Source organism: Oenanthe melanoleuca, chromosome 1A, assembly GCF_029582105.1.
Source record: "Oenanthe melanoleuca isolate GR-GAL-2019-014 chromosome 1A, OMel1.0, whole genome shotgun sequence".
In the NCBI taxonomy this organism is placed as follows: Eukaryota; Metazoa; Chordata; class Aves; order Passeriformes; family Muscicapidae; genus Oenanthe; species Oenanthe melanoleuca.
This window is the reverse complement of record NC_079334.1, coordinates 8,329,830-8,474,008: the sequence shown is the minus strand read 5'-3', so window position 1 is coordinate 8,474,008 and position 144,179 is coordinate 8,329,830. Positions and strand designations below refer to the sequence as shown.

The following is a 144,179-nucleotide window of genomic DNA, read 5'->3' as shown; positions in this document are numbered from 1 at the left end:
GTGAGGCATCTCATCTCTCTCCTCCATTTTCTAATTCCAGGGAGGTGCTGGTGGAGACACTGCTCAGCACACCTGACCCTGCAACGTCTCCCCCCAGATTTTGGGGTCTCTAACCCCCAAAATCTGGTTAAAATACACTGCTGGACCTTGGCTGGGAAAAGCTGGGACTGGCTGGTCTTCACAGCTTCAGACACTTTTTATAGCTCCTATAGACGGACATCTGCAAGTCTCCTAGGCCTGAAACACCCTGAAATTGTTGCTCTCATCTTTTTATTGGCTGTCCCTGAGAGAAGAGCGAGCATTTCAGCACTTTGTACACCTTGTGCACGACACATATCACATCCTCTAATATCCAGGTTCACGAACCTCATCCATCTTGGGAGGGCTGAGTTAGCTGTGCTAGCAGAGTTTGTGCTGCAGGACCAGCTGCAAGCTCCTCCTGTTGTCACCTCATTTATGCCCCTCAGAAGGCACAGTTGCTGCCCCAGCAGGTGCTCTGCCATTCTGGTTTCACATTCTGAGCTTCTTCCCCCCACTGTTTGTGCTTGGCGGGGGATGGACGAAAGCACAACAAAAACTGTTTGGGCACTCGGTGATTTCAGAGCCTGCTGGCTTGAAGCTCACACTGTGAAAATGTCACACTTTAATCCTTCCATCTCCAGCATCCACAGTGCCACAGCACAGGAAAGGGAGCACCACTGTGGTCTCACTGCCTCCCTGTCCTTCCCTCACCCAGCCCAACATGTCCCTCCTTCTTGATGTCACTGCTCAGGACCAGCTGCCTTTTATTTCATTGTCTAAGCAATTCACATATCCAGCACACAGAAGCCTGTTCACTCACATTTGTGCTCAGCTTTAAAGCCTGTGTTTCCACCTCTGAATTTTGTGCCCAAAAACTTGTCTAGTTTTTGCACCCCTTGTTGACACTGCCATTTCCATAGGGTGGAATCCATTTAATATTGCCTGAAAACAAAATTCTCACAGAATCCAAGAAATTGGAAAAGACCTCTCAGGTCATCAAGTCCAACCTGTGACTGATCCCCACCTTTTCACCCAGCCCAGGGAACTGAGTGCCACATCCAGTTGTTCCTTGGACACCTCCAGGGATGGACACTCCAAACCTCCCTGGGCAGCCCCTTCCAGTGCCTGAGCACCCTTTCCATGAGGAAATTCTTCCCAATGTCCAACCTGAGCCTCCCCTGCCACAGCTTGAGGTCCTGTCCTTTCATCCTGTCACTGATTTCCTGGCAGGAATTCTCAGGTACAATTCCTGATCTCAGCTTTGTTGCTTCCCATCAAGCCCCTGTCCCACTTAGTCAGGTATCTCCTCTCTGGCACTGCTGCTGCCTGATGCTTCCAGGGAAGACCAAGACACTCCCTGAAGGACATTCCCTTCCTCCCTGTCCTGGCAGCAATCATGTCTGTGCCCTGAGACAGAAGGCCCTCACCCCCTGATGAAAAACCTAAATTACTCTGAAAGTAGTTCTAGAGCTATTTATATATTACCAAAAGTATATAAAAAATATAAGAATATACCAAAAATATATTTTAAAAATCTGCTGTCACTCAACTAAAACAACTGTTCTGCCTTTCCTGAGAAGGGCTAGTGGAAACCAAAGAACCCTGTTTCCATTTTCAGTGTGGCATTGCTGGGTTGTGCTTTCACCTCCCCAGAGAGGGTGAAGGTCAGCACAGACTCACAAGAAATCTACCTGGCAGCAGGGGCATGTGCAGCTTTCACAAACTCTGACTGTAAACCTGAGCTTGTTCTCACACCAGGACTCAAGGTTTTCTCTTTGGAACATTGAAGAGCAAGTGTGAGAGATGTAACAACAGAATTGTGGGGTGTGGTCACAAGCCTCTGATTGTCAGCATGTTCCCATATTTGCACACAGTTTTAATGCCCTTCAGAAGCTGGAGATAAGCCTAGAACTTGTGTGAAAATAGTAATTTTTCTTTATGAATCTGTGGTTGTCAGTAAAACACGCTGAATTTCTCAGGATTTAGCTCCCACAAAGGTGTACATCTTCTTGCTGAAGGGTGCCTGGACCCCAGGAGAAGGGAGGAGAGCTGGGGTTGAGTGACATCTCTGTAGAAACTTTTGGATCAGCTGCCTTTAAAAATCTTGATGTGATAATAACCCTGATAGTCAGAATGCTTATCCAACTACATAAATATGAATGCAAGCCCTACATTCAGGCATAAATAACTCTCTATTCCTGGAGTTTTCTTCTGCATGTTGTCAGCCAGGAAATCAAATTATCCATTTATTTGTTTTGTGCTACTGGAGCAAGGCAAGACACGGGATGGTGAAGATGAGAATACAGACATTAATTTTCAAAATTCACTCTTCCTGAAGAATAATTGACTTCATCTGAAAACTCCCCAAGAATTGAATTATTCCAACAGAACACAGGAATTTTTCCATATTTGTGGCGACCAAATACTCGCTGTGCTTCACAGGTGTTGGCTGTGAAGTTGTTATCTCCCAGAAAGTACCACAGGGTAAGACTTCTGGCAATTAAAGCCCAATTCCCTGTCTCACCATGTTTGTGCTGGCAAGGCAGGGAGTGTTGTGTGTGAGTGGGTGGCAGGAAATGTGAAGGATGAGCTGTCAAGGGGTTCGGTGGGAGGAGGCTGCCTTCGTGTCCCTGCATTTTGTCTGTCCACACAGCAGCTTTATTTGATGCTGCAGCATTATGCCAGCCTGTGGCAGCTGGCAGTGAGCCCTCAAGGGAGCAGGAGCACTGTGGGTACAATCAGAGCAGTTTATATTTCCTATTTCCAGTTTACCCCATGCAGTGGAAGATTGCACTGTGGTGTATATGGCTCTTCTGGGGAATTATTTGCATCTTTTGGGGAATCTGTGTGGGTGCAGCCATTCTCTGCACCTTGTAAGGAATAGAGGAAGAAGACAGTCTGCTTTTAATTGTCCATGTGAAAGCCTGTCCTCCAGAGAGGATGCTAGAACACACCCAGATAATGAGTCCTAACACACAGCAGGCTTTCCAGGTAGCCATCAGCAGCACAACCTCTCTGTGTACATTTCAAATAACAAATGCAAACTAGTAGATTAAACAGTGAGGAAGCAAAGGTGGATCATTTTAAAGTCATATGAATTGCTCTATAAATGTCTGTCATCCTCAGTGAGGCTTGTGTGTCACTGCAAAATGCCACACGGTGTAGCAGTTTGTTTGTTTCCTTCTGCAAAGGCCAATTCTCAAGGCAAGGCAAATGACAGGTGAGTAGATCCTGGTGAACAAATATTTGCCAAAAGTAAAATCAATCTTTTTTTTTTTTTTTTTTTTTTTTCTTCTCACACTTTATTTTTTTTTTTCCTTTTATGCAAGAGTTCACTTCAAAGCTAAGCAGAGACTCCAAGTAATGTCCCTTTATTCCTGTGGCTCTGCTGCAGCAGTTCAGGTCCTCAGCTGTTCTAGGAACCCCTGTTGATTTATGTGGCCAATAACACAGCCCATTACAACTCCCCAGACACTGCTTTTGAGCCATTGTCAAAGGGTGAGTCATGGGAGCCATCCTGTCCCTGATCCCCCTTCTGAGGGTGAGTTTCTTCCTTGGAATAAGCAGTTTTTTATCCCTCCAGCATCTCCATCTGCTCTCCCAGGTCATGCAGGATCCCTCTGCAGATGCCTCCAGGCCAAGCAGAATGCTGGGGACTGCCTTTCACTGTCTCTGTGGCAAAGGGGTAGATGATTCCAGGAGTCTTTTCCCTCCCTCCTTTTAGTGCTGCCAAATTCCCCAGCCACTTTACAGAAAGCAGAACACGAATTTGGTTCAGATGAGCTCTGCTGCACGTGCAGTGGCAGGCTGAGGGATGGGAACACACCCAGAATTGTCACCAGGTCTCAGGGGTCTGAGATGGAGCTGTGGCCACAGCCAACACCTTCACAGAGCAAACCCACTGGGTTTGTTAAGCCCAAAATATGGGAGAATTAAAGCAACTGCTGAAGTTACTGGAAAGTTAGAGAAAAACAAGAAAACCCCTGTAGCTTTGTCCAATTCCTGTGTTTCCTGGAAAGTGTGCTTGGCTTCCCTTCTTATAAAAGGCATCCAGTCCTACCTCACAGGTTTACCTTGAAGACATTTTATTTCACTCATTCTAAATTTCTTTTGAAAAGAAAGGACAAGGGCAGAGATGTGCTTGCCAAATGCAGATTAATTCAAGAGAGTAGCAGAACATCCAACCCCTTTATAGTGAAATGGCTTAATATTAATCCCATCATTAGTAGTGTAATTCACCAAAAATGGATGACAGAGGAGACAGTTAAGTAGAACAAACATCCAGGGTTTAGAAGTGAATCTTGTAAGCATCAGAAGCCTTTCAAAGCTTTTGAAATTCAATTAGAAGGATGCTGAAAATCTCAAATCACCTGTAGAACCTGTATGTGTCTCTCTGTATGAATTGAACATGGGTAGCAAATCCACCTGAGGGGAAATCACCTCTCTTGTCACTTCTCAGATATCAGAAATATCTGATTTACCCAGGTTGGATTATTAATTAACCCTCAGCAAGGTGCCTGTGCTACAAATAGATTAAAAAAAAAAAAAAAAAAAAAAGGGAGCAGAGCATCTTCTCTGGCTCCTGAATTTGGGAAACTGTAAAGACTCACCTAGAATGAATGTTCTATATGCAGGTCTGGATTTTGTCTCATTATCCTACCCAAATATTGCATATTTGGGAAAAAATTCGAAGTTTCACACAATATATGGTGAAAAATGTCAACAAATGTTTTCCATTATGTAGCTCATATGAGAGGATGTGTATCCCACATAGTAAAGGAAATTCAGTTCACTATCAGAAGCTTCTGACCTTAATAAGTGAGTTAAGACCCTGCTAGCACAAAATCAAGGTATATTTTGTTGCTGTGTTGAATTCAGCAATGTATAATGCCTTTTTTTCCAGGATTTTGACACTGGGTGAGTTGGATTCTTGGTCTGCCAGTTTGAAATAATGTTTAACCTTCCCATGTAATGATTTACAGAGAAGCTTCTCTTTCTCCCAAACCTCTGCCCACACTCTTCTATTCTTCTCCATTCCTGCTCCAGAAGAGCCATCTCTGAGCTGGAGCAGAGTTCAGGATGTGCAGGGATTTGTGCCGGGATTTGGGCAGCAGCAATCCAGAATGAACTTTTGCTGTGGCAGGCAGGGCACACACAGCTCTGTGGGGGGAAGGAGTTTTTAGAGACATGGCAGGAAAAGTAGCACTGATAGATTTGCCTACCTGCAGATGCTGAGATCCTGCTGAGTTTTGGGGTCTTTTATAAGCTATTTAATTGCTTTAGCAGTACTCTGTTCCATATTAAAATAATCTTTCTCAAGATGCTGGGTAATTGCTCTTCTCTGTTTTAATTCAGCAGTTGTTTATTACTGCAGTAAAGCAGGAGGCTTGACTTTGTTTGACTTGGTGTACACCTCACTGTCCCTACCCCAGAAAAGCTGCAAAAATCTTCTTTCTTTGGCACCAATGGCACCTCACCCAGCCCTGACAGGATAAGAAGAGTGGGATATTGCTTTAGACTTGCAATTATTCAATTACCACATTTACACACAACCACAGCTTTGCAAACTTCTATTTGCATCTGCTTTCATGAGCTTTTTAATCCATCCAAGAAGGAAAAGCAGCTTAAGGAAATTAGGCTCTCAGCACAGGTAAAAAAGGGCTATGATTTATCATGGTGCCCAGGTGATGTGCAGTAACATAAATTTCTTTGGATTTGTTTTGGATTATGTGACCAGAGGTTTAGAGCTGGTTTAGAAGCTTTGTGCTGGTGGAACTATTACAATGGCTCTAATAGCAAGCTGTGCTTTGTGAGGTTTTAATGAGGTTTAATTGTCTTTACACCAATGAATCCCACAGAACTCTCTTTCACCTAAAGGTTACCAGATAAGCCAGGTCTTTTTCACTCACTGTGACTGGGTGATCATTGACCAGTTCTGAACAGCAAAGCCAGCTTTATCCCCAGTTTTATTCTCTCACCAGCTTTGACAGTTGCCATTCCAGCAGTAAATCCTGAGAGTGCCCAGAAACACTTTTGAAAGGGTCCCAAATATTTTCCTTCTTGTTCAGCATCACCATCTCAACTTCTTCACATCTCCTCTGGAAACTCTGTTCACCTTTCTGGAAGCCTCTCTGCAAGCTACTTTATTAATAATGCATAATTTAATTTTTCTATTACTGACTTAAAGAAATAAAATTTTAAACACTGCATTAATGTGTGATGTATGAGATGAAGGGTGCTTAGTGGAAATTCATTAACACTCGCCATTAATTTTCCACTCTTCCCTGCTGCTTCCATTTTGTGTCTGTGGTCAGAAGTAACCCTGACCAAACTTTCTTTCTTTTACTGGACTTTGTCACCCCTGGCAGTGACAGGTCCCACTGTCAGCAGTGGCAGCAGCTGTGCAAGGTGAGCAGAGGAAACCTTTTCATCCTGAGCTGTGAGACCCAGCCCTGATTCACAGCACACCTTGCTGTTTCCAGGACACCTCTTGCAGCCTCACCCAGCTGCCTGAGCACTTCATGCTTTCCTTTTCTTGCTGTTAAATGAATTGGGGTTCACTTGCAGCTGCCACAGCTGCAGCATCACTGGGGCACACCCCTGGAAGTGGTTTGTGCACCACAGGTTGAGAGCCCCTGACACAGAGCAGGAGGCAGCCAGAGGTGAAAGCTGCTTCAGAGACTCTATTGATTCCTGGGTTTATTTTGGTAGCTATTGAAAGCAATAATAAAGATTCTCTTCTGCAGGCACTAGAGCAGGGTTTTCTGCCAAATTGATGGCTGTGCAAACCAAGCTCTCTCTCATGGAGGAGTGACATTATGCACAAGTAGAGACAGCAGGAGCTCTTCCTTCTGCATTTCACACCCAAGGGGCATCATTTGCTGGGAGAGTAAATATTTTGCACGTATCCTAACTGCAGTTCTGAGTGTTTTTTACTGTTTGAGAAGCTTAGAAAAAGAGTTTGCTCTTTCCCTCAGCGTGATCCTTTGTTGGGTTTCGTGGTGGTGCATCCCCCTCCTGCACTATTGGTCTGCACTATTGGTCTGCACTATGATCTCAAAGTGACTAAAACACTCATTTCACAACAGATTTTAAACACCATGTGCTTGGGTTTCTTTCCTGCAATTCCATGTGGTGTTGTATAATCCCTGAAAAACATCCTTTTTCTCCCTGCCACCAAATACATTTCAAGAAAACAGTTTTTCAGCTCTTATTCCATCAATGCTTGAGAAGAGATCTTCAATCTTCCATCCTAGTAAGAACTCAAACTTAATTACATGCCTCCTACTCTGACCAACAGAGGTGAAGATAACTCTTTAAGATATCTGGAGCATTTTTATTGAAATCAACAGCCTGAGATAAAATCTCAGCTGGATCTTGAGTGTCCATTGAGCTACAAAGGACTGGAGAGAATCTCATGGGTGTGCTGCTCTCCTACCAAATTCAAACAAGTTCCCACCTTATATTTAATGTAGAAGTTGAGGAAATCCAAAAATTCAAAGCAAGACACAGAAGAATGTACAGAATCTCCAGTGAAACTGAACTTGCCCTGATCTCATTCCCAAGCTGTAACATGGCTTCATGCTCATAAAATCCAGCCCAGTTTTGCTGAAAGTTTTATGAACTTCATTCAGCCTGGGAATTAACTCAATTTTCAGCCAGACAACATACCTCAATAGACAGTGAGTGGGAGGATGGATATGTGGCAATGACATAGGTTTTCATATCTGTTTCAAATAATATTTCAGAAAACAAGAACATTAATAACAGCTTGAAAAGCTAACTTCAGAATCAATTTTGTTCCACATAGCTTGGGTCTAATACCTGCAGCCCAAAGCTGGTGGGAGTTTGTGTCTTTGATGCCACAGCCTGGAAACTGAAAGTGAATATTCTGAGTGCATCCACAGAGGGATCTGCTCCTTGGCACTCAGCTCTTCCTCAATAGCTGCAAAATTCCACAAGAGAGATTGCACTTTTTTGGCCAATTTATTTCTGATATAAGAAAAAATCTCACTGTGAAAGATGATGAAGAAAACCCCAATTATGTTTACCAAGGAAATAAAGTAGAGAAGCAAGGAATTGAAGGCAGTGGGAATTCTCTCAGTGCTGGAAGTGGAAAGCTCCAGACAGGCAGGTGCTTCCAGCTTATACCTCACCTCTCATAGCTGCTCTGTCAGGTTGTTCTTTCCTGATACTAATAACCAGATCAGTAGTTTAGGATTGTATATTTTCTCCTCTCCCTCTCTCTCTGCCTATACATGATGATAAAGAGAGCAATAAAAGGATGTCCTGGTGTGTTCCTGGTGAAAAGTGCTGCTTTGTGCTGTTTTCCAGCAGTGTCCATGGATCCCTGGATAGATGGCATGGAAATGGCATGTCAGGAGTGCCATGACAGCTGTGGAACAGGCTGTGCCTGTGCATATTCAGCTCCTGATTCAATGTAAATTCTTTATCTAAATGCACAGGCTTCACAGAGCATTTTCATTTGCTGGGTGTTTTCTTTGGTAGATCATAAATCACTGCCATGTTAAAAATCAGTCAGTGTATAAACTGTGTCAAGCCCTTCATGCAAAGAAATAATTTTCAAAATTATATTCATTGTCATTAGGGCAATTTTTCCACCAAGAAATAATTTTTCTAATGACATGACTCAACAGACAAAAGAAGCAGTGGCAATAATAAGGTGTCATTCCTGTGCAAGAGCTGATTGGAAAGTCAGAAGACAAGAGCTCTGTAAGATTTTAAATTATTGAATTTTGAACTGCAGAAAAGCTATTTCTGACCACTACAAAACAAGCTGGTTGGTTTTTTTCAGGTGTATTATCAAATTCTTTCCACAGTTCATGAGTAAAATGTATTAAAACTGTTGCATCCTGATTAAAAGGGAACTGTAGCTACTTTTAATTATTGCAGGAAGAAAGGTTGTCCTTCAGAGACTTTTTTTCTAAAACTACAAAAATGCAAATTTACCTCCAGGTTTCCCTTCGCCGCAATTTCCAGCACAGGGTTGGCTTTCAGCATCCTTAACAAACCATATTGCAAAACACAGAGGAAATGCTGCTCTTCTTGCTTATAAAAGCTGTGTGGCTGTTTTGGGGTCTTTTTTAACAGGTGGTTTTCTCTGGGAAGTGAGAGGGGGAGCCAGGAAGAGGATTGTGGCTGAGCTCTGGAGCAGCCCTGCACCATCCTGAAGATGAGAACTCATCGTTCTCTTCATTCCTTCTCCTGGCTTGACTCAGACTAAGGCACAGCTTAGTGTGGTTCCAGATGAAGAGCAAAAATAACAGGTGGTGGGCAAAATGAAATGGTTTTGTGGTTGGGCCAATGGCTCAGGTTAAATGAGGGCTTTCCACACTTGGAAGAAATTTCAGGTTCAAGTGTGGATGCAAATGGAAAAGGTAATTTTTTGAAGCAATGCCCATGCAGGTGTTCTTGTTCTGTAACAGGTGTGCCCACTTTGGTGCTGATTAATCCTCTTAGAAATTATGCTGTGTTTTGTGTGGAAAGAATGAGGGCATCCAAAAAAAAAAAAAAAAGCTGCTGCTTAAGAAACAGCCCCAGCACAAAGGTTTCTTTGGCTGGAGTCCTGCTGCAGATGGGCACACACAGCTTTCCTGGGGTCTCTTCTGGAGGGCTGCTTGCTCTGTTTTTCCCTGTTCCCAGCACACACCAGACTCACAGGAGAGTTAATTGTCAGATCCATCCCTGGGAAAGTTGCTAAGCAACATCAGCTCTGCCACCAGGCACTTCTGCTGCCACGGGATGCCTCTGGTCCAGCAGGTGATTCTGCAGTCCAGCAGGGAAATGCTCAGAGAGCTTAGCTCCCCTCCTGAGATCCACAGTCCAGTCGAGCTCACCTAATGAAAATAATGCAGTAATTTAATTTTTGTAATTTAACTCCAGCTCCTTAAAAATTGCCCCCAGTGTGAAATTTGTATAGTGACATTAGTTTGTTCTCTTAACAGCCAATGGTTTCAGATGTTTAAACTGATCACTCCTACTGGAGATGAGCTGATTGCCTCTATGATTTTAAAGTATTATTGTAGGAAGTGAACATATCCCTTGACATGCCAGGAGGCTGAAACAGGGTGAACACTTCCCAGAACTGAGCCTGAGATTTTCCAATGCTCTCACAGATTTTTTTCAGCCTGGCTTCCCAATCAAAGCCAGGGCTACTGGGGAACTTTTAACCTTTGGGTAAATCAACAAGTCCTACAATCATTAAAAACACAGGGCTGTGTACTCTTGTCACCCCAGCCTGACTACAGATCAAGAATTCTGGGCTACATCATCTGCTCTTAATGGAGCTTGTGCCCTGCAGAGTTTGCCCTCTGTGTGGAAGGTTCAAGTCCTGAAAACCCTTGAGACAGCAGCAAAACTCCTAATCAGTAATGCAACCCATTGTTATATCTATTCTCAGAACAAATAATTCTAGGGCTGCCAGAGGTAATAAAAATTACATTTTTATGGGTTAGTGTCCTGCAGTGATTTTGAGGTCTGACTGAAGACAATGGCACTTGGAGGGTTTGATTTCTGTGTCAATTCTCTGTCGTCAAGCCAAGCAAAAGTCACTCTGCAGCTTCTCTCCCTCACCAAGGGCTCCTACTCTCCTGCTCTTTTTGCCTCACTGTGCTTAAAAAACTTGTAGGAACTTAATTATTGGTCAAGTTTGGCTGAGCTTGGAGCCCTCAGAAGCTACTGGTGAAAAGATAAGATGAACAAGCACTCAGAAGTTATGATTAAGGAAGCTCCTTTTCCTTAAGGAACCAGCCTTAGTAGCCCCAAAAATCCATTCTTGTACATGTTTCCAGGATATCAAAGTACATGGATTTCAGCCTGAGGAAGGTTTTCTTCCAAATCTTAGATCCTTTTAAAATGGTTTGTTACTCTTTCTTTGGTTTTGTTATGTATTTTGCATAAATATTGATAATTCTCATTTTCTACATCCACTTATGAAACCTTGTTATCAAGTTTAGCAATATCACTGTTTTAGCACATTTGATTTTTCAATTTCTTTGATTTTTTGGATTCTCAAAAACTCTCATGGTCACTGCAGGCATTGGCAGAGTGAATTTCACTGACTGGCAATATAAAAGCTTTATTTCATTGCCTTTTCTAGGCTTTTAGGAATATTTTATATGCTGTAGCAGTTTGTAGGTCACAGATAGAAATGGCTACTCTAAAGTTATCCTTTTATTTCATTTGCTTTTATTGTGTTTATGGTCAGCCCCATCCTGAAACTATTCCTAGCTAAAGTCTGGACAACCTTCTATTATGTTAAGCCAGAATTTTTTGTGTCTTTTGATTTTTAAGCATATCTGTATTGCCTTAATCTGAAAGAGACAAGATATGTGTGCTGCTTTGGGAAGTGGAACCACACCTCTGGAAATCAGTGAAAGTAAGAAGGGTAATGCCAAAATAATCCCAGGGTCAACCACATGATTACAGCAGAGTATAATAGTGACCAGCACATTGCACAGTGACAAGTCCAGTGTGAGAGAAATTCCAGTTTTGTTTAGTTTATCATCAACTTCAGTGAAATCAGGATTTACATTTCCTTATTTTGGGGTATAATATACTTACATCATTATACTCCATAGCAAATTGACAGAAATCTGACATACTCTGCTCCCTGTTAGTTTTGCTTTCCCTCTCTTTTTTTCTCAGTGTTTTTTAAAATTCACTGTAATCTTCTCAGCTAGCCTTTAGTTTATAATCTGTATTAGGCAGACTCCATGCACCACTTTACTGTTCACAGACCTTTTCTCTGTTGAGCAGACAGTGAATATGTTGTTTTTGTGTTTGGATGTGGAGTCTGAGCACCCCTGAGGTCATCCAAGACCCATGAAGGGGCAGCAGTAGCACTGTGCCAGGGCTGGCAGCTAAAAACTGTTCTGCCTCTTCAGTGCACAAGTGCTTTACCTTGGGGGACTGGTAATGACATGAAGAGCCTCCTCCACAAACCTGCTGGAAGGGGCCTCACAAGAGCATCTTGTTAAAATTTCCTTTTTATAAGTGGAAATTGCTTTGCCTCAAAGGTCATCCCTTTTTTTTATCATTTAATCATGACTATGAAAGATAACTTATCAAAATATTTTACCTCCTGACATACATTACACTATAATGTTTGGGTTTTGTTGTTTTTTTTTTAAACAAGAAAAATAAGATGATATGACACCTTAAAATTACCAGCAGAAGGAATCCAATATTACCTAAGAACATTAAAATTCCCAGATAAAGCTCCCTACCCCTCCTGTCCAAAGCCCCAAATGGAATTGTGAACACCACCATCAAAATGAAGAACATTTTCACCCATAAAATTGGAGATTGGTGGCCTTTTCTTCACTCTTTGTGACAGGGAGGTGACAACAACTTTCTATTATTAAAGGTAATAAACAGGGAAATCATTGTCACCATGGTTCTGCTTTCACCAAACAAATCAAATTTGTCACTGATGGCACACTGAACATTAAACCAAGCAAAGAGAAGGTACAGGGTGAAATCCTGGTCCCTCTGGAACCACTGGACCTTGGAGCACAACTTGAACATCCCCATAAGGGAAGTTATTCAGTATCTTGGCAAAATCTCTTTTTTCCCTCCTTTGTGCACTGTAGGAAAGCATCCTGATGATCAGCACTTGTGGGTTTTAAGTGTCCCTCACAGGCTCAGCTGATCAATACTGCTGGAATACTTAATATATCTTTTCTAAGTATGAGCAAACAGTCATTGTGGCAATGGGAGAATGATGAAAGTACATGTAAATATTAAATCGATAAAGAAAAGAAAAAAAAAGAGGATTCACAGAAGATTAAATTGATCAACTTTAAAAGTAGGATCAGTTTTAAAATACAATCACAAGTCAAAAAATAAAATCCTCAGGTCAGCACCTGAGTGGATCCTTGGTGGGTTTTGTACAAACAGAAAGCCTCATGACTGTTTCTTAAAATTGAACTCAAATTGATTTGAATCTCCTGTTTTCTGAAAAGTGGCTGCCAACTTCCTCAGTGAGTATTTACTTAGTAAAAGCTAACCTGCTATCTAAAGTGGCTTAACTGAAGTTTTATTTTCAGCCTGTTTAAATCAACAATTGCAGCCTTGTGTAGATGCACTTAAATCAATGTATAGCTGCCATATAAAACTCCACCCTTTGTATTATTCTAGACCAACACAAGCCACTAGAAATCAATTTAACTGTGGATTTGCCCAATGTTTAATGCAATTGGTTTAAAGAAAAAATCCAGCTGAAACCACTGCCACTTTCCTTTGCAGGCAAAGCCTATATTATGTTAATTTATTTGGAACTAGAACTCTGGCAAATAGCAGAGCTCTGCAGCTGAAGTGTTGAACATCAACCTGAATTCTTGGTCTTGTTATGGATTTGACTAATAAACTTTTTTCCATTAATCCATGTTTCTCCCCCAGTGAGATTTAACCCCTGCATTTTTCTTCCCAAATGGGTTGGGATTTTTTTGTTATAGAGTAAGCAGATTAACTTAATCCAAACAGGATTTCACCCTATGTTTTTGTGCTGTAAGTAGTTGAATGGACTCCTCACATCAGCTCTTAATGAAATAGCCTGGTCTTTCAGATTGATTTATGAATACAAGCAAGGAAAATTTTAAATTCAGTCAGAAAAATTGTCCATGTATTGTCTAGGCAGGAGGTTCTGTAGGGTTTCCTTTGTATCTAGGAAATTGATAGTTCCATGAGTTTATAGTTTCTAATGACAGAGATCTTCAGGTTGTTCCCCATTTAAACAATTCTAATTAAAGCTCCCACTTCTTGTACTTCTGGAAACTGTGTAAAGAACAATCATCCTTGTAAATGTATCTATCCCTTAGTGAACTGATATCTGTTTTCCTATCCAGAATTCATGGTATTTCTTCTATAAGTGACTCATTTTGGTGAATACCTCCAAAAGGCAGCAGGAAAGAAAAAGTTCAGACTTGCACAGCCCCAATTCCTAATGACTTATCTGAATATATCACAAATCTACAGCCATGAGAAACATATACATAAGAAGCCAAATGGGTCTCTTTGGCTTTGTCTAGATTTTTATTTACCCCAAAATACAGCTTTTATTCTGATAAAAGCTATTGCTGCTTCCTGCAGAGTTTCCCTGGCCAATAGGCAAAGACAATTCCAGCTACAGTCACATTTCTGTTGGTGTTGTGCTCATGCCCATCACATGCCCTGCACAGCACTCAGAAATTCAGTAGGAGCATGAGAAATTAGTAGTGGTGTTGTCTTTCACACCCATATGACCTGGAATAATGTATACATCTAACAGCATTAATTTTGTACATGCTCATTATTTCCTACCTGCACTGCAGGGTAATACCAGATTTCCCAGTGCCAGAGCCTAATCAATATTTTCTGTGGCATGGAAGGAATTATTTGCCTGTAGTGGACCCTTCACTGCTCTGAGTTTTGGTTTTCTGAAGGCAGTCTGAAGGGAATGTCAATAAAAACACAGATATGGAAAGAAAACACACTGAAGATGCACCAAGGGCAAATCTCTCTGCCAGGCAGAACCTCTCAGGGCTTTTATTCCCAGCACAGTGTGAGTACACTGTTCTCAGCATAACACTACTCCAAGCATCCAAATGCTTGGATATTTTTAAGGGGGAAAGGTTAGAAAACCACTTTGGATTTTCTGTGACTGCTTAAACCTGTACTGGTACAGTTAGCTTCAGTAAAATATCCATACACTGAAGGAATGCAACCAGGAGAATAAATAACCAGACTTGACAAGTTTCATTACCAAATGTGGAAGTTCACAATGTCTTGTTTGTTGGCATCAGCATGGAGATTCAGACCACTATAACCTCTGGAGACAGCCCTCCTTTATTTTCATGTTTTTCTGCCTCTTTCTCACCTAGACTCAGCCTTCCCCATCCCTTATTCCTTGTCTTTTGTGCACCTTTTTGTCCTATCAGCTCAGTCTCTCAAATCAAAATGTTGTTCTCTTTCCATCTTCCTTCCCTTTGCTTCTAGTCCCAGATCCTACCTTTCCTCTGACAGTGCTGAACATGTAAAATTTTCTTAAGAAAGGATGTTCTTTGTCATTTGAGTCTTTCAAGCCTAATCAACAAGAGTGGAAATTTAATTGGTGAAACACAGAAAATGCCAGCAAGCTGCGAGTGATGCCCAGGTGTTAAAAAAATAAATTATTTGTGGGTAGAACTGCCTTGTTAAGGTTTAGGGCTGGATATGCTTCAATGATTTCAGCACAGGGGGAGGCTGACAAAGCTTGGGAAGAAGGATAATGGACAGTGATAATGGACACAAAGAAGACAGAATTTACAGACCACAGGCAGAACTCCCAAGACAAGGAAGTTCCTACCCAGCTCCTGCTGTCACCTCTTCCTTCAGTCTTCTGCCCTCTAAAAATGTCTCCAAAAATGGTTTCATTATCAAGCCACTGGTCCATGAGGCAATGGTAAATAGTCTAGGAAATAATCTAATTTTCAGATAAAGTATGTTTTTTATTCAGATGGTGACCCACAAGGAATTCAAATGCTTGAGAGGCTTTACTGAGCAGCAGACTTAGGAACTCCTGCTCCAGAAACTGTTTCCATGGATAATTTGACAATAAACTTTTTCTTGCCACATATGAATTTTTTGAGCATGTAGAAAGACTTTTTTTTCAGCCTTAGATTTACAACCCTTTGGGTTGGCAAAATCTTTTATGAATTCCTTAACTGTGCATTTTGGCCTGACTTCATCTTTCATGCAAAGCATCAATTCTATTTCTGTTCCCCAAGCCCATCTATTTTCACATGGGGGCTTTGTGTGTTACTCTCTGCATGGTCCTGGCTGCCATACTCCCAGCCTTCATTTTCCAGAGCATTGTCTTCCCAAAAACTCCTGTCTCCTGTGACCCTATTTCCAAGCTAGCAGCTTCTCAGCTCCTACCATTGTCTTTAGTCCCTACCTGGCACTTATCCCACTGTTTCCAGGCACATGCATCTTTTCCTTGTCTTTTCCTTTTGCTTTTCAGAGTATTCCTCCTCTTGCTCCTGCAGACCCAGCTCCCCCTGGCACAGGAGCTGAGCTCCCCTCTCTTCCTTTCTTTTTTATCCTGCTCTTCCCCATCACTTTCAGCAGAAGCAAAGAATCCCTGTGTGATGGCAGTGTAAAATCATCCACTGTTTTTTTTTTTTTTTAACTGATAAACCAGATTTATTCCATTCTCTTTGAAGAACTTCTATTCCAGCATATTTGGGGAAGCCTTTTAAATTGTTTCAGAGAGACAAATAAAAAGTGCCTATTTTTCTTCCCCCCCCAACGTTCCCAAATGCATCATGATTCCCAGGAACTCAGCTAGAACTTTGCAATTAGGGAATTTTAAAGCTTGTCAAAGCTGCAGACAATATGAGACCAGACAATGCAGCATAGACATAACACAATTAGAGTGAGTGTTCCAGTTATAAAATAAGTCGAGATGTGCATAATAGGGGAAGGAGTGAAGGAGGGCAGAGGGGGAAGTGAAGGGCTCAAATTCCTTCCTCAACCTCAGGTTCTTAAACTTTTGCATGGAGCTGAATGCTCCAAGTGGGTTTGAATTTGTCTCATTACTCTCTAGGGTGGAAAGCTGCTCCTTCTGTCCTGTTCCTTCCCCAGACAAAAAAAAAAAAACCAACCCTTTTTTCTGTTCTGGGCTCAAGCTTATTTCTCAGTTTTCTGCACAATCATACTCTTCATGCAGCTGTGATCCCTGCAGCTCTTAAACTCCAGAGTCATGGTGACCTGAGGTAATACAGTTCAGCAAATGCACAAAGCAAATGGGATCTGTTCAATAATATTTTTCTCCTGAAGACCATTTTAATTCCTGTGCCTCTCTCTGCTCCTTCAGCTGCCTGACTGCTGGGCAGTCCCAGACAACACTTAACCACTGCCCTATTTCCTTTATTATGGCACTCTCAGGCACTGGAGGGAAAGGACTCTGCCAGCTCAAACTCCACAGTGTGTCTGATAAAACTGGTATTTATATTTTTGTGCAAAGCCATCAGGGAGGCACAAAATTATCTCTTATTACAGATGCTCTGCCACCAGGACCCTTTCATGGGGTGACCTGATTCCACAAAGAGCCTCAGGCTGATGCACTTCTTCATTAGCAAAGGGCCTGTGACAGTCCTGGGGTATCTGATCTAATTTCTTAATTTTAATTATTGCTGCAGGAGTAAAGGCAGCAATTCAGAGCAGTGTTTAGCACTCTACTTTGCCTGTAATAATTTAGATTTCTTTGGATGACAGATAGGGTGCTAAGCAGAACTGCACAGGAGACCTCTAAGAATGTTATTAATTTATTTTTGGGAAGGTAGGATAGCATATATGGAGAGGCAACAGAAAATACAGGGGTATTATACATGCAGGATATTAATTTTTGTACTTAAAATTCCTTCTGCAGCAGCTCAGAGGCAGATGACACTCCCTGTTCACCTCACTGGGAGAACTTAGGGTTTAAATAAGGCTTCTCTAACTAGTTAAAATTTCTTGGCAGTTTATTACCTTGGTCCTTAATTACATTCATTACCCTGAGGAGATTCCTTTGACAGAGATCCTCCATCACATGACTGCTGGAAGATTTCCAGCAATTCACATTTTTCCCCATTAATTTCAGACTCCAATATTGACTCCTTTTGGGACTTTTGGGAAGTGACAATAAGACTGAATTTCTGATTTGTAGAGCTGGGTATACATGTCCTGGGGTATAGTACAAACTATTAATTCATGCCCCATTGGATGACTGAAATGTCTGTGTCTAGGGGAACTCTCCAAGTTTGTGCTTCAGCAGCAAATCAAAAGGAATAATGTGATGATGGCTTAATGCCTCTGAAGGTAATGGAAGTGTCAGAGACTCTTTAGCTCATGATGTGAGAAGAGTACAAGACCTGAGTGCTGGAATTAAGCACAGGCTGAAACACTGAAGTTTGTAGATGGTGGAGGATAAACCTCCTTTCCTCTGTGTGAGCCACATTGACCACTGGATTGCAGGCAGTGCAGTAAGTTTCAGTGGTTGTGGAAGTTTTGAACAAATCCAATTGGACTTGGGGGCCAAATGGAGCTCACAGGCATTTTCAGACTCACTGTGTCTATATCAGTTCCTAAGCAGCTGTCTGCCAGCACTGCTGAGAAGGGATCCCAGTCTGAAGTCACAGCACAGCATCCCTCCTCCACCAGCACTCTCCTCAGCCTCACTCTGCAAAAATAATTCCAAGCACCTCTAAAAAAGAGGAGTTTAAGGAATGCTGTGAGGATTCCTGTGACAGGAAATGTCCTCCAGGCTTCCCCTGCTTTCAAATTCTTAACTGCCTTCTCATCTGATGATGGAAGTGCCTGTGCTGTGCTACCACAGCTCCTGGCAATTTCTGAATAAGTAACCCCTCCATGGCTGTGTGCTCCTCCCAGCAGGTCCTCGTGTTCCAAGAATTGAAAAAAAAATTATTTAATTTCCTCAGAGATCTCTGGATGATGTTAATAATTTACCATGTCTTATTATAGAGGGCTACTGTTCTACCCAAAAGGGCTGTTTAATCAGGCTTTTCAACCATAATCAGATGAGAAATGCCTGCTTTTCCAGCTAATTCCCAGAAATAATGCCTGTCCATAAAGAAGGAATTGAGCCTGACATGAATGTACTTTTTGAAATCATATTGCTATTAGCCAGAGCATGCTACATATCTGGAAACAGAGCCTGCAATGCCAGACAGAACAGAGCAATTTGCTTTTATTTTTGAAGGACTCCTAAAATTTCTTTATGCTCATTTAACTTTTTACTAGGATATATCTGATAGTTTCTGTGTTTGAAGGGGAGGTGGGGGAGATGCTTGCTTAATTTTCACTGGCAAGTCCTTTTTCCTCTGTAAAACTTTTGAAGTAGGTCTCTAGCAGAAATATTAAATCCCCAGTGTCTGTTCCTTGCACGTGCTTCCATTCAGAGGGTTGCAGATGCTCAATCACAGGAAACAGTCGTGGCAACACAAGAAACAGAGAAAATTAACAAGGCACTGCAAAGCAGAAGGAAATCTGCACAAGTACAGAGCCCAGGAAATGGCAAAAGGACAGATATCTATATGGACTGGAAACATGAACTTCCAGGTGTCACTTACCTGTACATCTTGCAACATGATTCCAGCACAGCTGTAGTTTTATCTGGTTTATGACTTTGGGGCCAGATGTACCCAAAAAATTATGAAAATATTAAAGCAGTCACAATAGCCATGTATGTGATTTAAGGTATAGATATTTAAAAAGCCAATTAAAAAAGGAAAAGCCTGGAAAGGCCTGTACATCATAAATGTGTGTATATATATATTTTTTTTTATTAGTTATTTGAGATGAAGGCAGGGTTGGGATATGGTGAGGAGATGTGATGTCCTGGTCAGGAGCTTTTCCAACACTCATTACCTTCCCTGGTCATTTGGTATTTCTCTTAGGACAGCAAGTACTTAGGAGGAACCTGGGAAATGGAAACTTAGAAAGCTAAGTGGAGTTTAGCTGATGTAAGATTATCTAGTATTTATTTAATAATTTGCCAAATGTAGCAATAAGTGCTGTGAACAGAGACAGGCATTTGAAACTCTGGGAGCTCTGTATCCTCACTAAGACACTTTACATGCAGAGATTATTTCCTTTCCCATCAGAAAGGCAGAGAGAAATAATTGAATTTAAACAAGCCTGTTGCCATGAATTGTGAACTTTCATACTTAGATCTCTGTCTTGTGCCATGTTTTTATACTTGAGGTCTGAGTGGTTTTGAGGAACTCTGACTGCAAAATAGGGATAAGGAATCAGATTCTAGTGAGAGGAAGTGAGAAAACAGGGGAAATAACTTAGCCTGTGAAAAGAGGGGCTGGGCAGGAGCAAAATGGGAGCATCTGAGCCTAAAATGAAAGCTACAGGTAGTGAAGTAAAGAAGAGCTGCAGATGGGTAGAAATCACAGTACCCCATAGCTCAGTTACCTTTTTTATCTTTATTTCCCTTCATCCCACCCCATCAGAGCATCACTCAGGCCATTCTTGCATCACCTGGTGCCATTCTGGCTTTGGTGAGTGCAGCAGGTGGATTCAGCAGCCCTGTGGGCTCTGAGAGAGCACAGGGTGGCACAGCAGGGTTTCCTGCAGGCACTCCTCTTCTGAAGCAAAGTGAGAGCTTTCCTGCAGGGAAACCATCTCCTTGGTGCACTTCAGTGTGGAGATAACAGTGCACTACCTGCAAACAAATTCTCTCTATTGATCTGCCCGGTTAGGTGTGCCTGCCAACATGCCATTAACTCCCTGCCACAGCTGGAGGAACCCAAACCTGAGAACACCATTTAAATGCATCCTTCCTGCCACCATTTCACTGCCTCAAGAAGAGCCCTGTGGAATTCACCTTTTCTCTCTTGCTGGACCATTTCACATCCCAACTTGCTGCACCTTTTCCAGAATAAAGTGTGTGCTTGGAGGGGAGAAGGTTTTTAGATGTGTTAGTCAGGGCCACTGGTTAAGATTTGATATACAAATAGAGTAGGCAACTGTAATATCTAAAAGGAGCTTGGTGAGAAACAAACAAACAAAGAAAGAAACCAGTACAAATATTAAAGCTTTTTTCTGGTTTCTGCAAAGGATGCACTTTGTAACCAAGTTGGAATTGAAGCTGGGAAGAAAAGTTAATTGAGAAAGACAGTCTTTCCTGATTAGCATATCTCCTGGAAAATCTGAGCTGTTTTCTTTCTTGTCTTGTGCTTAAATTTTAAAAATAATTGTCTTAATACACTGTGTTCCCTAACATAACTTTTTTTTTAACACAGACTAACTGCATTCTCTTTTTTTTTTTCCTAAGGAGAATTTGAAAAATTTTCCAATCAGTTCTGGAGGTTTACGGTTCGCTGTTGGTTTAGAAGACAGTAACCCATCAAAATTATTTCTATTTTTATCAAACAGGGTAAAAACTTCCTCAGGCAGTGGGAAGAGGCAAGGTTGAGAGGCTGCTCACACCTGCCCTTTCAGGAACTCTGGAAGTTGAGGAATGACCTCTTTTAAAGTTCTCCAGCACGTTGTATTTAACAAATCCATGTTAAATTTTCAGCTGCCTACCAAGATCTTGCCCTTAATCCATCATCAGTGCTCTCCCTTCCATGTCATTTTTCCCTGGTACTGGTGTTTATGAGGATTTTGTGTTGTAGCAGCTTCTTCAAGCCAGGCAATTGTGTCCTCTTGAGCCTGGGAAGAGAGAAAAGGGTGGCACACTCCCAAAGCCTTTCAGTCACTCAGGGCTGCTCCAAGGAGTCACCTCCACACCCTTCAGAGGTTTTGAAGGAGGGCAGCACCATCAGGGCTCCCTGGTGCTGGTTGCAGAAGGATCAGGGACAGAAAAGAGCACAAAACCAGAGGAAGCAAAGGGAAGGCTGAATGTGCAGCTCCTTCACCCAGGAAAGTGTGGGTGGCAAGAGTGGAGAGAGTTTAAAGAGAGAAGATCAGTGTAAGGGAAATACAGCTGCAGGTTGACCACAAAGGATGCTCATGAGCCACACACTGTTAGACACTGGAAGAATCTTGCAGAATTTTCCAAATTTGTGTTCCATCACAGGAAAGTAATTCTGGCTGCTGCTGAAGACCTTTGGTCTGACCCAGGACAGGTGGTTTTACATTCCTGAGCAAGTAACCACCCTAACCAGAGCAGGAGGGTGGGGGGTTTATTTTTTCTGGAATGGAAGGTCAGAGGCCAAAATTGGACACAAAGAATGAAGGACCAAAGCTCTTCTTTGAGGTGTTTGTTTTTAATTCTTATCAGAACTTCAAACACCAAGAGTGCTTGGGTTCTTTAAACACAGAATGACTTCCCATTTCATCTTGCCTTTTTCCCCCTCTCTAATCTAAACTTATCTATCTACCTAGAGAGTGCCTTTAAACCAGCCTCAAGCACCTGGCTGAAGAATCTATATCTGGATGGAGGTCACCTGGAGGGTGCCTCTGCAGTCAGTGAAGCTCCAGTGGGTGATTCATTTCTGAGGTGGCTGCACCTCCCTCAGCAAACAGGAATTAACTATGTGGGAAGCCTAACCTGACCTTGTTTCCAATTTCAGCACATCAGCCAAGTGTCTAACTCATCATGGCCTCAAGTTAGGCAGGAGCAGAATTTACTACCCTCATACCTTCAATCCTTTCAGAGATTTATTATTCTCATTTGTCCTGAGAGTTACCAGCTCTTTCCAATTTTTAATCCATGGAAACCATGGTGCAGCTCTTGTGACATGGGTATAAAATCAAAATCTATGATAAATAAAAATAAAGGATAGATGCTTGGGATCCTCCATTTCCAGATACTTTTCATATACAAAGAACATTATCAGGGTTAAACCAGAACAAGTTTAAAGGGCAGAATGGAGATGTTTAATTTCCCTTAAAATTCACGATTTTTCACTCTACAGCCAATAATGCAGGACCTGCCAAAACATGTGGCCAATCTTCATTTTTTAAGTAGGGGAAGAAGGAGTCATCAGGATTTTATTTGCCAAACTATTGTTATATCTGTTTCTATTGGAATTCTTGTCTGATTTAGTAATCGAGCTAATTTTGCACACAATAAAATGTTGTCACGATGACTTAATTTTGCATTTTCCTAGGGAAAAAAAAAAAAAAAGCAAAGCAGATGCATAAATGAGGTTTTCTGTAAGAAATCTAATGGAATAGGATTCTTAAAAAATGAGCACTTAACAATTCTTATTTGCAATGGAGAGTACCACTATGGTTACCTCAGCTTTCCTCTGGAAGCATGCAAGAACTTAGAAAATGATTCCACCACAGGCAGCATAACTCTACAAAACATTGCTATGATTTTTAGTTTTCTCCTCAAGGATTCCATTAGATGAGCAAGAGCAGTTTTGAGTCTTCAGCATTGGCAGTATCCCCACAAACAGTGTGAGAGTTAAATGCCGTCTCTCAAGATTTTACAGTTCAGCTTTCATTTGATGCAGGGATGATTCATACACACTTCATGTTTTCAGAGGGGGTTTATCCAAAAGGGATTTTTCTGAGTGAGGCTTCCATGCTTCCTTTGTCTGGAAGGTTCAAGTATCAGCATCTCACAGATGAGAAGATTCCTGTCTGAGCATCCTCAAATGTACACTGAGGTCATCCCTGCTCCTTCACTGGTTATTGTCCCTTTCTCTTGAGATGGCCAAAAAGCAAAAACCAGCACAGGTCTTCCCACGAATACAATAAATATTTATGTTCTAGAATGACCAAAATCAGGAGTTTTGCCAGAAGCTGGAAGGATCTTGAAAACTCTTTCAGCCCCTGGCTGCTCTGCAGCTCTTCTCTCACCCAGCTCTGCTCCTTTCTTTAGAAACCTTTGTGCCCTGCTGCAAACACCCAGAGTAAAATTCCATGGTAATAAGACAGGGAAGTGGAAAGGAAAGGAAAGGAAAGGAAAGGAAAGGAAAGGAAAGGAAAGGAAAGGAAAGGAAAGGAAAGGAAAGGAAAGGAAAGGAAAGGAAAGGAAAGGAAAGGAAAGGAAAGGAAAGGAAAGGAAAGGAAAGGAAAGGAAAGGAAAGGAAAGGAAAGGAAAGGAAAGGAAAGGAAAGGAAAGGAAAGGAAAGGAAAGGAAAGGAAAGGAAAGGAAAGGAAAGGAAAGGAAAGGAAAGGAAAGGAAAGAGGAAAGGAAAGGAAAGGAAAGGAAAGGAAAGGAAAGGAAAGGAAAGGAAAGGAAAGGAAAGGAAAGGAAAGGAAAGGAAAGGAAAGGAAAGGAAAGGAAAGGAAAGGAAAGGAAAGGAAAGGAAAGGAAAGGAAAGGAGGTTTTCCTGACCATTTCCCAAGGTTCTACTGCTGTTATCATACTCAATGAGTACAAAACTTTGCACAAAGCACTGAAAATACTTGAAGCAAAATTAATTAGTAGTGTCAAATATTAATTAACCAGACCAGACTCCTGCTTCTTCTTGGGAAAAGGCTCTTGGTGACTGGAATGTGCCTCATACTGCAGGGCTGGTTTTGTTAGTGAGGTGCATGAGTAAGTTGCTGCATGAGGCAGCCCAAAAGATGCTGCCTAAAAGAGCAGTATCTGCCTCCTGGAAACAGCTTTTCACACTCTTTCTCTGTGTCACTGTGTATGTGATATGGCTCAGCTTGTTATCATCAACCAAAGACCATAAATAGAGAGTAAAAGTTAGTATAGAGAGTAAAGGCTTGCTTAAGAAAGAGAGAAACATGTTGTAGTTAAAATTTATTTATACACAAGCTGTGCAGACAGCAGAAATTTCAGATAAATTTTGGAAGGAGGAGGGCAGAGTTCTTGGATCTCAAATCCAAAGACCATTAGCTTACCATTTTCTTGTAATTAAAATGAAAGGTAAGAGTTTAGCTAAATCTCCTACCCTTACTTTTTTCTTCATGATCTCTCACTTTTTCTTTTCTCATAAACAGCTGGATTACTTTTGTCAAATAAATATTCTTTAAAACAATGATATCCATTCTATTTGCATGCCAGCTAGAAGAAAAACAAATTATATTTCTCTCATATTTCCATGTAATTTCTCTTTTTGAAAATAATTTTTTCTCACTTTGTGACTTTCTCCCTGGGAATTTTATTGTACCTCAGTACTTGAAATTTCCATAAGAACGTAACATTCCAAATAGGAAATAATAAAATAAAGGGAACTTATTATGATAAATGCCTTCCAAAGAGATTTCTTTTTTTTTTTAATGAGAATATAAACACAGACCCTTTCATCAGAATATTATAACTCAGATCCTCATATGCCTCTGAGCCTGTCATTATGTATAAAAATAAAGATGTGTCACTGCTATAGACTCCTGATTTCAGCTGCAATTCAAGCAGCAGGGAGGTACCAGCAGTGCCTAAACCATGAACTCTTTCCTGTTTCATTTGGGCTGTTCTGCCCAGTCCTGCAGCAGCCTCCAAAATCAGCACCCATGGGGATGGGGGTGACTCTTGGCTCAGCAGCCTCCCCACCCTGGGAGCTGGGAAAGGATGGAATAACAAGTGTGGTTTGTCTTTCCTGGCCAGGAAGGCACTGCAGAGAGCTTTGGGAGGTGTTGGTTCAGCTTCTGATCTTTACAGATTTTTTGCAAAATGTGAGAAAATCATTCTTTTTCTCTCATCTTTTCAAAGCACCCCTATTATGAGGGATTCTAGACAGGGAGATGAGCTTTGTTTGCCCAAAATTTAATCCAGTGGGAGCCTTGTACCAGTGGGGATGAACTGTAGCAGCAAATATGGAAGTGTTAGTGACTATTCATCAATTGGTTATGTAATTCAAGGTTAGATATGCATTCAGGACTTCACAAACAGATGAAAGTCAGCCAGATTTCTAAACAAAGAATGATTTAGAAAATTGTGACAAATGATATCTAGAGTGGAGTGAATCACACTCATAAATTTTACTAATTACTTATTTACCAAAAATGCATTTGTTGGACAGTCAGAATTCTACCCTGATTTAGCTGATGGTTTAAAAATGGAAATTATGTTATAAATATAAATATGCTGAATTCCAACAAGATTTTTCAACTTTTGCCTTCAAAATCTTTTTGAAGTTGCCAACATTTAAATATAACAAAACAGAGAGGATTAAAGAATTAAAGATAGCATTTCTCTTCTGGTCAGTGAAAACATTCAGTAATTCCAAATTATTACTTTTACAACCTGTGCTACTTAAAAAAGTTGAGTTTAGCCCAGTGAAAATGTGAGGTAGCAGATATTGAGCTCATCTAGCTTAGACCAGGCAATTAACAATAAATTTGGCATTTTTGGACTGTACAGCTGGCTGGATGTCCATGTATTTTTTTTCACAAGCCAAACTACTAAGAAGCTGTCTCTCCAGATTTCCAGAGCTTTACTGCCATGAATATAAGAGCAAATGTCAAGAACAGAGTCAATTTTCTCAAATAAACAACAGTGTCTCAAGATGTATAAGGAGCTGTGTTCCTGTCTACACTTCTAACTCACTGGAGGAATTCAACTTTCTTTTTCTCTTTTGTATCAAAGATGAATTGGAGTATCGTTTATCATTATGTCATGTTCCTTATAAAAGACAATGTGGTAATAACAGGATATTTTCACATTCCCATTTTATTTAGTACTTCTCCTTCTGAGTCATTAACTATTTTTGACAGTGCCTGGTGTTCCAGGTCAGAGAGGCAAAATTAGCAGAGTGGAAAAGTGAACCATGTCTACTGCCAAAGAGATCCCACACATTTCAATGGATCCTACTGATCCTCAGGTAGGAGACAGGGCTGAATGCTGGCCAGCAGAAACTGCAGGAAGGCTGTAGAGAAGAGAGGAAGGCCAGAGGGAAGATTCTCCCAGGGCACCTTTCTGGGATCTTATTTCCCAGGCAAGCACAGGGGCTCATTTTTTGTGCCTTGAGGCAATGTTCCCTCTGTGCTGTGACAATACACACCAAAGATTCTCTCCCAGCATCAACCATCCTGCTGCTGACAGAGTCTGAGCAGCTGTGCACCTGCACCTCACACAAATAAAAGGGAATGAGGGTGCTTTGCCTCTGTAAGGAAGGGAGGTCACTTTATTCACTGAAGCATCACCACCCCACCCTACCATTGTGGTAGGTGGGACAATGAAAAGGGAGTTATTTGAAATTCTGCCTGCCCACCTTGTGGTCTCAAAACCCCCACATCTCTCTGTTCCCTCTCCTTAGACTCCCACTGAGGTTTCTGCTTGCCTGCCAATACTTTTTTCTCCCAGTATGTACTAGGTCTGACATTTTGGCAAAGCAAGTATTTTTTTTTTTCCTGATGAAGGAAGGAATTGGCTAGCTTAGCAGCTTTTTGTCATGGGTAGTCCAAGTGAACTACAAACTTGAATTTAGCACTAACAACATGGACATTCTTCAGGGAATGAAAGGTCCAGCACTAGCCACGGCTTTTTTGTTGAATTCCCATCTCAGTTTTCAGTGTAATGCCAATTTAAGCTACTGGCAAGAGCAAAAGGAATGAGATCAGTAACAAGATTTGCCTCTAGATGAAGCACATGGTGTAAGTCTCTTCTGGAGATAAACACCAGACTTGCTGAACTATGAGGATGACTTATAAAAAATAATGATTTTGTATAGCCTCTAGGTCTTCCTGCTGCTTCTACATTAGTAATTGGATCCTTCCATACTCAAATAGTATTTCAACTGGTGCTGCTTTGAAACAGTTTTGAATGTGTATCTTCTATAAAAAAGAAAGAAATGAACCTTAAAAATACATTCTGTAATAAAGGACAGAAACTTCATTCTTTCTGGTATTATTGAAAATGTAGTTAGGAGAACTTATCATGAAGGGAAAACAGGAACATCATTTAGGGGAGACAAAAACCAGAGCTGATCCTACTAATGACTCAATTAAATACAGAAACCTCAAAATTAAAACAACTATCATAATTTAGTCTGAAATCAAAATACAGATTTCAGTCTATGAATGCAGTGAGGAAGTGGGAGAATGAGGGAATCCCACTGCTAAAATACCACTTGTCAGGAAATTGAGGAACCTGAAATTTGGTTTGGCTTCATGATCCATGCACTGCCATGCCACATCTCCTAAATACAGCAGACAACCAAGAGTGGCAATGTGCCATGTGCTGCATGCATCAACTTTGTGACAGCAGCATAATCTGCTCACTTCAGTCTGCAGCTCTGGTCGTGGTGTATCACTCAGACACACAGATCTCGACACATTAAGACAAAATCTGGATTCTTGATGCCTTCCATATTAAGTTTACAGCTCACCAAGCATAAGGTATCAATATTCTATCAATTAAGGAAAAAAAAAGTAGCTGGAACCTCCTTTTTTGTTGAAGGAGTAGAGGGAAAATACAGAAATGGAAAGCAATTAAAGGAAGTTGTTCCAGTTATTTATGTTGGTATCAGGTTGTTTGGAAATGCTGGTCATAAAGCTGAGCAGAAAGCTAAGAGTGTTAGGTCTTATTTCTGTAAATGAGGTTCCAATATTATCTGGGAGCCTTTTCCATCTTTAGCACCTGTACACCCACCCAGGCTTCTGCAAATTCAGCTCAAGGGACTGAAATCCCAGTGTGGCCTTTGCTCCTTTTCCAGACAGGTTAACAGTGCTTGCACCAATGGGAAAATGCTTCACACTCTCCCTGGAAGAGGCTTGGGAAAGCTGGTTTTCCCATATGGGACTTATCATTTTCCACCTTTATCAGTGGCCTGTGTGAATTTGTTTTCTGAATGTTGGGGAGATTTTTATTGTTGCTTTTTTTGTTGTTGTTGTTGTTTGGTTTTTGTTTGGATTTGGGAGGTTTTTTGTTGCTGTTGTTGTTTTTTGGGGTTTTTTTTTGTTCCTTTTGTACTGCTCCCATGAGCAGCTAGATGCTGGAGAAAGGATATTACATTCTGGGGTTCAGGGACTGGGATGGTGTTTGTGGACTTGTGTTGACACTGTTTATACTTTTTCTTCAGACACTCTTTCTTGTTCTTTTTGGAGTGTAATGGACCATAGCAGGCAATCTCCTCCTTTTGAGCTAGGTACACTGGGAGAAGGGCAGGCAGCTGGAAAAATAGGAGAGGATGCAATTTCATTATAGGATCTTCCTCTTGAATTCCTTTAATAATTTAAATTGCATGGGTGCCAGACAATGTTGCTCTGAGTGCCCAGTCAAGGGAAACTTTCTTTGAGAACACACTGGAGTTCTTGCACAATATTCAGATGTTTCTTTCAAAAATTGTGATTGAACAGTTTTTCAGGGGAGTGTATTAAATGTGCTGCTCCCTCCTTTCTTCCTCACTCACAGACACAGAGCTAAAAGGCACCTGAAAAACAGAATTAGCCCTCACAGCAACTGAAAACATTAGGAAGATATAGACACATATACACATAAAATCCAGAGGAGATGACTATCTTTAATAAATTCTTCCAAGTATTTGCAATTCAAATGTTATATTGGTGTGTGAGTGCCAGAGAGAGACCTAAAATGAAAATGACTGGGAAGTCACTGTTTTTTATTGCAAACAGAAAGAATGGTACAAGGTAATCAAGCAGCATACAAAATGAAAAGCAAATTAGATTTCTGAAACTCTTCCTGCTTCTACTGACTCCCACGTGGCACTTGCAACACGAACAAGCAAACTTGTTTATTTAATGAGTAGCAGGCCAAATCCTTACACCTTTCCTGCTCCCCTCGTGCCAATCTAACATCACAGGTGGTGATAAATTGATTTAAGAGCTGCTTTCATTGAAGAGGGTAAGGTAGAGAAAGGAGTGGTCACAGACAGAATAAAATTCTTTGGTTTGAGCTGGGTAAATTCAGAAAAAGAAATGCTGAAGAATATAACTTTCTGGTTTGAGCTGGGTAAGGGGCAAAATCAGACACAGCCAGCTGCATTTGAAAAGTCTGGGCTGCTCTGAAAAGTGAAGGGTGAGCTGAAATTTGGGTAGTTGAAGAAAACAGAGATGAAGTCCACTGGAGGTATTAAGACATAATGATATTCCTTTACAAGAGGTAAGGTACTCTCACATTTTGACTATAATACCCAATCAAATGGGAGAGAGGTGAGAATTATTGCAGGTTTTATATCTTGGTAGGGATAAATATGTAAATTGATCACCCCAGACAGATTGCCTGGAAGCCACTTCAACTAATGGTTTCTCATTTCTCACTATTCTTCAGCACTTCTGTGTTGTAAGTATTTTTGACTTTTTAACATCAGGGAACCTGGCAGTGACTCATGTAATCTGTGTTCTACCCCTGCCTCTCCCACCATTTCCCTGGGTGATCCTCAAACAAGTTACTTCATTAATTTTAATTGGATGCTGTCATGAGGAAAGACTTGTCGGGCTGGGCTGAGAGCCTGCACTTATTCAATCCTTGTTCACACAAACTCCTGGTAATTCTAGTGGGAATTTTCCTCTTTGTGAAGACTGCAAGGTTTGCCAGAACTGCACGTGCTTAAAAGGTGGCAACAGTGGAGTCTGGCCAGTGCAGGTTTCTTAGAATCTGCTATTAAGACTTTTCTTCTTGTTTGCCACTTGAAGAAACCCAGCCCCTTCCCTGGCTGGTTCCAGGCACAGCAGGCATTGCCAGGTGAGTCTGTATTTCTGTCTGCAGCTCTGCCCACTCCATCCAAACTTTGGGCAAGTCTTGGCCACGAAGGGAAAAGCACAAAATTATGTGTGGTTTTATTTTAACCCACCACTGTGAAGCAAAAAGGAACAGGTAGGTGCAGTTCCCACCTCTAAACAAAGAGAAGAGCCCAAGAGAAGGTGGCCAGGCTGGCTTCCATTGCAGCAGAAATCCAGCCAAATGTGACTCTTCCACAGAGGAGACCAGAGACAGTTTAAACAGCTCTTACAAGATTCTTAAGAATACTGCAAATAAATGGGATGTGGAAGATTTTAGATTAAAATGTGAGTGTGCCTTGTTTACATAGCTTTGTAGAGCAAACATTGCTATTATAATGAAAACAGTGACAGCTTCTGATTAAACAATTTCCTTTTAAATACAGGAGTACTAGAAAAATACAGGAGTCAGAAAAATTATTGGAACAGGGTAAAATAAAGACAAAAATAATAGTAATGATGATGCTAATAATAACAATGAGTAGTAGTAGTAATCAATAATAATATTGTGTTCCAGCTGGACTCTCTGCAATTCCTCCCACTTTAATTTCTGATCCTCAGGAGGCTGGGATAAGGTCCTGACATGTGGGAAAGTGGGAGAGGAGATATTCTTGAGCATTACCTTAAAAACTGAGAAACAGCTGTGAAAATGACTCACAACTTCTTTTTTTTTACTCCTTTTCTTTGCAAATGACTTTTGTCCCAAGAGAATGTCCAGAATTCCTGCAGGAATGACCTGGCAGCATTCCCTGGCTGCCCTGAAAGAGCTTCAGTGTGAGAGTCTGTGCAACAGGGTTTGGAAACCCTGATGTGTAAATGGCACCAAGCTTTTGGGTAAGAGACAGCCACAGTCACTGTCACCACGATTGGCATAAAAGACTTCCAGCCCTCTGATTGTGCACTTATATCACACAGGAGCCCTGAGATCCTTATAACTAGGACAGGACAAGAGGACACAGCCTCAAGATGTGCCAGGGCAGGTTCAGATTGGACATCAGGAGGAATTTCTTCACTGAAATGATTGCCAAGCACTGGCAGGGGCTGCCCTGGGAGGTGTCTGGGTCCCCATCCTCAGAGGAGTTCAAGGACACAGCACTCAGTGCTCTGGGCTGGTTGGTGAGGTGTGAAAAGATGGCAAGAAGTGAAATCAGAGGAAGCTGAGAAACTCTGTTCACCTCCTAACACAGCCTGTAACAGTACAGAAATTACAGGGTAAAATACAGCTGCTGCTTCCTGGTTGGAATATGGTTGGAATGCTCAAAAAGCTGTTCTACAATGATCCCCACAGCCACAAACTGCATCCACAGCACCTGCTGGAAGGGGATGCTGTCAGTGTGTGTCCCTGAATCAGTCCAAGCATCCTCTGATCCAGCAGGACTGTTCAGGAAAAAGGTCCCCAAAATGGGATGGGACTGATCAGGAACAAAGGGTCTCAGCTTTCCTGGGCAGTGACAGACAAATCAAACACCAAGGATCCAGGAAATATTCCCTTTTCACATGACACAAGGGGACATGGCTCAGAGTTGGACCCAATGATCTTAGAGGTCTTTTCCAATTTAAATGATCCTGTGATTACATGAACCACTGGTTTCTGTTTCATCCCTTACAATTCCATGTGTGTTTTTTGTCAAAAAGGGAAAATAAATACTTTATCCAAGAGAAAGTAAAATTTCTCCAAGAAGTACCATGCAGAACAGTCTTCTATTTTTTGAAGATTATGGAATTGCAAGCTTAATGTTATGGCATCAAATGGCTAGTGCCTACTACTTGCAGAAAGTGATATTGTTTAATGTACTTCATCCTGAAAAGGAATTTCACCAGCCATGGCTCACAGAACACCACAGGCTTTCAACCATCCTTTTGCAAGGCACAGCAGAACCACAATACCCTATAAGGTTTCTGTTGAACAGAAAAAAACCTTCATTTTAGAAGTCTCACTTACAATCCCTCCATTTTCTGTCAGTGATTTGTGGTGTCTTAACATAGGTGTGCCACCCCTAAAAAGATATTATTTTCCTCAGGATAAAGACTGGCCCAAAAATTAGTGGTTAAAGGACTGAGATACCATGTAACCTATTTCTGTTTCTTTCACTGACATAAAAGTTTCTGGTATAAATAAGCAGGAAGAGAAGGAGCAGCAGGAAGCAAGCAGATTTGTATTGAAGTTGGACTTCAAAGTGACGATAACATTTTCTAATACATCTCTGACCCAGATCCCCAAGGATATGGAGCACTGTTAGTCTGATGCTTAAATAACCTTATGGGTATGGACAGAGATGGTTCAGCAGGACATGTAAATTTGTCCCCTCCAATCTGCCTGTGGTTGGTGTGACAGTTTTTGTGAAGGATAATTTTCCAGTGGAGTTAAAAATCTCCTTTTCCAGCCCATCAAGAGGATTTTGATTATAAGTCATGTCCATACAACACATTTACTGTCTGCAAATCCCAGCCCAAGGATGGCAATCTAAAGCCTGTCACCACAGAATATTGTGCAAACTTATTTACATTATGGTTTCATGGGTTATTTTCTCTTATGTGCCTGTTCTGCACTGACAGAACCCATGGAGTTGAATATAAAGGAAATCATAAGCAACTCTGTAAACTATGCTTCAGTCTTTGAGTTCCACTGACATTAAAACCCCTTTCACCAAACTTTTGCTGCTCATTCCCACACAGGAGAAAAATCCCTTTGTTGGTATGGCTCAATGTTGCACAGCATGTTTCTCAATTCAAATACTTTCTCTCATTTTTATTCTTTTTTTTTTTTTTTTCTGTGCATACCAACTTCAAGAACTATTTCCAGTGAACTGCTGAGGCATAAATGAAGTAAATCTTTATTATAGTATAAATAGTAGGGAGATCCAACATGTTGGCCTTTTCCATATAGTGGCATGTTTAGAAACTTTCCATGTTTGAGGTTCTCTCTGCAGTAACAGGGATTAATATGATGTGCCCACAGAGAGATTACGCCAATGAATTACACGGAGGATTAGAGAGAAATCTCATTTCGTGCGCCCATCAAAATAAAACCTTTTCCCACTCATTGAAAAGCAGCCTTCCTTTCCTCCCTCACTGCACCAGATCCTTGAATTTCCTGTAAGAGGACTGGAAGGGAGCCCAAAGCTAACCTATATTCCCAGCAAACTTCCACCAATCTGTCCTGAAAAGGTCATTTATGCTGACAAACATGAACATGAGTCAGTCCCATGTGTCTCTCGTGCAGCACCCTGCAAAAACCCCTCAGTGTGAGCCAGTGGTGGCAGAGCTGGCTGTGGAAAAGTTCCTGCTAGTTTCTAGTAAGCAAAACACAACAATACAGATTCCTGCTCATTTGGAGAACCTTAAAATACTCGACAAACAATATGTTCTGCAGTACATCTGGGAGACCAGATATTTTTGTGTTTATCTTGTGGATATCTAAACCCAAACATGTTCCACTTGTCAAAGACCCAGGGGAAAAAAGAAAATATTCCCAAGAACCTTGTGCTGTAAAGCCCACCCTGCTGGCTCTCCTCCCTGCTTTGGTTAATATCTTCCAGTAAAATACAGTCATCAAAAGTCTGCATCGCTTTTTCCACGTCAAGGATCTCAGACTCCTTTAAAAATTGACACAATTCAGCAATAAAAATCCCTCCCTTGAAGTGCAGCCATATTTGGAATGAAATGCAGCCACTGTTCAACAATCCAATCCTGTGTAATAATCTCTGACAGAAAGTGAACAGTGACAAAATTGAACTTGTGGAAAAACTATTAGCTGATATGTATTGTACAATAATTTAAACTGTAAATTGTGAAGAACATAAAACTTGCCCCAGAATTTGCTCTCTTTTCTCTTCACACTTCTCATTTGGTTTGCATAAATCTACTTACACTGCAATTGTTTTTCCACCACTTTTTTCTCTTATTAAGGATTCCACATCCAAATCCAAATACTGCATCAAGCTGCATCTCTTTCTTTCACAACTGGAGGATTGGCTGGACACCACGGCCACAAAGATCCACTTGCATTCTGTAAGGCCAAATCCTTCCTTCCTTCCTTCCTTCCTTCCTTCCTTCCTTCCTTCCTTCCTTCCTTCCTTCCTTCCTTCCTTCCTTCCTTCCTTCCTTCCTTCCTTCCTTCCTTCCTCCCTTCCTCCCTTCCTCCCTTCCTCCCTCTCCCACTTCCTTCCTCCTCTCTTCACCAACACACAGTTATCCAGTCCCCTCCAACTCAGATTCTTTTGGAACTGATAACTCTTCTGCTGTGCACAGAATGACTCAGAAGGATGGTTTGTTGTTTTTTTTTTTTTTACAGAGAACTGTGGAGGCACCTTTGCTTTAATGTCAGACAGGAAGGTTTCTCCAGCTCTCCCCTCTCTGCTTTACAAGTGCACACTAACACGGTCTAACAGCACAGGTCTGTCAACCTTTTGGGAGCAATCACACATTTTCACCCTGGCAATCAGACACAGAGAAAGGGCAAAAAGCATCTAAAGGAGAGTGGGGAGAGGGATGGCCTTGCTGAGCTAGGGAGGGACAATCCACATGCTGTGTAATATTTCTGTGACAAGTGTGAATGTGTTTTAAATGTCACTGCTGTTGCATTTTAGGCTATAGGAGAGTGGTGAATAGGATAATGCAACAGAGTTCTTCATGTAATAGAGAAGCAAAAGAGAGCTTTATTTAAAGAAACACTGCACTTATATTGGGTAGTTCATGCCATTCAGAATAGAAAAGGCTCATTGGTCCAAGAAGGCAACACCTCTTTGAAAACATGCTTTGTGCCAAACATCACATCTCTCACTCACCCTGCAGGTGCATAATCATTGTTATAATTTCTTGTCCTTGAGCAGCCTGAGAAACCCAAGGCTTCAAGGCTGCTTTTCCCTGGTTCCCAGCAGTATCCAACAACAAGCTGCTATAGCAGAACCCACTGTCTACACACAGAAACAGCCAGTATTTTGGATTTGCTGACACAAAAGCAGCTCCCTTCCCCTCTTGCCCTCCTGGAGTGCCTATGAAGAGGAGAGGGGTGCTGCAGTCTGGCTTGCCTAGGAATCAAGGGGAGGAAAGAGCACTGTGAATGCATGGTAGGCTGCTCTGTGGGAGGAGGAATGAATGTCCTTCCCTCTGGGATAACAGGATAATGACAATCCCACATGTCTGTGTGTGTTCTGGGGGGATCTACCAGTACAAGCCCTTACCACCAGCTACCATGGAGTGGCATCTGCACTGTGTAATGTTGTGGCCCACTCTACTTCCCTGGATGTATGTATACATACAGAAAATGTATATTTTTGTATATGTGCCTATATATGTGCACAAATCACACAGATGAATGTCCTTACACTTTCATAACTGACTATTGTTTTGCCTCTGTTATTTTCCTTTATTTTTCTTTTTGGAAACCCCAGCTAATTGAAACAATGCCCAAGTATTTCTGTTACAGGTAGTCCTTTTCTAACTCACAGCTTCAAGAACGCTTATAGAAGTACATGCCAGGGCTCTTGGTTCTGCCCCACTTTTTAAATATTATTTTTTTCCTGAAAATGAAAGATACATACATTTATATACACATAGACAGTCACAACAGCAACAGTAAGGCCTGTCCTTGAGTCATTTCTTTGACATTTAGCTTTGAAAAATCATCTTTGGCAATCTTCAGTGACCACATGGTAGCCAGGGCCATGTCCAAACCACCTGAGTTTGGACTGCCCTTTTTGCAGTCAGCACTTTGATTGCTAATTCACTCCAGATGCCAAAACATCTCATCTGGAAGGATCTAATGCACCTTTTCAGCATGCAAGTCCCTCACAAAAGAAAACCCATGCAGGCTCCCCCCAAGTGATCTTTAAAGATGAATTATGAAAGATGACTGAAGCAATATTTGAAACGCTGTCTTACTCATAGTATTTTCCAAACACTGTGTGGAAACATTTCATGTCATAATAGTCCAGTGAAAACTGTTAAGAACACTAGAAGGAGAATTAGCCTCTTTAAAAAATGAATCTGATACTGACATGTTGTACTTCTGTGCATATAATGCATTATCAAGATTTCCTGATGTTGAACATGAAGTTTTTAATCCTCACACAGAGGATGAAAGTGCATGGAGTTCCCAGGATGAAACAATAAGCCTTTTGGCTTTTCATCTTTAGTGATGAATACCTGAGAAATCTGGGGTCAGACCCACAAAGGCTTAGTGCTTATCTTCATGTATAACTCATGCCTGCAGATCAGGGCAGCATTTGGCCCCTGGCACAGCAGTTTCAGCACAGAATCTGTACTGTGAAGCCTGGGGTGTGAACTGGTCCTTGCTGCAGTCTGTGGGACATTCCCTGGGAGCAGAGTTAGTTTATGTGAGCCAGCAGAGCTGGCCTGCAAGGGCTAAAATAGCAAATTAGCTGCTCAGATGGTGTGAACTTTAAAATAGTGCCTTTCTCTAACTTCAGAAGAGAGAGAAAAAAAGATTCTTTGAATAACAGCTTTATGATATTATTCATTATTTTGCTATTTACTGTGGTATCGTCCCAAGGCCCAAATGAGGTTCCCATTTAAGATTTCTTTATACCACATTAAGCAAATGATCACTTCTTGGATTCTAACCATCTTTTGTATTTTTACATAGAGCTTTAACTTTGAAACCTTGAAGCAGTACAGGCTTGATTGGGAACACTGCCACACTCAGTGGCATTGAATTCCAATTCCAGCATGGGTTTGGGCAAGAATGATAGTTAAATCACTCATCTTTTGTTTGGTGTCACCCTCCACACCAAGACAGGTACCTAAAGTTTTCACCATGGCAGAAGTCATGATTTTAAAGAGCTTTTATTTCATGAGACAGGAGTGCTAGAACAGGAAGACTTGTAGATATTTTTTTAAAAAATATAAAATGTCTACCAACTTGCTAAAATATAAGATTGGTTTTATTATATATTTCCTGCCAAAAGAGCCACACAACATCAAGCAGATGATGATGAGGCTGTTGGGACACAAGCATTTGGTTGCTGCATCTGGCACTAGCATGAGATGACAGAATCATTGATCGGGATTTAATTTTAATTTCTTGTCTTAATTTGCATTTCCCTATTACTGTTTGCTGCATTTCAGCCCTGTGGGTTTGGGATCTGACCAAAAGCCAATTGACAGCTCAAACCATTAAAAGTCCAGTATTTCTCTATTTCATCCAAAACATCCAGCAAAAATCAACACCCTGATCTTTCCCCTCACACATTTATCCATTGGAAAATGTCAGCTCCTCACAAAACAGGCATGAGTACCACAGAACAATTTGTGTCATATTTAGAGGAGACTCTTGCCATGGCATTTCCTTTGGTCACTCACAACAATGAATGGGTGAGGGTGAGAGTGTCACTCTCACAGAAAGAGAAGCACAGAACTAAAGGAGTAGCTGAAGCCTGAGTTCCTCCCAGGAATGGCTTTGAATCTTTGTGTATGTGTGGGAAGAGCTTCCTTGATGCCATCTGCTTGAAAAGAAAAAGAAAAAAACAAATGAAGAACAGGGAACAGAACAGCTTATTGCCCTTGTACTCTCAAGGTTCAGTAAAATGGAGGAATCTGCAATCCTAAGGACTGTAAGAAGGAAACAAACAGATGAACTGGTGGTCTACCATTTCTTTGCTCTGTAATTATTTTATGAAAAATTAAAAGCAGCTTACCTAGCCATAAGGGTTTTTTTTTTTTTTGGTGTCTGGAACAGAATTAGTCCCAATGGGATGGAGAAGCCTAGTTTAACACATGTAATTAGACACCCCAAATGAGAAACTGGCACCAGCTGACAGGGTGTCTTCATTTGTGCTTGAAATCGTAGAACTTACAGTTTTTATCTGCTAACGTGCAGAAAGCCATAGTTTACATTCCTGCCTGATCTGAGAAGTACATCTGTGATCACTCCTTTCCATGTGCAGTGCCTGTGCAGAAAGAGCACTCCACCTGCTAGGAAATTCAAAACCTGTAGATCCATACAAGATTCTGAATTAAAATGTGTCAGGGAATGAGACTAGGGTTAAGAAATGATGCTTTATTTTCTCCAGAACATAATTATAGGGAAGCAGTTCAGAACATCCAGGTTAGGTTATCAAGCAGCCTAATTTAAACACGGTCCCATCCTCAGACAATAAATAATGTACATGTGGTGGCCGTGAGTCATCACTCTTGCAACGTGTCTGGAGCTCCCTACTTTGCATGATTTATGCATTAAAATGTAAATGAAAAATCTTTTTTTTTCTCACAGTGTGAATCCATGAGAGAGGTCATTTACAGACACTGCTTAGATTAGCTTCGAACTTCTCTGAGGTCACAACCACCTGCTGGGCTGCGGCTCTGGAGGATGCAAAAGGAAGGAAGGGGGGGAAAGGGCAGCTTTAGCTTTTTTTTGAGAGCCGAGCCCTCAGATCAGTGCCTATTTTCCTCTCCCCATCCCGGAGTCGCTTCATTCTTTGTCTCGGAGCCGCCGGGTGCGCAGGTGAGCTGGGGAATCGCTCCGGGCAGCCGGGAGCGCTCCCACCGCGCTGCCTGCCCGTGTGCCCGCCGTACAAAATCCACATTCCCACTGCCCTACAGGCGTGCGCTTCCCCAGCATCCCAGCCCTCCGAGCCCGGGTTGGGTTAAATCTCCAGAGAGACGCGGGACAAACTCCGGGGTTCTGCCGGTGCTCCCTCCGCTGGCAGCTGTGTGCGCACCGCCTGCCCGGCCGGGCAGGGCTCTCCCGTACGGAATTACCCTGAGGAACCCGGGACAGGTGGGCGCACAGCCGCGGTCCCCGGGCAAACCCCGCCGGAGGCAGCGGAGGACGCGGCGGCCGCGCTCTGATCCCTCCGATTAAACCGCGCCCGCAGGGGATTGCTTCTTAACAGGCTGCCCGGATGGATGCTCGCAAAGTAATTTAAAAATCGCCGAATCGCTCTTTATTAATATAATGCTCTTAAAATCGAACGCGCACTTAATCCGCGGTGTCCTCGCAGCGACGGGGAGGGGAGGGCGGCGTGCGGGAAGGGGGAAGAAGAAGAGGAGGAGGAGGAGGAGGAGGAAGAGGGGAGCGGGCCCGGGTCGCAGCGGGGAGCCCTGGGTGTCGCCTGCTGGCCCAGCTGGCTGGTGACAGAGCCCAGCCTGCCCGGGGGGAGCCGATCCCTGTGCACCGCCCTGCCAGCGCCCCCTCCCTCCCTCCTCCGTCCTCCCCGGCAGCTCCTCTGCGGGGAGCAGGGCAGGGGCAGCGCCAGGTGGCACCTCCATCGCTGATGCCGCCACCCGCATCCCCGGAGGGCAGCGCCGCGCTTTCCTGAGGTGAGCGGGCACCTGCGGGCGGCTCCGCTGTCCCCGGGCCGAGGCGAGCAGCCCGCTCCGGGCCGGGCAAGTTCCCGTGCGGAGCCAGAGGCGGAGCAGCCGGCCCGCAGCTCCATCTGCGGGAGCGGGGAGGCACCTGGAGAGCCGGCCAGGTGGGGCTGGAGCAGCTGCTCGGAGCGGGGGCGGGCACGGGGAGGGAAGGTGGGGAAGCGGGCGGGGACAGGAGGGGATGGGGGAGCCGGGCGAGGAGGTGGCAGCAGCAGCTCCTGTGCGTCGCTGCCTCGTCCCTCTCCCTCTGGCTGATCCCCGCGCTCCGCTCCGCGGGCTCGGAGCTGCCGGAGCCGCGCTCTGCTTGGCGCAACTCTCGGGAAAAGTGGCGGTGCGCGGGCAGCGACGTGGCGCAAGGTGAGGGCGGCGTGTCCGTGTGTCGGTGTGTCGGAGCGGGGCAGGGCACCGGCCCGGCTCGGCTCGGCTCGGCCGGGCTGCGCTGCTGGCTGCCCGCTGTCGCTCCCCCGCGCAGCGCGGTGGCAGCAGCGCTCGGGAAACTTTGCGCGCACCGTGCGCGCTGCGCTGCCGCTCGTCCCGAGCCGCCCGCGGCCCCCGGGGCTCCTGGGCATCGGTGCTGGCTCGCAGCGCTCGGGGATTAATCACTCGTGCCGTGGAAAGCTCATTAGCGGCCACTCGTTTCCATGACGACGGGACCCCCTCGGAGACTTCGGGGTTTTCTGTCTCCCCGATTTTCTGTCTTTTCGCGTTCGTGTTTTGTCACCGGGGACAAAAACAAGCAAGTAAACCCCGCGTGGTCCTGTGGCCCCTCTTCGCTTTTCCTCCAACGCTCAACGATTTACCCAGGTTTAATTAACGATACGTGGATGTGGTTAAGCAAGTGTGAGAGTTACACAAGGTTTCTGAGTACTTGTTCTTCTGCATTACCTCTTTAGCTATGAAGCTCAAACTAAGATGTGGTCTGACTTGCCTCGTGTTCAAAGTACTCCTGAGACGCGTCAGTGCTAAAAGCTGTGATGTTACTTATCTTTTTGCTTATCATTTGTGTGTCATTTGGCAGCACAGAACCCTTTGAGGAGCTTCGTGTTGCAGTCTCTGCAACAGCTGAGCTGGGAATCAGTGGTGACTTGCTCTGTAACTTTGTCATCCTGCTGTGGTGTGACCTTGACAGGTCTCTTTAACTTCTTCCTACCCCACTTTGCTCAACAAAAGGAAATGTAGCTTGCTTGCACCTGTGCTCTGAGCTAATCAAGCAAAGCACTTTATCTAAGATGGAGTAGTGTAAAGACTGAGAATATGAGTGTGTTGTCCTCTGTTACAAGGAGTGAACATATATTACACAATCCTTGTCTGTAATGGTAGAGGTAAAAATCCTCCTTTTTAACTCCAGTCTTTATTTAACATAGCCCAGTGCTGCTGGTCTTCAAAAGATGTGAACTGTTACCATCCAGATGAAAACAGTGGTTCTAGTGCCATTTTAAATTGTTTTTCTGTGTTAACTTCATCATGATCAGGTAAAAATGAGTCTTTAGCATTCTGAAATTTGCAGGAATATCCACTGTTACAAAGAGTATTCTTCTAGTGAGAAGATTCAAGAATAAGGAAAGAAAATGCTGTGAAACTGAATGACAGTCTTGATCACTTGCCTTAGCATTACAACCTAAGAGGAACTTAAAAGTCTTTTTTTTTTTTTTTGTTTTGTTTTGTTTTGTTTTGTTTTGTTTTTTTTTGAGAGAGAGAATGGGCAAACACACTCTTTTAACTTAACTATATGTTGGGTTAAACATCTGAAACTCTCCTGCAAATTTTCATAGTTTTGCAAGAGTCAGTTTAATGTATAGTGTTATGTTGAGAAGCATTGGGAATGTGTAAGGAATGTTTTAGAATATTCAGTTCTGAAATACTGCCCGAGAGACGTTCAGTTGTGACTGTTTCAGATTACAGGAGTAGGAAGTTATAATAGTAGGGGAACTTCTGTATGAAGCATACATTCTTTCTTCTTTCTTGAAACACTCCTTCCGAGTGAATAAACTGTTATAAAATAACTGTCTCTCTGTTGTGAAAAAGAGTCTATCCCCAGCTCAGTCCAGCAAAGTGCTAAAACATCTCATTCCAAATGCATTAGAGTAGGTAAATCACACTCTAAGTTTTTACTGGAACATCCTAAAGGTATTTTTACTAAAATACCCCTAAGGCCTATGACCTTGACTTTTGCATTCTGTTTTTTAGCAACTCAGTAGTGAGGTACCTGTCTAAAAATATTTCTTGTGAGCTGAGGACCATCACCAGCCCCTAGTTACCAGTGAAGTAACTTTGTGACAATCCCATGAACAGAATGAAAGAACAGAAATCTTAGTTGTCATCTTGTCTCCTTTGGATGTCATTGACTGAAATTTCTATGCTGGATAATTGAATTTTTACTATTTAGTGCTGCACAGTCACTACAAGTAGAGAGAAAGTGATACAGGTTTTACTCTGTGCTTACATCCTCTGTAAAACTCAGCCTTTTATATTTGGTGGTAATAAGAGCAGCAGATATTCCAGTTCATTTTTCAGACCCTACGTGCCATGAGGGGGGAAAAAAGTTCTTAATTTTTTGAGACTGATAAAGGCATCAAGAGAGATAATTTGTAATAAGCCCTTGTTACTTTCACAGATATTTTCAGAACAATAATCACTTAATGTTGTGAGAAGACATCAGAGTATGTAATGCTGTCACTGATAAAGGGGTTTTGTTTGAGGGAGTGGGGAAAAAAGTACATAGGCATGAAGGATAAGTCTATAAATACGGATAATGATATTGGTTTGCGTTGTGTTTTACTCAAAATTATACCAAAGTAACTTGGATATCATGTACACTTTTTTTTACAAACAAAAATGCTTCTAATGGTGTTCATATTCAAGATACCTCAAATTGCCCAGCCAGCCTATTGCTCAAATTTACTGTCCTGTGAAAATAGACTTAATATTCTTTGTTTCTCTGATGTTGCAAGTCCCACACCTGGGATGAATAAGATGCTGGACCAGTATATAGAAAAGGTGGTTGAGCTCCTCTCTGAGTAACTGATCTCTTCTGGACAAGTCACCTTACCCCTCTGTTTTAACTTTTCTCTAACCCCATTAATCATCATCATTCAGTGTTGCTTGTTTGGAGTGCAGAGTTTTGCTCTGTGCATGTATTGTGCCTAGAGAGATCTCTGGGGAAATAGCAAAATATTAGTGCAGCACAATAACAAATGGTAGCCAACACTTCTTCTGTCTCAGTCCTTGGTCACTGGCATCTGTACACCAGTGAGATTGCTGGAGATCAGTGTGAAGATGTTGTGGAGGAATTAATTCCAGTGCTAGTTCCCTGACATTCATTTTGCTGGATATATTTGAAGGAAACAGATTTCAGAGAAAAAGTTCACAGATCTCTACTCCAAGGACTTGAAAATAAAGAAATGCTCATCACTGCTTTCCCTGTTTGCTGTCAGGTTGAATGTACTGGTTTTCTGGATGGAAAAAAAATTATTAATTTAAAATAGGCGTGTTGGCAGCAAAAGGATTGTGAAGGGCAGAGACCAGCACTAAATATCCAAAGTATTTTTTTTTTTTTTTCTGTGGTTCTAGGAGAGGGTTTGGCAGGTGAGTTTCCAGGTACTTTTTGAGCTTATAAAATGCACAACCTCATTCAACAGGAGTGAGTAATGGTGTTAGGAAGGTATGAGAGATGTTTACATTATTCCAGTTGGGAGCTCAATTATGTTCTTCATGAGCTACTGTAAAGTGTTTATCCTTCAAATGGTGGTGTACTTGATTTAGCTATAGGGTTTTTATTTTGGACTTCATTTAAAAATAACCCCAATAATCAATACTTCTGATAAACCAGTCTTTTAGATTGAGGCAGGATTGTTTTGTATGAAAGGTTTGCAGATGAAAAACTTTTAAAATGATATCTAGGATATGGTAGACTTCTGGTTTTTATCAGAATTTAATAGCCAAACTTAAGATAAAACAAAGACTATAATTTTACATACCAGTGGTAATGTAAAACTCTCCTGCTTCTGTCATTTTGCTCTTTTAAAAAATGAACCTTCTTAAACGTGAAGGTGTAGAAAAGCTCCTTTCTGACCTTTCACTTACTCCCTATATTTTAAATGCACCATGTATAACAATTTCAAAACTACTTAGGCTTTTAAGGCCCAGGTTTGAAACAACCCAAAGAAATCTGTGTTTTAAAAGGTACATTCTGGAGGGATGCCTCTGCCCCCTCTCTGATTATTCACATGCTCAAACTCTCAAGTCATTTTGGAAGTTTTGGACTTGGGTGTGTTTTCTACTTGTAAAATGGGGATGTCAGCTCAAATTAGTATGAATTTCAAGTTCCCCCGTGCCTGTATTGCTCAGGGGAGTGATGGGCTCAGCAGCACCTCAGCCATGAGAAGCTGCTGCTGTTCTGCCTTTCCCCTTCTGCTGCCAGGATGGGCTGGCAGGGGGAAGGAGCCAAGGAGTGGATTTGGGATTTTCTCTGGGGATGAGGCAGGGAGAGGCTCTCCCCTGCATGTGCTGCAGCCCTCCTGCTTCTCCTGTGGGAGTCTCTTGGTGTTTGGGCTGACCTTTCCACACCAGTGAAGCTTAGCAGGCCCTCCCAATTTTCTCACTTTATGCCAAGATGTTGCAGACAGGGAGTCTGTTCCTGCTCTATTTGGAGGCAAGGGCAGAATTCTCCCTGATTTCCATAGGAACAAGATGTATTCCTAAACATACTTCAGTGGCTAGAAGGAAACTTCCTAATAAAGAGCCAGACTCACATTAACACAGAACATGAAGCATTGTTCTGAGCTTCACTTCAGAGCTCTCAGCAGTAACAGGTCTGCAGACCAGGCAGCAAATCTCAGGGATTCCTGGCAGCACTGGCAAGGATTATCCACTCTCCTTCTGCCCAGAGAAACAACTGAGGCTTCAGCATGTTACTGATAAAACCTTATTTATTCCAATGGGTGCCATTTGAGCCCCTCAGGTCCTATCAGGAGTGGAGCAGTGAGGTGTGATGTAGTAGCTGTTGCACAAAGGATTTGCTACCTCAAGCAGAAAAGGCAGTGGGAATTCAATTTACCTGAAGAGGCAAAATGCCCTCTCCCACACTGATGTGGGAGTCTCTTGGAAGTTACCAAGGAAAACTTTGGAATGCAATTCTGCTGCTCTGTCATACTCTAGCCAGACTGGTTCCTAACTAAAACTTTTTTCTTCTTTATTTGGATGTTATTTATTTTTTTTTTAGGGTGGAAACGTTCCAGCCCTAATTTTACTGACATTCCTGTGTTGCTGTTTCACAACAGTGAATCCTTTCCAGTTACGGGCTCCTTCTTTAACAGGGGTTCAGATGAATCACCTAAAGCCTGTAGGAGGCAAGGGCTCCAGATGTAACTCACTGATATCTGCTCTTTCTTCCTTTCCCAAATCCATGTATTCCATTAATTTTGCCACTAGAAAGGCAGTGTTCTATCCAAACAGAGCTGTCAGGGTGCAAGGAAGTGGTGGGAAAATACAGATTAATGCTTTTGCCATTTGTGTTGCATTCCCATACAGGAGAGCCTCAGGGCTGCTTTTTCACACCATTTTCAGCTTGTGGCAGTGAGAGTTTCATTTTCTCTGGTTATCTCCCATCTTGGACTGGTCTGTTTTTGTGATGAACATTTGGGAAAATGCATTTTTTTCCCCTGTGCTGTCTTAACAGCATCAACACTTGTTAAATTCTTCTTTACTTACTCCCCTGCCCAATAGTTTGTATACTTATTAAAAATTTAAAAAGCTTTGTCTTGTAAAGCATGTAGCATACATGCATTCTCCTTTTGCCACTTTTCAGGTATTATTTTAACATTTGAAAACACAGAGAAAAGTCTAGAGAGAGAAACTTTTCCAAGGAAATTGCATCCATTTCAGACACTTTATCTTGAATGGCAAATGTGTTCCCACATGCATTAAAATCCAAAGTTAAGTTTGGGGTTTTTGTTCATGTCTTGTTTTTTGTTTTTTTTTCCCAGTATGACCATTGCATATAATTGGACAGAAAGATGTCAAGATAATAGACAAAGCTTCCTATCCTCAAGATATAAAACATTTCCATTTCTAAAGGTACAAATATCCCAAAATGCAGAGCTTGAACACAAGATTGCTCAAATTATTTACTTGAAAGCTGTAGCCCAAAATTTTGTACTCCTGAGGAACTTTTTTATCCCAAAGCAGGGAGTTGTCAAGTGTATGTGAATGGAAATGAATGGAAACTGAACAATGTCTTCACAGGATGGATTTCTTTTCTATTTTGTTGTGAAAACAAGACATTAATTCTTCTAACATTCCAATTGTCACTTAAATTCTTCTTATAGATTAGTGGTGAAGGAGCCCTGATGTGAATAAAACACTGGTTTAGTATCTGGCTTCTTAGGAGGCAAGCAGTATCACTGATAGATAAGGCTGGGATGCAAAAGTCATGGCAGAAATCAGTGAGTGGCTGCTCTCAGTACTGAAACTATTTTTTAAAGGCAATTTCAGTATGATGTTCATTAGCCTTTTTAATTGTGTGGGGTTTGAAGAGTAATTCATTGTAAATGCTGTGAAGTGTTGTGATGTGGCAATATTTTTTTTTTTTATTAAGATCTTGCTGAGGATTCATTTTTAGAAAATACTATTGGCAGGGATTTAGGAACCTGGACTCCAGCCAGGAAGTGAACAATCACTGGAGCCAGCTCTGCCAGGAGATTCTATACACACACACACACATTGAATATTTGTTAATTATTCCTTTGTGCTGCAGCCCCTCTCATCCCTGTTTGGGCAGGTCTGTGATTTCTTGTGGGAAATCATGGAAGGGGCTGGCAGAGCAGGGGCACTGAGCCACCTCCTGTCCCACAGCCAGTGCAAAGGGCTTGGTGCTCTTCTGCTCCCACCCTGTGGTTTTTGACAAGCAGTTCCACTGCTGGAAGAGCAGCAGGCTGCACAAATCACTGTGCTCACTCTGCTTCCCATTTCCCTTCTTCCTTTCTGCTGTTCATCTCCCAGCCAGGGTCAATCAAAGGCAGCTCCTGCAAACTCCAGAGGGTTTACCTCAGAAATAAGTTTTACATAAGAAACCAGCTCATGTTGTACATTGCTGGCGATAATTCCTTTTTAGGAGCCTCATATGCAGAACTATATTGATAAATTATGAGCTTGTCTTGCAACAATTTGCCTTTATTTTGGAGTAGAAGGGCACAAGTGAAGAGTTACTGAGCAGGGCTTTAACATTTCTTTTATATGAAAGAACTATTTTCAGGACAGCTATCCTAGTTTTGCAGGTCCATGGGCAAATTGCTGTTTGTTTGAATGGGGGCAGGGTCAAGCCCCATGTGCCTGAGGGCTGCTATTGTGAAAACAAACCCTTGCTGAGTCCCCTCTGCTGGAATTGGGATGCACTCCTGGGCAGTAAGCTAAATATAACAATGGGAAATTAATGAGGGGGGGAATTGGCAGCAGTGGTACTCCTTTTGCCTTCCTGCTGTTTATCACTGGGGCCATGATCTCAGTGCAGCCCCAGAGACATGGTGGGAATAGAGATGGATGGCCCCATTCCTTCTAGGAAAGCCAGGGCAGCAAGGCAGGCTGGTGGAGCTGCTGTCTGTGTGAGAGAGCAGCTGGGATGTGCTGAGCTCTGCCAAGGAGTGGGTGAAGAGCAAGGCAGGAGCTTTTGGGTGTGGGAGAGCACTGGAACTGGCTTCACAGAGAGGCTGTGCAGGCTCCTGTCCTGGGAGACTCCAAACCCACCTGGATGCAGTGCTGTGCAATTTGCTCCAGGTGACCCTGGAGCAGGGGTTGGGCTGGATGATCTCCAGAGCTCCCTGCCAGCCCCATCCACTCCCTGCTTCTGTGATTAGATTTCCACATTTTTGTCTCCCACAGTCCATTAATTCAGTCTTTGTTGGGCAGTCTTTTCTTTCTCATAGGAACAATAATAATAGCATTATTAATAGCAGGGAAAGTTCCATCCATGATTAAAGCCCTAAGGCCAGAATCTGAAGTTTGCTGCCTTTTTCTTTTTTTGCCCTAGAATCTATTGGACAAGAGAGAAGTAAATATGGATCTACATGCACACATAGTTCTTACCAAAATTAATTTGCATTGCATGTGTTCATTTTTTGCTTCTTTATTGGTCTGCTCTCTCTGTGATGAGAGCTGCAAGGTGGTTAATGCTTATGGCAAATTTTGGTTTAGCTTTTAACCTTTATTACTTTTCCCTAACTCTACCTAGCATTTCCCTAAACCTTCTGAGTTAGGACTGCAGTGGGAAGTTTTCATTAGCATGAACATGAATTCAAGTGACTGAGAGCTATTAAGAATACAGTTTTTCCTTTGTGTTGAACATAAGTAACATTGCTCCCAATTTACTGCAGTAATGGAAATGAAATGCAGAATAAACATGTTCACAAGGCTTCTTTGAAACATTTAAGGCATTATTTTTCTCTCTTGATCACAGAAGTCTAATCCAGTGGTTTTAAACCAATGGTAATTACAGAGCAACCTTAAAGCCTGAAGCCAGAGTTCACATTATGATTTTCAGGAGCAGCCTGTACTGTGCCTGTGTCATAGAAAAGCCTCACTCACAGCTCCTGGTGCCAGCTGCTTTTCAGGGAAAGATAAAAGAGGAGCAATATTCTCAAGGAAGTCAACACTTTTCTTAAGCAGGATGTGTTTATGCTACTGTCCTTTTTGATAATTAGGCACAGAAAGCAAGCATTGTTTTTGCTGCCTCCTGCATATTACAACAAACAGTTTAAAGCCCTGTATGAAATAAATAATGTAAATGAAGCTGTGATCACTCACCATGATCAAAGCTTAGATTTCTCCTTAGTTTCTGAATTTGCTCTGTCTTCCCTGTCCTGTGCTGTCAGCCCTGTATCCTTTTTCAGGTGGGCTTAGGCAGGCAAATGGAAATCTTGCAGTTTGCTGTAGTTACCAAGGTTGGGCTTGACTGTGTTTTGCAGTTTAGTGCTGGCATGGGCTGGCTGCCCAGCAGCTGCCCACAAACTTCCAAAATGAGCCAGGCTTCCATCTCAAAAGTATTTGCTGGGGTCTTCTTCCTCTCCATGTGCTGGGGCTGGTAGCAGTGATTTTGTTTCAGGCAGTACTGATCAGAACTTGGAAAATCATTTTCATGAGCCTGATTCCTCTTTCCTTTGCCTTTTCCTTTTCCTGAAGTAAATGTTCTGGTGTTTTGGTTTCAAGCATCAAAACCAAACAAATGTTTAGCCCATTTAAACATTAATTTCTTTTCTAATTTTCTTCCAGTTCAGCTGCCAGAACAACAAAAAAAGCCTGTCAGTTGCACAGCCCTTATGGAGAATTTGTCTCTGGCACAGAGTGGCCTGCCACAAGAACATGTTTTTTCCTGTGAATTGAGATGCTGAGCACAGATATGATCAGTTTGTTTCCAGAGCCACCATCATTGCAAGCCCTCAGAAATCCTATCCTCTTGCAGAAGAGCATTTTCCATGATTGAACAGCCAGAGACTTAGAGTTTGAAGGGTTTAGGAAACCACTAAAAAACCCCCAAAATTTTGTTGAAGGGAGTGGATTACCTATGTCCTTTCCTTGAAAACAAAGCTAAGCCATGGTCCTCAAGGAATTTGGTATCTTCAGTTCTTAATCCCTTAATGGCTCTTCTTATGATAGAATCACAATTTTTTTAATCCTCTTTCAGTAAGTGCAAAGAGTACTTTGTGATAAGTACCTCTTGGGTTGTAAGGTGGAATTATCTCACATGTTGTTTCTGTATCCAAGCCGAGTGCAATCCATCAGGATGATGGTTTTATTCATTTGGGGGAGCAGGAAGAAGGGTTTAACCAAAATTGAGTTTTCTAGCTATGAGTAGCAAAGCAGACCCAGTAAAGTGTGTTCTACTGCTAACAAATGTAATGATACACCAAAAACAAACACAGTGACCCAGCAAGAATTCAAAAACTCAGAGCCTGAATTTTGAGGCACTAAATGACAATGGATGACAATTGGGATGGCAGTTTCTCTGGCCTTCCTTCCCCTGTAAATGGGATCCAGAATTTCCAACAAGGCAAATTCCTTAGAATACATAAACCAGCACCCAAACCTGAAGTTTGTTCTGTCACAAGAGTGAATGGTCTCTGAAAATGTAATTATATGAGCAGTTAGGAGCAGTTCTGGATGAAATGATGTCTGAAGAACATATTGCTTTAAGACAGAAGTAGTAAAGTGCCACTTAAAATTTATAAAATAAATTCTTCTCTATGGTCTGGCTTTTTTGGTGGTGTGATGTGGCAGCTTTTGGTCCAAGCTGAAGGTCACCAGATCACAAACCCTTTGTTTTCCACCATTTAAAGCACAATACAACAGGAAGGAAAGCTATCAAGGGATCAGCAGGATGAAGTAAGGCATAAATATCTATACAATATTAGGTTCTTTACAAAAAGAAGAAAAGTGAGACCTCATTTCTGTTTCATTGTGACAGCAAAAGGGAATTGCTTCTTTCCTAGAAACAATTTAATGACTGGTGTGACTCTTGGATTGGGTACTTGACACAGGAGAAGGGTGTAAGAGTGGATGCTTGGGTCAGGTTTAGCATCCTTCTAGCTTGTTGCTATTGCCTGGGCTAGGTATTTATCATCTAAATACAGGGAAATTGTGTTTCTCCAGATACACCCTCTCATCTTCTGGCTGGCTGCCTCACAGGTACATTCTGTCTGGCAGCAGAGTCACAGTTTTGTGCTTAATAGCTGTTGGTGGGAGTTTTTGTCCATAGAATTTGCCTAATTGTTCTTGAAAGATAAGCAAGCTTCTGTCATAAAGAGAACATTTAAACTGCATGCTGTGTGGGAAAACCACCTCCTTTTGTTGTTTTTCAGAGTGCTGTCTGATAATTCTTGTATATGAGAAGTCATGCAGGATTGCTGTCTATTCAGTTTGTCAGTGCTGCTTGTAAATTTTTGTAGACTTTTATCGAATTCCTTCCCAAATGAATCTTCCACATTTTCATCTGTTCAAATGCTTTTCATACACAAAGCATTGTACAGCTCTTTCTATCCTTGTCATTCCTGATCCCTTTCTAGCTCTAGAGAGGTAGAAAAATCATACCATGATATAATGAGCTTTTCTTTCCACCCTCCCCCTTTTTTTTTTTCTCATCAGCTTCTGAAATTCTATCTGCAGCTGAGTACTAAATCACTATCTGCATAGAACTGATGGATGTAATTTCATTATAGCTTTCCTAAGATGCAGTAGACTGCACAGTGCTGAAGGAAAGGGATTTCATCCCTGCACTACTTTGCATTTACCAGCATGAATTTCATTCACCACTGTATCCCCCAGTTCCTCAGTGAGTGATGGATCCTGCTAGAATGATTTCTGAGTGAAGGCAAGCAAGTGTTCTCCAAGCTGTGGATGATTTGAGGAGGGAGTCAGCTGAGTGTAAGGGAAAGTGCATCTCAGGACTTCTAATTTTGAGGAATTAGAACTCCTAAATTCTCTGAAATAAATGTGGTCAAGAAATTCTGTTAAGCCTGTGCAGTTCTTTGTCTTCTGGCACAGAGTCTTTGAAGGACTGAGTGGGCAAAGCTTGACAGGGTAGTAGTGGGAATGTGGAAGCTCTGATTTACTGGTTTTTAGCCTCAAGGGCAGCAGTGGGACAGGGGAAGAGATTGTGGAATCACAAAAAAAAGAGAGAGCTAGGTATTCACTGGAAATCCCTTAATTTAGACACAGCATCTTGCTGGCAGGATGACAACTGTGGTACATGATCCACTGACAGCAGATATTGATACTGTCCATACACTCTGACCATCAGATGTTTGGCTTTTCTCAGGTGGCAGCACTAAAACTCTTTTCCACTATGTTGTTGTGCTGTGTTTCTTACATAGATTTAAACTTTCTGAGACAGAAGGCTCTTGGTTTTTGTGTTTTGGCCAGAAGTAGGAATTGAGCTCCTTGGTGATGAGAGAAGGGATCTCCAACATGATCAGATTCCCAATGTTTATTGGGAATCAGACTGCTTTAAAACTGTGTTCTCAGGGATGCAGTAGCTGGGTTCCTCATATAAAAGATTCTTAAAGATGTGTTTCCTCATCAAATAAAAAAAAAAACCTTTGAGATTATCAAATCTTCCTTCTCCTATAACCATAAGTTTTGTCCATGTGGAAACTATTCATGTTTTCAGTGAGCCACCAGGTGCTGAGGGATTTTCCCTCTCAATGTCCTTACCTTGGCTAGAGGACAGGTAACCAGCACTCTTTGGGAAAGCAGGTTTCAGTTCCTGGTGTTGCAAAGAATTTGGTTTGTTGTGGAGTCAGTGCTTAGCCCAAGTACCCATGAGGACTGCTGTCTAGATGGTGCTCATGTGAGTTTATCTTGAGACAGAACAATCACTGAGCATTGTAAACTGCACAGTACCAACTCAGATCAGATATTGAAGGAAATTGAGTTGTTTTTGCACAAAAAACAACTTTGTTGTGGCATTTTTGTGGTCACCTGAACAGTTTGAGGTGCTTCCATTTGCAAATATGGTATTTTTTTTTTTTTTTAGGTAATTTACCTTCTTTCTTTGATTTACTCTGTGAAGTGTAGTTCTTGCTAGAGCTGTTTAGATTCATGTTTAGTCATGCTATTTCTTTGAGGTTAAGACATAAGCTCTTTTACTAGCATTAACCTTTGTCATCAAAATATCTATATTTTTATTTGTCTTCTTTGATGGAAAAGTAATCTACAGAATACATTTCCTTAATGGGTGCTATAAAAGTATTCTGAGTTTCCAACAACTTTACACATAACCTTATGCTGTCTTAAAGTACAGGGAATACATGGAGTAATTTATCTCTCCAGGTTTTTCCCCCTCATTCTGTTTTTACATATTTGATTGGTTCATTTCAGTCAGTCTCTTAAGTTCTGCCTCCTTTTGTGCTGTAGGGGCATTCACTCTCTGCTTGTACAAGTTATTCCAACAGCTGTATTACCAAAAAAACCTCTGTGTCTTTAGGCACAGACTGCTTGAATTTTTGAGATCTGTTCTGTTATCATGTTAATATTGTCCTTCCACCCTGGGTTAGCAATTTAATATATGCAGGAATGGCCTGGCTAGTGAGCAAGCAGGTAATCTCAGTGATGGGTAATTCCTGCTCCATTATGTGCTACACCTTTCTCAGTTCATTCACTGAAGCATTTTATTCTGTATTCTGCCATGACAAAAGCAAAGTGCTCTTGAACCTCAGTTTAACTTCTTTCTGTGAAGTGCTTTTTCTTTGAGTTTGGAGGTCATGATTTGGCCAATTATGCTGACTTGGGCATGCCAAACACAAAAGTAATAAGCAGCCTGTTTAATTTCAGGCTGATAGTCTTGCTTATCTTCTCCTAAAGCCTTGTACATAACTCTGCAGTAGAATACTTCTGAATTAATTCTCCTACAGACATGGTTCTCAGGGATGTTATGCAAGCTGACTGTGGTTCTTATTAAGTGCAGTAATCCTCTTGTAGTCCCTGCATCTGTCCTTGCCATGGCAGGAAGTCACTGTGCTCTCAGGTTGCCAGGGGTCCATGGGCAGTATTCAACACCAGGTTTCTTTTGCTTGTACCAGTCTGGGTTCTTTGCAGTTTGCACAGTTGCTGTCCACTGTGTATAGCTGGATTTTCTTCACTTGGCTCATCCTCATTTCCTCAAGAGAGTTCAAGGCTGCATCTTCCAGTGATCTCCCTGCATTTCCCTGGCTTTTGTCAGTGCAGTATTCCTTATTTATCTCTAATGATGAGGCCAACCCATAGTTGGCCCTCTGTCACATTTGATTAAAAGCCAATCAACTGCTGCCAGAAATAAGATTTCCTAAAGCTGTATCTCATTAGACTTTATGTATTAATGCACAGTGGAGTTCTCTGCACCCAGTGGAGTCAGCAGCATCCTCTTTGTCTTCCAGATGGAGATGTTCATGTTATTTGCATGTTAAAGCCCCTCTCCACTGAACTGAGCATGGTTACAGCTCTGTGTGCTGCAGGAGGTTTCTAAAGACAGGTGAGAGGTGTCCCAGGAATGTCTGCCTGGGCAGTTCTGCTTAGGGACCCTTAACTCACCCCTCTTCTCCCAGAGGCACTGAGTGGACAGCAGATTCCTTGTCCTGCTGTAATTCTGGTGTGGCTTGGTTAGCTTTGTTTCCCTTCCAGGATACCATTCTGTGCTTGATTTTGGAAGTGAAGCAGGGGGCAGAGCAGTCTGTCCCCCCAGATGTGAGATGTGAGACTCTGGGCAGCAAAACTGACTCTGTTCCAAGTGCTCAAGGAATTCTTTCTGAGCCATTTGTAAAGCAACTTAAAACTTTTCTCAGTTATGAAGTATTATATGATGATTACTACAGAAATAAAAAATACCACCCTTGCTGGTGTTTTCAGTTAAGTTCTTCCTACATTGAGCCTTCAAAAAATTGGAACAGGCTCTGAATTTTCATTCTGCATGACAGCTTTTCATTTCAAAGTTCACTTAGGACAGAAGACTTTGTGGCAGTGTACCAAAATACCTGCCCCACACCTGGTAGTCCAGCTACCAGCAGTAAATGCTGATGTTTTTTAACTAATTACATTTTCCTAAACATGTGAAAGAAATGTTCTTTTATTACTGAAAGGCAGATACTTGTTCAATTGTACTCCAGCCTGTGTTTTGCATAAATTTGCTTCCTGTGTGCAGCATCCTTTTCATTCCTGCACCCTTATCGTTGCTAAGAGGCTTTCTCAGTTGTTGATCCATCTTCCCACTCTTCATTTTTATTAATATCCTATCTTTTATTAGAGTCTTGCATCCATTTATATAGTGTGCCATGATTCAGCATAGTTAATGGGTGATTTTTACTGAAAGGCAGTAAAAGAGCTCTTGGAATAGCTTTTAAAACATATTGTAGTAGGTTTGAAAATGAGATTTGTCACATTTAATGCCTTGAGACAACGTAGCTTAATCCAGGCAGGTTGCAGAAAATCCAGCTATTAAGTGGAGAATTTATAGATATTTAAAGTTATCACTGAACATGAAATAGGTATTGTGGTAATGAAAATCATTGCTTTCCTGATTGTTCAGGGTTCAGGACTGCACAAGGTTTGACTTTTTTCCTAAACCTACCCCTTCTTTTTTCAAATAACAAAAAATCCAGAAAAATGGGTGAGCTTAGTCTATTTTATATTTTTAAGAGATCTTCATAAGAACAAAGTCCTGTTATATCATATCTCATATATATGCACCATATATCATATACTGTATATGAGCCATTAATAATAAAGTTTCATATTTATCACATACTGTATTTGCCATGAATGATTATATAATACATGATTTTTGTGCTCATGTGTCATTTGATATGATGTTATGTGTGTCATGTGATACATGCCACAGGTATCAAATCCTGTGCATCATGTCACATTTATCACATATATCACATCCTTTTCAATCATTTTTGCACAAACAACTGAGGACACTTAAAGCAGGAAAATCTAAAATGCCATTTTCATTCTAGTGTGAAGCACAGTAGAGGAAGAAATTTTCAGAGGCAAGTTTTCTGTAATTCAGTTAAACCCATTCAGGGAATGGTTCAAAATTTTTGGGATCAATTTCTGTTCCCAGGTGTTGCTTCCATGAAGTATTCTACCTTTGTCCAATACAGAATTGTTCTGGGTTGACCAAAAGGACTAACACAGTGATAACTTTGCAAAATCCAAAGGGTGAAAGTCAAGCTGCTGTACACAGGGAGTCTTTTTGCCAAGGCACTCTGAATTTACTTCTCAGTTTTAAAAACCCTTCAGAAATACTTCCAAGGAAAAAAGAATATCCAGGAATATTTCTTGTTGGTTTAGATGAATGCCTGAAAATATATAATCTCAAATGCTACAGGAATCTTTCAAATAACAAAGGAAATCACTTTCACATCACTTCTTCTCCAGAAGTAAAACTTGTGTTTGAGCACAAGTCATCCTGCTTGTAACTATTGACAGAGTAATTTTTTCTCTTTATAAAGCTTCACCTTAGAAGAGTGAGACATTAAAGAGATCCAAGTCCATTAAGAGAGGGAGGATCTTTGATTTTTTTGCATTCTTTGCAAGGAACAGAGGGGATTGTGCTTTTGCTCAGGGATTGAAATGCTGGGCCAGAGCTGTGCTTGCACATGGGAGGGGGCTGTGCCTCATGGCATGTCAGCACTGTGGTGGCTATTAGAGAAATCTGTTCCACTGACTAGCACACTTTAGACCCAAATTACTGTTTGTTTTTGGAGTGCTGAGCAACTGGGTAGAATTTTTAGCCAGTGCAGAGATGAATAATAAAGTACCACTCCAGGCTGTTGGGTGCTGTCTGCAGACTGGGCTTGAATATATGGAAATTATCTGTATGCATACATTCAAATTGAATCATAACAGTGAACAAAATACTAATGTTTACATCAGTAGTTATCAGTTTATTTTTTTTGTTGTAAAACTGCTGATTTTCCTGATGAAAAGCAGCTCTCTTTAATTATTGGATTACCTTTTCCCAGTAAGAAGGATTTAAATGCTCATTTTTTTGAGTTATATTATGGGTAACTTTTGAGTGAATTAAATTTCTCATAGCACTGAGTCAGTGGGAGAATAAACATATTTATCTTCATACGAATGAGCAATCTGAGCCATATGTTTGCATGATAGAACAATATGAATTATACAGAATGTACAAAGAGCTTTTATTTTCAATAACAAATTTTATTAAAAGCAAAAAAGCTTTAGTCTGGCTTTTAGTGGTAAAAATAGGTGACATTAATATATATATGGTGCAATATAAATACTTAATGCTTGTGATTATTTCTTCCCCTTCGGGCACAACAAACCTCTCCAGAATGTTTTTCATGCTCCAAATACAAAGGCAAATTGAAGTTTAATGCAACTGCTTTCCTGACTGGAGAGAAGCTGGATAATCTGGGTGCTTTTCCCTGGTTGTGGGACCAAAGTGGAAGTTTCCATTGAATGTTTCTGGTGGTTCTGGTGTTTTGCTCTGTGTGAGCAGCCTCAGAGTCACTGATGTGCTCCCGTTTGGAGGAAGGCTGAACTCAGTTGGCTCTTGTTCCCTTCCGCCTCTAAGGAAAACAACAAAAATAAGAACTTTACTCAGGTTTACTTTCAAGCATTGATGCACTCTGAAACCTCTCCTTCTCGTGGGAAATCTCCATTTTTAATAGCAATATTTGCTTTTTAAAACATGCTGATCACTCCCACGAAAAGTTTGAAGATGCCTGTGGGTGGTCAGACTGATAGGACTTCCCTGAATTTTTAAAATTGCTGTTTTGGTTGCAGATGCTCTGTTTGTCCTTCACATGGACATTCCCCTGAAGTGAGTGTGTTGCACAGTTTCAATGGAGATGCTTCAATTGAAACTGCTTCTCTCTAGTTCATTGGGCTGATATCCCCACAGGTCTTTTCTTAAGTGCATCTCTTTGTTTTGTGTTTCAGGCGTTTAGCAGCCACTCAGAGACCTTCAAGAGTCAAAGTATTGCTGCCAGTGATGCTGAGTTGTCAGTTTTACCTGTCTGGATGCCAGGCACCCATCAAAGCCTCCCTTAGCTGGACAGAGGAGAGAAAATGCCCGGGAGTTCAGATAGGGGCAGGGAGAGATCCCTCCCCCATCACTGTCACGGGAAAACCAGACTCAGCTTGGGGAAATGGGTTGAGTTTATAAACAAAGATCAGGACAATGAGAAGTAAAACCAATATTGAAAACACCTGCTCTCCATCTCTCCCTTCTTCCCAGGATTAATCCCAATGTTCTCCCTCCTCCCCTCCCAGCAGCACAGGGAGGTGGGAATGGGGGTTAAGGGCTGTTCATCACATCTCACCCCTCTCTTGCACTTACAGCTGTGCAAGAACTTTTTCTGTTCTTAAATCCATTATACCATCTCTGCTGGCCTCGAGCTTGACCAGTGCAGGTCTGTCCTGGATCCTGGGCTGGCATTGGCTCTGCTGGACATGGGAGAGGCTGCTGGGAGCTTCTCACCCCTGTAGCCCTCCTTCCACTACAAACCTTTGCCAGGCAAACCCAGTATCTGTATGGTGGATGCTCAGCAAGCTGCTCTGTCACTCCTCAGCTGGACAGGGTAGAGAAAATGTGATGAGAAGCAAGGAGGATATGAGGTAAAGCAGTTCATTAAAGCAAAAACTAAGATTGGATGTGCACAAGCAAAGGAAAAAGCCCAAAGGTTTTGTTCTCCACTTCCCATCAGCAAACATCCAAGGGGAGCAGGGTTCCAGTGTTGCTGTGGAACCAAACATAAATGATCAGTGCTCCCCCTTCCTCCTCCTTTTCTTAGGTTTTGTGTGGATCAGTGTCCCATGGTCTTGTCCCTTTGGTCAGTCTGGGTCACTGGCCTGGCTGTGTCCCCTGGTGGGACCCTGCCCACCCCAGCCCACTGCTGGGGGAGTGCTGGATGCTGTGCCAGCCCTGCCCAGCAGCACAAAGTAATCCTTAATTACCTTACTTGTCTTCATTCCTAGCCAGTTTTCCTTTCTCTTGCTTTAAGAAACAATGCCCTCTGGATTTCCTGATGGCTTGCTGCATCTGTTTGAAGATTCCAGGTGTTTCATGGCAGAGAAACAAGCTCACTCTTTCATATGCAGCAGGGATTCTTAGCAGGCTGTGATGTTTCAGCTCAGGTTGCCACCTCTTGACTTCCCTGAGGAAGGTTACCACTTCTCCACAAGAATCCTGCTCTCCTCTCTGAGCACATTTTACAGCCCTTTTCATTTGAAGAGCCCCTTTTTGACCAGGAGATTTGGAGGGCAGGCACAGTGCAGGTGCCAAGCCTGGTTTTGAACACTGATGGGAGGGCTGAGGTGGAATTTGGTGCCCACAATGTTCCAGTTTCAAGCTAAAAGCCTGGTTAACTGAGAAGTGTTTCCCTAAATGGGATTTTTTTGTTGAATTCTTTTGTAATCAGTGCTGTGTTTCAAGGTGAGTTTTCTTCTTACACTGAGAGATTTCTGTAATTTAGAACAGCCTTCCCAATTACTGTTAATTATCTTGTAATACAAGGAAGATGATTAATTCCATGACTTGCTTTGGAAATTCATTGTTCAAAATGGCCTTCAGAAGCTGCTATGCTTAGAGCTTACTAGAATGAGGAAATTGCAGGTTTGCCCTTTGGTTTGGCATTTGCAGTACATAATTGAGGTAAAGACAGCAGCTGGGGGAAAAAAGGTATGACAGAGGAGCATCATGTGAGATTTCTTAGCTAGAAATACAACAGGTTAAGAACAAGTCCTCCTTTTAATTGAATTTCTTACTCACTGGATGGTGTTTTTTAGCTGATAAAGTTTCTGACCCAGTGTGAGTGCCTTCTCAAAGAAAAGTGTTGTCAACTATGAGTAAATATCAGTCTAATGTAAAATATTTCCTTACTTCTTCAAATTTTTTGGTGTTTCAGTACTGCATTTTGTAAGTGCGTCTTTGAAATAAGGATTATGATCCAAGCTTACTTTCCTTATCAAAGACTATTGAGTTTCTCCCATATTTCTCACAGGAAAAGTGATACAAGACTTGTCCCAAAGATGGGGATACTGAGAAATGAAACTTTTGGGAAGTGGGGTGCAAAAGTAGTGATACAGCAAAGGCAAATCAGCCCTTTTTGTAAAGCAAGAATAAGAGAATGTTAATCTGGTCCAGTAACATTTGCTATTTATTTGCAGCTGATCAATAGAAGTCATTGAAATAAGCAATATCCAGGCTGATAAGAGCTCTGGAGAAAAGCAAGAATTTATATAAGCAATGAAATAATTTTTTGCTGTGATAATTGCATGAAGATTTTTCAGGAATTAATTTTTCCTTCAAAACATTTTTAGCCTCCTTAGAGGAATATAGAAGAAATTTATTTCTAAGACAAACTTCTCCTCATGCCCACATACCTGGATTTCAGTTCTGCTGGATTGGTATGGTCTTCTAACCTACTGACTAGAGCACAGCCATCTGATGGTTCCACCAGTCAGCAGAAAACTAGGATGATAAACCAAAGTTCTAGCAGTTGTAAGGTGTAATTCTGCCAACCAAAAATCCCTGTTGCAGTTCCAGTGATTAGTCTAGTGCTTTGAATCACGTGCATGTGGAATAAGATGTTTTTCTGGCCTTGGAAAACTGTGTAAACCATTTTTTGGGCAGATTGCATCCTTTAACTGGTAAGTTTGCAATGGTATTCCCTAAGCTTTCTCTGCTGTGGCCAGGACAATCAAATTTCTGCATTGTTTTAGTGCAGAATGGATAAAATGCTAAATAAAAAATGAATTATTGTCTTTGCATGGAAGACCTTGGATTGGTTAAGCCTTCTTAGGAGGGCTGTGTTTATTTGCTGCATTTTGCTGTAAGTACAAATCCAGATTATGTTCCTAGAGTAGAATTTAGTGACAATGTGTTAAAAGTTTGTTTGGCTTGAGGTTACACTTAGGATCTACAGTAGCTCCAAGAGCTGAGGCTGTGACTCTCCAAGAGCCCTTGGAAAAGCCTCCTTTGCCAGTGCTATGGTTCCTGAAAAGGACATTAATCCTAGGTGGTGATTACATGACAGAAATTACACCAAACCATGCTGCAGCCTGTGCCTGCCCTTTTCACTGCTGTTGAAGCCCAGATACTAAAACATGAGGATTTGTGGATAAGTGGTTTACCCAATATAAGGATTTGTTTGAAGAGGAAAGAAGGAGAAAAGAGTGACATATGACCTTTGCTGCAATGCCACAAACAAGAGCAATGTGTTTATTAGTGTAGAAGACAGTTGATTAAAAAGGAAGCTGAGGAATTGACTGTTGACATTGATTTTTTTAGTAAAATAATTATTCAGAATAAAATTCAAGAATGGAAAAGGATTTTCAGATCTGATAATTTCTGTTCTCACCATTTCTGCTGGAGGGACTAAACAATGATTAAAGCAGCTGAAAGAAGTTAGAAGATGGGAAGGAATAGGATCAGCTCATCAGGTTATTCTCTAACTTGAACAACTCTGTTCCCATTATGCTGTCATTCAGTTTCTGTCTCATTTATATCAGATAGAAATGAAATATTTCTATAATTTGCCTCTTAGAATAATAACTTTCTTTCCTCAGTTGTCCAGAGGTATCTCTGAGAGTTGTCATTCCAAGTAAAATAAGGAAGGTGAATTTCAATCCTTCTTTCTCCATACCAAGCCTCTTTATGTGGGGAATTCTGTTGCCTGTAACTGAAATGGGTTAATTTTAAATAAAAAAAGCCTCTCTGCTCTTCACAGACTCCATTAGATTCAGTTCAGTTATATTGAAGGTCTAAGGATTTCACCATTTAATATATTTTGGATGTATTTTACTGTGCCAAGACACAAAATTGTCTGGGTTATGTGACTTCATCCATACTGATCAGTATATTACAAAGTGGGCATCAAAGTCCTTATGGTTGGTGAAAATAAAATGATTGCAGACTGAGCATCTGTGGCAGCTGCCAAAAGGATTAGGTTTTTATTAGACAAGAGGCTGAAAGAAGTGTTGTTACTATGGGCATAAAGTTTTGGGAGCAGACCTTGAAAATGCCTTGAGATACCAGGATTGAAATAACATTCTGCTCATAATATTTGCAAGCATATTGGGCCCTGCCTGCCTTGGATGCTGTAGTTCCAGTTTTTTGGGGATTTTTTTGCTGGTTTTTTTTTTTTTTAATTTTATTTTATTTTTGCTTGTTTGTTTGTCTGGTTTTGTTTGTTTGAGTTTTTGTGGGGTTTCTTTGTTGGTGGTGGGTTGGGGTTTTTTAAATATGTTTTATGATCAGCTTTCTGTGTTCCCCATTTAAAGGAAATAGCTAAAACTATCTGTTTTATGTGGTAATAAAATTGCTGCTTACCAAATGTAACTAATTTCATGTTGCTAAAATACCCCAAAGAATGGGTCATTAGGAGAATGAGAGAAACTGTTCCCTGTATGAATAAGGGCTTTTTTATGTCAGCTTTGATGAGGTAATGCATGTAATGTAGTGTTATTGCAGAGAGGAAAAGCAGTTGTTCATCTAAAATTTCCAGAAACAAAGCATCTGGTTTTTAAAATAATTATTGTTATTTAAAACTACATTCTTATTTTTCTCCTTTACCTAATTTTGAGCTGTTCCTCAGTATATGAATGTGGAGATTAAGTGTGATCCTTCAGAGATATCTAAGCTTCTTATCAGCAAGGATGGTTTAAAGTGATGTTGGTATCCACAATCTTTCATTAAGTTGAGGTGTGCATTTAATTATACAGGGGCATAATTAAATTTTCAGTCCTTTGAGTCAGAGACTTTGTGAGTGGATCTCAAAGATGCAGTGGCTGGCATCTGGTTCCTGTCAGAAAGTTGTAACCAACCTGTGACTGCCACACCTCAGCTTTGCCAGTCCAGAAACCATCACTGCACCTTGCAGTGACTTGAGAGTTGAGCATCACTGAACTGGGTGCAGCAGAATTCCCAAGCCATGCTCTTTTCTGTACATAAACTGCATGGAAATCTTCCAGACATCAAGTGTGTTTGTATTCTCATAGCTGAAGTTCTGTTTTCCTACCCTGATCATTTTCCCCATGGCTTTTTAAATCAGTGATTCCTTTTTAAAGCATTGGGTCTACAGCCCTCAAATCTGTTGTATTCCTCCTTTATGGCTGTAACTGCTCTGAGCATCAGCATCCTTTCTGAAACTAGAAATAGTGCCTCCTCTCTACTTGTCTTTTTTATTTTTTTATTTTTTCTCATTTGTTTGGACTCCAAAATATCTGTGAGAAGGAACAGGCTGCTGGGTTACATATGTGATGAATGCTGTACTTTCATCCTTCCTTACCAAATATTTGGACTTGAGGGGTTCTCTTGGTGGTGTTCTTTAACTGGTCTCTAAGGAAGGTGGGAAATGCATGTCACTTCTCACTGTCAGAAAAAAACATTTCAGAAAGTTCTGGCAAATTGTTCTCTGTGTATTGCTGTAGTTATACACCTGTTAATGGGAAGTGTTTCAGATAGAGGCCACTTTTAGGGATGGGGCTGTTTGGAGCCAAACAAAATGTGGTCTTGGTTGTAGTAGCTGGATTATGCTTGGTGTGAGGGATATAAACCTGCCCCCTGAGCATATATAAATAAATATTAAACAGCTGTGGCTTCAGTCTGATGCTTCTGGTACATTCATTTTGCCCAGCTGCACTGGGCTCAGTAGGAGAGGGATGTTTGATGCATGGGAGGGCAAGAATCAGAATTTCTGTGGGATTCTCTTGGATGCAGCTCCTCTCCCAGCCACCTCTGTGTGCAGCATAAAATCTGCAGGCACCCCAAGCCAGGCATAAAATAAGCACTTTTTGCATCTTGTGAAACAAAGCTTGGGGCTGTGTGATGTCCCCACCAGCAGCACAGCTTTGTTTTACCTGGTTTTTCAGTTCCAAAAATTGCATGCTTTAAAAAAAAAAAAAAAAAAGAAGAAGAAAAAGATAAATTGTTGAAAGCCACTTTTCTGTTGCTCTGCATGCTTTATCTCCTCCTGCTTGGCAACCTCCACACCTGCTGTTCTGACTACTAAAAATTGTCCTTTCTTTTGTCCTGTGGGTATTTCTGCCTAAGAGGAGAGGACAAAGGATTCACTAACATTTTCCTTGGTTTCTCTAAATTGTTACTTTCAAAATTAAGCTTTTGTTAGCAGTCCAGTGTTCTTGGGGTTGAAAATTCAGGGGTTTAATTAGAATAGCTGTGATCTAGGACAGTTGCAAAAGTACAGCCATGTAGTGCCCTTAAAACCAGCTTTTTAATGTATTTATGTGTGCAGGAGTGAAAAATAGCATTTTCTCCTCCAGTGTGAGGTTGGGTGTTCAGTCACAATGAGGCAAAAGAACAGGTGAAAAGGAAGTTTCTCCCATCTTCTACTGTGCATTTTTTTTCTTTCCAACAGTCCTTGGTTAAGGCTCCTCACTCAGTTTCCTTTTCCCTTAGCTGGAGTTTGCTTTAGGAACAACCTTCATTTGTGATGTTACTGAGAAATATTTCAGTATGTGAAACATTTGCAGGTGTTTTAAGAGGAGAGGCAAATTCTTTTGGGGTTGAACTTGCTGATGCTTGTGGGTCCCTCTCATCTTGATTCTCTGATTTCTCTGTTTTCTCCAGTGGGTGTTTTTCAACATTTTCTTTAACAAGAGGGTGAAGAAGATTTGACCAAAGTGTTTTCAGGAATTCAGAGTTATTTTCCTCTTAAGGGACTAGTTAAAGCTTTTAAAAATGAGGAACTGCTGCCTTTTGCACATGGAGGTGTTATCCTTGGGAAAGTTGGAATAATGCTGCCAAAATATTTGGAGTTCAGATCCATCTATGTCAGATAAGCTACACTTTGTGTTGGCATGGTTAAATGATCCCCATGAGGGGAAAAAAAGTATTTTTAACTCATTTTGAAATGTTTAGTTAGATTGTAAAGGAATGGAGTAATAATTTGTATTTGTAAAAGGAAACATCCTTTCTAAAGCTGGTGGGAAAAGGAAAAAAGTATTTATGAGAATTCTGATTTCCTTTGTATTTGATAAGATCAAATTAATGCTTTTCTGAGTTGACTTCAATTTTTGTTTAACTTGCTCCTCATATTTTTTCACTTTTGAACGAAATAACATTTGTAAATATTTACAGACCCAGAGTGGCAGAAGGTTAGAAACCCATCTGATTAGATACAGATGTTGATAATTGATGCCAAAGAATGTGAGAACGAACTAAAATTTAGATGTCAGACTTTGCACTGGGAGGTTTATTTTACAGAAGAGGCCATTTTGAAAGGAAAACATGTCAAATATGTTCCCAGAGAGACTATAGGTAGTTTTTGCTTTCTGTATATATACAGCTGACAGCATACTGGGGAAACCAAAAATGTGCTCACAGTTTTCACTAGATAAACTGCTGATATATTACTTTTTTCTCAAATGGATATTAAAAATACAGTAACCAGTTTTATTGCCCTTTTTACAGGTACACACATTCACAGGTTTTAGAGCTATACTGTAAAACAGAATGAGGGATCAGATCTGGGAGTTTTATAAAACCTGGCTGTTGTAAAACCTCTACTCTTACCATCAAAACTCATTTTATTTCTTAGTAACATCCTTAAAATTACTTGGACAAACTGTTTCACATAAACTAGTAGAAATTGTATTATTAAATTAAGACTTGGTAATGTTTTAAATTAAAGTACATTTGCTCTGGTTCTGTGCTGAAAGTAACTCAAAAAACACAAACAGAAGTTTCCCTAGAGAAGAGCCTTGCATTTCTTTAAAAACTGAAACTTGATTAACAGTAGAGATTTGTAATCACTTAAAAATGTATCTTATCCCTTTCTTAAACTCTCTTAAAATATTATTACACAACTGTGTATGTCTCCTTATCATTCCTGCCTCATGGGAGACTAAGACCATTCATCATTTCAGAGTGAAAATTCAGTTTTCTCAGATTGCCTTTGTGCATAGCTTGACAGTCTCACCCTGGCAGATTTATGAATTCATTAACAAAGCTCTTGGTGAGCTCCCACAGGTCTTAGATGTTGGGTTGTGCAAAATCCCCTCAGCTGACTCAGTAATCCAGGTGCACATCTGGACTGAGTTATTTCACCCAAAATAAGGGTCCTGGGTGGCTACAACAAACCTTTATCAGCTGCCTGTGCTCAGGCTGATTAAGCACATGCAAATGAGGAAATACAGATATTTTAGTCTCAGTGGTTTCAGAGCATTAGGGAAGGTTGCAGCTCTTGGCTGCAGAATGGATCTTGCTTAATGACTGAGAAAGTTGCCACTAACTTGTAGCTGAAGTTAATCAGTGTCAGTAAATCATCACAACTGCAGCTGTTATTTTTACAATATATTTTAAAATATACTTTGTGGACTGTCTCCACAAAGTAATTTAGGTATTTTTCCCAAAAAATGGGGTCTAATGTATACAGTAGGACAGTTGTAGGACAGACAAGGCAAAAATTTTCTGACCTTTATCAGCAATAAATCTAGGAAATGAGACATTTATTCTACCAAATGCAAGTATGTAATGAATCACTTATTTGCACTACAGCAACATTATGGTATCTTTAATATCTTTATTTGTTATTTACTTGCTTATTATTTATGCTTCTGTTTATATTTATTATTATACTTATTTGTTGTTTGCTTATTTATGTGTTTAAATTATTTAATATATTTGCATTATTATCTTTAATATCTTTAGATGTGCTACAGAGACAGTTTAGAGTTTGACTGTAAATAGTTTGTGCTCTCTTGTGGAACTTTCTCACCAGTTAAATTTTGTGATTATAAGGTCTGAATGCACCACTGACTCTCTAAAATTAATTCTCTTGTAATAAAAGGACTCTTTAACCTCTGTATCAGACTCTAGTCTGCCTTGTGCTTAGGGTGGGAGCTCCTAAAACCCATTTCCAGCTTGGATGTTTATGATGTGTCTCCCAGGGTGTTGCTGTGGGACAGTCCCCAAGGACCAACTAAATGTGTTGGTGAAAAGGGAAAGGGGTAAGAGGAGAGGAATGAGTGGCTTTGACAGCTGGCACTTGGGGCATGTGCAGGTTTCTTGGCCCCATCATGTTAATAACAACTTGAAGTTCACAAGATGACCTTCAGGCTGTACTTCAGAGCTTTGTTTTTTAGGATTCATGCATGTTGTCTCTTCTTGACTGTTTGGAGAGCAGCTGTGGGAAATAACAAACACAGAAGGGTGAAATCATAACCCAGAAGCTTTTCCACCAGCAGCTCCTTTTCATGGGTAGTTTCCAGTAAGACAGCTCTCAATTTTAACCTAGTGTCGGTTTTCCATAAACATTTTGTTGAGGTTGCTGCAGTGTGAAACCACATGTTTTCTTAACAATCAGGTTTTCTGCCATGCCAGTTACATTGCTTCCTTTGTAATAAGTCTGTAATTTCATTGCAGTGGCATTCATGAGCACATACTGGATGCATTTTAAGCCCTCTCCAATGTGAGAAGTGAACAGAGCTGGACCAGGAGTTAGGTTTGGATCGCAGCCTTTTCTTTTCCATCTAATTTTAAACAGCTTTCTCAACCACTCTCAGGCTCTGGTCATGTTATTCATCCTTTTGCTGCTGCCACAATGCCCCAGCATTGTCTCTCATGTAGCCTGATGCTTTTTTACCCATTGTGTTTTGTCTGTGTGTAGGTGTGCCTCTCTTGGTTTAACAGGGATTTATTCACCTCTGTGTCCTTGGAGTAACTGAGAACTAGCAGAAGCTCTGTGGCTCTCTGCACTTTGGTAATGCTGTTTTTATTTCTCTCAGAACTGGCAGCTGTTGGGATGTTTATTAGGACTTTCAGGGCACTAAGGAAATACAAACCACTGAAAACAAAATGATGCTGGAGTTACTTGCACAATCTTGCTATAAAGCATAGAGGCAGATAAAAGAGGGGGCATAGAAGGTGTAATAAGGATGTTTTTTAAGGAAAGATTGCAAGGGGTGTAAGCTGTTAGCCTAAGAAAAGGGAGAGTGAAGATATGATAGCACTTCTTTTATGAATTAATTAAAAGATTGATGCAAAGAGGTGTAACCAGTGTGTCTGCAGGTAAATCATGCACAGCTCCACTGCTGATAGAGAGGCTTAAAGCAAAGCAAAGGAGCTGCAAGCTGAGCATAGGGAAACCTTTCTAGGATAGAGGAACACTCAAGAATTCCCCAGAAGGCTTAGAAAACCACTGCTGGTGGGAATCCTCTGAACTGCTAAGAATGGTTTAGATGTTCTTAATCCTATGGCAGGAAAAAGGAATTAAATGATCTCCTGAATTGCCCTATTTTCTGTTCTAGGCAGAGAGAAAACTTGTGAGGCAATAGTGCTGATGTGTTTAATAAATTCTCTTGCTCTAGCTCCTTTGTTCTTCTTACTAAACCAAAAAAAAACGCAAAATGTGCATTGTTTTTCAGACATCTCTTCTAAACATAGCTTTTCTTTTCCTTCAAAGTCAGGGGAAAAGAATTCTTTCATCAGAATCTTCCCTCATGGAATGGTTGTTTCTCTTGGCAGCTTTTCTTTGCAGTGATTCACTGATTCCCTTCAAGAAAAAGACAGCTAGATAAAACTATGAGGATAACCAAAGCAGTGTAGGTAGGAACAGTGTGAGAGCTAAAATGTCACAGAAAAGTAAAATCTGCCATAATGAGCTCATACATTTCTGTGGTGCCCTTGATCATAACATTACAGCACCTTCCCTCTGAGTGCTGCTCTCTTTGGATCATGTGTGGCTGCATCTTCTGTGAGGAAAAGCAATATTTTGGACAGAATCCTTATTCCTGAGAAGAGAGCAAAAATCATCAGTGAGGACCTTTTCTATTCCACATTAGACATGTGTCATGGTTTAACCCCAGCCTGCAACTAAATGCCAAGCAGCTGCTTGCAGAATAAAAATAATAAATAGTGAGAGAGGGGAATAAGGAGAAGATGTGGACAAACAGTGGGGAAAAAGAGCCTCTAAAAATGCAATTCCTCAACTATTTCTTTAGTCTGCTTTCTGGGGTAGCTGCAGAGATATTTGTGATTGCCAACAGAAGGGAGGAGGTGGTGTGAGGGTACAAATCTTAAAGGAGGAAGAAAAGGGTGGGCATCATCCTTACCTCTACAGTGACCACAAATAAGCTTAGAATGGTGCATTAAAAATGAAAACTGGTGTTTTAAACCACTCTTCTTATTGCTGGTTTTCTGAACTAGAAGGAAAACAACCACACAGACTGCAGACCCTCAAGTTCTACTAAAAAAAAAAACAAAAAAAAAGAGACAACTGAATCTTCCTTTCCTTGGTCCTTCAGCTGTGATGTTCTGATTTTAAAATGCCATCAGTCTTTAATAATAACAATAAATGATAATTTATTTATCTAGATCACTGCTAATTACCATGTTTCTGCCTCCTTTATTCTGCCTGGAATCAGGAAATACTGTGTATGATTCAGGCTCTTCCTTGTAGCACATCACCTGTTGTCCTGCACATCTCTTCCAGGGGCTGAGTGGATCTCTAATAGCTCTGAGATGTCACCATGGTACTGCATGAAATACAATGGCTTTAGCCAGACAGCAGCATATAAAACCTCAAAAAAAAGGAGTGAACAGTTACTTGTATTTCTGACCTCCAAAAAAATAGTCTTATTCCATGTAATGATCAATGAAGCAATAAAATTATTGCTTATTAAGTTATAAAATATACCTATATACCTAGATGTATGTATGCATTCATTTACACAGATTCTGTCACTCTGCTGGTTCCTGATGTGCAGCTTTTTTTGTCTAGTCCCCCACTCTGATCCTCCCAGCTGACACTCAATAAAACACAAGCATTGCATGATTTGGATTAAAATGCCAATTTCACTCTTGTCCATTCTGTTGGATATAACTGAATAAATTTCCCTCCCTGAAAAGCTTCTAGATTTGCACCTACAGTGCTGTTTAAGAAATTAGCAGTGAGTCTGTACTCAGTTACTAACAGGATTGTATTTTCCAAGACATGCACTTGATTTCCAGACTGAGTTATTCTTCCATAAGTGATGAGAAGCTTTTTTTCATCATTCTCACTGCCTGCTCAAATTGCATGCTACTAAAGTGAGATATTTTACAGGCATCTCCTACATTATGACTATCTTTAAGCTGCTTTAGTCAACAGCCCTGAGAGAAATAAAATTAACTTTGCCATAAACCCATAGTGATCACATTAATAATATTTATCTCCTTAATTATTTATTAATTGGAATGCATATTAACCATGCCATTATTTTATCTGCATCAACATCAAACTCACAAGTTTGGAATTCCCTGGATTATCTCATTTACTTCTAAAAATGTTCTTACATTTTTCAGGTCCTCTGAAAGTTGCCATTGTTTTCCAACAAACTGAAAAAATTACATATATTACCCCCTGTTATTTCTGCTGAAATAAGTAGTTACAAATTACACAGAATTGCAAATATCTAATTACAGACCTTAGTACCAACTCATTAATGTCACCCTGAATTATTCTTGATATGGAAATATTTAATAGTCTCAGCTATACCAAACATCTTTGTCGTCCCAGATACACAACAGGAGTGCTTATTGATCTCTTCTTAATTAACTGCTATGAAGGCCAAGATTTCCCTTAGTATTGAATCACTACCAGAATTCCTGCAGCTTTGGTTTACTCAGGAAATTATCAAATTCCTTTCATTGCTATCAATATTGGCAATAGCTTGTTCTTTGTAGCTGTTTTTCTGTGATTAAATGCCTACATTCTCAACCTCTGGCTTATATTCATTATTATTCTCTTTCTTTCATACAATTCCAACTTTAAGTCTAGTTTTTTAATTTTTTAGTTTTCTAATTAATATGGAACAGGAAGAAGTTTTTTTCAAACTGTATTCATGAGAAATATTCTTACTTAGCATTCCTAGTTTATTACACTTTTATTTTCTTTTTACAGTGTTACAGTTTCTAATTGTTTTCCTCTGGCTTATTTTAAAGCTAGAAATGGTGCTCTGGGTGTTAATCATGCTTGCAGCAAACAGTGATTTCTTGTACAAAAGTTACACTGATTTTAGGTTTGTGATCTATATGCTAAGATAGCTCTTGGTGAATCTGCCTGTGCCATGAAGAGCATTTTGTTAGTGAGAAATCTTTTACCTCCCAACACTTTTTAGGTAGCACTGTGTCTCCCCTGCAGTGCCCACGTCTGCTGCTCAAAATTCAGTCACTCCTGGTGTGCTCATTTTCACCCCTCCCCCTTTTGTTACGTGCAGGTGTAATTGTTTGGGGTGTTTAATTTGGTTCAGTAGGTTGTAGCAGACACCAGCTAGTAAACCATGTAGTATTTATAGGATACAGCATTTATTTCATAAGCATTTGGCAAAATGTGTCTGTTGAGGTGTGGGGAGCAGTGTAATTTTTACAGAAATTGCCATTTCCCTTTCTTTTTTTTCCCCAAGCTGCTTGATTGTAAACACCTTAGAACAATTTTGGCAGTGCAGGAGTTGGGCTCAGCTTGCTGCAGCCCCCCTGGGTCATCCTGTGTGTGGCTCAAGAGCACACAGAGTTCATGTAAAAGGCAGAAATTACCTCTTCTTGTGCCCTGATGTCGTGTGAACCCAGGATCTGGAAACCTCCAAGAGTTAGTTGGGTTGATCAGTGATGGCAGTGATGCCTGGAGAGGCTGCCTGGAACAGGGGATAGACAGAATTAAAGGAATAAAGTAATTGTTTATAAATGGCCTTCAAAGGATCCACCTGGGGTGCACAAGGGTGCACTCAAGATGGACAACAGTCATGAGTTTTCACACTTTTATAACTTTTGGTCCATTTCCATATTGGGGTTAATTGTCCAGTTACATCTCCTGGTTATGCAATCCCATCCTCTCCCTTTGCTCTCCTCAATTTGATGTTGTTTGCACTTTTTGGGCCTGAAGCTGCAGCAGTGTCCTTGGTTCTCAGGCTGGAAAAGGATTGTTTTGTCTGGCTGAGCTATGAGGAGAGCTTGCTAACACTTTATGTGGAGTTCAGAGTTATGTGGTGATGCAGTAAAACCTGGAAAATGTGACAGCTGAACCTTGAGGCATCAGCAGGACTGGAACCACCTGCTCCTGCTCACCCTGGGGTGGCACCTGGGACAGTCCTTGCTGCTGTTGAATCCTTGTGAAGAGAAGAGCTGGGGCTCACCCTGTCTGGGAAACATCCAGGAGATCCTTTGTGGGAGGGCTGCCAGTCAGATCAAGCTGCATCACTTCTCCCTGTCCTAGCAAAACAGCAAATAATAATCCCATGAAAGGCTCTGATTCTAATGAAAAGACATTTTTTCAAGTGTTTCCAGCCATCTCAGTTGCTTGACCCACTTTCTGAGCCACTGCACCCTCTAATGGGGTAAAACAGATTGACTTGCAAAGCAGCCAGTTTGTTTTCCTGTTGTTTATTCCTTTCTAGCCCTTACACATATAGTACAATAGCTTGTTCTTGTGCCAGTAAAACAAGCACAGTTCTGCTGGGTGTAGATTACAGGGGACATATGAATATTCAGTAAAGACTCTATATGATTCATCTCTAGCCTGGGTTAATGAAAAGCATGTAAACAGCTTGATATATCCATGGTGAAATGAAAAAGGAATTTTAATCATAGAAAGGAGAATTTATTTCACTTCTAAACCCAGAAAAATTATTATTTTTTTTCTCCTACTGTGTGAAGCCATCTCATTTTACCAAAGCTTTGTGGGAAAGTGAACATTTGAACAGTGGAAGGAGATGAAACAGACAATCATGATGTTGTATCTCGTCCAATAGGTAATTCTCTAATGGACCAAGAAAGCCAACGATGACAAGTTGTGGTCAACAGCCCTTGAATGTGCTGATGGTTCTACTCTCATTAGTCTTGTCAGCAGGTAACTTTTATAATTTATCTTTTACAGATGTGTGCCACAATGAAAAAATAATTGCAATTGAATACTGGCTTCCTACAAAACAAACAAGACCAAATGGTTTTTAATTGCATAATAAATAAATCATAGAATAGTTAGGGCTGGAAGGGACCTTCAAGGTCATCTAGTTCCAATATAAATGAAGCCTCTTCATATTTAAAAACTGAAACTGGAATTTGAAATGGAATTGATAATTCACTTTGAGGACAAAGCAGACTAGAAAGTTGAAAGAGGAGCTTTATTTCTTTGGATATGCTGTTTTTTCAGCTCACCTAAAAGAAAATAACAATTTCTATAGCACCATAAAACACATCCATTTTGCTAAATAACCATCCCCTGGAAGCAAAGCAGCTCAGGCTCCAGTTGTGTGTTTGTCTTGTGCACACCAGGGAATGTAAAGCACCTGAAGGACTGAACTTGGAATGTGTGTCATTTTCCTGGATCTGAAGAATTGACTGGACCAGAGATGTTTCTCCTGATGCTTGGTAGTTCTGCTCTAGATGTTTGCTGTTAGCACAGAGGAAGGGTTTGTGTGATTAGACTGAGAATTAGTTGAGTGCTTTGATTTTTGGTTCTATCTGTTCATCAGAAGTCATTTATGGCATTAGGGTTTTTTTTTAATCAGGAGTGAATATTCAACATAAAATTTTTAAAGGTTTTCAGTCCAGATAGGTTTGGTCTTACAGGCTTTTAGTTCAGTATCTTTTATCCTCAATTCTTGAGGCAGTTTTTAATACAAAAAGACATTTGTCAATCACTGCTCCTCATTCTGTTGCAGTACATCACATCCCCAACCACCACAGTTAAAATTTTCCTAGGCACCATGTTTCCTAAAGTATCCTTGTGCTGCAGTCAAAATTGTTACTACTGAGTCAGTGTCTTTAATATTCATCAAATATTAATATTCATATCCTCACCAGTTGGTTCAAGCATGTGTTTTGTTGCCCACAGTCTCATTGCTTGTTTGCAGTGTTCAAGTTGACTCTTGCTAATGATAGTTCATTGTTTAGCTCTGACACAGCCCTTTTGCTAACAGTGCTGTAATGTTATCAATTAGAGCACTTCTTCTTGGGTTAAATCATTGCTTTCCTTTAGAGCCCTTCCCCTGAAATTCCATGTATGGTGCTGCATTCCTAGTTATGGAAATGTCCTCCTGCTCTGATGGGCTGGGATCAGGCACAGGGGATGGAGCTGCTTTTTTGTCTTCCTCTGGGCTAAAAAAAATTCAAAAATCTACCTCCCTGGTGTAGCAATGAACTTAGTTATCAAGAAGTCTTTAATGAAGTGATCAAACAGGGATCAAACATTACAAAACTGTTCCAGCTGCTCCAGCCTCTTCTGTCCAATTTTAAGTTTTTATACCTTTGTCACTCTTTTTAGGGGACTTTTTCTAGAGCTCTCCTGAGGTCCCACTCCTCCAGTCCATTTCCTCAAGATGATACAAATACCTGTGCTGGAGTTGAGTGGGACACTGTGACTGCACTGTGCATGCAAATATCTGTATTCAGCCACTGGTGTATTCTCTCAAACCCAGACTTTTTCCTTTTTTTTTTTCTTTTTTTATTTCTTTTTTTCTCTTTTATAAGTACTGGCTGAAGTGCAGTGTTTTTATTTGAAACCAATTACACACAGCTTTTACTTCTTATATAATTTATTTATTATCCTTGATAACTATTGGCTTTGTAAATGTGTTTCTTATCATTTTGTTGCTCCTTGGCTATTGGTGTTTTATTGTCTGATGTCCTCTATTAACATCTAGAGTCTAGGTTTGATTTAAAATGATCACAAGGCTTTCATGCCAGCCCAACTCTGTTCTCTCCCTGTGGAATTTTGCCATTATCATCTATAGGAAGGGGATTAGGTCATGGATAACTCACAACACATTTTACAGGAGGAAATTTATTATTATTCTTCAGCCAGTCAATGTAATATTTTTGTCCAAGACAGATGAGTTTCCATGAAGGAAAACTACTGGTTTTTTGCAGTGAAGGATGGGGAGGTGAAAAAACAAAGGATGCTACTCTCACTGGAATAATATGAACCTCATTTTTAACCTGGGCTAAAATAAAAAAATCTAATTCAAGACTCCCTTTGAGTGCCCTAGATTTATGGATTTACACCTCTAAGATCTTGCTTTACTTCCAAGTCTTTGGTTTTTTAAGATTAATAATCTTAGTAATCAATTTCTGGGTTGAGAATGTGAAACTTGAGGTATTTTATTTCAGTGCTAGCAAGATCACAGTGATGTTTTAGGGGTTGTGAGCACTTACTGGTTTTACTGGGCACACAAGGAATGCATAATAAAGGGAGGAGCAGCACCATGCTGGAAGAGATTTTCTGACCAATAACTCTTTGGTTGGCCTTGCAAATGTTGATGCTTACTCATTTTAAGGGATTGAGACACATTTATAAAATCAGTGCTGACAGCAAGGTTTATATTAACAAGCAAAAATCATCAGATTATTTGCACATTACAGCATTTTTTTCTTTGAAGTAGGAAATTAGCATCCACACAGCAAGTTAACATGTGGTGGAATGCATACATATGAATATTTCTGTGGTTCCATATGGAAAGCTTATAAACACCAGCTATTCAGAGAGTCTTGGGACTTTAAAAATTTAGTATCTAAATTAAAAATGTACATCAGGCAGATCTCTAGCTGTGACCAGATAGAGAAGTAACAGTTTGACATTTGCTGGCTTTGTAGTTTTTAAGGTAAAGTAGGCAAGTCTTGTGATGATGAAACATGACAGACTGTTCTCTTGAAATCACTTGGAACAGAGAGAGAAGCATCTGTATCAATTGTTCAATAACTGGTTTCAAAAACAGCAGGAGAATTTGCAGTTGCAGCTCCACTTCAGACACAGCTGCACCTTTGAACAGACAATTTCAGGCCTTTACAGGTACAGTACTTTCATCTGAAGTATTGCTATAGAAATAAGGTCCTTTGAACCTGAGGATTTAAGCAAAGTTATTCTTAGGGGAAAAAAAAAAACTTGGAAGAAAATAAATCCCACTTTGTTTATTGGCTCTCTGATCTGCAGAGGAGCAAAGGCAGCAACTGAAATGGCACAGATTGCAAAAAATTGGGAAAGTGTTTTCTCTGTGTGCCAGGTCTGGCTGGGATGGGGTCAAGGCTGTGTTTTAGCAGGTGACCAAAGCAGTGCTGGTATCACAGCCCTGCTGAGCCAGGCTGGCCAAGGTGGTTTCTATACCATGGGATGGATGCTCAGCTATAAAACTGGAGTGGGAGTTTATCCAAAAATTGCTCAGGGACTGGCTGGACATCAGTCTGCTGGTAGTGATTGCTTTAGCCTCACTTGTACTTTGTTTTTTGTTGTTGATAGTGGTGTGGGGTGATTTCTTATTTAATATACATTGTTTATCTCAACCCATTATTTTTTCTTTGCCTTTCTGATTCCCTGGCCCATCCCAAGGAACAAGCAAGCAGCTGTGTGGTGTTCAGCTGCCCAGCAGGGATAACCCAGCACACACTGACTGCCAAGTTCAGAGTGGGATTCAGTCATCACATCAAGCATTTATTTTATCACCAACACATTTTGCTATTTAAGGATTTGCTTAGGACTGTTTTATTGCAGATGTCCCTCCTCCTAGGACCTGATGTTATCTTTATTCTCCCTTCCTTCTGTAATCATGCTTTCCTCAGTTTTCATTCTCAGAGAAGTTTGGGGATTGTTTTATTTTTGAAAAAGGGCAAAGGAGCCATGCAGGGGTCAGGGGACACTTCCACCTGTGCAATTAAACAAAACTCTTGGCAGTGGTGAGCAGCCTTAAGTGCAACCCAGAAGGCTCCCTCCAAACATCAATAAATTCTTTTTCAGTGTGAGGGAGACTGAGCACTGCCACAGGTGGAGGGTGTGGAGTCTCCATCCTTGGAGATACTCAAAAGCCATTTGGACACAGTTCTGGGCAGCAGGTGGCCCTGCCTGAGCAGAGGATTTGCATGAGATACCTCCAGAGGCTCCTTCCAGCTGCAAACATTGAGGTTTTTCACAAGATAATCTATTCTGGCACACTGTTATTATTGCTGTGTTAATTAAGGAGGGGTGCAGCAAAGTACTTGTTCAAACAAACTCATTCCCTTGCTGTGTGGATTTTGTGACAGAATTTGAACATGGAGATTTTTGTCACAAGAGTTACAGAGGGTGTTGAAAACCTAAGTCTAAAGAAAGTTTCTTCCCTGATAATAGCATTCCTCACATTTGGAACACATGTTTTTTTCCCCAAGTAGGGTAAGGTAATTCATTTTCTCAATATGTGTATTTCTTTAGAAATAGCTTTCTTCCAGCACCTTCAGTTCCTGACTGAATTAATCTACAAAAGTGATTTCTTCTTTTGTGCAAGTAATGGTGCCAGGTATGTGTGTGCAAACATAAATATTTAGAATGGGCTTTCTTGACTCAGACTGCAGTACAAGATTACCTTGTTGACAGTTTTGGGGTCTGTTTTTTGTTCTAGGCTCCCCCTCCTTATACACAAATAAAGAAGTGATCTCCACTGTCACAATCCTTTAAAACCTGTCTTGAAATGAATGTATTTTATAAAATTGACAAAGAAGTGTTAGGAATAGGCTTTTTTTTTTAGCAAAGCAGAGAAAAATAAGGGTTGGACAGATAAGGTGCACAGATGCAATTGCAGATCAAGAGGGGCCCTGTGCAGAGGGGTACAGGGCAGTTCAGCTAAATCCATTCAAGTCATAATGTGTAAATTGTACTGGCAAACTGACAGAAAACTTATGCACCAGATTACAAGGGTTAATTCTGTCAGTCCAGAGTGAATCTATCACTTATTAATTGGTGTAACCTTATCAAGTGCAGCTGCCCACAGCATTGCTGAGCCTCAGTCCTCTAAAGGAAAAACATTTCACTGCTAAGAGGATTCAGACTCGGCTTCCAAATTTCACTTTCCTCAGAGCTTAAGCCCTTTGGGGTGTCTGTGGGGTACATGTACTCTTAAATGATGCTGTAATGCCTATCATAACACAAATTGTAAATGTAGAACCAAAAACTGACTCCTAAAAGTCTCTCAGGAAGCTGCATATGGTTGGTAACAACCATTTTGGAAGGGATCTCTATCCTGCCCCTCTGTACAATTGAAAAGCTCAGGGAAACTAAGATGATAAAAGGATATCTATGGACAGCTTCCTTTTTCCTCCCAGTAAAAGTGATGGTGAAATCAGTGGGACACATGACTGCAAAAAATAAAAAAGTTCTCAGAATTGTAATAAACTCTTTACATGAGAACTTGTTGAAGAAGAAATGTAAGAGCTCCCAGGAGCTAATTAATATTATATTAATCATATATTATTATATTATTACATTATTATATTATCATATTATCATATTATTGTATTATTATTATTAGTTCTGCCTATTTGCAAATTCAGAGTTTTCAGATTTGTTATATGTTTCTGATAGAATATTCCTTATTTTGATTGACCTTTAGAGAATATGAAAATAAATCAGGAACAGTTGACCTAGTGCCATCAAACTTTTATTGCAGTTTCTACATAGACTTTTTGTTTTTATTAAGTTGTCCCAGGGAAATAAAACATGATACATTGTTTAACATATATTTAAAACAGCAGTATGATAACATTTCCCTAAATAGTTTTGTGCCTCTTAATGTGGAGGGCATTTCTTCCCTTCCTTTAAAACAAACAATGGTAATCAGAAACACAGAAGCGAAAAAATTCAAAATACAGCAGCAGTCTGAACATTGTTACCTTTAAGTACAAAACATTGAAAGTTCTGAACTACTGATGTTTTTCAGAAATGGACCAACAGCTTTGAGAAGTGAGAGTTGGTAGATGCAGTGACAGAAGTGACTGACACAGCCACTGTTGTTTCTGTTTTCCAGTGCTGTCCGCGCATTTTCGGGTCTGCGAGCCCTACACGGACTACAAAGGTCGCTACCACTTCGGGTTTCACTGCCCCCGACTTTCTGACAACAAATCTTACATCTTCTGCTGTCACCATAACAACACAGTGTTTAAATATTGCTGCAATGAGACAGAATTTCAGACTGTTATGCAGATGAACCTAACGGGGAACGCAGATGGATATATGCATAAGTAAGTAAATGAGATTTAAAGTGCTCTTCACCAAACTGTTCCTGGTCTAATAACAGAGTCTGAGGTGCACTTAATGATGGAAGAAATCAGAATGATTGCATCTACAGAAAACCACTACTAAAAGGTTTTTTGTTGTTGCAGAGCTCCTGAGAATATTTCAGCTCTGCTTGCTTTGCTTTGACGTGGGCTGTAAACATTGCAGGGAGAGTAAAAGTTGCATATAAATGTGACAAATAAAAAGTTACTTATAAAAGTTAGAAAAGTCTTTTCCCTGACCCTAATTTGATCCAAACTACGTTTAAATGTGCATTTTTAAATGTAAAAACAAACCCCAAAGCTGTTCATAGGTGAGAGAGGGAGTGAGCTGACATTTTCTGTATCAACCAAATGCCCTATTTGGAACCCCTGATGTTTTTGATCTCTTGTAACAAATCACTAGCCTTGGGGAACAGAATGTATTTGCTTTTATGCCAACATTGTGTGGTCTCCTTGCCTGTTACCTGGGATAATTCCATGTTCTGCTGAGGGCTGTCCCCCAAAATAAATGTCAGTAAATTTTTTTTACTTATAAAGGAAGGAAGTAGCAAGTAGATCTTTGTCACTGAATACCTATTTACAGGAACAAAATCTTCCCTTGTGGTCAGTTTCCTATTTAGTATTGGCATTCTGGCCACACAAACCTGCTGTGATTTCCCTTGGTGTAACCCCCAAGATCAAATTCTGATCAATCTGCTCTCCCTGCCATTTTATTCTGGTATTCAGCCCCTCCAGGACAGGGAAGGGGCAGACTGGTGTGCTGTATCCATCCCTGTGGGACAGCTGTGAGGAGATGCTGGTGCTGGAACACTGATGCTGGCTGCTCTAACTCACTGTGTGCAGCTGTGCTCGGCTTGTGGAGTCAGCAAAGCCTTGCCTTCCCTAAGAGCCACTCCTCACACAGACCTGCCCAGGGAAATTTCAGTCATGCATGGATGCAGAAGTTGCATTCTCTAAATTTACTGGTTGCTAAAGTGTCAATCACCTGCAAAGACAGACAAAAATAGACCCTACCCATATCTTTGGATCAATGTGGATCTATACTGTTGTGTTGCTTTATGTGCACTTTCATCCTTCAGGTGAAATTTCCTTGCCTTGGCTCTGTAGTGCATCTGGGACCATGAGGACAGATCACACAGAGCACTGGGAAGATGCTGCAGTACCAAGCCCATTAAAGAACATCCACTTTCTCCGTTTTTTGTGCAGCCCAGACAATCCAGCAACTTTCACCTGGGGCTCCCCAAATCTGTCAGCATCAATAGTTCCAGGAAATCCAGTAGAGTTTATATCCCCAGTGCTCCCAGCCAGTGTGTACTGTGCACATGCTGAAAAACCAGGGTGTGCTGATGTCAGGAGTCCTCACAGGACTCTCAGAACAGAAGGGTAGTCACAGACAGAATCTGCTCCACACTTACAGTGGTAATGAGCCTCAAGAATGGGCTCATGAGGCTGCTGCCCCCACACTTTTCCAGGTCTCTGTCCTGCACACATCACATTTGTTTTATTTCTTTCCTTGCACTGCTGACCACCCTGTCTCACAGAGGTCAGGGTGTCACCATCAAAGGCAGCTCAGACAAGCACACAGCCAATGCTTCAGGCTTTTCCCAGTGTCCCAGCAGCTCCTCTGGGCAGTCAAGGCTCTTCTGCCCTTCCTTTCAGCAGCACCCTGGAATGCAGAGGGCAACCAGCCCTCTCCAAGGTAGAGGAACAGTCCAGGCTGATTGCAAAAGATGTCCTGGGACACAGAGCATTTCTCTGCCTCCAGCATTGTTTGCCTGCTCACATCTGCACATGTGTGTGCAGAGAAATAAATCCAGGGGTCTTCAGATCACAGGGCTGTTGTGTATATGAGTTTGGAACAAAGAGGAGTTTGGATTTTGGTAAACTACAGCATTGATTTTGATAAAAATATTTAGAGCAAAAGATATTATATTAATTTTCATGTAGAAGTTTTTTTTTAAAGTCACCTTATTCACTTGTGATGGAGAAAGAGGTACCTGAGTAGTTTTTGTTGGTAAGATTTGTGGTTGAGAACCACCTGCAGACTGTTTCCCATCCAGCCCAGGAATTCCTAGGGACATCAGCTGTGTGTGAGCTTTGGCAAAGCTGTGTGACATCACACTGGACACACTCAGAAACCTCTGGAGGGGTAGCATGGAGAAGTGCAGGAATGGAACTGGTATTGCCTTGTTCCTCAGACATCTCCTCTGATAAATCTGTCAGGAGCAGGGGAATGAAGAGATGCTGCTTCCTACATCAAATTCCACCCATGGAGAGAGACAGACAGGAGAGAGATCTCCTCACCCTGAGCTCAGTGACACTGGCAGGAAACTTCCTGGTATTTTTAGAAGGAGCAAAAAGAAGTGAACCCTACATGCCTACGTTAAAAACATTGCTAAAAGCTTCTTACTTAATACTCTGACTTCATCATAGAGGATAATTTGGATTCTGATGCATCCAGGCTTCAGTTTACAGTGGCAAAGTCAGGTCTTTGTTTAGATCTAATTTCACACACCACTGAAAAAAAAAAAAAAGTCTGCTGAAACCTATTGTACTGTGGCAGGAGAGAATAATTTAAGATATGGGAATAGCAATGAACTGAAAAAAAAATGGATTATAGTTTTCAGGGAAGAGTGATTTAATATTATTGCTTGGTTTATTTCAATATTATTATTTGGTTTATTTTTCCCCTTAGCCATTCTTGTGATCACCAGAACAATTTTTTTGTTTTATAATACAGTTGAGGGAAAAAGTTAATGAAGTAACTTGTGACTTCATTGATATGGCACAGCACAAAAGGCACATTTGTCTTCACCAGTCCCACAGGGCAACTATGGCCACATTTATTTACATTTTTCCATTACTGTAACACAATATTTGTTTTTATAAAAGCAAAATATGGGAGTATTAGATCTTTGCAACCATTCAGATTAATTAGTCTGTAATATTTTTGAGTGTGAATAAGTCATTTAGTATTAAAAGTAGAGATACAAATGATGTCTAACAGACAGGAATAGCTCTGTTACCCAAAATATTTTCCCTTAGAACTGTCTAAGAAATTGTTTAGTTATTCTTAAAATAGTATCCACTTGAATCTAGTCTGTCTAGATTTCCTAGTCAGGTTTTCTGTTGTGCATATTCTGGTGGATTATCAGTAGAACTGCTATGATAGGGGTCCTCAGTCTGATACTGGAGCAATGTTCTGGCAGTCTATCCATGTTTTTCCTTATCTCTTAGTCCAGTTTCTCAGAGTGGAATGGCTTTTGCACACCTCATTCCAACACTGGCACCCAAAGCAATGTGAGAACAGAATAGCACCATCCTTCTCCAGGTACTGGATGTCCCTGCAGAAATGGCATTTGCTTGAGTAGCATTCAAAGAGTCATCTTTACAAGAAAGAAAAAATAAACCATCAATCCCACTACCAGTTGTTGCAAAGATATGTAATTTGGCAGGGAAGATCTCTCAGGTACAGCAGTAACAGATTCCTCAGGACTGGACAAAGGCCTGGAGAAATTATAAAAGAAAATTAGAGGGGAAAAAGTCTCATTTAAAGCATAGATGCAAAAATTGCACTGGTTTCTTCAGTACCAAGGATGTAACCTTCTATTTCCTAGGGACAGCCCCTTTTAATATTAAGGAACCATTCTGTGACCATCTGCCCACATTTAAACTCTGCAGCTGTAGAATTCAGAATTCAATTGTTTAGATTTGTTGTATTTTTTAAACCTGAATTCCCAAAAAGTGTTATTTTATTTTTTTTATTCATGTGCTGCATATAAAACTCAAGAAAATCTACTAAAAAGATACAGGTTAGTTATAAGCAGCTTATCTGTCCCAAAAAGTGAATTAATGAGATGGATGCAACTTGATACACCCTGTAATGGAACAGACCCTGTAATTTAAATCTCAGCAAATTTGGAATCTGTTCACACTTTACTTTTAGTAAAAATTGAACTTCTGCCCAAAAGAACAGGAAAACAAGATTTCAAGAATAAACTTTGACATTTAAATCATTCAGGTCAGTGAAATGAGACCAAGTCCTAGAAGTTTTTGGACTCTAGAGTCATCTTCTGTGTTTCAGGTCTTACTGTTGTTCTGTGTAAATAAGATTGTTTGTTTTCTAATGAGGACATCTTCTTGATTTGCAGGGCAGTTTTAATTTTAATTAGTAGCCTTCAGAAAAAGTAACATTTTCTACCACCATAACAGTTGGAGAAACAGAAGATACCAATGTATGCCATGTCCTTCTGAATACTAAACATACTATTTTTGATAATGCTCTTGTCCCATTGTCTGTTAATTAATATAAAGCAGCCTTTCATTTTTTGTACTTGTGAGTAACAGATGTTTTTTAGGAGGAGCAGATGAATAACTTACACATGATTAATGGAGTGCTGCTTAAAATTGGAACACTCAAAATAGCTCTAATTTTCACTAGTCAAAATTTTGGTGGATGGAATTAAATACCTAAAAATACAAACAAGTTCTTTTGAGTTTACTATAAGGAATGTTTTTGCCTCTCACATTGTTGCCAAAACAAATATGTTTTCTTAGTGTGGGTCAAATACAGCTAACCTGTGTGCAAAACGAATTCTATTGGCATTTATGATGAGTAAGAATAGATTTGTCCAAATGTTGGATTTGCCCAACCTTTGCTTGCCTTTTATTTATATTAACAGAAAATAGAAGAATTTATCCCCAATAGGACTAAATTTGCTGGAAGTCAAGAACAGCACTGCTGAGAAACCTGCATTAACCAGATCCTGTTCTACTTCCAAGGGCCTGAACTGCAGATTTTAGTGCTTTACTAAAGTCTACCCTCTGTTGTGTGAAGTTAGGGAAGTTAGGCTTGCCATGTATAAGTCTTTAACAGAGGCAAAGGCTCTGGATTTAAGAATTTTCAGAACATGAAATTTTGCCTACTTCCAATCCTCCTTGGAAAATTTCTGATTTTTCTTTTTTTAATTTATTTATTTTTTTATTTTAATTCTAGGCTTGTGTAGTCCTAAAGTTATACAGGAAGCAAGCCATTAACAGCTTGGACCTTCCTCTTGTTACTTGGATTTTAGAAATGGGACCTACTGAAATGGGAATTTAATCTAAGGGCATTATGGCTGTGTGGTGGAAAAATCATTCCCTGAAGGGAAGAATCAGTCTCTTGAAGTGCTGACAGGCAGCAACACAAAATGTAAAAGTCTGATTTCTTGTTTCAAATCCTGATTTTTTTAAAAGTAAAAAGCAGAAGAGTCATACAATAGTTTAAATAGAAATGAAAGTTCAAAGCATAGATTTGAAATCTTTTGATCCAGAAAGGCTGGGGGACATGTTTTTAAAATACCAAAATATCCTTCTGGCTTGCATGTATAATGTCTTCTCTTCCTTTTTTTCTTCTTGCAGCACTTCCATTTGGATCAATGTCACGATAAAATAAGATTTCCTCCAAGTTTCTCTGACTGTCTGTGAGAGATCATGGCTGAGTGTGTGTTCAGTTTTTTTTTGTTTTTTTTTTAGAGCTCAGCTCTATTCAGATGTGGGTTGCCCACCTATGACTTTGATATAATTTTTCTGAGACAGCCTTCCTAATGACATTTTTTACTAACATCCCTTCAGCTTCCTCTTGGTTTTACAGTCTCCAGTACACATACTTCATAGATCAGCCTTTTATTTGCATTCTACCTAACAATCTCATTTTTATACATCTCTTTCTATCTCACTTCTGATCTCATCCTCCCCACTCACAGAGTTTCCAGTCCAAACTGCATTTACACCTGACAGTCATTTTTCTTTTAATAATTCTTCATCCCCAGCAGGGCATTAGCACTTCTTCCCCTTTTTGATCTCCAAATTTTTGACCCCTTATACTTTTTCCTCCTGTTTTTCCCCCCTTTCTTTTAATATCTTTAGTCATCTGTCACATCTTTACAGCTTTCTGCACCATAAAATTTCCATGGCCTTTATCAACATACACTTTATAACTACACCAACATATACATCTCAATGTAGTACATATTTTCCCTCCTGTGAGAAGGAAAATCTAAGATGATCTTCCCTTCTAAAATGCATTATCAGCCACATTAAGAGGTCTTTAGCAGCTTCTCTGGAAAGCCTACAGATGAGAAGGACAAAAATTTCTGTAAGAGAGGTGGCCTTAGTTTCTAAAAATCTTGTCTGTAGCAGTGTTCCTATTGAAAAAATAGCTCATTTTAAAAGACACTTACTGTGCTTTAGAACAGTATTTTGTTTCAGCCATTTCTATATAGTTATGGTGAACTAACAGTGACCACTGCTGAGAGTTATCATTTTTTTATTGTCCCTTTTCTTCCTTTCACAGCAACTACAGCGCCCTGTTAGGAGTGTGGATCTATGGCTTTTTTGTGGTGGTCTTGCTGATCCTGGACCTTTTATATTACTCTTCAATGAACTATGACATTTGCAAACTTTACCTGGCCCGCTGGGGAATCCAGGGGAAGTGGATGACACAGGGACAGAGCCGATGGATTAACCCTGCTCAGGACCCAAGGCAGGCTCAGCCTCAGCCAGAGGCACAGCCCCAACCTCAGCCCCAGCCTCGAACATCACAGACAGTACACACTTTAAAAGGAGATGCTTTAAGCCCACCCCTGGTGTCTTTTCAGAGTACATCTGCCTGGTAAGTAAGCTAAGCCATACTGAGATGTATTCTTTTGCTGTTTTGGAGTGTGATCACCTGTATTTGGAAGTGCCTGTGAATTCAGGCTGAACGTTTCTAGCACAGAATTATTTATATCATGACCTGTCATATTGAATTACTGCTTAGGAGTAATGTCTTACTCTGGAATATATTAAGTCATCTTTTAATCCTTTCCTTGGAGAAACAGGTGCTGCCATCTTTCAGTGCTGAACAGTTTTACTGCTGTGTCATGCAAATAAACTACAAATCTGCATCAACCATTATAAAAGTGGTTTTAATCTGGTCTCAAAGACTAATTTGCTGTGTGTATCTGTTGCTCTGGTTTTAAAACACTGTATAAATAGCAATGTTGGAGTAACTTCAACGTGAGATGTGATAAACCCTCTCTATTTGTGGCATGAGTTACAGAAACAACATAAAAACCAGGTTAGTTTTTTATATGCACAGCCAAAAAAGCTTTGCTTTGATCTCATTTGAGAGTGACACAAGTAGGCTACTGTAAGGTTAAATGCTATGAAACCAAGACATAACCCTCAGACCAAAAGGGAGACAGATCTATGGGAGCCAGCTGAACTTGCAGCATAAGTAGAAAAAATTAAATACAGATAGCCATGGGACAGACTGACATCAAATTATTTTGGACTGGTTTTGCAAAGAAAACGAAAGCAAAGGGAGAGAGCTGAGTAAAGCATTTCTCTGAAAAAGGTGTCAAGAAAGGCAGGGAATTTTTTTCTTGGCAAGAAAGCTTTAGGATTCAGAAGGATGCAGAGAGAATATAGAGTCACCAGTGTATTTTAGAAGAGTTCCAGAAGGTTGAGTGTTGAGTTTTGGCAGAATAAAGTGATCTAAGAATGAGCAGGGTGAAAAAGATGACAGCAGTTCCTGGAGCTGTGGAGCACATGAAGCCTCAGCACTGATGTCAGTCTGAAACCTTTGGGTATTGCTGTGCTGCAGATGGGAAGATAACAGGGATGGTCCTTTGATTTCCTCATTTGCCCCTTAATTTTAAGTGTAGATCTAGAGCTGAAGATTTGTTGCAATAGAGAAAGAAGTGATGGTTAATTCAGTGACAGAGGAGGTTGCTTGACACTGGAGCCAGTTCTGGGTGTATCCAGGGCAGATCAGACTGAAGGACCATTCCAGCAGTGCTTGCTCCAGCAGAACAGTCTGAGGCTGCTCCTTGAGACAGAGAATTACTTGTGCTTTGTTGTGAACACTCTTCACTTCCTCTTTCCTTTTTCCTTCCTCTGATTCTTCCAGCTTTGTTGCACATGGATTTCCCAGTCTCCAGTTAAAATTGCCATGTATGTTAAGAACTGCATTTTAGAGCAGTAATGGTATCCTGGCTTGGTATGTGTGTGTACATGTACAAAAATGACAGCACCTGCAAATTGATACACTGTTAGTTTATTACAAATTGTAAATTGAAACCATTCTGTATTCCTGAAGGCTTGATTCCTCTCTTGACTGACTCCTGTTCTGTTTCTCTGCTTTTCCCAAAGCGTTAAGCGGGCAATGTATGTTAGGATCAGGTGAGCACATCCCATATGCTCCTTGTCCTGTGTTGGCAGGAAATGAGCATTGACAGTCACTCCAGTAGCACTCCCTTCCTCCCCAGTGAGCTGTTTGTGCTACCCTCAGCTCCCATAAAATCATTCCTCTTTCTCCCCCTAGTCCTTTCCTGGCTCAGTGGAATAAATAAGTAGATCTTTCCCTATCCAAGCCATATTCATCCCCTGTATTTCACCATGTGAAACACTGTACAAAAGCTTCCATGTTTTCATTATTGTAACCTGCAACTTTTGGAACTTGGAGCCCATCAACTGAGAGCACAGATGATTCAGTCAGAGTTGGATACAGAAAAAATAGCAGTAAGCACTGGTGATCACAGGCAAGATGTTTAGCATGAGTAAACAGCTCCCTCAGAAAATGACAGATTTGTGTACTACAGCAATTGCTAAAACAGTGGGGAGTGGGTTGCCTGGCTATTTATTTCTCTGTTAGATAATCTGCAGGTTATATAGATGAAAATATGGTAATTTTGCCCTACAGAAATTAAGCTTAGTTCCAGAGTCTGATTTTTCTGCTGCAGTCTTTATTTGATGAATGACCTTAGTACTGTCTTCTCAAAATGTAACCATACTATCAGTGAAGGAGTGAACACGTACTGGATTTATCATTTCCATCCCCATTTTTAAAATTACTGAGTCTGTTAAAAGACTGATTTTAATTTTTTCACCTGAATTTCCATTATTCTAGATAATGACACCTGTTTTGGTAACACACCAGGTTTCCAGTCTAAAAAAAAAAAAATCAACTTTTCATTTTATGTTGCCATTTTAATATGTCCTAAACTTATCCCAGCTTTTTCTGTCTGTAGGGAAAACAAGCATTTTTCTTTAGCACCTCACAAACACACTATGTGTGTGTATATATATATATATATATATATATACACACACACAGGTGATATCATACCATAAGAACGGTTCCTGTGTACACATGAGCATTTTGAAAATGCAGAATAGATCTTTTAATCCTGACAGGTATGAATATTATACCCCTTAGGCATAAAAAAGCTTAAATACTGTTAAAAACATTTTCCAAACCATTTTGCACGTTTTCACGATGACAGATGTTGTTGAAGTTGTTAACTTCCTGTACTACATTCATCTGAGCACAGCTAAAAATATGCCCATTCTAGAAAACACTACATGATGATAATAGGAAAGTGATTCTTGCAAATCTCTTGAGTCCTGCAGAGAAGTGATGGTGTAAAAAATGTCCCAAGAAGGATGTCAGGATTAACCTGTAGTTTGTAAAGTGGTTTTTGGATTTTTCTGGATTAAGTAAAATGAAGTGACTGTTTTTATTTCAGCATTTCTTTCCTTGCCCTAGTTTAAGTGCTACAAATTGGCAATGAATTGGGTATGTCAGATAAATCAAGCAAGTAATGGCATAGAATGGGTAGAACCAGCCCTATGATGTTTAAACATTTTGTCACAGTGGATCACTCTGTTGTTTACTTGAGACAAAGAGAACCATGTATAGCCATAATATTATTATAAGTGAAGAGGTCTGGAGTCCATTAGGCAAGCAGCTGGCTGCTCCTGCAGGAAAATCATCAATCTCAGGATCATCCAACCCCATTTGGACACACTTTCCTTCGTCCTGTAGCTGTTGCAGCCCAACTAATGCTGATTTCTTCTTCAGTATGAAAACCATCTGAGGGCTGCCCAAGGCCCGTGGTGGATGCACCTCCTGGCACCCAGCGCCGTGGCCGAGCTCACACCCTCCTGGTGCCTCCTGCAGCTCACCAGCTGGGCCCTTCCCTCTGCCTGGCCTGGGGAGAACCTGCACCCTGCTCACCTGGACGTGGAACTGCAGCAAGCAGCAGGCAAATCATTTCTGCTGCTCTGCAAAGGAAGAGCCAGGGAGGCCATACAGTGGAATATTGCCAGCTGGGGAATGGAGATCCTGGCTGCTCAAACTCCCAGCTGTGGGAATGTTGTTAATTAATAGTAGTTAAAATGGTCAGGCTTAAGAGGAAGATTGACTGGCAGGGTTCCTCCAGGTCCTCCATGCCGATGTTGTGTTCCAGATGGGAGAGGGAGACCTGATCCCTCAGCCTCACTCTGCTGATGTTAAACTCCTCCTCACCTCCATCAAGGATGCAAACCACAGGGAATAAAGGCTGCCTGGAAGTCCAGCCTGTGCTCCTGTGTTGGCTGCCCTTGTGCACAGCAGCAGGCAGAGGCTGTGGCAGTGATCACAGCCGTGCTCTGTGACTCAGTTTGAGACCTGCTGCTTGCCTGCAGTCAGGAAAGGCAGCAGCCCAGCAGGGTTAGCCCCTGCTATTTCCCTTACACAGCTGGAATGGATTAGGCAAAGACAAGTCTATTTTGCTTCCCCTTATTATTAAAGGCTGGAATCTGCCTTTGCTGTGAATTCCTCTGGGGCACTTTGTTTTTTGGACAGCAAACAGAATAGTTTCTAGCCTGCTGCTATTCACCTGCTACTTGACACCTCTTCAGATGGCTACCAAAGCACCAGAGAGAATAAAGCCTATAAAATACTGGCAGAGTTTAGGAGCCAGCAGGTAACTGAGCATGTCCACAGCAATGTACAGAACCCACATAAGTATGTTGCTGGGGGCTAAAAAGACAGTGTGAAAGAATTTGCTTTGATACCAAATTTTGGAGCAGGATGTACACTATCACTGCAGTCCTTCCTTCAGTGATTTGTAAAAGCTGCAGTCATGCCCATGTCTTGGGACATTAGTGCTGCAGTGGGTCCTGTGCACACAGCCCACCAAAATCATGAGCCTTTGTGGTTATAGAGGAATTTGTGCAGAGGCTGCTCTTGGTACAAGTTATTTACAGAAAGAAAGGAAAAAAGGCTGCCTCCTTCCATTTTAAGTAAATAAGATCTCAGCTTTACATTTGCAGAATTATTTCACTGACCAAGAATAGGATGATGCTGTTTTAAAGATGCAAAATTTTGCATCATAGGGCCAAGCACAGCTCTTATTTAGATCCCCTACCTCGATTTTATATTAGGTAAATATGGCAAATCAGAGCACCAATAGCTGTTTGGGTTTTTTTAAAAAGATGAAAAAAAATAAAATTGAATATTTATATTGGGCTTTTATGAAATAACTGTCTGGGAATTGGCATCACCTAGAAAATCTGTTTGGTTATAAAGATTAGGTATGTCAGCCAACATCCACCATTATCCATGGGCCTCCAAAGCCTTTGGAACATACTGGGTTAGAATAACAGATAGTGCTGAATGTATTTTCTTCTAAATATTCTTACCTTGCTTGCTGGGAAGTGCATAACTACAAAAATAGAAATTAGCTCTACCCCAGCCCAAACCAGCACATCAGAGTAGGAAACCAACACACAGCAGGCTTGGAACCAAACACTTCAAAATCTGCAGTGCTCTGAGTCTTGTTTGCTTCCATCAGTACAACATGCAAAAAATTGGGAGATTTTGGTTCTATCACTTGCATTTAAATAATTCAAGTTACCGGGTGCCTGCTTCCTTTCTTCCTGTGTCTAGAAATTCACTGTTAGCATGTGAAGTTAAGCCAATGTGCAGGGTTTTTGTCCAGTTCAAATTAAATCTTTGTGTACATTGATATGCACAAACTGCATCTTGTGTTGATAGATATGTGGTACCCATTGTTCATTTCATGCCATATTCTCCTTTTTCTTTGGCTCCATAAATTATAGACCCCATACTGATTTCTCTACATTCTTAACTTCAGATTCAGGATGTGTGGGCTGACTGATATTCCCTATTTCAGCTCTTTCTCAGCCTTTTCTTTGAGTTGGGTCTGTTGCATTCATCAGCTTCAAGAAAGTCTTTCTTTTAAAGGGACTGTACAGTTGAAGCAGTTTAATTTAAATAAGATGATCAAGTGAGAAAATAGTAATTAGGCCAATAGGGAGTGGTTAAAAGGTTATCTGAGTACTATTTCTGACAGGACTCTTTGTGCTGAGAAGTGAAATCTAGTAAAATTACTGGAAACCAGATCTGAACATCTTCCATATTTAAAATTTTCTCATCTATTCAGGATAGAATTTCTTGCAGTGAGATCATCACCTCATTCCATGATACAGATATGGAATGACACTGCTGAAGTAGCAGATAGCAGCATAAAATTTGTGTGAAATCAGAACACTCCCATTAAGCCCACAATTTCACTGCATAATGTCACAACACTGTAGCATCACAAAGGAAGGAATTTGACATCCCAAACTGTATCAATCCCATCTCCTCTGTCACAGTAGAAATCAGTAAACTTTAAAATACTCTATAAATATTTGGGTGGTTACACAGGTCCTACCCCTGGCATCTTCTTAGGTGCCAGATGCTCAATAGCAATTGAATAATGTTTTATACATTTTAAATATGCACAGAAAACTAAAATAACATCCTCACTTGGGTTCTGAAGTATGACAGAGAAACTTTAGCATCAGCCAAAGGTATTTCCAGGGGTAGAAAGAATAAAAGGGGAGGTGTTGAGAACTGGAGTTAATGATCTAAACAAACAATCCTTACTTTATGCCAAGTGGCAACAGGTTTTCTCAGTAAGAGATTTAGTGCAATTCATTGTTGTGAACTGAAAGAAAGCACTTTTCAAAAATAAAAAAATATTATATAGACAGGATACTGCCCATATCAGTAGTTTATGCTGCAGAGAACTACTTGAAATACCTGCAGAACTATCTATGTACACTTGGTGCTTTTAACAGAAGTGAGAAGGAAGAAGAAGAAGAAACAAGATAAGAGTCTCTGAAGTAAGATGCCACTGCTTTCACCTTGGAAAATGAACTCCCAGTTTATATTTTGGATGTTGAAAAACAACTGCCTAAACTCAAGGAGGAGCAAGCAGGTAATGGAGCTGAAGATCCTGTGCTGACCTATTTCTTGTTCTTGGTTATTATAAACAAAAAGCCATATGTCATAAATAATCCTTTTGTGGGGTAGCAAAAGATCTTTTAAGTAAGCTGAAATTTCTGTGAGAAATGGTGGCTTATTATGGGATACCAGACATTAATGAAATCATTAGAAACTTCTGTGGTAATGCTGAAGGCAGAACTGTAAATGGTAACAATGTCAGACAATTATTTTCAGTGGGAGCTGAGGTCAGGAATCTGCCACATCATTACTTTTATTGTCCCTGTCCCCTGATGCAATCATGATGAAAGCAACCACAGTAGTCATTTCATCAGAGAAGTGCTAAAACATGTCTGCATGACCTTGGGTTTATAATGATGTTTCACTGAATAGTTCAGCAAACGAACTTAAAAGAAAAGAACCAGAAATTAGAAACAGATTTTCATTATTAGCAAGATATCAGATACATCTTGGCTGTTGAAGTCTCAAAAGCAAAACAGATCAAGAAGCATTGAAATCTGTCATTATGCTCTTCATTGAGACATGAGAGAATGCTGATGTCAATCAGCAAACAATTTTCTGGAATTTGAAAGATTTTAGGGAAGTTACACGATCAACACTGTCATAAATAAATGCACAGACACCAACAATCCATTGCAGAAAAAAAAAAAAAACATACCTCTGAGGCAAGTTTGAAATCCCCATAGAAAGTTTCTCAGAAATTTGCAGTGCTGAGGAGATAAAACCAGCTGAAGACATGAAGTGGCAGGAATATGACATGTCACTGGAACACAATCAGAAACAAAATGGGGCTGACAAAATGTTAGTCCCACGTGAGGTGCCAACATGATCCCAGAACAGGAGAGGCACATTGCTTGAAACAACTTGGAAATGAGTTTAACCAGCACAGCATGATGTAGCCTGCACAGAGCAGCAGAGGAATAATTTGTTGGAAGTTGGCACCCATCAGAATATACAGGAAGGTAAAAAAAGATGAGCAAAAGGTGGTTATGTGTGGAAATAAGGTAGCTCACTTCACTTCCCTGTAGGGTTGGTGTTTCTACCTAGTGGGAGCCTTTACTTAGGCTCCACAGAATGTCAGGGCTGGAATGACTGGGGAGACAGAGCTAGTGACAGTAAATGTTAAGGGTGGAATGGAAAGGTGCTTGTTCCCTTCAGATTTGAGCCCCACAGTCATTTTTCTGTGCAATCTCCACCCACAATTTTCCTTGCTGAAGAGCTGGTGCTCTGGTACATCACAAAGGAGTCATCCTAGTTACAGGAATTGTGAGTATTAATGAGCTGCTCATATCCCTGAGCTGAGCACATGGCACACAGGCTGCCTCCTGTCTGCTGGAAATCACATGGACAGGGAACTGCAGCAGGATTCATCAGGAATTACAGGAAATTAATTAAACAGTCATTAGCTATATTCTGTGTTGATTAGTGATACAGGTTTTAGTCACTCAGAGGAGGGAGGCAATGTAATTTAGTAATTTTCTGTTGCATTCAGTCTTTGGAAAGTGGTGAGTCACAGGGAGCTGCAGAACCAGCACCTGTTACCTGCTCATCCCCAGCACAGCTTCACCAAAAACCTTCTGAAGAAACTGTGGCTGGAAGGCAGCCAGAGATCAACCTTTCACTCCCCAAAAACCTCCCAAACTCCTCTCATGCTGCTGAAGTTAACAGCAGCCAGAAGAACACCTGCATAATTTGCATTTTAAGACATTTTAAAGAAAATTACATGATGGTCTGAGAGTTTACTCCATTTCTTTTTTTTTTTTAATGTTCACAGAAACCTCTCAGAGCATAACAAATATAAGCATCTCAATTAAAAAGAGCCCAGTGTTTGCATGAACAACAAAAAGAAGAGAAAAATGGGGATGCATTTTTGTGGGTGTGTTAAAAATATTGCCTAATTGAGATGCTACTGAAAAAAAAAAAAAAAAAAAAGATGGTTCAGCCTCAGGTTGCCTCTTCCTGTCTTTTCCTTGGCAGTACATAAAGCAAGAGCAGAAATACCTTAAGCAGCCCAACAATCATATTTGGATGCAAGGGGCAGGCTTTGAAGGAGTTAGAGACAGGAAAATAATAGGGAAAAAAGCACCTTGTTAAGCATTAGGATGGTGAGGAATAATCCCCATCTTCCCATTCTGAGTCCTAATCCTCCAGTGTTCCTTACACTAATAAAGTTCACCTGTGAGGGCAACAGCTGCCTCAGTTAATTTTTTTCCCTTTTATTCTAGTTAAATAAGTGCAAACATGGTCTGGAATGTTTGAAAAAAAAAAAAAAAAAGCAGTAAAAATGAGCTAGGGGATTGTCTGGCTTTATCTTTCTCAGAGGCTGCTGGTGTGATGCAAACAGAATCCTGGAGAGGAGATGCCAGGTAGAAGTAGGGAACTGTTGTCTCGTGAGTAGTGTGAGACTGCTAGAGGGAAACACCACCTTGCTAGGGCCTGCAGCAGGAAAAATCCTGGTGACAGATGGGAAAGCATTCAGGAAGAGCTGCAGAGCTCATCTGACTTCTGGAAAGTTTTTCAGACTAAGGAGTTTAAGAAGCTCAAGGCTAAAAGAACATTAAAAGGCAATTTGAGCTGGGTCTGTAAGTTCTTCATGGCAAGGAGATTTCTGATAGCAGAGGACTGTACAAAGAGAAAAATACCCAGTACCTGGAAGATCTAATTATGCAAATCTTTACTGGTGATAAAGAACAGGATTAAACTCTGTCAATTTAGCCATCTAAAAGTCCTGAATCTACTAGTTATGCTCACTAACACATTGAAAGAGGCATTTCCAGGGGGTTGTTCATCCCACCTGTCTTAGATGGATGAAATTGCTTGGAAGCCTGGCTTGATTAATTTTTTTTTATATTATGCTGGAAGATGACTTTATAGAAGTCGTTTATCCAGCTGAAATTTGCCAGTGGGACTCATCTCCTCCAAATGTGCATTTTTTTTTAAAGCTGGCAGTTGATCAAGGAAATGTCTTGAGCTGCAGAACACCCCTTACTTGTGATTTTAAAATTGGCAAGGGAGCTCGTGGAATATGAGCAGCAGTGGGAAGAATGGGAAGCTAGGTCTGCACAGCTGGCCAAACTGAGGAGCCTAAGAGAACAGCTCTTCAAAAATCTGATTTATCTGGGGAACAGGTGAGGATCCAGTCCCAGAAGATTCACACCAACATCAAGGCTGGAAAAGACCCTCAGGGTCATCGAGTCCAAGCACCCCACCAGCACAGTCAGCCTGTGTCCCCAAGTGCCACATCCACATGGAATCCCTCCAGGGGTGGGGACTTCACCAAGCCTCTGACAGTGCTTGATAGCTCTTCAGTGCAGAAATTTCTCCTCATACCCAACCTAAGCCTCCCCTGGTGTCATTGAGGCTGTTTCCTCTTGCCCTATTGCTTGTTACCTGCGAGAAGAATCCGACCCCTGCCTGTTTGCAACCTCTTTCCAGATAGTGCTAAAAAGACACAAGGTCCCTCTTGAGCCTTTTTTACTCCAGGCTGAGCCCTCCCAGCTGCCTCAGCCCCTCAGTGTCTCTCTTGTGCATCAAAACTCACACAAGGCTCTTCTCCATTTGTGTCATCCCCTGCCACTCAGGACTGCAGGGGACAAACATGTGGCATTTTTCCTTCCCCACCTCTTCCAGTAAATTCCTGGTGATGCAGAATAGCTGCTGATGCCAGTGGGACTGTGCAGTGACTGCATAATCACTCCAGAGAGTGGGAATCCCTGGGCAAAGCCTCATCCCAGCCCCACCTGCCCAGTCCTCATCTCTCATCTCATTAGGTCCTGTGGGCTCAGAGAGGTAGCAGCACTGAAGATGGGAAAATTATTTTTGTATGTAACAGGCTTCCAGCTTTTCATGTGAGATTATAGTGGACACAAGAGCACCCAGCAGTGGGATCTGTTACAGTGTGTGCATGTAAAAGCTGTTCTGGAATTAATCATCCTGAATTCTTACAGCCTTTCTGCTTCTCCTCTGATGTTGAGGTGCACACATGATAGCTGCAGTTATCACCAGGCAGCTCTAAGGGGCTTAAATTGCTGTCACCAAAAAAATGAGCAATAGTAGATCCACAACATGAAATATGCACACAGATTAAAAAAAAAAAAAACAAAAACAACCAAAAAACTGGGCAACTAATGAAAAGTAACTTAGAACAAAATGAGAATAACCCACCAGCTGCAGTCATAATAGTACACAACAAAAAAATTTCCATGCATTCAAGCCATGCCATACCACGTGGAACTCCTCAGTCCTGTGGCACCAAGCAAACACTGTTTTTCTCTCTCTGTGACTCAAGAAATGCTGCTCTGCAGGGGTCATACACTGTCACTGAGCCCTGCACAAAGCTCCTGTTGCAGCCAGAGGACATTTGATGCCCCAGCACACCCATATCTAGATGCAGCTGTGAGACAATTTAAAAATAATAAACCAGTCACAGTTCCAGCACTGGCAGCAAAACGTGTTTCTGTGTAAAACCAGACACACAGCTCAGATAAGCACTGAAGAAAAATTGTTCTCTTGCTTTTTTCACTCTGCTAAAATTGCCCAGGGTCATTGGCCTCTTTTCTTTCCACATCACAGCACACCTCAATTTCTCCTATCACTTTTTTCACATGGGAAAGGTGGGGAGAAAAGGAAAAAGAAGCATTTCTGCATAAAATTGTCTTTCTAACATCACTTACAGTATGTAGTAACCAATGATGGTGTTGTAGGTGCTGCCCTTCTGCTCCTAACTGCAGAGAAATAAAGTTTAAAATTATTTATTGCTTTAATGATTATGTGCTGGATCTACAACAGGAAGCCAAACAGGATCCAGATTAAATTTCAATGGCATTACTCTTACTGATTTTAGCTGTTGATACTTTTGTTAATGTTAAAGAGCAGCTCTGTGTTGTTTTCTAGAAGTATCTTCAGAAACTTATTTTTAAAGAAATAGTTTAAATATTCCTGCTGCTAGAAAAGCCACACAAATTCAGTTGTGAAAAGAAAAACATACACAGAAAGAACAGTTTCAGGAAACAAGACTGTTTAGTCCTACAATGAAAGTTCTCAACACAGTAATAACTACATATTTTCTCTTGAGCTCTGACTCACAAGACTAACCCTCTTAATACTGAAAAGTGGGCCAGATAACCAGATACATAAATAAACATGTGCATTCCCTACATCTGGCCACATTTCTCCTCTACTCACTTAATTTTCTGTTCAATTAATGCCAAGGTACAAACCACATTGTCCTGTATAACTGAGCTGCATTTACCCTCAGCTGTAACTTGCAAAGACCTGTTACAACACTTAGAATTGATTGTCCCCATAAGTAAAAATACTCTGAGCTATACTGAGTATAGCTTGCACACTTTGAAATTGTCCTTCATTTATAAATAAATTGGTGAAAATGTTAAAAGCTACCAGACTGCTCTATTAAGTGCTCTTCTTTCTGAATCAAGCAATACTGTTAAACCAAATTTTTGGTGTTTGTGGGTTTTTAAAAATCCCTGTCAGTATTTTCAGTGCTTTAGGAGACTGTGTAAGCAGGGAAAGGCAGTATCCTAATAAGCTATATCATAAATCATACACCAAGTTTTACTGCTTTATTTTTAAACCTCACTTCCAATTTCTAGATGATCTGTTAAATTCAAATTGTCAGCACTAAAGGAGGCCTTTTTCTTCTATCATGTACAGAATTTTTACAAATGTTCTTGTAAAGCCTCCTGTACTTTGCACTGTGCTCTCCTGGATCTAAGATGAATGGTTTGGCACTGGTGTGCAAGAGCTGTGCACACATGGAGAATATTTGAGTGTCTGAGGAATGTCAGAGCCACTCTCTAGGAACAGATTTTGAAAGCAATGACATCAGCTTTTGGGAAATTGGGATGAGCAGAAACCAGAGATAGCTCAGTCCTTACCACTGATGCAGAAAATAATTTAAGTTCACAGATTTTTTTTTTTATTTTTTAAGAGCTTTTACAGCAGTACCAATCAACCAAGATCAAATTGAGGATCAAGCCCTGCTCCAGAGAGTGCCCATCTATTACCCCACCCACAGGAATGTGCAGCATCTCCTTGTCAGGAGCCTCAGGGATTCACCTTTCCTGCACTGAGTTTGTGAGATACAGGGGAAAAAATACAGGACTGGACATGCAGTTGGAGGATAAGAATCTGCTGCTCTTTCCAGAGGTAGCTGTGTTTGAGGAAATACCTACAGGCCTTGGGTTTTCCATCAGAATCTTTTGGGGTGCTGCAGGTCTGTTACACATGTTCATCAAATCTGGTCGTGAATGAACTTGAGGGAAGAAATTTTCTAACCAGAACATGGAGACTACAGAAACCCTTCCACTTAGTGGTACTGGATTGTAAAACAGAGTTTATTGTATAAATATATATATATATATTTATATATATATATATTTACATGGAAAATTGTATATTTGCATGTGGCAGGATGAGAGTGAAGATGGTGTTAAGAGAAATCTGCATTAGTGCTGCACATTTTTATAATTCAGGTTTTGGGGCCAGTGGGGCTTCTCATTTCCTGAGTTAGGCTTGGGACTCTGAGGTTCCTGCACTATCAGTTTCTTTTGGAGCCTGTTTGAGGAAGAATAGAGTATCTCTGCAGGAGTAGAATAGCTCTGCAGTGTTGCTTTCTGTTGACAATAAAGGACCCTGAGACAACTCTCTAGAAATTAACCCATCTTACCATTCTGATGTCTGCAGTTAGGTGGGATGCAACCCCCTTGGAGTATCTATGCCATTAAATTACACTACACACAACAATAAATCTCCTTTCCAAAGCAACACACTCAAACCTTAAAGAAGCAGACAAAAAAAAATAAAAAATACTCTCTTGCCTCTAGCAATAGTTTTCCTGTTTTTAAATATCTTCCTTTATGAGAGGAGTACAATTAGAGCTATTTGGTCACTGCAGTTATATGTAAAAGATGTGAAAATGAGCACAGCCTCAAGTGGAACAATAAATCTAGAGCTCCTCACATGATACCCAAATTCAGCTTTGGGGTCTTGAAAAAACTTGAAAGTAGCTCAAACTGTTTACACAGCAAAAACCAGGGTTGGGGTTTTTTGTGAATCATACAAAGAAATTTCAGTTCAGGTGTATCAGCTGTTTAAGGATTTCCACATATTAGCAGGAAATTAATCAATAATCAGCCAGATTAATTTCAGCCTCAAGTGACATATCTGATTTAGGCAGCCTCATAGTGACAAGAGAGTTTCATAAATATCTGGGTTTCATAAATAAAGTCCAACTAATTTTCAGTTTTACTTGTAGTTGGCCATCCACTCTTTTAAGACATTTTGGAAGACCTGGAGTGTTTTGAGTATTTCTCTGAAATAACTTTAAGAGCAGGAAGAAAACATCTCAGAGGATGAAAAGTCAGAGTACAGCTCTTCAGTGAGGAAAAACACAGCTTTTCAGTGATCATCTTTCAGTTTATGTCCTCAAACCTTCATCTGTTCCTCCATTCAAAACTTGTAAATCAAACTTGGAATGCTTCATATTTCCACTTAAAATAAAAACAAACCTCAGAAATTCTCCTGGATGTTTTTACTTTCCAGACCAGTGTTCAGGAGTATCAACCAATTCAGGAACTACCAAATGAAAAACACTGCTACTAAGTGAAAAATACTTGATTTTCAGGAGCATAGGATTACTTCAGAAACCATTATTTACAGTAAGTAGTGTTTATTTATGTTAGCAACCCAACTGGTTTTACATCACTGCTCTTTGCAAGTGAACATTGTAAAATATGGCCATTAGCAGAAAAACAGAGAAAATTGTATCCTGTGTGGTTTCATTCCTCTCCCACCCAACCCTGCTGATGGGACAAAAGATGTATTTAATTTGTGCAATTACAGATATTCCAGAGACTCCACAGGAAACCAGTTTTCCCTCTCAGCTTAGGTCTGTTGGCCAGGCAGGCATATTAATAACAAAAGTTGAGCCAGCTGCTGTTTCAGTGCCACAGTTCAGGGGAAGGGGCTGGAGGAAGCCAGTGCTGCCTGCAGCAGCTCTCCAGGCTCACTCCAGTGCCAAACCTCCTCCTGCATCCCTTTGTAGGACAGGCCTTGGACCCAAGCAGATCCTAAGCATCACTTCCCAAAAGAGCAGATCTTTGGTAGTGTGACCACAGTGCTGTACCAAAAGCAGGTTGCAGTTTATTTCTTTGTCTCTTTGGCTTCCAGATCACAGCACTGCCCTAGACACAAGTCCAAAACCAGTGAGCCTACCAGTGTGAAGCCCAAACACATCCTGCAGGCAAAGTGTTCCTCTGAAAAGCATCTCTGAACTCAGTATTGGCAACAAAAACTCACAGAATCAAATTTAAGAGTAATTTAAAGAGGCAAAGAAAGCCCTTCCACTGGTGTGATAACCCAATCTCATGGGTGAGTGCTCACCAGTGGGGGTACACAGCTGTTAATGAGAAGGTCTTAGTATTGGTTTCAGATTTATCTGGAAAATAAGTGGAGTTTAAATCTTTCAAGTTCTTTCTTGGACAGGGAGAGCAGCCCTGCATCTCCCCTGACCCACCAGCCTTCCTCTGCAGGACCTGGCCAGCAGCCTGGCATCTGCCAGCAGCTCTCTCTGCCCAAGCCAGCCTGTCCCCTGGGAGCACAGGAACTTCCCAAAGTGCCTAAAGTTCCTCCAAAAGCAGGGAGCAGCTCTCAGAAGTGATGTGCTGCAATGTGCAGCTCAGGTTGTGTCCCCTGAGCCCTTGTGGGAGTTGCACAAGTTAAACTGTGAGAGGTGGGATTCCTAAGAAATACGGTGAGCAATTTAAAAAGCAGACTTACCAGCACTCATGACAAACTATTCAGATGGAAACTTCTTTAAAATTGTGCTGCTTCACGAGTTGATTTTTTCCTAGCAAGCCTTTCTAGCAACCCCTTGTAAACAATGAATGCTGGGATGTCTGAGGCAGCTGACAGCAATCACCTTTTAACACATGATGCCCCCAGGTGATAATTAGCTCCCATTACCCAGACAAGTGATTCAGCTGTGAAAAAGCAGTGGAAGGAAGCACATGCCTGTTTCCCACCTGATTTCCTTGGTGGAAGGGAGAGCAGCCTGACAGGTGACATTCACACCTTGTGTCTGACCTCACAGACCCTGTGCTGATGTCAGCTCATTGGAACTTGGGCAGATACTGCTGCAAGCATAATGCAAGGGAAATTTAAATAATCCAAATTTAAATAATCCAAATTTAAATAATCCGCATGCTTTCTTCCCACTTGCAAAGCCACATTGTTTAACTCTGGTGAATCAGGCATGTATTGCACATTTATTCCATTTAAACCTTAACATCATCCTGAGGTATTTGCTTTCAAATATATTTTGACATTTCTCTCCATTTTTGTGGAATTGTCAGCTACAGTAGGAGCAGCACTTGAGTTGAAATTTCAGTCTGTTTTTCAAGTGGAACATTTCCAGTGCCTGACTTTTGTTTAAACTCTTAAGCACCAGATGTCTGTCTTCCCTGAGCCAGCTATTATTTAGAAATATTAGCAGTGGCTATCATTGATGGTGGTCATTTGACACAGTGGCTGTGACAAAAATTGATTTGCCACCACTTGAATTCCTCCTCTCATCTGAACCCCATGCAGGTGCTGGGATGTACTCCACAGCTAGACCAGAGGAGCATTTGTGATGCACCAAAAGGGAGTTAATTCAGCCTGGGGATGAAAATAGAGGCAAATCCAATGCTCCTTTATGGCAAGATGGAAGCACCCAGGGCCACTGCTTGATGCTGAGTTGTTCCTTGTCAATTCAAAAAACCCTGAACATTCAATCTCATCACTACTGAGCCAACCTGAAGCAATTTTTTCTTGTTGTTGGAGTTTCCTCTGCATTGGGAAAACCTGAATCATTCAGTTATTCTAATGTTCTTAAAAAAAAAAATAAAAAAAATGGAGCCCCACCTTAAAAGTCTGAGACTTTCCATTTTCTTTCATGCAAACAAGATGGCCAAATTGAGATTGAACCAGCAGCATTCATTCTGGAACCTTGTAACTTTTAAGATTAGTGTTAGTAAGCCAAGCAACCTTTCAGTATATATTTTGCATATAATGTTACATGCTCTGTGTAATGTAGCCATAAGAGTCTTCAGATGCCAAACTATGAAAATTATTTCCCTGCTCTTTGCAAGACTCCACAGGCAGAGGGATTAGATTATATTCTATTTCTTTCTGGTTTGAAATATATTTAGACAACTGAATGGCTTTTCATTTACTGCTTGTCCTGCAATTAATTTCTCATGTCCTTCCTTTCAGTCTGGTGAGGCTTTTACAAAGTCTTGTGCATTGTGCTTTGTCCTTCCATTTCTGGGGAAGCAGGGCACATTCCTGTTTCCTGTAACAAGCCAGATCAGTGTAGAGCCATTTTATGCCAGAGTCAAACCTGAAGTTTCAGAGTCTGGTTGTTTTTGTGTGAGCTGTGAGCCCCAGCTCGTGCAAGTCCTGGATCCAGGTGTGCCTGAGGCTGGAGGGACTGTGCTGATGGATGGTGCTTTTATGGCAACACCAACTTAACAGAGGCTTTGTAATGGTGAATGTGGCAACTGTTCACCTCATTTGTTGGAAAAAATGGCAGAAATCTCTGGAAAAGCTTTCTCCAGAGGCTCTGAGTCATTACTAAGGGATGGTTTGGTTCCAGCAGAACTGAGCCACCAGCAATTATTGCTGTCAAAGAGGAGGCAGTCTTTTAGTTGGCTGCTGCCTTGTCAGGCAATGAAAATCACAGAATGATTTGGGTTGGAAGGGACCTTAGAGCTCATCCAGTTCCACCCCCTGCCATGGGCAGGGACACCTTCCACTATCCCAGGTTGCTCAGAGCCCCATCCAGCCTGGCCTGGAACACTGCCAGGGATGGGGCAGCCACAGCTGCTCTGGGAAACCTGTGCCTGGTCCTCACCACTCTCATCTTAAAGGATTTTTTCCCAGTATCTGATCTGAAGTTCCCTCTGCTGATGTGGCTTGACTGGGGGCTGTTCATTGAGCAGCCTGGGGTGCTGTACAGTGACAATAACCTCTGCCAGGGAAAAGGAGCAACCTGAGCCAGCTCCAGAGCACTAAGTGCATTTAATGCTCTAAGTGCATTAAAACCCTGTAGAAGTGACCAGAAGGGACAAATACAGGGTTTCTGTTGCCAAGCACGCTGTGTTGGGACACTGCAGTATAACACTCTTGCACATGGAAGTTAGCATTCATCTTTCTTAGGGACATGCAGGTGTTTTTATGGGATCCTGCTATTGCAAAATGATCTGAAGCAGTACCTCTCAACCTTACTGGTCCAGCCTTTAGTCAATCAATCAATAAATCAATCTATCACACTCCCCTATTTATTTTTTTAGGAGAAGAGGATCTTTTAGCCTAGCAACTGTCCTGTCAGGGTTTAGTTTCAGGGAGAAACTGTGGATTTGGCCCAGACTCATCCAGCTTGGAAAATGCAGGGTGAATTCTTCCTACTTGCTGTAAGAGCTGAGTGGGGTCTGTGTGTTGCTGCTGTCCACATCCTCCCACTCATTCTCCCATTGCTTCAGACAGATGAGAGGAGTTGGCAGGAAATCCAAGATACTCACAGGAGTGATGTTTTAGCTTCTGTGCTGCAGACAAATATTCATTAATTTTGTTATGGTCTTTAGGTCCAGGAACTCCAGTAACTCCCACTTTACACCACATTGGTGACACTCTTGATTTTATATTATCCTGAAGAGGGACCTGGTCAGCAGCAGCTTTGGGACACTCAGCTAGAGGAAAAAAGTAACTGGCTGATAGGTCTGACACCTAAAAATTGTTTCAAATTGCATTCTGTCATGGGACACACAAGTGCCTGCTCTATCTGCTTCATCTCTTAACATTTATTTAAAAGCAAAGATAGACAAATAAAAGAAGCTGCATCCTGTCAAACAGACTAGTGATCTAAATTATGCAGATAGCTGATTAGTAAAGCATTTCACAGGAGGGGAAGCACAAGTGGCAATCTTCAAAAGAGTGGGAAGAAACAACTGAAGGTGCTGTGAAGGACAGAGGTGCCTGCAAGCCATGATATGCACTCACAGTCTTCAGTTTCTCTCTCCCCAGGTGTTTTTTTAATTAGTTATAGCTAAGTCTCCTGAGACTCTCTTCTAGGTATGAACAACTCATTTTAAACTTCATCTGTGTGCAGACCTTACAAGAGGCAGGTTTGCATGTTGTGCTAATATGCATTTCTACCAGGATCAAAAAAGGACAGTGACAGAATAAAACAACATATATATATATTTTATTATTATTATTATTATTATTATTATTATTATTATTATTATTATTATTGTTATTGTTATTGTTATTGTTATTGTTATTATTATTATTTCTGAAGGCTGTGTAGGCTATTTGATTATTAGAAAGGAATTAGCTGTCAAACCTGGGCAGGTCTCATGTGACTGAGTTTTGGGTGAAGGCTTAAACCCTGTGAGTTGTAAGAGAATCTCCTATTTCAGTCTGGAGGTCCTCCCTGGCTGGCAGTACTGTGAAAAATGCCTCAATCTGAATTAAGGTAACACTGTTGTGGCTCAGGTGGCTGCACACCCAGCCTTGCACTGCCCAGCACCTTGCACTTGTTCCCTGCTTGAGCAAACATGTATTTCTTTAATTTGTTACTATGATTAGTGATCTTAGTCTGCCTCAAAGCATTCCCTTAGCTGGACCTTCAGCCCATTCCCCTGCACCCTGCCACAGCTGTCTGTGGATGGATCCCACAGCCAGTCCTACACTCTGCACAAGATTTAAAGCAGCAGATTTACAGCAGCTGTGATGTCCAGAAGGTGCTGCAAGCAAAAAGCTTTGTAATACTTACAACACTTCTGTCAGGAAAGCACATAAATGTGTTATTTACCCATGTATATGTGTGCAAATAGAAGCATATTTTCTCATCATAAGAAAGGAATAGGGGTCAGAGTAGGCAGCCAGGACCAGCTTAATATTAACAGGGAGAAACAAGCTCAGCCTCCCACTCTGGCTGTGCAGAATCAAAAAAACAGGAGAATGCAGCCATCCATAGCACACCAGGTCATACCAGACCAAACAGAACTAACAAGGGAAGGTAGGAGCCTCTTAACATCTCCTCTTTCTTCTTTGTGCTTTTTCTTCCTCATTCTTGCCTCCAGGAATTAGATGTGCAGCTGAGAACAAGTTTTTCTTTACAGGAAATACTTTGGTGTTGGGTGCTCCTGAAATATTATGTGCTTTATATCTTCCAGAAAATTATATTGATGTGCCTCAAGATGGGAGAGGTAAGACCAGACTTCAAGGAGCAGCTTTCAAGAAAATCAACTAAATTACAAGAGCTGAAAAAATTATGGGTAAGGAGGAGAGAGAAAGACTACAAGAGGAAGATTGAGAAAGTCACCTGAAGACAGACACCATTCACTCAACTTCTACAGGCAAATGATATAGAAAGAGTCTCCAGGAGAAAGTAATATTTCAGTAAGCAATATTTCAGTTCTAGACTGACACTATTATCTCTGAAAGGAAGCATCATATTTGAGAAAATGCTCAGTAGGAAGAAAATTAAGTTGCTCTGGCAAATCCACACAAAGGTGGGAAACAACCACAAGACAAACCTTTGGTAGATAACTTTTCTTCACCTCCCCATCCATCAATTGCCATTTGAGCCTAATCTCAGCCTAAGTGTCAGAATCCTGAATGTGAGTTTTTCCAAAGTTCTCTGGTGAGCATTCTGTCACAGTAGGGTAGATGCTGGCAATCCCCATCACTGTTAACCATGTTGTCCTGTGCATTGCAAAGGAAAGCAGAGCCCTTTCACTGAGTCAGACTGCAGGCAGCAACCACTTCAACCATAATGCTCATTTTCAGATCACTGGCAATGATTCTGCTGAGACATCTGAGCCCATCTTAAATTCAGGTTCTTGAAGAGGGCAGCTTTATTAGGATGCAACACCATTCCACCCCCACACTCCTTGAAGCTGAAAGAGAAGCAGGAAAAACCCAACAAACTGTACATTTCAAAAGCAATAATACCATTGTCCCCCTGCTTTACAAGGCAATAGTCCAATTCTCTCAGCCACTGACTGGCTGCAGAGTTTACCCCACACAAGTCTCAGAATCCATTTGGAAGCCAGAAAGGCAATGACTGCCACAGAATTATGTGGAGCACTTGATCTCTGGGCTGCAACAGGTAGACTTATTATTTTAAAATCATGCAGTATCAATTACATGAGCAAATCCCATGAAATTAAGATATTTGCATGGAGAACCTGGCAGTGACATGCAAACAGAGGAGTTCATCTGGAAATCATAACACAAAGCCATGATAATGCCAATTTAATCCTTCATGTCTAATATTTTGTCCTGAAAATCTCAGTGACTTTCAAATAACCACACATTTTACCATGTAGCCACAACATGAGGAACACCTCCTTAATGAATAATAAATGTTCCTTTTATACCTCTTTGGCTGAATGAATTTTATTCTGCTGTTGAGCTCAAAGGGAACACTCTTCCCAGTGGCTTGAGTCAGTTCATGGCTTCTGGAGTTCAGGATGGGGTGTGACTAAAACCACCAAGGGATAAATCAAGGAAAAGCAAAGGAAACCATCATGTTTCCTCCACACTTCTTTGTTGGCTCCAAGATCCATAACCCCTTGCAGACACCCAAAAAAGCACCCACAGTAACCAGCCTGGCGCTCTGCAGTGACTGCTTGGTCCTTCCACCTTCTCCCAGCCCCTACTTTCATTGTGAGGTGATGACTGCCACAGAGAGCTTTGGAAAAAGCTTATGTTCATAAAGGAATTTGTATTAGATACTGGTTTGTGTGACTTACTGTATTTTGTAAGGGTTTTTTTCCCTTTGGGAATTGTGCGTTATTAATGAGCAGTTTTATGCTTTACTTCTAGTACACATATACCTTGTAATGGATGTGCTTTTTGTTTGTTTATTTTCTTTTATTCTCTATAGAGAGCCAGCTAGTATGAGGTAGATACTCTGGCTGAAATTCTGATTTTTGCCTACCAATTAATTTATGGATAAATCCACGTCGGAGCTGGTGAACAATTTTTCATCAATTGTGTTGTTAAAATCACCTGATAGTCTCTCTATTTTAGCAGAATAAAAGATCCTGAATAATGCTAGTTGGGCCTTAAATTAAAGGGAAATAATGCACTACACATTTCCCTGCCACCATTTCTATCAGCCCTTCTTCCTTGGTGTTGGGGCACTGGAGGAGAGCACTGGCCACACAAACAGCCAGCTGAACCCCTCAGGTGTGCAGAGCACCTGCAGCTCTGCTCTGACATCCCCCTGCAATTAACTGATCAAAACTATGGTGGGGCAGAAAAACTGCAGTGAATGTTTCAGTTACTTCTGCAGAGAGACTCGTTCCAATGCAATCCTTCTCTAAAAGAAACAATCTGGACTAAAATAATTGTATTTTCCTCTGTGTCCACCCTGATATGTTTGGAAAAATAAGGGATCTGCAATTAACACTTACAAAAGTGCATACATTATCCCCCCCATGTGACAATGGCAGCTGTCTATCTCAGTGGCTATTAGTGACCTTCCTGCTCCAGAAGCCTCTTCCCCTGTCCAAATAATTTCCTCTCTACTGTTTCACTGAGAACTGTGTCCAGCCTCTTAGTAATTGCTGTGTATAACGTAGGACATAAAAAGATAAGTTATAAAGCTTGTGCAGGAATTGGTGTTGTAATTTAACCATCTTTCGTGCCTGGTTATGGATTTTACAAAAAACAGAGTGAAAATAATCTGGCCTCTTAATGTATAATTCAGCATATTGTAGCAGCTATTTTAGACACCTGTTTTTTATAGTTTTACTACAGCTGTAATTTCTGTATGAGGACTGTCCACTTGCAGAAGCTGTGAAGTGAACATGTCAAAATGATTTTTAAAAGTCAGCTCTATTCCACTGCCTGTGATTGTGTATGAAAAGTAAAGCAACAAAAACAAAACCTCAACCCCTGGCTGGGAAGAAACACCTTTTCTCAGCCTCAAAAGTTCTCTTCTGTAAGACAGGCATTTCTTCTAGTCCTCCTTTTACAAAAGTAGTAAATTACTGAGGAGATAATATATATACAGTACAATAGTCTATTTTGATAGTCAGCAGACTATTTTAGGCTAACTAAGCTAACTAGAAATTCTAGGGTTGCAGTGATTTCTGTTTATTGATACATTGATGATAATACTGTTTACATAACACTTGATGTTTGAAATCAATACGTGCCAGTGTCCAGTGATTTGCTAATCTAGTTTCTGGTCCAATCCTGTCCTATTTTTTGCAGCATTCTCTGACTTCATATAATGAATCATGTTGTCTTTCTAAAGTGATTGCCAAGTAAACCAAAAATGTGTTTTACACTGCTATTGCACTGCTCTTGTCTTTATATACAGTAGTTTTTATAAAGATGTCCTTAGGTTTTAATAAATGAGTGTAACATAAACTAATCTCTGTAATAAAACTTGCTTTAGTGTTTCAAAGGCTGTCTGGAATAGCTGTAGAGATTTGAGCTTCCAAGTATTTCAATAACTTCAAAATTTGTGGCTTCCTTTGCATCTGCAGGAAATCCCCAGATACCAGAACTCCATAGTCTGCACCAAGGGTAAAATGAAGAGAGTGTATTTAACCCAAAGCATGGATTTAGAGATTAGAAGAGGCCCCAGGAAGCCAAACCACACTGCAAAAAAACCCACAAAAGCCATTGCATAAATCAATACATGTTCCATTTGGTCTGCATCACATTTCCACCAGTTGCTCATACCAGGTATTTAAGAGGGAAGTGTGGGACACTGAACAGAGACTGATAAGAAATAAACATAATCTTTCCACTACTCAAGGCAAGCTGAGAAGGCCAAACTGCCACTGAGCAGAAAGAAAACAACATTTTGACTTTCACACATCAAGTACTCTGTCCCACATGGCTCACCTCCCCAGCTGGGGCAAACACAGTTTGGTTTGCTCTGCACAAAAAGGCAGGACCAGCAATTCTCAGGGGAAAGAGTTTTCATTTGTTCTTTCCTGCCAGGATGAAGGATTTGGACATTTTCCCGAGAAAGGTTTAGATTTTCTAAACACTCTCTCAAGTCTCTTTGTCACCTGTTGTTTAGGAGGCATCATTGCCAGTGTTCCCAAAATACTGAGGGTGCTGAAATTTCAACTCTCCCATTGATAAAAGAGAATATTTTTGACATCACCTCTTGGGATGGATTTCTTCCATTTACAGAAGGAGTTCTTGATCTGCCCTGCTGCCCTCAAGCTTTAGTTTTCCTCAGCTTTTTTTAATTTTTCCCTTCAGTTTTCCTGTCCAGCACTTGCTGTCCTCTTTGGCCCATCCAAATCCTTGATATCCTATTGAATTCCTGACATTTATACACAGCAGGTGCCTTTTCACATTGGAATTTATCCTTTCAGCATCAGATCACTAGCCTCAGACTAGAGACTGTGCTGTAGGAATATACCTAAACAGGCAAAAACAGATTTTAAAGCCAAATTTTAAAGGAAGGACGAGAAGTCCTCCATTACAAAAATGCCACTTACTTCATGTGCCAGAGTGCATTTCTGGAGTTTCTCTAGCAAAGCACATCAGCTCTAAAGTAGAAAAGGATCATTTTCATTAAAGCAACACTTTAGTAATTCTTAGGGGGTTTGCAACTGTAGGAGAATACAATTGCACTCCACTGTGCTAAAATTTATAGAACGTGTTGCAGAAAGAAAGAGGACAAAAAGCAGCTTTAAAAATACATAGGTATGCAAAATTACAAATAATTGCAACCTAGTCCCCTTCTCAAACTGCACCTGCAATTGTGAAAACAGTTAAATGTACAAGACAAAGGAAGTAAATCAGTGGGTTGGGTGTGTTACAGCTCCCTCAGCAAGTTTCAGCAGTTTTTATGATGTGCTTCTAGTAATTGAGTAAGGATTATATTCAGCACATTATGCTCAGCAGGAGCAGCTTTTATATACCAAGGAGCAAATTAAATGCCTCTGGAATTTCCATAGAAGATGTTAAAGCCTTGATAGTGATTTACAGGCTGCCATTATCACCAAGTCAAAAACAAACAGGAGCATCACAGCCAGTTCCTTTAAACTGTTTGTTCTTACTAGAAAGCAGAGACTTTGTTGATTTGCTGGTTGCTCACACATACAGAAGGACAAGGAGGAAAAACAGAGCTAAGATTTTATTTTTCTTTCCAAGAAAACAAAACCGTGTCACTCACCCAAGCTATTAACAATTAATTTAATTTGGAAAATGAAAAAACCTGACTAGGGGTTGAGGAGAAAACATACCAAGACATGAGGTATGAATAGCTACTGCTGCTGCTTTATTCTAGTGAGAATTATCAGTGACAATCTCGTTTAAATCCTTGGCTTTAACAACATACAAACAAAAAAAGCTTGATCTAGGTAACATTTGGGAATACTCTCCGCTTAGCCAGCTAATTTAATTTAAGACATTTTTGTGAATTACATGGTTTTGTTTGTGTTGACTGCCTCATAGTTACTGCTTAAAAATGCCATTTTTTCATGTAGGGCTACTGAAAACAGTTGAAACCTTTGAAAGATCTGAAAAGCTCTGTTCCAATATACCCCAAGGATTTTGCTCCCCAGCTCTTCAGTATTTGCTGCCCTGAAAATTAAGAATATTGAATAATTGCTACTATTACTGTGCAGTATCAGGCTGTTCCCTGCAAAGCCACCATCCTCAAGCATGCCTGGCTTTTGTTGGAAGAATTTCTGTTGCAAAATGCTGCTGGGCTGGGTGGGAGCACAGAAGGAAGTGCCACCTCCAGTGAGCTAGTGATAGCTGTGGTTTGCTGTATAAACTCCATTATCATTTTAACCACACAGTCCACCTCCTATTTCCCTGAGTGAATGTGCTCCCAGCAGCCAGAAGAAACAAAAAAAAAAAAAAAAAAAAAAAAAAGCCAGTTGAGAATTTATCTAGCAAGGAGACACAGCATCCCTCTGCTGGATCTGCTATTATTATGCAGATAGAGGAGCCCAAAGACATTTTACCATCTCTCCCTCATTTCTTTTCTAGCTGCATGGATGTTTGTTAAAGAAATCATCTGCAGCTAATAAAAAACCTTAAAAGCCTCAAACCCTAAGGAAAGAAATCATGCAATACTGTGAGTCTCACAGATTTTATTTTGTTATAGTACCCACAGAAATGCCACATAAATGAAAGGCACTGCTTAAGCCCCAGTCACATTTTTTTGGAGTTTCTAGGCTGCAGCTCCATGGCACAGGAGGTGATTTCTGCCTGTGCTCTGCACATCTCCTCACACTGCAGAAATAAAATGGGAATACTTGGACTACTTGAACACACTTGCAACTCCTTCTCCAATCCCCAGTGTTCAAACAGGACACCAGGCCATGGGTACACTGCTATTAAGAAATCTCCTTTCATCTCAGCCATAGCATTGTAGGCACTGAGGCTTCCCGCAGCCTTTTGCAGAGACACACATTCCTTGCTGGCAGGAATGGACAATTTGGGCAAATCCAGTTTTCTGTTTCACTTCTCCTTCGCAACATTTAAAGAAATAATATTTTGGCAGGACTGTGCTCTTTCCTAACCAGCTGCAAAATGCCATCGCTGCTGCAGCCCACACCTGTGTGGTCACCAGAGGCTCCCAAATGCAATTCTAACACCAGCCCACACTGGTCCAGCATGCTCTGGACCAGTCCTTGTTCCTGAAAGAGACTATCAGAGCTGTGTAAAGCTTGCAATGTGATGCTGGGGGGAGATTTTTACCCTTCCCAACCCCTGGAATGCTGCCCTTCCCTTTGCCAGGTGTGCCCATGTTGCAGGTGTGGTTTTCCAGCCCCACCACTCCATCACCAGGCAATGAGGCATTTCTCTGTTTTCCAGTGAGCCAGGAACATCTGCATGCCCTAAGGGAAGGAAGCAGTTTTTAAAAACATTCTTTAAGTGAGAGTTTTGCATCTGAGATTCAAGCCCACCCTCTGCTGCCCCAGTGCTACCCAGTTTGCACCACAGGGTTGGTTTGGCTTTGCTGCTGAGGTGAATTGAGGAGACAAACCTCGGGGAGCTGGCAAGCAGAAAATAAATTTGGAGCATAGTAGGGTAAAAATAGCAGGGTCTGAAGGAAGGCCAAGCTGTGTGCCTGGTTTCTGTGAGCCCCCAAGCCAGGGGGAACCCCAACCCCCCTGTCTGCACATACCCAAGCAGCAGCCTCGTACCTCAGCCAGGCTCCTTTCCCAGGCAAAGTCAAACACCCAGAGATCAGCTGGGATCAAAGGGAGCCCAGGGCATGTGAGCACATACCAAGGATGAAGAATGGTCTGGCCCAGAGCCAGATGTTTCAGCCTGCTTGGCTGAGAGGTTCTGGCTCTCTGTCACTCTGCCATGTCCCAGCTCCAGCCACTGGCTTGGCCATCCCCTTCAAGCCTGTCCAACATCATTAATGCCTCCAGTGCTGCTCTAGGAAAAGGAGTGCTGGAAATGGCTACTCACTGAAAGACACACAGAAAACTTCAGAACAGTAAATTATAAAATTTACCCCTCCCTGGGTGGCAGGGACCCTTTGCAAACACAGGAAACTTTTGCCAAAGCAACTGCAGGATTTTTTTTTTTTTTTTCCTGCCATTTCAGCCAGAAGATTTCACTCAGAGAAGAGAGTATGAAGCAAAAGATTGGGCTATTTCTTGCCATAGGCTGTATCAGAGAGAGGATACCAAGATTTCCCTGCCTGCAGTCTTCTCTTCAGGCCCTCCTAGTAGGGACTTCTTGGGTGTAAATATGAGGGTTTTTATCAGCTGCCTTCATCTGATCTCCAGGTCAAGGCATGTACATAACAGAACAGCAAACTCGAGTCTCCAGGGAAAGCTTTATGAAAACTGCTGTGGCTGATGCATTCCCAGCATCTGCTGTTTTAATCCTCCCTTGCTGGAAATGAAAGGAACTCAGGAACAGGCTGGCAATTAATTCTCCAACAATACTCAATAAGGAAAAGTTTGGTTTTAATAAACAGAACAGAACTGCTGATTTAACACAAACATATTCAGTTAGAAAGACATCTCAAAAATATTTATATTAGAAGCAAGAACAAAGCAATAATAACCACGCTCTACAGGAAGTATTGCTTGCTGTCTGGTGATTAATAAAGCCCAGGAAAGAATAAAATGGATGGTCTAAATTTGTCTTCCCTGTTTCCCACAAACTGAAACACAAAAGGAAATAAATGCCTATGGTGAAACCAAAGCCAAAATTTTGCTGTGAACTTATGTTACTACAAGAATGTCTTGAGATGCCCCCTCCCCAAGGAGCTCAAGTGATTTCTTCTAATGGTGATAGGGGAACAATGGGGAAGACTTCTAAAACAGTGGAGACTTGTTCAGTTTTTATAAAGTGTCTGTCAAGCAGAGGAACATTTCCTCCCCTGCTGGTCTCTGCAGCCACAGCTCCAGCAGAAAGCAGTGGGAGCTCAGGCACATGCAGCCTCAGCCAGCAGCAGTTAGTCCCTACCAAAAGATGCTAAAGAATGTGCTAAAATTCAACTGCAATATTTCTCATCAAAACATTTAGCTCATCAGGAAATACAATGTCATACGGGCAGTAGAAGTTTTAATTTCTTTTCATTATCCTTTGTGTTTCAATAAACTGTTGGAGAACAAACTGCAGAACAGCCCTGGATGTTCATGTCAGGATACTCCTTTCATCTAAAATATCCTCTCTCCAAATCTGCCTGGCAATGTGTTCTGAGAAATCAATCTGTCATCCAGAATGTGCCGGACACATTTTGCAACCCCAAAGCCAGACCACAACTGGAGGCTGTGTGGGTTTTTGGCTGCCTGGAGCTTTCTCTGAGCCCTTGGGCTGCACAGTTCAGCTCTCACCATCTCAGGTCCTGTTGTGGTCTAACCCCAGCCAGAAACCAAGCACCACAAAGTCACTCCCACCAGTGGGATCGGGGAGAGAATTGGAAGGATAAAAGCCAGGATACTCGTGGGTAGAAATAAAGACAGTTTAATAGGGAAAGCAAAAGCCACACATGAAAGCAAAGCAAACCAAGGAATTGATTGCCTGCTTCCCATGGCAGGCAGGTATTCACACCTCCAGGAGAGCAGGGCTCTTCCCCTGGAAGAGTGATTTGGGAAGACAAACACCATCACTGCAAACATCCCCTCCTTCCTCCTTCCTCCTTCCTCCTTCCTTCTTCCTCCTTCCTCCTCCCCCTTTGCACACTGAGCACCATGTCCCAGGCTCTGGAGCATCCCTTGGCTCAGTCAGGGTCACCTGTCCTGGCTGTTTCTCCTCCCAACCTCCCAGCATGGCCTTTGAGGGGCAGGAAAAGCCTTGGCTCTGTGCACTCCCTGCTCAGCCATAACAACATCTCTGTGCTGTCAGCCCTGTGTGCAGCACAGATCCAAACCACAGCCCATTCCAGCCCCTGGGAAGGAAACTAACTCCAGCACAGGTCCCTGAAAAGAGCATATGTCCAAGTCTGACATTGCAAGGAAACAGCCTGGAAACCTTTATGAAGTTTTCAAGTGCTGTGATGAAGGTGAAAGAGAAAAACAGAGCCCATATGGATTTGCAGTCAGACACTGGTTTAAAAACAAACAAAAATATTGCAGTAATTTAAATATGTTTGTTCAGACCTCTCTTCCACACACTATGGATGCAAATCTGTCGCTTGCACCACATCAGGAAGTTTTGAAAGGGGTCGAAAAGTCACCTCTGAATTTGATGTGCCCTTTTTGAGTGTCAGCTTCCTTTCCACAGACAAATTCCCCAAGCCCAGCTGTGACATTCCTGTGCTGCATCCATCACTGTGGGCACTGCTCCTGGCTTGCACCACAGCAGCTGGAATGTGGAATTCCCAGCTGGCAGGTGAAAACTGCCTTTTCTAGAATGCTGGATTTGCTGTAAGAGCCTCCTCTGCAACGAGCTGTTCTGGAGGCTGGCTGAAATGCAGAAATCACAAGTATATAAAAGAGGAGGTGGAAACATTCAGGGTCAAAGCAATGGGCAGGGGAGTGTTGTTTGCTTTTGAGTTCAGAGTTGGGGGTGTCCTTGGGGTTTTGCTTTGTTTTGCTTTGGTTTTTGAGCAGCAGTAATGTGCAGTGCCCAAAGGATTTGTGCCCAAAGTAGTTCCTCTGTGGCACAGGAACTGCTGGCACACCTGCACAACACCATGAAAGAAAAACACTGCTCAAAGTCCAGGATGAGAGTATTTTTTTTTACTCACTAGACTCTTCCTGTTTTCAGTCTCTGCCTCAAAAATGAAACTCTGACTCTTTATTTCTCATTCTTTAGGTGCTGGATGCTCAGTAGTTACCCCTCATGCCCTGTTTGCTCCAGGACCAAACAGCAATAGATGGAAACTACAGGACACAGCAAGAACATTGTGTGGCACAAACACCAAACTGTACATATGTCCCACACCCCTTGATTTTAGTCTTAGTTCTAATGAATTCCCAGCAAATTTGCCATAAACAGATAAAATCCCTAAGAAATCAGAGCTACCAAAGGTAGCTCTATATATTCATCATATATATATTATATATATATATATTATATATATTTCATCAACTCAACAGGAATAGAGGTATGCAGTAAGTTACACTTGTGACACTTATAAAGGCAAGTCTGAAAAAAAAAGCAGGAGGAGATAATTTTGTAATTCTCAGTGTGAATCCCCAAAATAAAGAGCTTTATTCTTTGAAATAGAAAACAATCATTTATTCCAGCTGTGTTCACATCCTTTTTGCCTTCCAGGGTTAATCTGCTGAAAAGCTTTTAGCTAAGATTAATGTATATCCAGCTGTCTCTGTATTTTTCTGTTTTATCCAAAAATTAACACACAGCAAACGAACAAAAAAATATTGGCAATAACATATTAGCAAGAAAAGGAACATTCCAATTCAAACACAATTCCTACAAAGTTGCCTTTCATTCTGGAAGAACAGAGAAAATTGAATTTGTTTTCTAAAGGGAAAAAAAATTGAGATGGGGTGAAAAAAGGTACTCTGCTAATTTATAGCATTGGTCAGAAGACAAGGAGATTAAAGGGATTAAGAGCTGGGAGTTTAAGGTTGCTGGTTGTCTGTATGGTATGTGTAGAAATAAGGCCAGTGGGGAAACTGGGGCTACCAATGGTTTCACCTCATACCAGCAAACCCCTCAAAACCTTCTGCAGAACACAGCCTTCACCTCAGCATGTTCAATCACTCCTTGCTCCCTCAGCCAGTTCCTGTTCTCCTGCACAGGAGTTTAATCAGGCAATTGTTTGCTGTTAAGATCTGGTTATTAAAATTTTTAGAGATGCCTCTGCCTGAATTAAAGTGCAAATGAGACCATATGCCAAAGTCAATAGTATGGATTTTATTTAACAGTAAATCTGAGAGAGAAAGAGAAATAGAAATGAGGTGGGGAGAGAGATAGATAGTGGCAGAGAGAGATTAAGTAGAAATTATCACTGCTCTGTGGATCCCAACAGCATCCCATTGATCCTCTCCATCTTGTCTTCTTGGTGGTGAGGGTCTCCCAACAAAACAGAGAGTTTAGTGGATTAATATACATTTGGGGCAGGTGGGAACCCCCAGATCCCCCCCCTGGGGGGTCAGGTTTGACACTGCCTTGCAAGACCCTGGATCTGTTGCATCCCTTTGCATCGTGTGCAGTCTCCTGCTGCCTCAGGAATTGGTCTGTGGGATGCTTTGGGGGTCTTTGATGGATTATGACCCCCTTAGCAGCTACTTTTGTTAAAAAGTTCTTCACCAGAACACCCCAAAATAAACCATCGTGGAAATGCACCTCTCAAAGCTGGGAAGCTCAGCATGAACATCCAGAACCAGAACAGAGAGAAAAAGATTGCACCAACAAGCACACTTGGATCTGGCCTCAACATGCCAGTTTTTATGGCATCTTTCAAGTCCTGCTGGATTCCTTGATACACTGTCAAATATAACCTGTGTGGTTTTGGCTTACTATTTTTTACTTGTAGCTTCCCATTTACTTAGTCACCATATGGAATTTTTTTTCAGGGTGAAGTTGCTGTCATTCTCCAGCTGACACTGTAAAAATCATCCTTCCTTATAACACCAAAAAAAAAAAAAAAAACAAAAAAACAAAACCCCAAGAACTGTGGTTTTTAAAGCACTTTGATTGTTCCTCATTGTTTAATTAACCAAAAACAACTGGCCCTGTGATTTTTTTTTTCTGATAATATGAGGGACTCCTTTCCAACTCTATGGAAAAAATGCAAACAGAGGCAAGGTTAACTTTCCAGGGGAGCACCACAGAACAGGGGGGAAGTCTGTGGTGTGGTGAGAGGTTAAATGAAGGATGTGAAGAAATGCTGGCCAGCCTGAGTAGTGGGGATAAGGTCAAGTCCATAGAGAATTCTCCAAAGAGAATTCAATTTTTTTAACTGAGATTTTTTTAGAGAAAAATGCTGCTTAAATTCTACCAAAATTGGAAGAAAAGAATCTCATAAAAATTAAGCTGGACCTTATTCTGTCACAAATGTTTCAGAAAGACACATTCCAAAATGGATTTTTTAAAAAAAACTCCAAACTTTCCGGCTGTATGTACCACATTAAATTTTCCTCTAAAGCTTAAAATGGAAATAAAATAGATTCTTGCACACAGTCTCTGCAAATACTGAACTTGGTGTGAGGAGGGGGAGCTCTCCCCAGATCTCAGCTTTTTTTCAGAGTAAACCAAGCTGTTCTCTGCTCAGCACTGCAAGCGGATATATAACTTTAGATACTACTCAAGTCCTTGTCTGTTGTGATCCACAGAAAATGTGCATCTGTTACAGCAAAAAGGAAGTTTAATTGGGGCTGAAGAAGCTCAAGTTTTCAGGCTGGGTGTTCCTCATATCAGCAGCTAGTGCAAGAACCAGGATGAATGAGAATTTTCTATCACCTTCCTTTGTGGGGCTTTAAAAGGTCACCTTAAATTCTAACACACAAAAAACTTTTATCAGTGTTTTTTTTCCTAAATAAAGTAGTAAAGAATTTTTTTACACCAATTTACAAGGAAAATTCTTCAGGATTATCAGTTGTAAAGAAGTGTAAAGGCTGACAAGGAGCACGAAATTCAAACTTCTTATAAGCTATGGAAATATTCCCCTAATGTGTAAAAGCAGTTATCAGAGGAACCCTAAAACATGAATCTGTTTTGTTTTTTGGGGGTCTGGTGATGTTTTCCTGTGAAAGCATTTGGATGTGGCATTACCAGCCCTAAGAAACAACTGAGAAATGGTACACAAAGAGGGAAACATTCCCAAATATGCCAGGGCACTGCAATATCCAAGCATCTCCAAATGGCCTGGTAAAGGTACTAGGGCTAAGTGATAATAGATGTGTTTTAGACTGCACCAAAAAATCCAATTAAAAAAGAAAAAAAAGACAACAACAGAGTGAAGGACATTAAAATGTGAATGTGTTGGACAAAATTACATGTCAGCATAGCTAGAACTAATAATGACATGATATTGTTTGATTTTTAATGCAGGCACAGTGCATGTAGAAAGCAGCAAGTCACCTTTAAATAGCATTTCACTTCTAAAGGGAAATAAACACAAGAACCAAAAAGCAAACACAAAAAGCCCTTTCTCACAGACACCCAGGCTGAAAAGAGGCTCAGATATTGCTGCTATTCCTGGATCTCTGCTACAATACCATTTCTATCTCCTCCTTTTCTGTTCATTATTAGTTGCTGTTGCTTTTGCTTGAGAGTGCAGCATTTCAGTAATATATCAGACACACATATCCAAAAACCTGAGGGTTTAATGTGGATTAAATCACTGAATGTCTTCTCAGTATTCCAAAGTATCAGCAGAGCACTGAAAAAGAGAGTTTTCATGATCTTCTAGCCTTCTTCAAGACACTGCTCCCAAATCTGTCAAGGCTCTTCTGCACCCTCCGATGTGCTGTAAAATTTATTCTCAGCAGAGATTCCAGGCTGATGGTTCATCTTTTCTTACTTCCAGAAATCTGAGCCTACCCTGAAGCTGTGGGGTTTCCATTGCAGCACCCTCCCCTGCAACTGGCCTACTCCTCACAACATCTTCTAGCAATTTTGTCTTGGCAGGTTTTCTGCAGGGAAGCAGACTGCAAGAAGCAGACTTGTTCTCCTAAAACACATCTATATATAAAAAAAAAATAGTTGGAGTCCTCTGAGTTCAAACAAATACTCCTCAACTGTTTTTCTTTGTGTGGAAATCTCAATAACTGGCTCCTCTAAAAAGCCAGAGTGCAGATGTTGAGGTACTGCTTGAAAAATTCAGTTCTGCTGTTTCTCGGTGTTGGGTGCACGCGACCTCACAGCAACACGCAAACCCAGCTGAGGCTTCAGCAGCTTCACAGGTCAAAATAAACACAATCAACCACAGAAAATTCAATATATGCTGCCTGAGATACTTGTCTTTTCTTCAAGGGAAGCTCTGTTTAACAGACTTTTTGCTTTATGTTTGATGATAGCATCTGTCTCATTTCATCAACACGCAGAGCCTTCTGCAGCTCGCTTCCGAGTCAGATTGGTGCTCACCTGCACAGTTAGAACAACAAATAGTGAAAATGAGATGCTGGCAAGCAAGCAAGGGGTGAGACTGTCCATATCTGCAGAGCTGACAGGGTATGGTTCCATCATGTCTGTCCAAGGGCTTGCTGGTGGCATGGAAGCACACTGGAACCACTTGGATGGGAAGCAGCACTCCAGATCAATGGGCTTGCCAAAGCCTGGGAGAGATGCAGAGATGCCCTGCAGTCTGCTGATGTCCAGCATCCTCCACATGGCCCCAGGATTCCATTTGTGGCAGATTTGTTATCATTGCCACCTTCTCATCTTTATCTTTTCATACCAGATTGCTGGCAGTATTAGGAAATGGTAATTTCTATTTGCTACCCACTCCATTTTTCACGTACTTTGTTTTATTTTCACTTGGTCTTATTCTTCTTCCTCCCTTTATTGCCTTCTTTTCTCAACTGTGCATCAATATTTAAAGCTCTTTAAAGATTAAATTACATGTATAAAGAAAAGCAAGGCAGCAGGCTAAAGATATATCAATTACAGTTGCCTCACATTAATGACAAAAATACAGATCAGCTGCAGCTTCTAAAACATTTCCCCAAAAAGGATGGGTTTTTCCTCTTCCAGCATTGAAGGAGAATTTCATTTTGGCCTGTTTACTTTCTTCTGTTTCCCCTGTAACACAGAGCCCCACGGGCTTGTGTACCCAAAGGGCCACAGACAAAACCCTCTGTCCTGTCCCTCTGTCCATCCACTGTGCCTGCCCAGATTACCTGGAGCATTCATGAGTTCTCAGCTCAGGACTTGCTGTAACAGCATAACTTCATGAGGGCTATAGAGCAATTTATTAAATGCAGCTCAAAGTCAAACACACTTCTGCCCATACTTTCCAAAATTTGAATGCAGGTACAGTACATCATGTGGGAAGCAGCACATCACCTTTGGATAGAATTTTACTTCCAAAGGGAAATAAATACAAGAACAAAAAAGCAGACAAACAAAAAAGCCCTTTCTTACAGTTTTCCACCAGTATATAGAAAGCAAAATGGAACAAATAGAGTCATTGGTTGAAACACATCCAATGCAGCAGACAAGTTGAAATGTAAATACAGGCAGTTCCAGACCCACAGTGCTGGCAGGAACTTTGGTGGGCCACCTCATCTATGCCCAGGGCACACAACAGGACCAAGCCCTTCTTCAGAAAGCTGTTTTTCTACCCAGCTCTGTACCTGGGATAAGAAAGGACAGCTAATTTATTCCTTTTCTATACACCATCACTAGGCTGATTCCCCTGCTAGTCTGGGGATGATACAATCCCACTGCCTGACGTTTCACCATCGAGGAACTGGTTGTGTTTTCACTTAGGATGTTAACAGGGCTTGTGCAGAAAAGAGAGAGCAATAGTCTGCATATATTAACCCTGGCTCTTTACATAGTCTCACTAAACAGTTTTTAAATATCACAGAGCAGCTGCCACCCAGGACTCACCTTCCAAGAAGTGAAATCCTGCCACATCCCATCTTTCCAAGCCACTCAACCCCTCTGCCCAGGTGCAGACAGCCCACCTGCCCATCCATGTTTATCAGCCAGTCACCAAACAGGAGGGAAGTGTTCAGTATAGGGGATGGAAGTTCCCCCAAAAGACCCCAAACAACATCTGTGTCAAGCCAGGTAATCACTGGAATGGATGGGAAATGTCATCCCATACTTTTGGTTTTGTCTAGAAGTATAAGTTCACATTGAAGAGGAGCCTCAATTCAAATGCCCTGCTATTTTCAGAAGCCCAGTTTGTGCTTGCAGGTGGCTGGTGCTGTCTGTGCCAACCTGCTTTACTCTTCCCAACAGCTCTCCACTCCTCACAGCCCCACTGTGCTGCCCAGACCTGGTGCTGTCCATCAATTCTCATTACAGGGTGGGAGATGCTTTTTGAAAGTCTCCATCACAGGGAGAAGAGACAGCTACAGAGCTAAAACATGGAAAATTAAAATAGAAATACAGTATTACAAAGAACAATCCCAAAACACTGACAGAGTCAGAATACAGCCTGACACCCTGTCAGTCAGTCAGGGTGTTGGCACAGTCCCATTCAATGGTGGCTGCATCCTCCTGCAGTGGCAGATGTGGTTCAGCTGGAGCAGTGCTCCTGTAGAAGGTGCAGTTTTCCTCTGAAGGTTCAGGGATGATGTGGAAAGGTCTGGTTTTCCAATGGAATCCAGTGGAAAGAAGGTACCTTGGTGTCCCAAATCCCAGTTTTTATCTGGGTAGGAAAGGCTTGGCTGCTCCCCTGGCTGGAGCATCTCCCAGTGGGATGATGGAATTTTATCAGTCACACAGTGGGACTGAATGGCCCAGCAGCAGATGATATCTTCCTGGAGGGAGGATGGGCTGTGGAAAGATAAAGATGATTGCCCCAGCTGGTTTAAAGATGGCCCATTAGCAGATAATATGTGCCAGGAGATAAGGGTCACTGCCCCACCTGGCTGCAACAGATGGGGACAGAATTCACATTTCTGGCCACATCAACCCAACACAGTCACTAACAGAGGTAAAATGCAATTGGGTAGGAAGGAAGGAAGTCCTCTGCAGACAGGATTTTCAGTGGTTTTGAGGTTAAAAGAAAGGGGGAAACAAAAAAGAGGTTTAAAATTCTGAAAGTCGATGTGTTCAGTACACTTACATATTCAGCTGGGAAGTATTTGTAGCTCTGTGTTCTGGAATTTATCCTTGTTGGAAAAAATTAGGAAGAAGGAGGTTTTTACAGCTAATAATGGAATCAGAATCAGCAGTGCAGCCAGCCACAGATGTAAAAAATAGGAAAACAATATAACATCAGTGTCTTTTGGTTTACCTACCACAGCAGCATGGAGGAAGAGGAGTCTCTATTTTCTTGGCCCCCAGGGTTTCACAAAGGATACATTCAAGCTTTTTGCTCTAACCTCTAAATTAAAAGAAAATCTACACTGCAGCCTCCAGCCTTCCAGAGCTCCTGATGGAAAAAAGGCCACTGAGTTCACCAATATTCCCTGGGATTTGCTCCTGAGAGCTTGGAAACTGCAGGTTTGTGTGCCTGGTTTGCACTAGAGCCAAGGGCAAGGGTCATGCTCTGCAGATGGTGCTAGATGGATGCCAGACAAACTCTTCATTTTACTGTCCAGGACAACCACTAAGCTTTTGCTTCCTGGTCAAAGTTGCAAGGCATCCAACAAGAGCAATTTACCAGCTAGAGGGATGTGTTTTTCCAGTGCCAGTCCAGGTCTTAAGTTTGCTTATTCTCCTCACGTAGCACAACTGGCAGAAGTAACAGAGCGAGATCAAAAGGAAAAGAAACGACATGCAAAAAGATGAAGTATGAAATAATGCTGGTAACAGACAAGCTGCAATTCATGATCAAAGGAATGAATCTGGCCCCAACTATATAAATAAAGAAGTATCTTCCTCCATTTCTGAAAGGAAGAATTTGTTGTTTGCTCTCATATCATGCAATCCTTTCAAGTGCAGCTATACTTAGGTAGCTGAAAGGAAAAAAAAAGTAACATAGCACCTCAAAATTTGTCTGTTTTGCTTTAATCATCATGAAAGAGGGTTCTCCTGGGATCTCACTGCTTTCCCATTCATGTTATGTATAACCCACAAAATAAATAATCAAACCCCAGAGTGTTTTCCATTCCACCTAAAAAGAGTGTCAAAACAAGGTCTGCTGATCATTACAGCTCAAAGCAAAGAGTCCTCAGGAGCCAGATCACACATTTCCCCTCCAGTGTCACAGAGTGGATCTGTGAGACAGAAAATGTCCCACCACCATCTCCCAAGGAAGGCAGCACCATCCCATGGGGCTTCCCAGTCCCTTAAATTCAGCTGGAGCAAGAGGCTCAGACAGGGCTTGATGAGCAGGTGTGGAAGCACATGGAAAGAAATGGTTTTCCACCCTACAAACTGGCCTCAAAGCCTGAGAAGGGAAAAGTGCCTCAAGCCTCTCACCCTCTGACACATGAGCAGCTCTGCAATGAGAAGGCTGCCTGCAGGTCTGATGCTGATGCTCAGGTGAGCAAAAGAGATCCCCCCACTGGAGTCCTGCAGCACCTCCACTTAGGAATGGACTTTTAGATCCCAGGGAAAAAAAAAAAAAAAAAAAAAAAAAAAAAGAAAGAAAAGGGATATTTCACTATTCAAAGGCAAATTAAAAAAAATACCTAGAAATTTGAAATTTTCACTTTGGCTTTTAAAGTCTCAAGCACCATTTGCCTGCCATCTGATTTATTAAGGACACATGACACTGTGCCATTCCCAAGACCAGGAAGCAGCAGAGTTTCTGTGACACATGCCAGGCCTGAATGAGTTGTTGATTTTCTCCTTCTCCCTCTACCCCATGCCAGAAATGGGTCCAGGCCCACCTCCCAAATTCAGGAGAGGCTAAAGCCAGAAGCAGCAGCACCTCCCTTGGTGTGTGTGGATGCCTGTGCTCTGACCTTTTGTGTCAGCCAGAAAAATGTTACAGTATTTCCTGCTGAAATGGATGGGCTCCCAGCACACCTGAGCAGGAGGTTTTGCACAGAGAAGTGCATCAGCAATGACTAATGGGCACTCTGCAAAGCTGAGCATTCAAAGCCTTTGTGCTCCCATGGGAAGGACCAATCTTTGCAAGATCTGGGCTCAAACTTTTGTTTTAATGACAGTGCAATGTGCAGAAAACTTCCAAAATCCAAGAGAAAACGTGGAAGATTTTAGATTCTATTTTGTTTTTAAGTGTCAGCTTTGAAATACACAGAATGTCCTCGTGGAACAGAAATTTCCATGCCATTGGATGGTTGCATGCCAAGAGTTTTTGGTGTGGCTGTTCCTGAACAGAAGGTGAATGTTAGGAAATGCATTAAAGGGAAATGTGCCAGAACCATTGGAATTAGTTCCTCTATTCCTGCTGACAATGGCCAAGGCATCACCACAAAAACCTGAATTACTTCTACACCTCCAGAGAGAAAACAGCTCCTCTGACAATCTCTGCTGTGCCAGCAGATCCAACAGTTCATTTTAGCTCTTCTTCCCTCATACATTATCTCTTACCCATTTAAATAAACCACTCTGAGGCATCTGCTATTTTTTGAGGTTGCACTTGACTTCAGAGGAGCTCCCATACAAGCCCCTTGCCCATTACTGTCACACCAATCATTCCAGCCTAAATTTGAACTGGATATATTTTCATAAATGCTTCCTTTATGTACATTGGTCACCTGATAAATAATTGGAAAGCAGCAAGTGACTCGTGGTACCCAGGCTGGTGGTTCTGCTCAGGTTTGGGTTTGTTTCTTATGGCAGAGTACAGTTACTGCTGTAGGATATATTTTAAATAAACATTTCATACTTGATAGGATTGAAGAGAAAATACTGTTCAAGCTCAGGCAGAGAGAAGGCATTGTGAGATGGGACAGGGTTTATGTTGGAGAAGGGACAATATGGAGGCAGAAGGTGGGAAATGGAATAAAGAATCAAGAGAGCCCCCATTTTCCCCCTTTCTGTGTGCTGAAATACAAGATACTCATGTTTCCTTTAATAATAAATGTTTGTACTTCACAGCATGTCCTTCTATTAATGAACATTTTTAAACTAAACACCCTGATTACTGAAAAAGTTTTTGTTCTTATCCAGGGGGTTTTTGTCAAACAGTTTTTCTTTAAAACAGGGAACACCACCAAAAATAAGTCTCTAGAGAAAGAATTCCCTCAGTGCTTGATTACTGAGTTAAAAAAGCATTTGTACACTTCAATAATTCCCTCCCAACTTGTGCAAAATATTGATAAGAGATATAATTTTTTAAATTATCCTAGACACAACTTGCTTTTTTTTTTCATTCAACACAAGTTTAATGTGCTTTCTCTAAGAAGCAGCAAAAGAGAATGATTTTTATTCATGGTCTTGTTTCTTTACCCATTCCTATTAAAAGTCCATGAGTGTCAATGTTGGTGCAACTGATTTTAAGAAAAAAAAACCAAACAAACCAGAAAATAAAATAAAGCTTGATAGAAACCCAAAACAAAAACTGAGCCACTTTTTATTCCTGACAGCAATCTGAGCAGAGCTGCAGCCCCCACCCAGCAGCCAACCTGACCTGGGCAACAAACTTTGAGGGACCCAAAGTGTGTCCTCCTGAAATGCCACACTTCCCCTTAACCTGGAATTTGACAGCATTACAGCATTTATAACTCCTCAGTTTTATATCTGCCTGCCTGCTCCAAGACCTTGGAGATACAGGATTACAATCCTTGCTGCAAAATTGAACTCTTTGGAACTTTCTGCACCAAAATAGTCCAACCTCTATTAGTAATTCATCTGCCCAAGGAAGGAACAATATTTGCTTTACAGTGCAAGTTTGGGGACTGATTTTTATGGCCTGGAATGTCTAAAGAGGTATTCACAAAATGGCAAAATGTAAGGCATATCCTGGCAGGCTAATTTTAGAAAATTAAATTACCAAGTTTTAACATTAAATCTAAAGCTGGAGCAGAGCAGGAGGAGGCAGAGAAACAATAATGTCACCATTTTAAAATGTGTTTGCTCTTTAAAGCAAAATTGTACTTTTGTAATCTCTCCATTCAGAGGGTTTGGAGAAATGTTCATGCACACAGTCTGACAGCTGAATCACTTCCTTTTGCTGTGCATCCCTTTTGCTTTTTCTGTATTATTCACTACCACAGAGACACGGTGATTTAACATTAATTTAATTTGCATATATTAAATGTGCTCAGAGTATTTGCACAGCTTGACTAGAACTATGGGACCAGCTTTTCAAATTCAGATAAAATTTCCAAATTCATGGCAAAGCCCACAGGATGCAGTTATTTTGCTAAGCTGGCTGTGGAACAGAGTCACTTCTTAACTCCTCAAATTTAACTATTCATGGAGAGTTAATTACTTCTGTTCTGCATATCAGCAGCAGCTGACAAGCCTTATGCATTAGCATCTTTTTCCTTTGTCAGACCCTTGCTCTGCATCTGTGCCTGCCTCAAAGCTTTTCAGAAAGTTTCTGTGTTGATCAGTAGAGTTTTCCTTTTGAAAAGCATACAGTGGGACTATTATGCAAAAAGATCATCATGTTTGGAGAGCAGAGGGCATCTGGACTTTCACAGTCACCTTTTTGCTGCTTGCATCAGTGTAGGTCTAGGTCTGTAACACATTCCCTGTCTCCACACACACCAGTGAGGGAGGAGGCAGAGCTGGGGGGGAAGGGGATTCTAAGGCTTTATTTTACTTCTCATTATTCTGATTGTGTCTGTGTAATAAATTCATTTGATATCTCTGCTTCAAGCCTGTTTTGCCAATGGTAGAGATCTCTCTCCCAGTCCTTATCTTGACTCCTGAACTCTTGGTTGTGTTTCCTTTCCTTCCCAGCTGTGGAGGGCAGTGAGAGAGGGGCTCTGGTGGGTGCCTGGAACCCAGCCAGGGCTGACCCACCACACCACAACAGCTCTGACAGCCAAGAGCCAGCTTTAGCAGAAGATTAAAGCCACCAATCTGTAAGGAATGGATGTGAAGGGGATTGGCAGATATCAAGAGCATTGCCAGGGTCCTGGGTGTCTGTAAGAGCAGGAACACGTATGATTTAATGCACAGAATAGCCTAGCCTCAATCCATTTTACTACAGAAAGCCAGAAGGGAATTGGTGTAGCCTTTGCCAGTCTCACCTGAGGAAACTGTGGTTTTGGCCTCCAAATGTGGTAATATTTTCACTCTGTCACAGAGAGTAGGACACATAACCACACAATCACCTGGGTTAAGTTATAGCCCAAAGAAAAATAAATTCCTTTTTAGCTTCAGCAAGCAACCAGCTGGAGCCTAAAGCATGGATTAGTAAAATATCAATATGATGGAAACGGCAAACCAGTCTGCTTCTGCAGCCCCTCAAAAATACTCATACATGAGCCACAAGTTCTATTTTCTATTGACATGGATTACTCTGTTGTGTTACAAAATCTCTTGTATAAATTTATTAAGTTCTATCATCAATTTCAAGTCCTTTTCCTCAGCAATCTGCAGGGTTGTATGTTGGGTCCCCCAACTCCCTTGAACTTCATCTTTGAGATGCCCAGAAACCTTCTACTCTGCAAATTGGTGGCATATGAATCAAAGCAGTTCATTCTGTGCTCCTTCAATTGTTACTTTCTAAATTCAGCAGCCTGTAGTACTTTTAAAGCTCAAAATGGGTGGTGGCCAGCCTCTTTCACCTCTGCCAGCAAAGAAAATTGGAATAAGCAGCAGAATCCCAAGTACAGCCACTCCCTAAACTAAAGCACATCAAAACCACTTGGTTGGGGGGATCAAAACAAAGTGGTACAAGTGCAATAAGAGGCAAAAACAGCTATAAAACTGTGTATGACTCACTGACTGACTACTGCAAAGAGCAGAAATTTAACCAATAGCCTGCTAAGGAGTCAAAAGCCTTAAAGGTCAGCTGCAAATGTTAAAAAAAAAAAAAAATAAAAGGTGAAATTTGAAATTCCTATAATAAGAGCTAAAACTGCAATATCCCTGTGTGGTCAACACAGGTCTGAAGCCTGGAAGATCTCCTTCACTAAGGCTTTCTCTCTATTCTCTTTTTTCCTCTCATCTCATGTTGGATGAAACAGGAAAAACAACAAATGAGAAATCTGTTTATTAAACTGTGTTAATAAAACTTACTGTGTCATGTGTCATCTGTGTTTGTGTACTGAAAGCAAATGGTGGAAGAATTAAATTGATGCTCTGCAATGCCAGTTTGTGCTAAATAATACTCCATAGTAAAGGTGTTACTTAAAAAGTGATTGGAAAATCTCATGCTAAAGCAGTTGACCAGGTTTTGCTTAAGCACCAGTTAAAAATTAGGAAATTAATGTACGATTTAAAATATATTTATAAAATTCTTTCATCAAATATTTTCCATTTAGCCTGTACTTGGGATGATAAGCACTCTTGAAAGTTGAAATTACTGTCTACTAAAAGCATTGGTCTCATAGAATTTTATCTAAGCATGTTTTTAGGTCAGAGTTATCACTCCTTTTTAAAAACAAAATAGATGTAATTTCCCATTTACAAAGCCCAATCCCTGCTTGATTTGCAGTCCAGATTTTGCAGCATTGTGCTAATTCATGAGAATAAGAGAGATAAAACCACTAGAAACAAAAGGAAAACCAGTTTTATTTCACAGTGTTGGAGCAGGAAAGACAAGGAATTAAAGGTGAAATAGGAAAGGCAAGGCAGAGAGAGAGAACAAATATTTCCCCTGGCTCCCTGCTTTTCAGTGGCTACAAACAGCCTCTCCTGCCTGTCCAAAAACACTGCAGAGAGACTCCTGAGTCCCACAGGACATCAGCTGTGCAAAGATGGGGCATGAACACATGGTGAGTGACTCTCTTTGCCAGTGTCTCCATGGATTCAAACAGCCTCTGTGCCCACTCCACTTCCCAGGCTGCATCCCAGACCCCCAGAGCACAGCTCTGGCCTTTCTGGCAGCCCCCCCTTCCAGGAAGACAGCCTTTAAAAAAACATTGATCAGGAGAGAATTGCAGGTGGGGCTTTTTAAACAAAATAATGGCTCAGTTTCCCACTGAGTGGTATTGTTCTTCTGTCTCCAGGGAATGTGAGCACAAAAACACCCCAATTTCACTGTATAATTTCCATCTTGTTTATGATGCCAGCCCCCCTTTCACCTCTGTCTTGAGACTCCTTCTTCCTTGGGGATTCCAGAATTCCTATCACTTTTATGATGCCAGACTCTTTTCCTCCTCTAGGATGCCACACTCCCTTGAACATCCAGGATGGCAGAAACCCTCTTACCTCTGTAGGTGCAGCATCCTTTCTCCCTTCCTCAACAATGCCAGCCTGTCTCCATCCTCTCTGATTATCTCCACCCTCTAAGAAGCCAGACTCCCTCTTTCCTCTGTGATGTGAGATTACCTCCAAGCTCTGTGATTCCAGACTCTTTCCATCTGCTATGGTGCCACATTCCCTCCATCATTTGTGATGGCAGAACTCCCTCCTCTTTGATACCAGATTACCTCCACCCTCTATGATATCAGACTCCATCTAGTTCCAAAACTATTAGAAAGCTAAATTTTGTTTATCCTCGTTCAGAAGGATTGGATGAAGTTGAGAATTAATTTTAGCTAAGTAATATCCCATGGCTAAGTGCTTGTGGACATGCAGAGACCAGGAAAGAGTGATACAGGAGCACTGTGTTGCCAGGGAAGGGACAAAATCACTTCAGTAGTTTTTCTCCATTTGTAACTCCTGTAATTATCTCATAAGGAAAACAACCTCCATTATGTCTGAGTCAATGACAGCTATGTTCAACCACAGCTTTCTCTGATCAGTTCTGTCATGTAACACATTGATCAGACATATTTTGTCCTATTCTTCCCCATCTGTCTGGTGACAAAAAGGGTCAATGTGCAGGTTCAGTGCAGCTCTAGTGACAGCAATTAGATTGGGGACTTTATTCACTAACAAGTAGGATGTTGGTGGGTACAAAAATTTGAGATTTGAGCACTGACTCTCAGGAAGTTATTACACAGTTAAGCACCACGTCATAAGTTCTTCTGCTCCCCATAACCCACTCAACAGTACCAGCACCAGGACTGGAGTCTGAGTATCCAAACAGCACTGAAATTATCCCTGCAGAGCCCTTGTCACAGGGACTGCTAGGAGCAAAGCATGACAACACAGTTCCCAGGACAGGGAAGAAGCTGGGACAGCACCTTCTCATCTTCAAACTGAGAGCAGCCTGCAGGTATTGGCTGGTGGGAAACACCAAATGGTCCATGGGGGTCCAGGAATTAACCTCCTCATCTTTTTTCTTATTCGACCATGCCTTGTGAACAGCAGCCTAAGACTTTTGCCTTGCTTTCAACACTAGAACTTCCCCGTGGTAGTGTCTGGATTTTATCACAGCACTACATTTTGTCACCTTGGATCCTACAGCTCTTCAGACCTCACCCCTGGGCTAAGTGTTTCTCTCAGGAAAGCCCTCTCAGAGCATTTCTCTGCTGAGCAGCAGCATTTTTTTTAGCATCTATCTAGTGAAACTGGAGGAAATCTTTTTCTTTCAGGATTACACAGCAATTCTGTGTGAGGCAGCATTAGTCTGTCACCCAATGTCAAAGCAACACATGGCAGTGTCTCTCCTGAGGGCCACAGCCAAGCTAAATCTATTCTGTCACTTCCCTAACCCTTCCCAAACACTGTGGGTTTGTAATTTATTATCCTTTTATCCTTCCTTTAGGTGTCCCAATAGAAAGTTGCTTTTCTTTCCTCATATGGGTGTCTCTTCTCAGCAGCCCCAGCCTTTGTGTAAATTTTGTTTACTGTAGAGAGCAGCTACTCAATTCCCTTTCCTTTCTCCTGCACCTTATTTTGGCCACTAGACTAGTAGGTAAACTTTCCTACAGAAATATTTCTTTTCCAGTGAAAGCAAGTGCTCTTCTACTTGAATGTGCTGGATGTACTTAGTTTCTTTTTAAAGATACACTTTAGTATAATTTTTGTAGAAGAAAGGGAAAGAGATCAATAAATAAAATGAATAAACCATAAAGGCATTTTATCCAGAGTCAAAGGAATGGAGGGAAAGGGTGCCAAGGAAGTCACAGGGTTATTTGTGCACTTCTAAAACATTCCAGAAACAGGTAGCAAAATTGGGGAACACTGTGCTGTAGGATGCAGAGGTCAGGAACATTGCTCAAAGGCTCAGCCCCTGACATCATAGGAGTATATTGAAATTTTAATATCATAGACTAAAGAAAGGTGAAACAAGAAAAGCCCTGTACATCCCAGTTGGTGGGAAAACAGCACACATTAAAATATGCTCCAAGAAGACATAGAACATAACTGTTAGGAGGTAAAAAACCCAGAGTTTACTTCTCAAATAAGATTTTTAGCCAAGTAGAGCACATCAGCATCATACAACTAATTATTGTTTTGAGAATATCAGTGTAATGCAATTAGCATTAATTTGGAAATGACTCAGCATGACCATGGACAAAGGATGAATGAATCACTCCTACAGTGTCTGGCTATGGGCAGTCCAGTTACAAAGGTGAAAAGCAGGGCAGTATCTAACACTGAGGTACAAACTGAAGCAGTATTTGAAGCTGCCTGACAAAGTCAGTGTCACTGAAGAGGCAAAGGCATTTAGGAATGGACAATCAAGTCGACTGAACATGACAGAAGATCACTTGGATGAAATTATTTTGTACACAGGGGCTGAAATTAGAAAGCAGGGAGCAAGGCCATGCAGGCAGAGGTGCTGTCAGGGACTGGGATTCAGCCAGGCACAGGCAGAAAATAGCAGCTCCCATAATGAAAAGGTACTCCTGACCAGGGACAGGAGCTGGGAATGGCTGGAGCTGGGTCAGGGAGGGTCAGGCTGGATATCAGGGAAAGGTTCTTCCCCCAGAGGGTGCTGGGCACTGCACAGGCTCCCCAGGGAATGGTCACAGCCCCAAGGCTGCCAGAGCTCCAGGAGAGTTTGCACACTCCCAGGGATGCTCAGGGTGGGATTGCTGGGGTGTCTGCAGGGCCAGGAGCTGGGATGGATGAGCCTAGCAGGTGCCTTCCTGCCACATCCCAAGGTGTCTCCTTAGACCTCAGATCACCTCTGGAGGACATGCAGGTGGTCTGGAACCCAGCTCTTTCTGATGGCTGCCAATGAGAGACTGCAGGAGGTTTCTTAGAGGTTTTCATGGTTGTTTATTGTTCCTTATTTCAGGAATGTTTTGTCCAGCAAACAGCAGTCTGCTCACCAGACATCCAAGGCAGAATCTGCCTGGCAGAGGCAGGACTTATCTTTTATAATCTAAATTACATACTAGGTATTTACACTTGACTCCCAATACACTTCAGTCTTATAACATGGTCCAGCTTTGTTCACATCCAATCTGAGAGTGCCAGCATGTCACCCAGCATGGATGACATGGAGAAGAAGGAGGAAGAGGTATCCACACCCCAAATTCTCCATCTTGGCCACATGTCCCTTAATATAAACATTCTAGAAATCTGCTTATTCTACATTCTAACAGTCTAATTTACACTCTATTTATTTTTGCAGCTTGCATTTCTTCTCTCAATGTTGGCAAATTGTTCCAAGCAGCTAAATCCAGCCCCTGAGACACCTGGGTCTCATTTGAGGGTCTTTGGGGACCCCGCCAGGGGGGTCTTAAACTTCCCAGGGAAGCCAGAGGAATACTCTGGGCTCCCAAATTCTATGGAATTTGGCCCATGATACTGGATGATTAACATTTTTCTCTTCTGCAGACATGTAAGTGACCTTGGAAATCTGTTTATGCTCATCCAGATTTTTTTCCCTTATATGTTCTGCATTTGAATGAATGACTCCCCTCAGTGACTGTCTCACACTGTGTGTTTTCCAACAACACAGGCCATCAAATGCTTTGACCCTTTCCAATCACAGAAACCAGGCAGGGGTGGAACAGAGTCCCTTGGATTGCATAGCTGCAGCACACCCCAGGATACCAGAAAAATAGAGATGGTTACAAAATCCTTTGCCCAAGCAGGATTCAATCATGGAGTAGTTAAATTTAACCATGGTTAATTCACCTCTTTCTAACCCTCTGCAATGGGCAGGGACACCTTCCACTGTCCCAGGTTGCTTCAAGCCCTGTCCAGCCTGGCCTTGAACAGTTCCATAAAACATGAACATTACCAGAAAAATAGGACTGTAATTTTGATTGGTCCAGATTCCGGGACTCACTCTATTTGGTTCAGTTCAATATCAAAATTAACATATTTATCTTAAAAACAAGGCCACTTTAAATTCACTTTAAATTCCTAATATGTGAAAAAAATCAGATCTATTAGAAAGCAAAATCACCACTGTAAAACAAACAGCAAATTATATTCTAGTTCTGACATCCTAAAAAGTATTAAGCTTTAAAATTTTATTCTGTTGCTATTAGGCCTTTCTAAACACTCTGTTATAACACTTTTAGAATTTAAGATTTCCCAAGTATGGAAAATTAAGCCTTTTTTCCTTTGAAAAATATAAGAAAAGCCAGTCCTCAGAAAAAGCACACAGGGTTAATCTTTAACATAGGAGCCCATGAGAAACCAGATGCTGAGATCAGGTGGATGCAAATACAAATGATGTGAAACTGTTCACATTCAACAGACCCATACAGAGCCTTTCAAAAAGAGTCAGCATTTCTAAATCCTGGCCAGAGATCACCAAAATAAATTTTAGAAAACCAAAAATCCCTCTGGTGCAGGCAGCAGTGATAGGGATTGTTTTGTTCAAGATAGAAAAATCAAGATCCTGTCCTCATGTGGTAGTTGAGATCCCCTGGTAACCTTCTTAAAACAGGACTATCCAGCTTTCTGCTTTGCCTCTAATTTGACTATTTCCTCCCTCCACTGCCCCTTGGGAATCACTTTATATGACTTCAGTTTGGAACAACACCTTTGCTCCCTGTCTTTATTTTCCTGTAGCACTGCAGCATATTGGATGTATCACATCTCCTCAATTCCAGATATTTAGGTGCCACACAGGTGGGCAAAATGCTCTCAAAAAGCATCATGACAAGCAAGCATAACCAAATTCAGGCTCATTTTGGCAACAGCAAAAAAAAAAAGGATCCATTTGTCAGGTTGTTTCTATGTTGAAAAGCACATTTTTCAAAGGGCATCTCTATTTATGCCTCCTAATTACAAGCACCATTATTGGGCACCAGCAGGACAGTTCAACAGGCAGCTAAATGCTCTGCACACAGAGTTGCAGTTGCTTATAGATGCAGAGTTCACATGGGGAAAACATATTCACCATATTCATGATGCCTGTTTGAAAATGTCAAGGTACTGCCCTAAAGCCCTAGAGACAGAGCTCAGCCAGGGCACAGCATCAGCTCTGAAAATGAGCCCATGAGGACTTCTTGTTCACAGCAAAATTCCCAAATTAAAACCACAAGTCACAAGATAAAGTTTTACAATGCAGTGCTTTCAGTTCAGAGCAGTCCCCCTTCCCAGACATGACCTTTCTTTGTAAAATTCATAAATAAAATGCTTGAAAAACTGTAGTATCTTTACCCTATAAAGCATAATTTTCCCCATAATTATGTGTCATTCTACTCCTGAATTGTAAAAGACAGTTCCTTCATGAGAATTTATAGTATGCCATTGTCTTCCCCAAAATTCTGGCAATTTATAAGAGCAGAAGACTTAGCCATTCATAAAGACAGAATTAGAAAAAGAGTTATTGAAAATCCCTCCAAATTCAAGGCCAAGGAAATCATACTTGCATGACAAAATATTAGAAGAGGGTAGTTCTGTTTTCTTGCATTCTCCTAAATTTACCTGTCATCCTGTGAAATATTTCTACAACAGAATTACTGTGGGGAGAGAGCCAACAGCTGCAATGATGGAAATTAGATAGAATCTGCTCCACCCCAGAGCCCTGACACCCTTTAGGTGTATGAAAAATGCAGAACAGCATAGTCAGGCAGTTAGCCCAGCTTTCCCTGGGAGAAACTTGATGCTGTGAGGTGGGAAAAACATCTTGAGTGCTAGCAGGGAGTCAGAAGGCACAAATTCCATTCCTCCCTTGTGTGTCAGGGAGCTGGGCTCGGTGCTCAGCAGTGCCAGAGGGACCAGCACAGCCCAAGCTGCAGCAGGGCTTGGCACAACCCAGGTTTCTCACACAGGAGAGCCAGCAGCAGTGGGCAAAGGTGTAGCTCACAGAACCACAGAATAACCAGGTTGGGAGAGACCTTCAAGATCATTGAGTCCAGCCCATGCCCTAACACCCTAATTTAACCATGGCACCAAGTGCCACATCCAGCCTTTACACATATCCAGGGATGGTGACTCCACCACCTCCCCAGCCAGATCATTCCAGTACCTGATCATTCTTGCCTTAAAAAACTTTTTTTCTAATATCCAACCTATATTTCCCTTGGCTTGTCTTAAGACTGTGTCCTCTGGTTCTGTCAGTGCCGCCTGGAGAAAGAGACCAACCCTACCTGGCTACAGCCACCTTTCAGGGAGCTGTAGAGAGTGAAAAGATCACCCTGCAGTCTCCTTTTCTCCAGGCTGAACACCCCCAGCTCCCTCAGTTCCTCACATTTGTGTTCCCAACCCCTCACCAGCCTCGTTGCCTCCTCTGGACACGCTCCAGGTCCTCAATGTCCTTCCTAAACTGAGGGGACAGAACTGGGCACAGCACTCGAGGTGTGGCCTCACCAGTGCTGAGTACAGGGCAAGAATGACCCTCTTGTTCCTGCTGGCCACACCATTCCTGACACAGGCCAGGGCCACTGGCCTCTTGGCCATCTGGGCACACTGTCCTGCCACAACATCCCCAGCCCAAAGCCTTCAGGGAGTTATTGTGGCCAAAATGCAGAGGAATGGCTGAAGTGTGTGATTAAGTCTGGGAGCTGTGTGCTTATACAAAAGCAATATATCTGTAGATTCTGGTAGTTGTACAAAGGGAGTTTGCCAATTGAAAAGCTGAAAGGTTTACTGGAGGCAAGAGTACTGGTAGGAGATAGCTCCTGCTAAGGAGAAAAAGTAATAAAACAGGTGCTAGAAATGCAAATGCCATTTAATTAAAATCAAGAGGTCTGGGTACTATTTAGAATTAGCTGAACATGTTCCTTCAGACCAAATACCTAGCTTAACAAAAGTGTGCATATTCAGTCTCTAACAATTTCATAATAACAGAAGCCTTTTTGTACTTCCTTCTTTTTGAAGAATAAGCCAGATAATGAGAGTATTGAAAACCATTTCAAAGTTAAATAAACATGAAACTCTAAGTGACCCCTGTAATGATGTATTGCCCCTCAGTGAGAGGCACCATTGCTCAGCAGCCTCATGCTGATCCACCTTTCAGACATCACTGCCTGCCCAAAGCTCACTGAAAGGTCATTCTTGGTCTCTAAGGATGCAATTTAAAACTTAGCTCTGGAAATAACCTTTCATCTTTAATGATGTGTTCTAATCCCCCTGCAAAATACTAATAATTTGTAAGCCTTGTGGAGGTAATTGTGTTTACCCAAACCCATAAATCTGAAGTATTGAAATGCTGGGGTTTAGATATTGGTGGCCAGGTCCCTGTGCATTCATTTTAATTCAACATATTGACTTCCTTCCTCTCCACACATCCTGCCCTGCCATTTAGAGCCAAGGAAACTAAAAGCTATATCTGCTGGCCTTCCTCCCCCTTCCAGCTTTATTTTTGTCTTCTTTCAGAAAAGGTCTCCTGTGAAGGACCACATCAAATTAGTGTGGCAGCAAACAGCAGCTGCAGGCAAATGCAAAGAGAAGAAAGACTGTGAATTTGCCATACCAATTGCATATATACTTGCACACTGGAAATTAAGACATTCAGGACACCCAGTTGCCATGAAAACAGATGCAACTCTTGGCTGCTATGATGGTCAGAGCCTCAGAAGAAAAACAGTGCAACAGAGGTGTGAGCAAAGGGGCTGGATCCCTGACATCCCTCATGTGATGGAGCAAACCTGCTACTCTCATGAAGCTCTCTCAGTATATCTGATACCTTTCCTAAATGTCATGTCTTAGACTTGCATTCCTTCAAATGGAAAAAAAAAAAAGGCAGCTAATATTTCCCTCTAGTATTTCCCAAAAACAAAAATTAGAATAATGCACATGCTTGAAAGCTCAGAGGAAGAATCAAGAATTCCTGATACTTGTTTCTTAAACATCCAGCATTTTCTAGATGTTCAGGGCTGAAAATCACATTTATTATGCTCCTTTCTGCCTCATGTTCAGACAAGCAGCAGTTATCCAAAAGCACACTGAACAGACCAGCTGGTTGGGGTTTTTCTTATGTAAAGCAATAAATTACAGAAGGTTACATAGAGCAAGAAAAGAATTTATTGCAGTTCACATCACCAGGAACCAAAATAACATGGCATGAACAAATTGAAATTAGTTACAGGCACTTGCTACTCTTTCTACAGTGCTGTGCCATCAGAGATGAGATTAAATAATGTCATGGTGGGGAGGGGGAGGGGAAAGAGCTTCCTCTAATCTCTCCTGTCAAATTACATCCAGGTTAAGAAAGGAATTAAAGGATCTCCTTTTTCATTTCCAGGAAGATAAAGGCAGCCAGATCACCCCACACTGGGGGTGGGGAGGCAAGATGGGGTTCTGGTCTAACACCCACATCTTTTGAGAGTTGCTGCAGGGAAATCCAGGGTTACAGTCTGGGGTGTCCTGGCAGAATTTTGGATGCCCACAGGAGAAGGCAGAGATGCATTTCCTGCGGAAGGGTCCTTCCTGTCCCAGCTGAGTAGCTCAAGGCTGTGGGCATGGGTTGTCAGCACCTGGCAGGTAATTCCACAAACTCTGTGTCTGGAAAGTGTAGCCTAATCTATTTGAAGAACTAGAATCCCCAACATATGGTCTAACCCATCAAAACATCACTCCCTTCACAGAAAATGAAGATTCTGAAACCCAAACTTTTCCTGATGCTTCAGGTTTTTCTCTCTGAGCATCCCAAAACAGAGATTTTATTCACATACAGGAGAACCATCATTAGGATTTCCTTTGTCCAATTTTTTTTTTTTTTTTTTTTTTTTTAATGAACAGGCTCTTGTAAACAGCCTTGTAAAAAGAAATCTAGGTCATTAGATTTTGAGGACATAATTGCCATAATCCTGGCCTTAATTATCATAGATCAATTCACTTCTGGCAATGATATGACCACCTATACCTTCAAGCACATTTGGTCTTTTCTGCAAAACTTATGCAAAAATGTGGCAAGTATCAATTCAGAATTGAGGGCAGGAAAAAAAAAAAAAAAAAAAAAAGCCACCACTCAACTGCACCTCAAGGCACATGGTCTGTACAGGATTTTCCACCTCTCTTTTTACCTTATTACCTAAAATCTAATCACACTGAGTAGTTTTTTCAATATGCTCAACATTCACCACTGAAATTTTCATTAGTTAAAATTCATTCTCATCAATAAAAACACAAATGGCTCCAAAAAGTGCCTTCTTCTATACCAAACTGTGCTATCCATTTTCACCACACACTTTGCAGGCACTAAACTGAACACTTATAAAATCTGGATTCCTGTGAGGTGCAATGGTGAAGTAAATGCTGTCATTTGATGATTATCAGCAGGATTACAATGAGTTTGATTCAAGGGGTGGTGTCAATGGGGCTGAGGTCTTCAGCATGAGAACAGCTTCTCTAAAAGCTCTCAGTAATTCCTGTAAATGAATTCACCAGCATCTACTCTGTTGCTGTTAATGAAGAATCATTTGCTGCCTTAGGGTCCCAAATAGGACATTTTACTTCATCTCATGAAATATCTTTTAAAATTGTAGTTGTGATGCAACAGGTTTGCCAGTTTGCAAAAAATCTCTGCCACTGCCACTCCCTTTGCAAATGGCACTGGAGATGGTGGCAGGCTTCCTTCCCTACCTGCTCAGGTGGACAGGCTGGTGCAGAAGGTGTCAAGTAAGGCATGAAAGCTCAGTGATTTTCCTTTTCCTGGCCCTTTCTGAATGTGCTCTACTTTTCTGGAGATGTCCAGCAGTGAGGCAAGCCCTCACAATGCCAGCACTGGTAGCAGAGTGCCATAGCACTAATGAAACACTTGGAATGGCCATTATTCTTACAGAAGTAGTGAGAATTAGAGTGGAAAGCCCAGACTGAGTAATTCACACACTGATATATTTATACAAATGAGATCTAGCTATCTGGTCTGCTTCTACCAGCTGCTTTTGGTAGAGCTGAATCAGAAAGAATTGTCTTAGAGTGAGAAATTATATGCAGAATAACTAATCCTCTTTCCTTTACTTGTTTACAAAGTATGTTCACACAAAAAAAAAAACAAACCTCTCTCTCCCTTTTTCTTATGTTCATACTTTCTCATTCTTTTTTCCCCCATCTAAAATATTAATTTACTCAACAGCTTGTAGGTATAAAGCATTAGACTAACATCCATCAGATGTTATCAAAAAAGCTACTGATCAGCCAAAATTATCTCTGCTAGTATTCAAATTAGCATCAGAGTGATAAATGTGTGTTATTCTGAAACTGCTGGTCCTGCAAAGCATGAATGGCTAAAAGTCACCTCCTAAATTGCCTCTGTGACTTGTAGCACATCAGCAACAGTCAGGATGTCATCCACTCCCTAGGAGACAAAGCATAATAAAATTTTAAGACCAAAGGACTGGACTTTAGAAGAGGGTTTCCTTTTCTGTCAAAACCCAAATATTATTCATCTTTACAACAAAGAACATTGTAATGAAAAAAGCCGTGCACATTATAATATTTAATTAGGGACAAAAGCATTTCAGTAAAATTGCCTCATCACAAAGACAGGGATAGAGGAGAATTTAATTACAATACTTATTGAAAATGTGTTAGCTTTACAATTCTCTCTCCTTCTGTCACAGTTCTCCATTAGGCATAACAAAACAGCTCACAGACCAGGTACTCTGATTAGAACAGCAGCTTATGAATATAATATGAGCTGTTGAACATACTGCAAGCAGCAAAGCTTTCAAAAAAAATCTCTCTGTCTGCATGACAAATTACCTCTCCCCAAAACTGCACTGATACTCTGAGTCCTGGGCTGCTGAATATAATATGTGGCACATAAGCTTTGCTAGTTTTCTTTGTGTCAGATATCTCCACACACAGACCTCTCACTCCCACCAACCACTGCTGTGGTGCATCACATTCTGTCAGCTATTTGCAGTTTGCAGTATATGACTGATCCTTTAAGTCACTGATTAATATTTCTCCTCTCAGAGACCTTTCAAAATGGCTGATTAGCATTTTTAGAAGAATTTTGAGAAACACTCCATTGCTTGGTTTTTTGATGGTAATTTTCTTTTGCCTCCACAAGCACAAATCCCTCCTACAAACTCTAGAAATGGAAAGAATTAAAAAGGTGAGAAAATAGTTTCCAGTCTAGCAGGTCAGAATGTCATATTAATTTGATTTTAAGTAATATTGATAATCTAGTAGCAACAACAGCAAATGTAAGAGTCATAGAAATTAATGTGGCAGTTGTGGGATGATTTGAATCAAATTTGGAGAGAGTACATTGCGATAAAAATTACTGTTTTATACTTCTAGTGAATTAAAAAAAAAAAAAAAAAAAAAATCCTGCTTTTCTTTACCACCTTGAATTAAAAAAACCTTAGCTTCTTATCTTGAGTGTTCATTTCATTCAAAGGGCTGCTGTGCTTTAACCAAAGACGATAAAAAGCATTAAGCCACATTAGGTTTTATGAAGCCAGACACAAAAGCTCATTAAAGATTAAATGCTGCTGGCAATCCATCATGCTGCCTTGAAGGTAATTTTGAATTGTGGTATTAGGCTTTGGGAATACATCTTTCTCCCCAGTTCACACACTGTCATTCCACAGCTCCCATTAGAAGAGGTTACCAACATGTTCCCCTGATTACACGAGGAACCAGCTGCTTTGACACATCTTGGAACACCTCTCAATCATACTGGGAATGAAATTGCTTTAGAATCCATGACTTGGGGAAATCAGGGCTTCAGCTCCTTCACTGCAAAACAGGATTGACTGCACACTGTTTAAGACAGCACCTAAATAGATAAAAGAGAAAGCTGGGGAAAGACAAGATCAGAAATTCAACTAAAAAAAAAAAAAAAAAGGTTAAAAAAAAAAAAAAAAAAAAAAAAAACAGAATGTGTAATTTGCCTGAGTTCAGAAGGAATGAAAAGCAGAACTGGGAATTGAAAGCAGAAAGCAGATCTTCTGGTCCTAATTTTGAAAATATCTGTATCCAGCACTACCTTTCCCAAATGAGAATTGATTGAAAAGCAGCTGTTTGATTTAGTCTTCCTTCTAAGGAGTATCTCACTGTAAACAAGATGATAAAGTGAGGCAGGGTCTAATCAGGACTGAGACAAGGTCTGGCAGGACTATCAGTCTTGATGTTCCAAGAGGTTTTCAAGGACTCAATGGGAGGCATTCTCTCCCCAGTCCAAGAGTCTGTGTCAAAATTAGCCTAGCCCAGGAGCTGTGGTAATTGGATAAAATAATCTCTATGGGAGCTGCAAGAAGTGTTCAAGCAGGTGGCAGAAAAAAATTTAGCTTTATATGTAGCTGGTCTTCAAGGTCCTCATCCCTCCCCTCAAAAAATAAAAAATAAGGAAAAATAAATGTTTATGATAAATCAAGGTTAGGTTAAAAAACAGCCACCCAAAACCATGGAGGAGGAGAGGCTGTCTACAATCAGTTTAAGGCAATCTGATTTTTTATGAGATTAGAGCCATTCAATGTGACAGCAAAGAGCCTCATAACAACAGAAGTCCTTACCTCCATTTATGCTCCAGCAGAATGGCAAAATCAGTAATGTTCTGACTGTGCTGCAACAAAACTACATCTGCCAATTCTTACCCAGCTGTGTCAGGAATAACACAAGGTGCAGCCTGTCTCATGGGCACTGAAACCACTGTGTAACTCAGAGCCCTTCCCAACTGTAAGCACCCACTGCAAACAGCCTGTGCAGTCACACTGCTCTGGTGTCCAGACACGACTCAAATCCTCCTGTCCTTCCACCAGAGCCTGTTTTTCCCAGGAGGACCACACAGCCAGCTCCTATTTCCATGACATCCTGTTCTTTTCTTATTTTAATCACATAGAACGCATTGCTGGGTTTTTTCCCCCTACATATTTAGAATCATTTTCAAGTGTGACTAGTTGTTTTCCTTTCCCACATCACTATCTTTGATATTTGCCAGACTAAACACGCCTCCTAATCTGCATTCTAAGGAGCTTCAGCAAGCTAAGGGCTACTGGTTCTTTGCAGATTTAGATCCAAAAGACCTGAATTCTGTAACTGAGCTTCAAATTAACCACAGCAGGACAGAAAAACTTTGCTGTGGAAAGGCAGACAACAAAGAGCACTGACAAGAAGATATTTCCTGGTAATAGATTAATAGGCTCAGGTATTTACAGAAGAGAGATAGGGTGCCCAGCTTCAAGTGACAGTTCCTTCCTTTGAAAAAAATCTCAGATCTACTTCTAAATACAACCACTGACAACAGCACTAACCTGCTGCCTTGGTACAGAACCATGTTTGACATTTACTTTTCCATTGCTAAATATGGATGAATGGGTTTAGACCAACAGTGGTGGGTGGCTCTATACCATGGTCAATTTGGAAAAATAATAAAAAAAAAAAAAAAGCAAAGAGCAACCAAGAGCAAAGGAAAAAAAAGAATATTTAAAAGTGCCTTTGAGATGAGGCAGATGGAAGCATCCCCAGAAAAGCAGAGGGGAAAGCAGCAGAGTTAAAACTGAAGCAGAGACTGAAGATTGTCCTGCAACCACTGTTTCATTTCCCTGATCAAATGAGGAAATGATGAACTGCTGTCAAGGAAACTGAATTTGATTTTTGGTGAAGAGATAGTAGGAACTAGGACAAACCAGCAGGTAACAAAAGCATTGGGCCCCTACAGATTTCAGCTCAGTGGAAGAGAGCCTGTGTGAGCCTTGACTTGGCATCCTGGGCTGGAGGTCAGAAATAGGTCATGATGCCAGCTCAAATGTCCCTTGAGGGATGACACACATCAAACCTCAGCTCTTTGTTTCATTTTAGGTTATTTTCAGGCAAACTCTTTGGAGCCAGTGGTATTTGTCACTCCACAGGCAGCACACCTCCAGTACAGAGCCAGAACATAAAAGCAAAGAAATCCAAAGACAATGGGACATGAAAGAGCAGCAGATGGCTTGGTGAGTAGAGGAAAATCCTAGAAACACTTTTTATTGAAGAGCAAGAAGAGTTGCTGCAGGAGAGCCAAGGGAGAAAGCAACAAAGGCTGTAGGTGTTATCACAGCACATCTTGTCTCCACAGTGAGCTGTAGCACATGAACAGGACAGGGCAGAAGACAGAAGGGAGTGGGAGGACTGTCAACACCAGCAGATACAATCTGTATAACATGCAGCCCGATGTACTTGAATATTCACCTCTCCCTGTCAGGGGAAATGCCAGACATGCTCTCAAAAGAAATTCTCCTAAGCCTTCTTGACCTAGGTAAGCATTTCATGCAAACTTCCCACTCTGTTGTGTGGTGGGTGCAAAATTCTCACACTATTTCCTCTTTTTCAGATAGGCATAGTCCTTAGTCAGGTTTCCTTTGTCAATAGGTGTTGCCCAACTTTTCATAACGATAAAAAAGAAAATTCCATTTATTTCCCATCTACTAATCTTATAAAAGAAAATTAAAATGGCTTGAGCAAACCAAGCAGAAAAAAATGCACTGTAAAATGTATGTATTAGTAATCTCCAGTTAGGTAAGGGAAAATAGGCAGGTAGATTACATACTTTATATATTGTATATATATATATATACACATATATATTGTATATATAAATATATATTGTATATACATATATATACATACATATATATTATATATATTCATATACATATATACCTATATACTGTATATATAAATATATAGTATATACATATATATACATATATGTATATATATATATACACACACATATACATATATATATATATGTACACAAATATACATATGTATATATATTTTTATACATACTGTGAACTGCAGCACTGCACAGAGCAATCCAAGGACACTTTAAAGGAGTTGGGTCCTGCAAACCTGCACCATCCTGGTGCAAAGGATGGGGTAATTCCCCTGCCAGCAGCAGAAGTGGAACCAGTTTGCTTTGAAATGTCCCTCCCTTCACTCAGGCCACGAGGAGATAAAACTGCCTTAGCTGCCATGGTCTGAGTTGGCACCAGGTTAAACTCAGTGGTGGCAGGATCTTTTCCTTCTGCTTCTGGTGTGAACAATTATAAATAAGCATTTGTGAGAGGGGTGAGATAATCCACTGAGAGGTTGAGAGGTCGAGGATCCCCATCAGAGTTGAGGAGGAGTTTCCTTTCTACTCACAAAGAGAGGGGAAAGTTTTTTCCCAGTTCAGCATCAGCTTCCTAACCCTGCTCTCCATGAAAGTTTGTCATCTCTGGGTTCCATTGCATGGGACAAACAAACTCCATGTATTTTCAAAAACAAGAGGTCGCTCGCAGCGTTTCCAGAGCACTAATGTTAAATAAAATAGAGTCTTTAACCCAAAGATTAGATCTTTTTTTCCCCTCAGGACTGTGCCAAGACCTTGTGGGAGTGGAGGTTTTGTGCTCCCTCTCATCTCCAAGGGGCTGGGTGGTTACCAGGATTTGTCCTTTCTTGGTCACAGTGGCAACAACCCAGAGGGGGACCCAGCCCACATGGGGGCATGTGCAGGTCAGACTGTGCTTCACACTCACACAAAACCCCTGTTTCAAGCTTACTTACTGAGGGTTTCCTGTTTCTTACAGAAAATTTGTGAAATTGCTTTCTCAGTAGCTTTAAAATCTCTGCATTCCTTAGGGAGGCTCAAGGCACATTCACTCATCCTTGTTATGCTTTAACCAGTGCATCCATATTAGAATAATGTCCTATTTAAACTAAAAAATGGCCATAAACTGCAGATACAGCTCAGAAAAAAACAATTAATGTAGTGCTGAAACCATCATTGAGAATAGCCTATTGGCTAATGCTGTAAAATGGTGGCATGCATTTAGTTGTCCTGTTAAGGATGAA

General features: G+C 41.1%; 1 protein-coding gene across 3 annotated transcripts; it reads left to right on the top strand.

The window, feature by feature from the left end:
• The first annotated feature begins 39,303 nt into the window (after positions 1–39,303).
• SHISAL1 (shisa like 1) lies at positions 39,304–107,535 on the top strand. Of its 3 annotated transcripts, none has more exons than XM_056514309.1 (5): positions 39,304–39,390; positions 71,680–71,777; positions 77,695–77,908; positions 84,279–84,596; positions 104,288–107,529. In XM_056514309.1, coding segments are annotated over exons 2-5 (600 nt in total). In that variant the 5' UTR covers positions 39,304–39,390; positions 71,680–71,710; the 3' UTR covers positions 104,289–107,529. The 3 variants fall into 3 exon arrangements, with proteins under 3 accessions (XP_056370284.1, XP_056370276.1, XP_056370269.1); XM_056514301.1 differs by lacking the exon at positions 39,304–39,390 and adding an exon at positions 39,594–39,795 and having other exon boundaries at positions 104,288–107,535; XM_056514294.1 differs by lacking the exons at positions 39,304–39,390; positions 104,288–107,529 and adding an exon at positions 39,594–39,795 and having other exon boundaries at positions 84,279–84,844.
• The last annotated feature ends 36,644 nt before the right edge of the window (positions 107,536–144,179 follow it).

Excerpts from the sequence above, each read along its gene's own strand:
- SHISAL1 (XM_056514294.1), top strand. The coding sequence starts at position 71,711 with ATGACAAGTTGTGGTCAACAGCCCTTGAATGTGCTGATGGTTCTACTC. Across the intron at positions 71,778-77,694 it reads CTCATTAGTCTTGTCAGCAG|TGCTGTCCGCGCATTTTCGG; the intron begins GTAACTTTTATA and ends TCTGTTTTCCAG. Across the intron at positions 77,909-84,278 it reads GCAGATGGATATATGCATAA|CAACTACAGCGCCCTGTTAG; the intron begins GTAAGTAAATGA and ends TTCCTTTCACAG.